A 124736-nucleotide genomic window follows, 5' to 3' on the forward strand; every position below is an offset into this window, starting at 1 on the left:
CAAAGAAAGCATGGGTTACTATGCCAAAGTATTTTCTAAATACATCAGCTTTATCATGGTTACTCTGAGTTTGCAGGCAAATATTTGTAATTTTTAACCACCGCAGCTCCTCACAGCTGGTCAGAATGAATTAAAAAGTACATGTGCGTCACAACCATCTCCGAGGTCACCACTATTTGAAAGTTTAGTAAAAACATCATTTTGATCATAAAGCCATGTTTCACCAAAACGTATATTTCTGAGACCACAAAGACAATTTTAATCTTCAGGGCCAGATATTTTAACTAAATTTACAGTAATGTTTACACTAATGTTGGATGTTTTACCTTTGGCAGGATGCTATGAATTGGTTGAAAAAAATCAAATCTCCGTCAGAGCCACTTAAAACTTCAGATGACACTGATACCAAATTGGCATCATTTAACCGTTTGCAAAGTCGTGCTTCTGCCAACAGAGCCCACATGTTAACAGTTACCGCCTCTTACTTAGAGTCAAAAATGAACAAAATTAATTTTTTATTGTGGTAAAATACACATAACATAAAAATGACAAATTTGACCCTTTGTAAGGGTCTAGCTCAATGTGAAAATTCACATTGTTTTGCAACTCTCCAGAACTTTTTCATCATCTCACACTAATTTTCATCTCTCTTTCCCTCTGGCTTTTGGTAACCACCACTCCACTTTCTTTCTCTATGAACGTAACTATTCCAGACACTGCATGTAAATACAATCATGCAATATTGTCCGTGTCTGGCTAATTTCACTCAGCATGATGCCCACAAGATTCATCCACATGTAGCATTGTATTACAGGTATTGCAAATAACACTGCCATGAACATGGATGTCCAAATATCTGTTCAAGTCCCTGATGTCAGTTCTTTGGGCTTGATCCCCAAAAGTGGAATTGTTGGATCCTATGGCAATTCTATGTTTGACTTTTTTGAGGAATTGCTGTACCATTTTCCAAAGGGGCTGTATGATTTTATATGCCCATCAATGATGCACAAGGGCTCCAATTTCTCTACAGCCTTGCCAACACTTATTTTCTGGGCATTTTGTTGTTGTTGTTGTTATTGTTGTTTACAACGTGGGGCTTGAACTCACGACCCTGAGATTAAGACCTGAGCTGAAACCAAGAGTCAGACACTTAACCAACTGAGCCACCCAGGCGCCTCTATTTTCTGGTTTTTGATAATAGCCATCCTAATGGGTATGAAGCAGTATCTCACTGTGGTTTTGATTTGCATTTCTCTAATGATCAGTGACATTAAGCATCTTTTACATGTACCTTTTGGCCATGTGTATATCTTTTTTGCCCCCAAAATGAGCAAGATTAATTTTAAAAGACAAGCATTTGATATGAATGGACAGTCGTGGTTCAGAGTGGTGTGTGAATGTAATTTTTTGTAGCTGCGTATGGTAAGACATCCTCCTGGGGCATCATCTCCTAAAAAGAATCACTCCCTTTTGCCGTGGACGTTGATGCTTCTTCTGCAGATTTGTGCCTTCTGGTTTTCACGTGGGCCGTGACTACTGCCCCCGTAGTGTCTGGGAAACAATATTTTGTGCTAGGTGTATGTTCATCATCAACTTTCTTGAGAAACAGGAATGTGGTGCTTCCATTTTCATTAAATATGCATGCAAATTTTTGAGCTCATGATGGCTAGACGAGGACATATGGAAAAAATATAAAAACATTACCAAACAATACAGTGAATAAATAGAGTTACACCATAGTTACACCAAGGGACAACCACTGGAGCAAAAGACTCTGACTTCTCTCTATAGGCTCCAGGGTAGGGCTGCTCAACTTTACTTCCCACACATATTTTCTGATACCTAATCTCCACTGACTGCCCCTGATCTGCGATCTCCCGTATGTCCAGCTGACACCATCAATTGGCAGACTGATGGCTGTGAGCCTTTGGCAGGATGCACAGGCTCCTGCTACAGACCATCAGCACAACTGGCTAGCAGATGAACAGCATCAGATCCTTTCTCCTACCACCAGACAAGCCTGGCAGCGGCTCGCTTTCCCTAGTCACTCATGAGGGAGCTCACTATATTTCTTCACCCGAGCGCTGCACACTGTCCTTGAAAGAAAGGTATTGGTTAAGTGATGCACCAGGAAAAGAGAGACGCCGCTAGGAAACCTCTGGGTCGAACCACATGTGTTGCCCGCTACACGATGAGACCGAGGTGGAAGCTAGAAGTTCCATGAATGGAACTATTAATATGATATACTTTGTTTAAAAATGCTGCACCAAGGCAGCTCTCTTGTCTTAAAGGCAGGAATAAAATGCCAGTTCGCTGTGCTCCCCAACCCCTTGACAACAACAAAAAGTGATAGGGAACTCATTATTTTGAGATACAGTGCGCCTCACTGTTGGGAGATAGGAAGCCAGTCAAGGCTCTACTAAGAGGGCAAGCAGTGGAGTTAGACTCCCTGGGTGCACAGCCCCGCCCTCCTCCTTAGCAGCTGTGTGACCCTGGATAAGTCACTTGACTGCTCTGGTTCCTCGCCTGTGAAATGATGCTAGGAGTACTTGCCTTATAGTATATAGGATTGGCAAAAGTATGTCCCAAACGTCACCAGACATCCTGAATTTTTAACTACTTAATCTGGCAACTCTGTTGGGGTTACTGTTAGCAAAGTGCCTGGCACATGGTGGGTCATATAGAGTTAACTTTGTTGCTGGTGCTGCTGGGGCTTTGGCTCTGAGGAACAGAAACCTTACTGCATAGGGAAAGGGGACTGTGGTGTGTGGGACAGAGCTGTTCCCTTTGCTTCACAGGTGGCCTGTGACTCCTATCCGCTGAGTCTCTCAGAGGCCACATGGACCCTCACCATCAGCTTCTCTCAGACCCATCTTTCTGTTGGCTTGGCTTCATGCTGCTCACGGACCCGACATGGCCTCCAGCCTCCAGCCTACATGACCTAGTAGATCCAATTCTGTCTTCATTCGGGCAGTTCCAGGAGCAGACCCTGACAAAAGGATTCTGGGAAAGTAGTTTATTTGGGAGGTGTCTCGCAAACATGGGGCGGCTGGGGGTGGTGGGGAGGAACTGAGACAGAGAAGAAAGAAGTCAAGAAAGAAAGAAGTCACTATCGAGCAAGTTACCACCCGAGGCAACTGAACCTCAATCTTTCCAGGAAAACGTGGAAAACAGAACTATCCTAACAGAGGGGTGGGAAGGCTGAGCGTTTATCCACTGGGTCTATTCATCATGTCAAGGGCTGCTTCTGGGAAGGATTAACTCTCTGGCATTTCTGGCTTGCCTTGTGCATGGGCTAAGCATGCTCCACCTGACAGACTAAAGTTCTCAGGTGCAGAGCACAGGTGCGCCCAAGAGACCACCTTGGGCTTGTAGAGATGAAGGTGGAGGGGACATGCAAGGGCACCGGCAGCATCTCCTGCAAGCACCCACCCCAGTGGAGGAATCTAGATCTCCTAGTTCAGATTCTCAAGGGAGAGCACCTGATTGGTCACTGTCCAGCCAATGGGCTGGATGGTGTGGGTCAGGTGGTGACGGGCATCCAGGCATCCAGCACCAGATGTTCAGAGCCTGAGAAAGCATCATGACCCGTTCCTTCAGCAGAGGCATGGGCTGGGTAGTCATCACAGAAATTGGCCGAAGGCGGGGAAAGCACTCCATATACAACCATCTCATCCTGATAGTCATGTTTGTGCTTACAGATGAAGGGAGAACCTGTCTTGTGAACCTGCCCCCTCTGGGTCAGGAGCCTCCCAGGCCAGGCCTAATCAGTCTATGAGGCTCCTTCCCCATGTCAGGGATGCACTCACCAGCTTCATGTTTTCACCTTTCTAGGCTGAATCTACATCCTCAGTTTCTTCAGTTCTTCTTGGTAGCATGCTTGTATTTTCATCTGGTCAGAAGAACCACCAGTCCAAGCAAGCAGATGTGAGTGAGGAATGCAGAGGCGGGAAGTTCGACTCCCTCGTGTTCTGACTTGAGCCGTGAAGATGCAGGATGGCTGGCAAGGCCAGCTGGAAGGCAACCGGGGGGCAGAAGGCCTGCCTTGGTCTGAACCGTCTGGTTCCAAACGTCTCAGAAGCCAGATGGTGCCACGCTCTGCTGTCTCCAGGAAGAGCCGCTGGGCAGAGAGGTGAGGAAACTGCTCTCGGCCACCCATGCCAAGCCAGCGGTCCAGAAAACTGAAGTAAACCATCCTCCTGGTGGCTGGGGGGCATGCTGCTGCCAACAGGAACCCAGGAAGGCAAAGGAACTGGCTTTGCAAAGGGAACATCTTCCTGAGATGGGCCCCTAACTAGGCCATGTCTCTCAACAGGAACCTCTTCATCAGTGGGAGAAAGTTTTCACCAGCGACACGAATTGGTATCGGGCAAATAACAAAATGGAAAAAAACAAATGGGAACCAGACCAAAAGGAATGCAAACACCCACCTTGGCTAATAACTTTCTCTGTCTTGAGTTCTCTCTCTGGGCTCAGTAGGTCCAGTTCACCCTGGAGCTTCTTAGGATTGAGTCCAGCCAATGACTCAATACGGCTCAGAGGCTGTCTTCACTCCTTAGTGGCTTCTGTCACCGTCAGAACTGGCTCTACCTTTGGTTAAGGCCACCAGCTCTGTTCATTTCCTGGGACGTCCGTAACAACTGACCAAAACAGAGTGGCCTGGCGCAACAGGAATTTATTCCCTCACGTTCTGGAGGCCAGAAGTCTGAAATCTAGGTGTCAGCAGGGTCGCACTCCCTCCAACAGCCCTAAAGAAGCCCGGTTCCCCATTCTTCCGGCTTCAGGTGGCTGTCGACGTTCCCTGCCTCGTTGGCACATGGTTGCATCCCTCCAATCTCTGCCTCTGTTTTCACGTGGTCTTCTCTTCTGTGTGTCTCTGTCTCCTCTCCTGTCTCATAAGGACACTTGCCATCAGATTTAGAGGTCACCCTGTTAGTCCAGGGCGATGGCATCTTGGGGCCCTTAACTACATCTACAAAGATCTTTTTCCCAAGTGAGGTCACATGCACAGGCTCCTCCCGGGATTTATACAGAGACATCATCGTTTTGGAGGCCACCATTCCACCCACGACACCAACTAATTTAAAAGTCCCGGAAATTTTGTTTGCGAAGTACTTTATTTTTGTTTTTAGGATGGGGAGAGGGCAGAGGGAGAGAGAAAATCTTAAGCAGGCTCCATGCCCAGTGCAGAGCCCCGACACGGGGCTCGATCTCTCAACACTGAGATCATGACCTGAGCCGAAATCAAGAGCTGGACGCTTCACTGACTGCACGCCCAGGCGCCCCGGTGAGGTACTTACCGAGTGCCCGCTGTCTGTGGGCTCGTGGGGGCTGGGCCTGCTCTGCAACAGCCCCCCTCCTGAGGCCTGGCGGCGGTTGAGGGGAGTACTCCACCTTCAACTCGGCCAGCACCTGGCCAGACAGCAATAGGCAGTGGTCGTGCCCAGCGAGCCGGGGAGGGCCAGGCTCCCCAGGGAAAGAAAGCCCCATCAGGAAGCCAGTCCAGTGCGGACCCTGAACACCTACTCGGGAACCTGAACTGGGAGGGTGAGGGCATGCGTTTGCTGGGGCTGCTGTAACAGCCGCACATGGATGACTTGAAACAACTTGAACTGTCTTCTCTCACAGTTCTGGGGAGCTAGAATCGGGAATCAGGGGGTCTGGAGGCCATGTTGTCTCTGAGGCTCTGGGTAGAATCCTTCCTGCTCCCTCCCAGCTTCTGGCGGCGGCTGTGGCCTCGTGGCGTTCCGTGGCTCGCAGCTGTGTCCTTCCAGCCTCTGCCTCTGTCGTCACGTGGCCCTCTCCCTGTGTGCCTGTCTTCACAGCTCCTCTTTACGTCTTCAAGGACACCAGTCAACCTGGATGAAGGGCCCACCCTGCCCCTCTCATCACCTTACATCTGCAGTGACCCTATTTCCAAATAAGGTCATGTGATGAGGTACTAGACGTTAGGACTGGGACGTATATCCAGAGGGGGACACAGACCAGCCCACTAGGCAGAAGTCAAGGCAGGCTGGCACCTGGGGCTTGACGGCGTCCCGGAAGCATGGCTCAGGACCACAGGCGTGCTGTCTGGGGCAGTCCTACGCAGCCCAGGCCATCCCCGCCAGACTCGGGGTGGAATCTTTGAGGGAGCCACTGACCTGGAACCTTCTCTCAGGGCAAGGAGGATGAAGGCAATGCCAACAGATCCTGGCTGCCCCGGTCTGGAGGTGCTGGGTGCTCTGTACCCTCCCCGGCAGCCCGGCCTGTTTCCCTCAGAATATACAGACCATTGTTACCGAGTTCCAGAATCTTCCTCTCCACTCACTCTTGGGGCTCAAGCTCTTCCTTCAGCTCGCAGTCTCTACCGTGGACATGGAGCTTCGCACCTGCTGTTTCTTTACAACACCCGCCCGCTGGTTCCTCATGGAAGTCGGAGCACGTCACTCCACTGCCCGTGGCCACAGTGGCCCCTGCCTCGTCCCTCATGCCCCTCAGGTCTTCGCTCAGCAGGGACGTGCTAAGGGAGCCGGGTCCTGGCCCCTCCTGCTAAAACTGCAGCACCGCCCACAGCGTCTGATCGCTTTGATTGTTCATGGGTGTCTCCCCGGGGCCTAGAACCGTTCCTGGCCAGTCTGAGGCAGGATGCGTTCACTCCTCAGATGCTTACCCCGGGCGTACGGTGTGTCGGACTCTGTCTAGGCATCAAGCACAGTCATCATCCCTCACTGCTGGTCTGGCTAGTCTCTCCTTACCTGCCTTGGGCTCACTGCTGCCCACACCCTCTGGCCTGCATTCACCCTGCGTTGCCGTCCCAGAGTGCCCGGCTTCCAGAACACCCCAGCAGGAGCTCTGCCTGCCATCCGCTGCTTCCCGGGGCTGGACTGACAGAGAGGACGAGCGAACCCCTTCTGTGTGGCATGATCACAGGGCGAGCCTCTCCTGACTGCTTCCCACTGCTGTTTGAGGCTGAGCTGTTGGAAGCCAGAGTTTCTGGGTTGGCTCATTTTTAAACAATGATACGGTTTACACATTCAGCACTTCTGCACAGAGCCCTTGGCAACCACTCAAGCTGGCTTCCCTCCAGCTCTCTGATAAAGCGGCTTCTGAGTCAACCTCTTTCAGTTCAGTACGAGCTTAGCAGAATCTCACCTTCAAAACTCACTTCATCAGAATGTGACAGGACCGTGTCTGCGGAGGTGGGAGGGAGTTTCTCGGCATTATCTCTCGGGCATAATGTTTATGGAGTTGACCAGAGATTCTCTTGGAACTTTTTCTCAGGGTTCCGGAAATGTAGCTAAACATACGCAAAAAAAAATCCGTGCGTGCAAAATAACCTCGTTTTAGCGGGCACATCACTTCTGCTGAGGGAGATCAGGGTCTGTATTTGCTGAAGCCCTGAAGCCAGCAAATTCTCCCAGAAGGGATTGAGATGCCAGGTTGAGGGATTTATCTGAAACCTCTCTGAAGTGAGTTGGAAATTCGGTAGGTCGGTACAGCTCAGGTGTCAATATGGCGGGTGGTGGGTGTTTCTGGTGCCTTCCACAGGTGGGACAGGACACTCAAAATATTACTTCCACACTCTTCTGTGGTTCCAAGAAACAGGGAAGAAGGCTCGCATGGGGTATTCTTTGGGTCTACTGCTGAAAGATATTGCTTCAGCTAGCACGTGGAGATTTCGTGTCTTGTTTGGTTGAGGTAAGAAGACAAAAGGAAAGAAGTGACTGGAGGGAACTAAAAGAAGGAGACATGAGGGCCCATGGAATGGAACTGGGGAGCTCTCCTGCCCCTAAAACCAGGGGGGATGTTGTGCTGCCCACTGCCCTCACAGTACAGAGAGCATGAGGTACCGTGGTGCTGGTGATGTACCCCACAGGACCTCAGCACAAAACAGAACGGGGGGGATTCTGGCATGCAGCCCCCAGTGTTGGATGCAATGCAACCCTTTTGATCCTTTAGACAGAAATCTCCCCCAATGCCTCCCCAACTCCAAAGACCAGAACAGTTTTGCAGAAGAACCCTTAAGAGATTGAGGTTTGCCTAGTGGGGGTGTCCTTTCCTTAGGAAAGTTGTAGACTCCAGGTTTGACATCATTGGTACCTGAGATTTTCTCAGACAATCAGAACAATCTCACGTGAGGTTCATGCCACACATTATACCATCACCCTGCGTGAGCCCCCTCTCCAGCAGCTCAGGGCACCCTAGAGGTGGCTCCTGCATACTCATGAGTGGTCCGTTAGGGGCCTGCTGCCTGTGAAGCCGTTCTTGCTTGCACACTCGGGGAGGGTGCAGATGGGTATGCCAGGGGTGACGCCCCATGGTGTTCCCCGACACCAGTCAGAGGAAGCGCAGGGTGCTGCCCCCTGGGGCATCTTCCCTGAGCAAAGCTCCTCTGGGACCTACCGGCGGGGAGCTGCGTGCTGCCCCTCACCTGGCCTCACACTGGGCATCAAAGTAGCACGGCCCATTCCCTTTTGCTCTGCCTGTTCCTCCAACAGTTCTCAGCCAGCCAGGGCCAGGCCAAGGGGCAGCTGAGAGAGGCTCCAACCCTGTGTCCTTATCTTCTCGGGGGCCCGTGCACAACTCCTGCAGCCCGCAAGCTTCGTATTACTCAGTCTCGGTTCTGCCCATTGGTTCCTCACCCTTGCTGAGAGGTAGCTAAATCACAGCCACGGGCACACCGATTTTCAGCTTCTGTTTGTCTCTTGGTATCTTAAAAGCCAGTGTTTTGACACTGGATTAGAAGTGCCTGCAAGGTGTGGGGAGCAGGGAGGCAAGTAAGGCGGCTGAGAGCTCTCAGGCTGTTTGTAGCCTTGGCCTGTGCCCTGTCCATCTGCCCTGCACCCCCGCTCTGTCCTAGTCTTGACCCCCCTGGCTAAGACCCTTTGGTTTGGGCCCTGGTTTCCTAACCTCTTTGCCTCTTGGACTTGGCACTGTCTTTTCTGGCCTTGACCTTGGCTTCCCCTTGACACTTTTCTGACTTACACCCAAGACACCCTGGATATGCTGTCTTTAGCAGACGCTCCTCCCGGCTCAACATGGTCCTGACAGCCTCTTATTCCAGAAATGTCCCTCACCCCCACCCTGCACCTGCTGTGGATGAGGCTCAGGCTGGGCACCACAAGTAAAAACAGAAAATGTTCTTAAACTTAGCAACTTGGGCTCTAGCAGAAGGGTGGAAACTGAAGTAGGTGTTCTATAAAGCTTAGCTATACCTCCCGAGGTTGAAGAGTATGGGGAGAAAATGGGTAGATGCATGGTGTATCTGGATGTAGCTTTGGTGTGATCTAAAATGCAAACCTCTCAAGAGAGATGGTATAATGTGTGGCATGAACCTCACGTGAGATTGTTCTGATTGAGAAAATCTCAGGTACCAATGGTCCAGTCAGTTGGATGAATGGACTAGGAGGGGGTGGGGACTGATTCTAGACCTGCCCGTGGTGGTTAAGCCAGGGGAAGGACTCAGTAGTGGGTGCCAAAGAAAGGCCCTTTGATACTCAGTAAAGACCATGGTACTAAAGGGAACAGTGATTGACAACCGATAGTCCAGGTAAAGAGAGGGCATAGGGATCATTGTGATGTTAATTCAGAAGCCAGGTGCAGGAGGGCAGGTGGTATACTGGGCAAGTTACGCAAGTCTAGCAATCATACCTAAGGACTGAGATTGAGTTTTTAAATGGGGAGTTTTCACAGAGTTAGGCACGGAATACTTCAAGGCGTCCTGCTCAATGGTCGGCAAACTTCAATGTCTTTGGAACAGGGCATACCTCCGGTGGCCATTGGCCGCAATTCCCCGTTAGTGTTGGCCCTGATTTCCAGGATCTCACGTCCCTACCTCCTCTGTAGTTAGGAAAATCATATGAGTTGCCCTGGCCAGTAAAACCCAAAGGGCATGTGTCCTTCTGGAAGGAAGCTTTAAGAACCAGTGAGCTGCTCACTTTCTTCACTGCTACAATGGACTTGCAAGCATATGTCCAGATGTGCCTCCACCAGCCCGAGTCCCTGGGTGGACACGTGAGCAGAACCCTCTGCGGACACATCCTTGGACATGTAGCGTAAACAAGGAATAAACTCTGATTGTGTTAAACCACAAAGTTTGGGGGTTGTCACTGCAGCATAACATAACCTGGCCTAGCTATTGGGCCCTCACTCTGTGCATGAGTCTCTGTGATGATCATCAAAGAGTTTCCCTTCATCAGGAACTCTCAAGAGTTTCTGAGTCTTTGTCAGCATTATGGGGTTAAGAGAAAACCACCAAAAGTCAACACCCCCATGCCTGAGTGTTCTCATTTTGTTGAGAAATCATACAATCCTCACAAGCCTCATCAAGAGGGCATTCAGTGGTGGCCACCTAGTGACTCATGGCCCTCAGAACAGAAACCAGCCTGGTGCAGGCAGAAGCAGGGATGCTGGGGAGCCTTGGCTGTGTGGCGGCCCCATAGGGTTAGTCACAGTCCAATTCACAATCCCTTAAAGGGGATAATGACACTGGGCTTGATTCCAACTGGTGTCACTCTCCCAGGAGAGAGTTCATCCCAAATGGATCTGTCAGGCTAGGAGGGAGCCCTGAGGTTTATAGGGTTGAAGCAGCACAACTGAGGGGTCACCTCACCGTGTCCCTGTTTCCACATCTGCAAAATGGCACAGTTCTGATCCACCAAATGCCCCTCTGGACTGGACACTGCACCAGGCGCTGGGGATACAGAGCTGAACACGTCACAGTGTCTGTCCTCAAGAATCGCACAGTCCAGCACGGTGCCTTTCAAAGTGCTGGGCTGCAGGAAGGAAAGGAGCTTGCGCCCGAATGTAAATCAATTCTCGTCACTAGGGACACTGTCTAGATCAACTGACTTTTTAAAATTTTTGTAAAGATTTTATTTTTCTATTTATTTGAGAGAGAGAGAGTGAGCACAAGTGGAGGGAGGGGCAGGGGGAGAGGAAGAAGCAGGTTTCCTGCTGAGCAGGGAGCCCAACAACGCAGGGCTCGATCCCAGGACCGCGAGATCATGACCTGAGCTGAAGGCAGACGCTTAACCAACTGAGCCACCCAGACGCCCCTCAACTGACTTTTTATAGCCAGACTTTCTCATTGAAGAAAGCAGGGAGCTGGTTTTCAAATGCTCTATTGTGAATGGCAACAGTTTGTGTCATTTATCTATTGCCCACTACTGAGTCATTGATTTCCCAAATATCGTCGAATAGTATTGCCCAGTAGTTTTTGAGACTTACTCTAAAAGGGTTAGAAGAAGAGAAACATTCCGCCCGAGGGCTTTCTCTGAGGGCCCCTGCGAGGGGAGAGCAGATGCGCTGATGAGAGCTGATGTGTCCTCGGGCCATGAAAAGAATGTGGAGGATAAAGAGCCCAGCTTTTTGCCCCTCCGGTGGGACAATCCTGAATGCATGTTCTCTGCTCTGTCTCAGAGGTCCCCAGCAAGACTACACCCTGGTCACCCACAGTGGTGACCTGCTTGCTAGGAAAGCCTCTCTGAGTTCCTTCCCCTCCTTGTCTTCACCTGCCTGTGCTTCCTGAGATCACCTCCCAATTAAACTATGGGCACTCACATTCTTGGCTCAGGACCTGCTGCTGGGGCAGCCCTTTCTAAGACACGGCTAATTAATGATCCCAGTAATCAAACAGTGGAACTTGGGCTTGATAAGCACTTTGGAGGTGATAAGAAAATGCTTTCTTAGAACTGTTGCTATACCCAGGAATCTTTCTGTGCTTCCCGTTACCACCTCATTGCTCAGATTTGCCCACACCAAGTGTAAGGTTCATATTTGATTAACTTTAAGGAAGCAATGGAGTAGGGTGGAAAAAGAACACGGGTTCTGGACTTCAAAACAGAACTCTTGATTTTTGCCCCAACCTCCTTCTCTCACATGAGACAGCCCCATCTGTCCAGTTGCCCAAGCCCTAACCTTGACGCTGAGTCAGCCCTGACTTCTCCCTGAACAAACAATCCATTGGTAAGGCCTATTACTTATGCCGGGAACCTGGTCAGAATCCATTCAGCCCTCTCCAGGCCACCCCTTAATTCCAAGCCACCATCACCACTCTCTAGGGCCACACCAATGGCCTCCCAACTGGTCCTTCTCCCTCCATCTTACTCCTACAATCCAATTTCCATAAAACATCCACAGAGACCTAAGAAAATCGTAAAGGGATTATGCCATCCCTTGCTTAAAGCCTTTCTGTGACTCCTTATCTCAACTGGAAAGATACCCAGACCCACTACCATGGCCTACAAGGCCCTTCAAGAGGTGGTTCCTGCCTGTCTCCAACCTCAGCTTCCTCACTGAGCTCCAGTCAATGGCCTCCATTCAGTTCCTCCCATGTCCCCCCAGCTCTTTGCTGCCCCCGGGACTTTGCACTTCCTGCTCTATATGCCTGGAAGGCCCTTCCCTGGTCTTCACACGGCAATGCCAGCTCTTTGCATCTGTCCAGGCTTAGTTCAAGTGTGACTCCTCTACCAGGCCTTCACCAGTCACCCTAACTAAAATGTTCCCTCCCCCTGTGACGTGCACCAGAAACCCCAATTACTTGCCATCATATCACCCTATTTATTACCTTTCTAGCAATTATTACTAATCTAAAATACTTTGCTTACCTGTTTACATCTTCCTGCCAGCCTCCTCTACTGGAATGGAACACCCAGGAAAGCCCCAATTTATGTTTTCTTTGCACCACATCCCCAGCCCTTGGAGAGTGCCTAACATCTAGTTAGTGCTCAATATGTTTTTTCTTTTTTTTCAAGATCTTATTTATTTATTTAGAGAGGGGGGAGGGGAGAAGGAGAGGGAGAGAGAGAATCTTCAAGCAGACTCCATGCTGAGTGCGGAGCCTGATGCAGGCCTCGATCTCACAACGCTGAGATCATGACCTGAGCCGAAATCAAGAGTCAGACGCTTAACCTACTAAGCCACCCAGGCATCCCTCAATACGGTTCTTCAAATCACAATAGCTTACAGTCCTGCCTCTGGCATTTAAAATGTGACCTTGTGCACATAAGCCTCAGTTTCCTCAAATGTAAAATGGGGATGATATAGTAATTGCCTTACAAAGCTTCTAACATGGTCTTACACACTGGGGAATCTGGCAAATGCTGTTTTATTTCCATGTCCGTCAGAATACCTTCAGCTGGTCAGAACCAAACACCTCACTACGAGAGGATTCAAAAATAAGGGGCCTCATTATCTCCCATACTTGGAACACCTGTGCTAGGGATGTCCTCAGTGGTGCCATCAGGGTCCCAGACTCCTCTTCGCCTTTCTGTGCAGCCTCCCGCAGCATAGTATCTCCGTCTGAGGCTTGTCCCTGTGGCCACCAGATGGCCGCCACAGTTCCCACATCACACGTGACAACACATGACAACACTGGGCTGGAGAAGAAGAGCATTTCCACCCATGCTCTCCTTCTACTGGGAAGGAAAAGCTTTCCTGGAAGACACCAGCAAACTCCTCTTCTCATTGGTCCCATTGGCCAGGACTGGAGCGAAGGAGAATGGGGAGTCTCCCGTCTGGCCATGCCGGCCTCTTTGGGGGGGGTGGGGCGGGATGGAGAACAGTTGCGGCGGTGTGCATCCAGGAGGTTCCCTGTGTCTTCCTTCTCTTTCCTCTCTGCTCCCCTTGCCTTGCCTTCTCCTGACGTGCCCTCTCAGGCTGGGTTGGTTTTGAATTAGGGAGTCCACATGTTTCGCTCAGCTGCGTTAGTCCCTGCTTGAAAAGAAGGGCCTGCAGGTGTTATCTGATGGGAGCGTGGGTGTTTTGAGGGTGAGACTGAGGATGTGCGAAGGGTCAGTAAGAAGTAGGTAGAAAGAGATCCAGATATTCCCGCGGTGGGGGAGGACCGGGCCGAGCAGCCTGGAGAAGATAACAAAGCTGAGCCCAGAGGCAGGTGAGCGCCTGGATGGCCTTGAGCAAACCTTTCCTGGGAACAAGGAAAGTGAGCAGAGGGAAAGAGAGGGCTTTTGTTGCCAAACCTCAAGTGGACCTCTACTTTTCTTCCTCAAGCCGCCCTGACTCCTCTCCTCTGTCCTATTCTGTCTGGACACGATGCTTCTCAAAGGTCCCGGCTCCTAGTGCTCCAGCCTTGGGGGGTTGCAGGGAGGGGGCGCCCCTCCTGTTCCTCCTCCTCTTCTCTGGGGCCCTGTCTGCTCCTAAGCCAGAAAAGGACATTCCTGACAGCAGACACATGGTGCCGCAGGGTTCAGACAGGACCTCAGGGTGCCGCAGGGTTCAGACCGGACGTCAGTGTGGGCAGGGCTGAGAGGAGCCGCTGAGCCCCGGGGAAGCCCAGAGCCCTCCACCCGCATGATGGGGGAATGTGTGAGTACAGCAGGCAGTCATGGGTCCGCAGTCCTAACTCATTCCAGCCTGAGCAGTTCTGGAATCTGGGAGCAGCGTTTAGTTACCACCTCCAGACCTGCCCTGTAATAATTAAGACATTGGCCTTGGCTGACAAGGATTAGAAATCCAACTTGCATATTTACCAGCTAAAGTGGACATTCGTCATTCCTTTTGGCCTCTAGAATCCAAACCCCTTTATTTTATGGTGACTCCTCCACCTGGAAATGTGGATCCTCTCTCCTACTATAGAAGTGGAAAATACCAGAAGCTCCCAGTCCCCACCCGCCTTGCTGCTAAGGCATAGGCACATGGCCTAGGCCCCACACAATCCGTCATTGAGTCCCCAGATTAAGTCCTTCTCTGCTTGAACACCTGGTGCTTTCTATTTTCCTGACTGGGCACTCATTGACGCTGGCTAAGTCCAGTGTCCAGCAGGACTCTGAGAATTTTTCATGGCTGCAGAGTTCTCTGGCCCTCCCAGTGATTTTTTTTTCTAGATTTATTGAGATATTTCTTTTTCAGCTTTATTGAGAATTGAGATGCAATTGACATATAACATGTAAGTTTAAGATGTACAATGAGATGACTTGATACACTTACGTATTGTGAACTGTTTTACCCCAGTGAGGTTAGTTAATGCCTCCCTCACGTGACATAATTACGGTTTGGTTGCTGCTGTTGGTATGGTGAGCCCACTAGGGCTACATAGTGTCTTAGCAACTTTCAAGCATAGGGCACAATATTGTTAACTGCTGTCTGCATGCTTGCATTAGATCCCTGGAAGTTACTCGTCTTAGAACTGAACGTTTGTACCCTTTGACCAACCTCTCCCCATTTCCTCCACCTCCTGGTTAACCACCATTCTCTGTTTCTGTGAGTTTGATGTTTTTAGATCCCACATATAGGTGAGATTATACAATATTGGCCTTTCTCTATCTTATTTCACTTAGCATGAAGCTTTGGAGGGCTAACCACAGTGTCACAAATGACAGGATTTACTTTTTATGTCTGTGTAATATACCGTGTGTGTGTGTGTATGTGTGTGTGATATCCCGTTTCTTTAACCATTCATCTGTTAATGGACACTTACGTTGTTTCTGTGTCTTGGCTACTGCGAATAGTGCTGCCACGAACGTGGGGGTGCAGATATCTCTTTGAGATAATTTCATCTTCTTCAGATATATACCTAGAAGTGGAATTGCTGCATCATTTGGTGGTTGCATTTTTAATTTTTTAACAACCTCCATACTTTTTGTTGTGGCTACACCCATTTACATTCCCACCAACAGGGCACCAGGCTTCCTTTTCCTCCACATCCCCCAAACCCACACTTTTATTTCTTGTCATTTGCATACTAGCCATCCTGATAGGTGTGAGCTGACAATGCACTGTGGTTTTGATTTGCATTTCCCTGATGATGAGGGATATGGAGCACATATTCACGCACCTCTTGGCAATTTGTATTGGGGTATATTTTTTTTTCTAAATTTGTTTTTAGATTTTATTTATTTATTTGACAGAGAGAGATCACAAGTAGGCAGACAGGCAGGCAGAGGGAGAGGGAAACGCAGACTCCTTGCTGAGCAGGGAGCCCGATGGGGGCTCCATCCCAGGACCCCACGATCATGACCTGAGCTGAAGGCAGACTTTTAACTGACTGAGCCACCCAAGCGCCCCGTATTGGGGTATATTTTATATGCAGTGATGTTCAACCTTTTTAAGTGTAAAGCTCTATAAATTTTGGCAAAACTATACAGTGGCATAACCATGCCCACAATCAAGGTATGGAACATTTCCTTCATACCAAATGTTCCCATGTGCCCCTTGTGGTCAAGCCCCTCCCCCTGCCTCCACACCCTGGCAATGATTTCCTTCTTGGTAGTTTGGCCTTTTCTAGAATGCCATATAAATGGAATCAACGCCATATGCTGCCTTTTGAGTCTGGTTTCTGTTACTTAGCACAATGCTTCTGAGAGTCCTCCACGTTGCTGCATCACAAGTAGTTTGTTCCTTTTTACCGCTGAGTCGGATCCTACTTATTGAATGCACCAGAATTTAACGTACCAGTTGATAGACATTTGGGTTGTTTTCTGTTTGGGGTGATTATGAATAAAAGCTGCTATAAACATTCACATGGGGGTTATTGTGTGGCCCTCTGTCCTCGTTTACTTTGGGTAACTACCAAGGAGTCGAATTACTGAGGCCTATGGTGAACCTATGTATAACTTTATCAGAGACCGTCAAGCTGTTCTCCAAAGCGGCTGCACCACTTGGCATTTCCAACAACGTATGAGAGTTCCACTTGCTCCACATCTTCATCAGCATTTGATATTGTCAGGTTTTTAAAATATGAGCCCTTCATTAACATCTGATATTGTCGGGTTTTTAAAATATGAGCCCTTTTAATATGAGCATAAGAGTATCTCATGGTTTTAATTCCCATGTGTTTAATTAGAAATACTGTTGAGTATCTTTTTGTGTGATTATTTACCATTCGTATACCTTGTTTGGTGAAGTAGCTATTCAAATCCTTTGCAGATTTTTTTTATTGGGTTATTATTGAGTTTCGAGAACTCTCTATATGTTTTGGTTATCGGTCCTTTATCAGTTTTGTGTTTTGCAGACATTTTCTCCCAGTCTGTTGCTTGTTTTTTTATTTTCATAAGAGTCTTTCAGAGAGCAGGAGTTTTTAATTTTGATGAAATTCATGTTATAGTTTTTTTCTTTTATGATTCAGGCTTTTTATGGCTGGACCCAAAGTATCAGATTTTCTCCTGTTTTCTTCCAGAAGTCTTATAATTCTAGCATTGACATTTAGGTCTATAACCCATTTCAAATTAACTTTTGTATATGGTCTGATTGAGGGGTTTGGGATGTGGGGTTTTTCTGTTTGTTTGGGCTGGTTTGGTTCGGTTTGGTTCTTTGTTTTTGCGAGGAGATATCCAATAGCACCATTTGTTGAAAAGACTATCCTTTCTCCATTGAATTGCTTGACATCCATGTAAAAAAGACAATTTCTGTATGGGTCTAGAGCTGGGTTCTGTTTTCTGTTCTGTTGCTCTTTGTGCCTGTCCTTTCACTGATACCACACCGTATTGATTGCTACAGCTACAAAGTAAGTCTTGAAATCCGATAGTATGAGTCCCACAATATTGTTTTCTTTATCAAAATTGTTTTGGCTAACTGAGGTCCTTTGCTTTTCTACATAAATATTAAAATCAGCTTTTCGGTGTCTCCAAAGCAGGCTGCTGGGATTTTGATTAGGATTACACTGAATCTGGAGATAAATTTAGGGAGAATTGGCATCTTGACAACATTGCATCTTTTGATCCATGAACACAGTACATGTCATTTATTTAAACCTTCTTTGATTTTTCTCATCAATATTTTATAGTTTTTAGCTCACATATCTTGCACGTTATTTATCTGAAAGTATTTTGTGTTTTTGGTGCTATGGTAAATGGTACCTTTTTAAAAATGTTCCGTTTCCATTTGTGTATTGCGGCATATAAAGATACAACCAAAAATATGAAATAATTTTTAGTACATTGACCTTGTACCCTCCATTCTTGCTAAAGTCACTTGCTAGATAATAGCATCTTTGTGAATTCTTTGGACTTTTCTATGTAGATAACACTATTGTCTACAGTTTTATTTCTTATCATTATGCCTTTTATTGCTTTCTCTGGCCTTATTGCACTGACTAGGATATTGAGAAGGAGTGATGAAAGCAGACATCCTTGTCTTTCCCCCAGTCTTTGGGGGAAAGTGTGGGGCGTCTTTCCATTAAATATGATGGTAGCTATAGGGTTTTGTGGCTGCTTTTCATCGTAGTGAGGAATTTCCCATTTATCCCTAGTTCACTGAGTGTCTTTTTATCATGCACAGATGCTCAACGACCCTTTAATACATTTCTTTTCTGCTTAAATCAGCTAGAGTTGGTTTCTGTTGCAAATAGGTGCCCTGGCTGATATACTACCTTGCAACATTGGGCAAGTCCCTTAACCTCACCTGAGCCAAGATCTAAAGAGAAGCCTCGTGATGAAAATTTAAGCCCTTTTCCTCACCCCCACCTTAAGAGAATAACCACAGTAAACTTTAAGGCTATCCACTGTGTTGTAGATGAACCTTGAGGTTTTTTCTCCCTCCCCATCCTCGGTAACCTTGGTTTATTATATGTAATTATATAAATAACATATATTCAGTGTAAAGAACTTGAACAATTCATTAAAATGTAAAGGAGAGAGTGAAGGTCCACCTGGACATCACTGACCTGAGATCATGGCCATTAACAATTTGATAATTACCTTTCAATCCCCTCTTTATGCAAGCTCACACATACATCCATGATTTCCCACAAGCGAGCATACAGAACATACATGCGGTTTTATCATGGGCATGGCACCATCTCTCACATCACAACACCCACCCCCACTGCCACATCTCTGATGGGCCATGGGGTTAACTGGGCTCAGCCAGGCGGTTCTCACATAGTGTCTCTCGCGTATTTACAGCCCTATGTTGGCTGGAGCTGTGGTCAACAGAATGCTCATGTGGGCTGGAAGTCCTACTTGGCTCCCTATCATGGCCGGTAGTTGATGAGCTATCAGCTAGGAGTTCAGCAGGGGTTGTTGGTTGGAACACCTTGGGCTGCTCAAAGCAAGAAATCCCGGTTCTGAGAAGGAGCAGTCTAGGAGTTCCAAAACACCCAGGTGGGACCTCTCATGCCTGAGCCTCAGAAATCCCAGAAGCCACTCTGCCATGTTCTGTTGGTCAAGCAAGTCCGTAAGGCAAGCTTGGATTTAGAGTTTGGGGAATTAGACTCACCTTTCCGTGGGAGAATTAGCAAAGAATTCACGGCCATCTTTAACTTACCACATTTATTAAACAATAAATATATGTTGAGAACTTACTATGCACCAGGCGCTGTTATAAATGCTGGGGATATGGAGGTGACAAGACAAAGTTCCTGCGCTTATGGAAATTACTTTATAGTGTGGGGACACAGACAATAAACAAGGGAGCAAATAAAGCTCAACAAAAATATTTTAATTCATTAAATCAATAAATTCAGTGCTATCTCTCTGAAGTCCTGGGAGCTTCACCTGCACTTTGCTTGTGGCCCTGTTGTCTTTGTGCCTTCTAGGTCAGTGTTGCTCTTCCTGTCTGTGTCTGAGGGGGATAGATCACCCCCATCTCCACCATCTCTAAGGGCCGCATGGGGAGCACCATTTAGCTGGGACCATACAGCCCAGTGATGAAGAACAGGAGGGTTTCGAAGCCACAACATAGGTTCAAATCCCCGTTCCGCCCACCTGCTCACTATGTGACCTTGGCAGGTAACTTAATTTCTCTGCTCCTCAGTTTTCCCATCTATAAACTGAGGAACTGGGGCCAATAACAGAACCCACTTCCTAGGTTTGCAGTGAGAACTAACATTTGTGAGCCGCCAGCAACGGTGCCTGGCACACAGTAGGTGCTTTATCCGTGTTTGTTGAATGAATGGACAGCTCCTCGAGCCTCTAACAAACTGAGTCAGCTCTTCTGCTGCAGGTGGTCCAGCCACCACGTGGAGACCCGGAGCAGCCACCCACCTGCCCACAGACTAGCCTCCACCCTTGTGTGCCGGAGCCAAGGTGAAGTGGGCTCCGCAGTGCCCCTTCCCCAAGTCAGCCTTTATGTTGATGAGCAGGCCTGTTCCACCTGTCATTTCAAGAACACTAAACAGAACTTCCCCTCTGGGGTTGCAACGATGCCAGCTCACTCATGAGGCGGACAGGCTCCAGGAGCACAGGACCAGACCTTGTAAATGATTAATGGCTTACAGCAGAGCCATTATCTTCCCACAGAGCTTCACCGTGCAGCATCCGAACCCTAACCCCAGGGATGTGCTGGCCTGCGGAGCAGGGGTACCGGCACTCACTCTTCCAGGTGCTTTGTGCTGCTGACAGGCTGCAGGCTCAGAGGCTGGCTACTCTGTTAAGCCAAGTGGCTTACCTCGTGTGCCGTCCAGCCTCCGGGAAGTAGGCTAAGCCCAGCCTGGGAAGATTATTTGCAGGGAATTAGAGCAGGAGGGAGCAGGCTTAGGGCAGCCTTCCAACCGGTGGTGGCTCATCTGTAACTGCCATCTGCAAAGGATGAGGCCGCCTTTAGCTGAGGGTGAGCACTGACTGGGGGAAGAAACCACCAGGGGAGGCACCCGCACAGCCCTGGGCAGATGCACCCCTGCTCCCCACCACCTCCTCCCCCAGGACCGCTAATGAGCAATACCAGTTCTGCAGAGGACTGGCAAGTTCTGGCTGGGAATGAGGAGACCCGAGTGCTCCCTACCCTGTCACTGCCTGTGGGGCCTGGGCGAGCCACCTTCCCTTTCTGGGCCTTCTTTTCCTCACCTGTGAGAAGAGAGTGCTGGGCCAACAGACCTGTCAGACCCACTGACCTCTCCTTCTTGAGATGCCACCATTCAAAGTGGGGGACGTGCAGGAGCAAAGACCCATTTGGGATGTCTGCTGGGTTTGAAGGCAACAGCATGAAAGGGACAGAATTGTCACCTGTGGGGTGATGATCAGAGTTCAATGAGGAAGGAAGGAAACAGTCGATGTGGATGACACACAGGACTGTCCCAGGGCAACACATTCCTCCCAGAGACCTGGAACCAACATAACCAAACTGACTTTTTTTTTTTTTTTTAAGATTTTATTTATTTATTTGACAGAGAAACACGCAGCAAGAGCGGGAACACGAGCAGGGGGAGTGGGAGAGGGAGAAGCAGGCTTCCTGCTGAGCAGGGAGCCCGATGCGGGGCTCGATCCCAGGACCCTGGGATCATGACCTGAGCCGAAGGCAGACGCGTAACAACTGAGCCACCCAGGCGCCCCTAACCAAACTGACTTCTAAGGATAAATTATATAGTCCCCATAAAATGGATAAAATCAGAATTATTCAGATGCTTTAAATAACATGAATAGTTAGTGTTTACTGAACACATATGCACCAGACATTGTTCTTGGTGTATAACCTCACTTAATCCTCACAAAAATATAAAGTGGATAATATCAGAAGCCCTGATTTACAGATGGAGAAACTGAGGGGCAGCAATGTCCCAGGCTAACTTTATAGTCTGGCTTCGGAGCCCATGAGCTAATATTCCCCAGTTCTGCCTCAGAGTAGCCAAGATGGCTCTTAGGCCAGAATGAGCCTTGACCACAGCCTCACTGAAGTGGGGACTGTTTACCTGAAGCCCACCTCGATCACCCCTTCGGGGGTAAGAGTCCTCCTTACCAAGTAGGACAGGAAGTCTGTGCTTCGGACTCCCTAGCTTGTCCAGTTGGAAACCCTCGGGTTCCCCAGTGTTCTGGGCCAACTCTGCTAGACCCACACCTCAGCTCCCTGCTGCCCAGAGCCTGGAACCCAGGCCACAGTGCTCCCCCACCCCCCATACCAGCAGAGTCAGGCTGTGGGGGCTCCCCAACCCCTCGCTCCCCGTGTCACACGCAGGCCTAGTCTGACTCCAGGTTCCTTACCCCACCCTCAAGATCCAGTAACTCGGGGGCCCGTACCAGACTTGCCGCAGGATGATGGCATGAGCAGAGAGACCCCACGTCCTGCACAATGTCAGGGCCTAGAGGTTTGGGGAAGAGATCGTGGTGGGCTCGGGTCCTCGGGCTGGTTCCACTACTTAAAACTGACTTCAGCAGGTCATGGCCTTTACCTGATCACCAGGACCTAGAGGGCTTGAAAAACAGATGAATTGATTGAAGGACAAGTGATTCCAGGGGCCTATTCTGAGGACAAGCCCCGTGCTGCTTCTAGGGCGCCGCATCCCCCGAGGTGTGTAAGGGGAGGACACAGAGGGCCAGCCTTGCAGACAGAGCTGCCTGGAGATCAGCGGCTGGTTATAGTGCCGCCAACGTTCTCGTGCAGGGGACCCTCTCATTGCAGTGAACTCGGAGGGCAGACAGGAGGGCTGGCCGCTGTGCAGCGGGCGTGGCGAGGAAGCAATGCTAGAAGGGCAAGGATGGAAGGCAGGAACAGCCCCAGTGAGGGACGAGAAGGAGGGTCAGGCCCCTCAAATCTTAACCCTCCTACTTATCAGCTGAGTGGTCCCTGCCCCGAGGAAGCCACCTCTGAGGAGGATCCGCCATGAGATGCTGAAAAGCAATGCACTCGGAGAATCGTGAGGCACTCTACGAACGTTTCCTAGTGTTACAAGTACAGACGCAGGCCCGGGCGGCTGTGTGGGGCTCATCTCAGCGCATGATCACGTGCAAAAGAAACCCCAAAACCATCTTTATTCTCTTGGGGCGGCTGGCTGGCTCAGGAGGCTATGTGACACTCCATCTTGGGGTCACGAGTTTGCACCGCACATGGGGCGTAGAGATTACTTAAATAAAAATGTTTTTTTAAAAAATTTAAATCTTAATCTCTTGAAAAATTTCAAAAAGGGATTCCATGTCTCTCTTGCTTGTCCTGTATGATGTAAGTTGTGTCTATCCCTCTTTTCCTTTCTCTTTCTATGAATTCCCAAAACTTTTAAAGAAAGAATGGAAAAGAAAAGCTACCCAGCCCAAGGGCCCTTCTCCTTTGTCTCAATCCCTCTCATTTCACGATCTGCCCTTTTCCTCTTGCATGCAGATCTCTGCCCTGGCAAATAACTCAATCTACATTTTTCTCTACCCTTTAATCCGACAGTTCTATCCCCATCGTAATTGGCACGCGGCTGCCAGACACAGAAGCTGCCCCCATAGCAAAGCATTCTTTCCCATGGGGGAGTGGGGCGCATGTGAAAACTTTTTGTTTCTGGCACATAAATAATCACTGGTGCTCTCTTGACCTGTCATACAGCAACCGTCAGATTCGTGATTGTCAAGTAAAGATAATGGAAGGTCTAAGTTCTGGTGACTTAGGTGTTATTATATACATACAAACATATGACAGGATTCCCCCCACACTTTCCCTCACAAAAGAAGGAGTCCCCTTGTGTCCAGGTCCGTACAAAATGTAGTGTGTTACAGGAAAATCTATTCTTGCTCTTGTTGTGAATGCTAAAACACTGTTGTGAGAAGATACATCAGCCTGAAAAAATAATCAGTTGATGCTAATTTGGGAGGCTTATGAAGATCGCCTGACAGAAACCAAAAAAAGAGCCAAAGACATTTAACACAGATTTAACACATGTAGTTGTTAAGGGGAAGGGTCTGAGATGTTGCTTTAAAAAAAGAGAAAACTTTTTAAAGACCACTAAGAAGCAATGCATCTCGTTTAGCAAGGCTGGGCACCTGCCGGGTCCCCGCCAAGCTCTGGTAGTCTGGAGGCTTCTCTCCACCCATGCTGGGCTTCCAGACCCAATTCAACATCATGCTGGGGAATGAGCTCAACCAGAGAGCCTCCTCTGAGGTCCTGCAGCCCCTCCACTCCCTCTCTGTGGGGGACAAAACAGTGGCCCTCCCAAGATGTCCATGTCCTAATCCCCGGAGCCTGTGAATATGGTACCTTCCATGGCAAATGGGATGTCACAGGTGAGATTAAGGACCCTGAGAAGCGGAGATTATCCTGGATTATCCAGGTGGGCCCAGGGCATCCCAAGGGTCCTCATAAGAGAGAGGCAGGAGGTCAGAGAATATGACAGCAGAGGCCGAGACTGCAGTGACACAGGGTCGCCCTGGACCACGGGCCCGGGAATGCAGCAGCCTCTAGAAGCTGAAAAAAGAGAAGGAAATGGACTTTCCCCCTGAGCCTCCGGAAGGAAAGCAGCCCTGCTGACACTTTGATTTTAGGCCGGTGAGAGCCTGTGGAACCTCTGACCTCCAGAACTCTAACAAATTGTTATTTTAAGCCAAAAAAAAGAGCACTGCAGCTAGTCCTTATGGTGTGGAGGTCATGAATATGTATCCACAAGAGGAGCTGTTCCCCAAGTCTCCAACAACAGTGTCAGGCACAGTTTCAAAAGCACCTGCATCTCTAGCAGGACGCTCGGAGGACTCAGAGGAGAGAGAACAGAGATGCAGATGTCAAGGGACCCCCAGCAGAACTCGAATACCGTGCTCCGTGAAACTTGAGAGTCAAGAAAAAGCAAATTTCTAAATCAGTATAACGTTTTACATAATCTGTGACTTTAGATATATGAGGGCATGTTTATAAATAAATCTTTTTAAAAATTTATTTATTTTTTAATTTTATTTTGTTAGTCACCATACAGTACATGATTAGTTTTTTTGGTTATGTTAATCACCATACATTACATCATTAGATTTTGATGTAGTGTTCCATGATTCATTGTTTGTGCATAACACCCAGTGCTCCGTGCAGTACGTGCCCTCTTTAATACCCATCACCGGGCTAACCCATCGCCCCACCCCCCTCCCCTCTAGAACCCTCAGTTTGTTTCCTGGAGTCCATAGTCTCTCATGGTTCATCTCCCCCTCTGATTCCCCCCCTTCATTTTTCCCTTCCTTCTCCTAATGTCCTCCACGCTATCCCTTATGTTCCACAAATAAGTGAAACCATATGATAATTGGCTTTCTCTGCTTGACTTATTTCACTTAGCATCATCTCCTCCAGTCCCATCCATGTTGATGTAAAAGTTGGGTATTCATCCTTTCTGATGGCTGAGTAATATTCCGTTGTATATATGGACCAGATGTTCTTTATCCATTCATCTGTTGAAGGGCATCTCGGCTCTTTCCACAGTTTGGCTATTGTGGACATTGCTGCTATGAACATTGGGGTGCATGTGGCCCTTCTTTTCACTACATCTGTGTCTTTGGGGTAAATACCCAGTAGTGCAATTGCTGGGTCATAGGGTAGCTCTATTTTTAATTTTTTGAGACAACTCCACATTGGGGCGCCTGGTTGGCTCAGTCAGTTGAGTGACTGACTCTTGATTTTGGCTCCGGTTATGATCTCAGGGCTGTGAGATTGGGCTCCATGCTCAGCGGGGAGTCTGCTTGAGATTCTCCCTCCCCCTCTGCTCCTCCCCCTTCAAGCACATGCTCTCTTTCTCTCTCTCTCTCAAATAAAACTTTTTTAAAAAAGAATATTATAAACCCTTAACTATTTCTCTACAAATTTATATATTCAAGTTGACTAAAAACATTGGCTTTTGACTGGTTAGTTGGTTAGTTTAGTTTGGGGGACGCTTTAACTCTTTTCACTGGGAAAAGGGGAAATTGCTTTATTTTTTGAGTTGCGCATATGAACTGGGCACATACAGGCATAGCAGGAACAGAAGCACAAGCCCAGAGTTTATGCTTTAGTCTGAAGGGAACTAAAACCTGCACTTGCCTGCAGTGGCAAACTTCTAGTGCGGGAGGCCTTCCCCTTACGGAGTCCTGAATATTTGTTCTCTGGGCTGTGACTTGAAGGGCAGTAGTTGGAACATTCAAGACAGACAAGGAGCAGGTGAGCCCCTTAACACTGTCATGGGAAGCATGAGGTCGCGAATTCCTTCTCAAGATCTTTAGAAGACTGTGTTGGAGCGGTGGGAGGAGAGAGTTCAGCTAGCATTGTCCTTTCCCTTCAGAGATCTACTCTAGAGAGAAATGTCCTAGCTTGACATAAAAGCCCGGGTTTCCCCCAGTGTCCTTCAGAGACAGAGTGAGAAGAGCAGAGTGGGGGGAGCAGGGAGGAGGCCAACCCCACCTCCCTGTGTCATGCTTGTCCCCTGCCTTCATGGGTGTGATCCACGATGTTCTCTCTCCTGGGATTCAGTATCTAAAGCATTTAACAGATCAAGCATCAGCAAATTCTAATCAAACCTAACCCTACCTCCATCCAATAATTCATTTTCCCTCTAACAGTCAGAAACCCCTATTTTTTTAAAGATTTTATTTATTTATTTGACACAGAGAGAGAGAGAGAGAGAGAGCGCACAAGGTTGGGGGTCAGCAGAGGGAGAGGGAGAAGCAGGCTCCCTGACAAGTAGGGATCCTGATGTGGGGCTCGATCCCAGGACCCTGAGATCATGACCTGAGCTGAAGGCAGACGCTTAACCGACTGAGCCACCCAGGCGCCCCAGTCAGAAACCTTTAGAAACCCAAACTCAACGTGTGTCCTCCCCACAGGGTCTCCTTCATGCTTCTCTTGTAAGAAAAGAAAAAAAAAAAAATTCGAAGGAATTTGGTGCTGTATTTTGGGGGAAAATAAAAAAAGGAAAATCTCTGACTTGACAACATTTCTGCTCTACTTAGAATTCCCCGAAGAATCATGATTTGCAAGCACAGTTTAGTTGGTACAGGTGCATGGTGTTTTGGTTTTCGAAGGGCTTGCCTGTCTGTCTGTCCTGTTCGATCCCACCCAACAGCACTGCCGGGTAAGCAGGGAAGGTACTGTCTGTGGTTTGCAGATCAGAGGAGCTGAGGTTAAGAGGGAAGTGAAAGCCAACACACATTTTGTGTGGCTCTCACAATTGTTTGGTCCCATGCGGCAGGCACACTTTAGTATGAACTCTTGTATTCCTAATTTTAGAAAAAAAACAAAACAAAACAACAGCTCAAACTAACTTAAACAAATAAACCAAAAAAGGAACTTCATTGGTTCGTATAAGAAGATCAAGGGGTCGGTTCAGAGGGCCTCAAACAATATCATCCGTGTGCATGCTTTACCCCCTCCCCTCCCTGCTCCATCTCTACCTCCCCAACCCCTCTTATGCCTCCGTCCTTAGTTTTTTTCTGTGTTGGCATCCTTCTCAGACAGGCTGTCCCCCCAAGAAGTGGCAAAGAGGCAAAGATGATCGGCACCCACAGGATTAGATCCTACCTGTTTAGCAGCCTCGTAGAAAGCTAGGTCCTTTCCCACCAGCCTTTCAACAGAAGTCTGGAGCTGGGCCTCTCTATCCTGGCCTGAGTCTCGGTCCCAACCCTGTGCCAATTACTGTGGCTGGGGGCATCGGTCATTCCCCTCCCAGGCAAATGACACAAGAGCTGAGAAAGGTTGGGTCTCCAAAGGCAATCCAGGCACTGTTCCTAGCAGAAGGGGGACTCGCTGGGTAGGCAGAAACTGGGCAAGCCTATCACATTCACCATGCTCATGATTCCGGTGGGACACTGGAAGTGGAGAGGCATGGTTCTGGGTCCCAGAGTCAGACCTGCCTCCAGATCCCGTGGCCCGTTTGCATGGGTGTGTGCATCCACTGGCATGACTCCAAGTGGCAGAGCTGACCCCAGGCCCCCTGCTGCTCAGCTCTAAGCCCCTGCGCCCCGTCAGAAATGTCAGCTTCTCCTTATCCCACAGAGCTTCACACTGTTGGCTCACCACCACCCCCCACCAGCCCCATAAAGCGGCACCTTTCATTTAGGAAGAATGTAGTCTGGGGGACACAGTAAGTCCATGGTCAGCCTCCTCCCGTCTTTCCTTTTGATTTTCTGGGAGGCAAAGGAAAGCCGTCTAGGCCCCAGCCTCCATTTCTCCTTCTGAGGTTGGCCCTGCCCTACCCCGGCTACCCTGCCAGGAGCTGGCGCTCCGTGGTGCTCGCATCCACCATCCCTCTTCCTGTCAACCACCCTGCTCTCAGGCATCTGTCTGTTCTGGTCTATTTAAGAGACTGCTGTGTCTATGTTCTTAAACATACATGATGTCCTTCAAGGAATAATGCCAGGGACCGAGCCTTATTTCTCCTCTCCCCCCGAGTGACCAGTTCCCCACTTTGCATATGGTCAGCCTTCAATAAAAAAGTGATTTGCAGGGTGCCTGGGGGGCTCAGTCTGTTAAGTGTCCGATTCTTGATCTCAGCTCAGGTCTTGATCTCAGGGTTGTGAGTTCAGGCCCTGGGGGGAGCCCACTTAAAAAAATAGTAATTTGCTACTGATTTGCACTAGAGCCATTTTTGGGGTGACTTGAGGTTTAGCTTTCAGTAGACTAAGAGAAGACACGGTGTGTGGTAGAGGCATTACTCATTCCCGTTTCTAAATTTTCTGATCACAGATTGTTCCAGAAGCCACAGATTGTTCCAGAGTGGATAGGAACAATTCCATAAGCATTACATAGGGTATGAATTGGTCCTAGGGTTATTTTTCTAATCAAAGCATCTTTCACTTGCTTTGCAGTGTATTTTTTAGAAAGTAATTTCTCCCAATGGCATCCTTTCTTAGTTCCTCACAATTAAAAAAAAAAAAAAAAAAAAAAACTCCTCTTTTACATTTCTCTTTTCGTTCTTTGGGATACTCATTTTTTCTATAGATAGATACAGATGAATTGATATATTTCATTTCCCTCAAATTTTAATGTGTCTTCTTTAGATTCTATCCCCTACTTCAGGCTGAGAATAGGGAGTTAGATTACCCAGAGCATTAAAGATTTATCACCTCCATCACTCTTTATAGGACTTTTCTTATTTCTAAGGAATAACTCGTTTGCTTAGGTTATTCTGCAGAAGAAAGGGAAATTACAGTTTTCTGAAGCCCTGCAAGAATTTTCAAAAATCTATAGGATGGCGAGTTTTTAATAACTTCAACTAATTACCTTTTTTAAGATTAGATGTTAGGTTGAAGCCTTTAGGTTACCACCATTGAAAATGACTAATAAAACCAACTTATTATGGACAAAATGCACTTTCGATATGAAGATACCTCCAGGGGACAGCCATTTGTACAAGAAAAGATTTTTCTCCCGTTCAGGCTTGAAGAGATCTATAGTCAATCCAGCCAACAAAGGAATGTTGGTTGCAAGTGCTACAATTATGTGAGCAGTTTTCCTCTTTGCTGAGAGCAGTGAGCTGAATTAATGTAATATTTGTTTTCGACCCACTGGGTTATAATGGTAATGAGGAAGGGGAGGGCCACGTGGAGGATGAGAGCTATTAGGACTCAGAAAGGCATTCGTTTGCCAGGTCTTGCTTTATATCCCTATTCCCCACAGTGTTTTGGATCTAAACAATAGAATGCCCTACCCTAAGCACTGCAATATATTTGACATGGATGATAGACTCATAATGCAAAAGAGGGTCTTATCACCCCACCCCAGGACCATTTTACAGGTAAATGAGGATCAGGGAGGACTAGAGATTTGGCCAAGGTCCCATAGAAAGTGACGGTCTCAAGCCTTCCAAATCTCTGATGTTCTTTCTACACTGAGACACTCCTCTGTTCTCACTCATCATTCTTGTCATCCATTTTGGGCAACCAAACTGGGGATGAGACCCAAACACAAGCGCGGAACCAAGTGTACGTGTTCTTAAACATCTCACTTGAAACCATATTTAACATCAGAACTTGTCCAGACTTTACGATTTTTAAAGGGCAGTGGGTCACATATTGGAAATGAGATGAACAGTGATTGTACTACTCTGGGAAGCCTTCAAAGTTAGGGGTCCTCTTGTGGCCAGGGTAGGCAAAGGGAGAGCAATGAAGGCCAAGGGCAGTGATGCTGGGTGGGGCGGGGGGGAATGCTTCCCTGCCTCCCTGCTCTGTCTCCCTCCCCACCACCTCCTCTCCTGCTCTCTGGAGCTCTGTTGCACCCTGCACCACCACGGGTTGCTGAGAAAGAGAAGCTGAGAATGTTCAGGTGACATCTGTTAACAGTCTCCTTTCAGACTAATTACTCATCGAGGCAAAATAAAAGCATTAGTAAAATTCATAAACTAAACACTGAGAGGGAAAAGTTCATCTTTAAGGTAGACCTGAGTTTAGAAGCTTCCCTCCGCCATTTGTTTAGGTAGTTTCACAAAAATGGCATCATACCTTCTATATTGCTCTGAAATGGATTGTCATTTTAATATAACACAAACATCTTTCCAGGTCAGTATGTAGTGTCAGCCTATCGATCAAAATTATTTTTTTTAAGATTTTATTTATTTATTTTAGAGGGAACGAGCATGGTGGGGCGGAGAGAAGCAGAGGGAGAGGGAGAGAGAATCTGAAGCGGACTTCACAGTGAGTGCGGAGCTGGATGGAGGGGGGTGCGGGGTGTGGGGGGGTGCTCCATCTCACAGTTGTGAGATCACGACCTGAGCTGAAGCCAAGAGTCACAACTGAGCCACACAACTGAGTGGCTAGAAATTGTTTTTTAAAACGGTGTTAGCTCTTCCACAGCATGGCTACACTGTAATCAACTATTCCCAATCCGTCAATGTTCAGTGTCAATCAGGTTGGCTCAGGATCACGAGATGGAGCCCTCGCCGTCTCCGCGCTCAACACGGAGTCTGCTTGAGATCCTCTCTCCCTCTCCCTCTCCCTCTCCCCCTTCCACTCATGTGCTTTCTCTCTTTCAATCTCTCTCTCTCGCAAACAAATCTTTAAGGGTGTCTGAGTGGCTCAGTCGGTTAAGTGTCAGTCTCTTGATTTGGCTCAGGTCATGGTCTCGGGTGAGATCGAGCCCTGTGTTAGGCTCCGTGTTCAGTAGGGAATCTACTTGAGATTCTCCCTCTCTCTCTGTCCCTCTCCCCCGTGTGCATGCGCGTGCTATCTCTACTATAAATAAATCTTTAAAAAATAAAAATAAAGTGCCTAGCCCAGTGCCTGTGGTACAGTGAATCCCTGTGTCTGGATCCCTATCTTCCTTACCTCTTGGTGCCTTCATGGTCAGAAAGAGAGTTAGAATGGAAGTTACGGTTAGCAACTCCAAAGACCTGCTGATCATTTTGTCCATCTGTTTGCTGAAGTCATGGGTTTTCCTTTGTTTTTGAATTTGCATTTGACCGTAGTCTTTTCCCTACTTTCTCTCGAAGGTGGAGATTTCAAAATGTGAAATCTGCCTAGAAAGCCTCTACCAGTAGCAGAAAAAAGTGCTCCCAAAGTGGAACGGGGAAGCAGCATGATGCTGTGAAAGCATTTACAACAGGGAAAACACCGCAGGATCCCCAATTACACACTAAGGTGACCACTGCTTCTATTTTGAAATGGTAGTGAGGAAAGCAAGTTGAAGCCCTGGGAATACCCAGATCCTGGAGTTTCAACAACGGACAGAGAGGCATGGAGGGTTCCTTCTCTGAAAGATAGGAATTACACTTGGTTTATGAACATCTTGACATCCATGAATGTTCTCTATTCAATCCATGTAGCTGACCCCTTCCTCTTTCCCAAACACCTATTTGTGGCCGCATTGGGATAGGTCTACAATGGTAGTCACTCTTTAATCTGTCCTAGTCAAAGAGTGTGGACTTTGGAAGAATTCTCAGATCTGGCTGCGTATCCTGGCTACAGCTCTTAATTTCTAGCAACTGACACCTGGAGAATGACGTGGTCGATCTGGCAGAGACTGCACTGTGAGGATTCAGTGCAAGTAATGCAAGGCGAGGAAGTGTGAGACACGTAGTAAGCATTCACTAGGAGTCCTCTTCTATCTGGATCAGCAACTAAACAGAAACACAGATCCTTTCCCTCCCTGGTGCCTTAAACAGTGCAGAGCATACTCTCTTACTGCAATTTATTTGTTGCCCTCGGTCAACTGCCATAGGATTGCCAGTAGAAGTTAATCCTTTCTGAGTACTCGAGAGCTAAACATGCTAATATTGGCCTCTGCTTTTAGGAAACTGGTCATGGAACGAAGAACTCACCTTGGGATGGCTGCTGGAGGCTGACATCTGTGGGTGAGTTTTGTGCAGTTGCCACAATAGCTGTTTTTCCCCCCTGTGAAACCCGTTTTAATGATTACTGGTGGTAATGTAATGAGAATGATGGTTCTCACAAATCTTTTTTTTTAAATGTGTTCTGGCTCCCTTGGGTTGGTCAGGGTCAAATGTGATCTCACAAAATTTGAGAGAGAGAAAACGTAAAAAAAAGAACGGTGGTTCAGTCGGTTAAGCATCTGACTTCGGCTCAGGTCGTGATCTCAGGGTCCTGGGTTCGAGCCCCTAGTCAGGCTCCCTGCTCAGCGGGGAGTCTGCTTGTCCCTCTCCCTCTGCCCCCCACCCCCGCTTGTGCTCACACCTGCATGCTGTCTCTCAAATAAATAAATAAAATCTTAAGAAAAAGAATGGGGGACGCCTGGGTGGCTCAGTTGGTTAAGCGACTGCCTTCGGCTCGGGTCATGATCCTGGAGTCCCGGGATCGAGTCCCATATCGGGGCTCCCTGCTCAGCGGGGAGTCTGCTTCTCCCTCTGACCCTCTTCCCTCTCGTGCTCTCTATCTCTCATTCTCTCTCTCTCAAATAAATAAAATAAAATCTTTAAAAAAGAAAAAGAAAAAGAATGGAACTAGAGACGATTATACTAAACTCTACACCTGAAACCAGTACTACCTTCCGTGTTAATGGGGCGGGGAGGGGAAGGCAGCAAGGAAAAATAAACATAATTCACATAGAAGATGATTCTCACATAAGATGCTGGAACAGAAGCAAATTCTTGGACCCATTATGTTTGTGGGTTGGTGATGGGCACTGATGCCACTCTCTTAACTCCTCTTTTTCAAGAGGCTTTATGGCACATTGAGTACCTAAAGCCGGGAGTCGACATTGGGAAGCTGAAGATCTGCAACTTACCTGATGGTCAGCTTCTTGGATGTTACAGTGATGCTCAGCTCGTTTCTTTGTAAGGTACCCTTTTCCCAAAAATAAGCCCTATTGCATATTCCAACCTATATCCTTAGTGCCTATTGGCTATGGTTACCAGGCTATTCAACAAACTGGTTACTCTACTAGGGACCTAACTCAGATATTACTGTCCTTAAAATGTGGTATTTTGTAATAGTGGCTCTTTACCATTATATGAGGGTATTAATGATCACCATGATGCATGACTTTATGAATAAATCTGTCTGCATTTCAGATTATAAACTGGAAACCATCCAACAATTGGGAAAAGCTAAACAAACAATGATACAGCCATATGATGGAGTATTTATAGCCATTAAAAAATATTTATAAACATGGGGAAATTTTCTTTAAAGGCACAAGGAAAACTTATATATCAATTACATAAACATTTCATTTAAAAGAAGATGGAAGGAGGCCAAAATGATAAAAGTACTACATTTAGTGCAAGATTTTTTTCCTGTTTCTCTCTTTTCTATACCCTCTAAATCTTCTATAATATGCATTTATTACTTATTACAGAGAAAAGTTAAAAGGGAAGGAATGTCTACTGAATGAAGGGCTCTAACCAGGGTCTTACCAATAGAATGAAGCAGAATCACCATCTTTATTTTGAACAGTCTATTAGCAATTAGTCCACTAGTCTATTAGTACTATGGCCCTAACTCATTACCCTTTTTGGCATCCATCTTTCTATTCAGTTTATAGTACCATAAAATGCTTTTTTTAAACCTAGAATTCTAGGGGTTTTTTTTCTCTCCATTACGTATTTATTTATGCCACTGGTTTAGAAAGACAGGTGAAATTCCACTCTCAGATTTTGCCCATAGTCCAAATTGTCAGGATCCCTGTAGGTACCAGTTTTCTGTCTTCTCATACAAGAGCTAGTTCTTCCAGTGGCAGGTCATTTGCAAATTGTCTGAACCTGCTACCCATATCCTCAACCAGAAAATTTGTAAAAATGTCCAGTTAAGATGAGGACAGTCTGCTAATTCAGGCTAGCACATATTCATCGATTAGCCTTTGCAAATAGCTTTGGAAGGGTTAGAAACCCACTTGACCAGGGGCACCTGGGTGGCTCAGTCGGTTACACATCTGCTTTCAGCTCAGGTCATGATCCCAGGGTCCTGGGACCGAGCCCTGTGTAGGGCTCCCTGCTCAGCGGGGAGTCTGCTTCTCCCTCCCTCTCCCTCTGCCCCTCCACCTGCTTGTGCTCTCTCTCTAACAAATAAATAAAAATCTTAAAAAAAAAAAAAGGCACCTGGGTGGCTCAGTCGTTAAGCATCTGCCTTCAGCTCAGGTCATGATCCCAGGGTCCTGGGATCGAGCCCCGCATCAGGCTCCCTGCTCCGCGGGAAGCCTGCTTTCCCTCTCCCACTCCCCCCTGCTTGTGTTCCCTCTCTCAAATAAATAAAATCTTTAAAAATAAATAAATAAATAAATAAAAAAGAAACCAACTTGACTAAATCCTAACCCAACCCCCATATCTCCCTCTTGTAAGTGTTAGAGTTTTGGAATTAATATATAAGCGTTCCTGGATAAATATGTTCCAAGATTTTCATGCTCATTTTTCACCAAGGGATGCCTGTTTTCTGTAATTCTATGGGAAATAGCATAAAATCAGCAATAAAGACAAGAAAAGATTCAGTATCTCTAGATTAATACATTATCACTTTGACCAAACCAGAAAGTTTGCTGAGTTTAAATTATCTTAGTGAATGTCCAAAGATAAAAATGTCTTAGATCGGGGCACCTGGGTGGCTTAGTCAGTTAAGTGTCTGCCTTTGGCTCAGGTCATGATTCCGGAGTCCTGGGATGGAGCCTCGTGTCCAGCTCCCTGCTCAGCGGGGAGTCTGCTTCTCCCTCTGCCCCTCTCCCCCAACCCCCTCTCATGCATGCATGCTCTCTAAGAAATATCTTTAAAGGATTCTTGTCTAGAAGCTAAAAGGTAAATATCAGAGGACCTTTTTGTAGATCAAGTGACATGGTAAAAGAACCCTATCCACTATGGATCAGGTGTGTGTCTTTGAATAAGCCATTTAGAAACTCCCTCCCCCAGAGCCAGCTTCTGATTTGTAAAAACAGAGGTGAAACGAGCATTTAGAGTTAGAATGGAGTAAATATGGCAATATATGTGAAAGAAGCACCAAATAATTGTTAGCATATACTGAGGTGCTTACTACGTGCCAGACACTCCAAGTGTTTGCATGGTTCATAGCATTTAATCCTCATGCAACCCTTAGAAAGAGTACCATTCCCATTCCCATACAGGCTCAGAGACATCGCAGGTTTGGCTCTGGACAACCACAATAAAGTGAATATTGCAGTAAAGCAAGTCAAATGACTGTTTTGGTTTCCCAGTGCCTATAAAAGTTACGTTTATACCACACTGGAGTCTCTGAAGTGTGCAATAGCATTATGGCTAAAAAACAATGTACATACCTTAATTTTAAAAATACTTTATTGCTAAAAAAAAATGCTAACCATCCCCTAAACTTTCAACAAGTTGTAACCTTTTTGCTGGTGGAGGGTCTTGCCTCAGTGTTGGTGGCCGCTGACTGACCAGGGTGGGGGTTGCTGAAGGTGGCTTTAGCCCCATTTCTTAAAAAAAGACGACAATGAAGTTTGACACATTGACTCTTCCTTCACTTGAGCACTTAAGAACCCACTGTAGGGGTATTAACCGGCCTAATTTCAATACTGTTGTGTCTCAGGGAATAGGGAAGTCCAAAGATAGGGAGAGAGATGGGGGAATGGCCAGCCGATGGAGCAGGCAAAACACACATATGCTATATTAAGTTCACCATCCTATATGGTGCCCCAAAAGAATTACAGCAGTAATATCGAAGATCACTGATCACACATTTAATAATAGAAAAGTTTGAAATACTGGGAGAATTCCTAAAATGTGACACAGACACGAAGTGAGCAAAATGCTGTTGGAAAAACAGCTCCAAGACTTGCTCGACGCAGGGTTGCCACAAACCTGCACCGTGTAAAAAACACAGTAACTGCAAAGTGCAACAAAGCGAAGCACAAGAAAATGAGGCGTGCCTGTGTATTTTAAGTGTTCAGATATAAGTTTACCGGCCCAATCCCCACAGAAAGTGGTGCCCTAGGCAGCTGAAGCCCTTGACTTCAGAGCCTATGCTCCTAACTAGAGTGGGTGTTGTTCTGCCTTCCAGTACCAACCCTTCCACCTTGTGGTAACAGCCCTAGATTCTCATGAAGTGTCCCTATCAGTGTCTAACCTCAGTGAGCCTGACAACCAAGGTGCCCATCTCTAGCCATAGAGTCTGCTCATGACAAAAGCCAGGCCAATGATGGATTTCCCTCATGACTTTGTATGGTGAGTGACTGACTCATTGCCTTAGTGGTGACTTCAAAGACTGTTGGGTCAGTTGCCTGGATCCCCAGAGCTACTTGGGGTTTTTGTCCCAATAAACTGTCTTTTTTTTTTTTTCTAAGTTAGCCAAGAGAGTTTCTTTTGCTCGGAACTAAAGAACTCTGTTAAGACATCAAAACCAGTACAAACTATTTAATGCCTGTTATATGTGAGAGCTGGAGGACTGTGGACAGACCAGAAGCTTCAGTTTCCTTGTCTGTAAAATGGGGTAGTAACAGGGCCCATTCCACTCACAGTCATTATGATTCAACAGGACAATGCATGTGAAGTACTTGGCACTGTATTTGGGACATAGAAAATACTCAGTGTCAGCGACTCTTGCTAGGCGCTCGGTTATTTTTTTGTCAAAAAAAAAAAAAAACCACTTGAGCAATTATTCCCATTAGGTGAACCAAATCTCTCTCAAATGGAAATAATTATGGCCATAGACTCCATTTCCCCACAGGTAGGAATAAGTTCTAATAATTATTATGCAGGCTCCCACATTTGTTACATTACTGGACTCCGTCCCGAGCTTACTGAGAGGAATCATTTGTCCAGGGGCACGACAGGATTCCTCCTACAACAAACTGAAGATTGAAGAACTGACGGTTTCATAAAAGAACCCCTCAGCACTCAGTATAGTGAACTTAGTCCCGACGCTCCCAAAGCGTAAGAGTTAAGGGGGTGGATGATCCAAATGATGGACCCACAAAGGTTCTTTTTTTTTGCAAGGACAATTATAAAATCATTACCACAGAACTGAAGATCTTTAACCGCTAATGTTTTCGCTTAGAGGGCACTCTGGATTGCGACCGCTCCTGGGCAGTGTCCTCCCGCCGTGTCCATTACCCCCCTTGAGGCTACGGTGCCACCCGCTTCCCTTTCACGCTCTCCTCCACTGCCCCCCCCCCGCCCCACAGCAATCATGACTTTGTCTGGCTTACCTAGGGTAGAGAGTAAAAAAGGAAACTATTGTAACAAAATAACCAAGACAACTGCCGGGACCGAACAGGCCCATTCAACTTAGAAACTTCAGCATCGGCGCTTGCTTGGCAGGTGCCGCCGTGGTTGGGAATGGGAGGACATTCGAGTCGCGGCAGCCGAGTGTAGGGGGCTGGGAGGAAAGCAGTCAAGCCCCGTGGTCACCTTGGTTAATCACAGGGGGAGTGAATAAGTGCATTATTGAGGATTATGGGATCCTCATTTTTTACTAGAGGGTAGAGGAATATGGAGAGGGGGGAAAACGAGAATAAACCTTGTGGAAGAGTGGAATTGGAGATCTGTGTGCACCTGTAGTTTTTTTTTTTTTTAAGATTTATTTATTTATTTCTTTGAGAGAGAGAATGAGATAGAGAGCTTGAGAGGGGGGAGGGTCAGAGGGAGAAGCAGACTCCCTGCTGAGCAGGGAGCCCGATGTGGGACTCGATCCCGGGACTCCAGGACCATGACCTGAGCCGAAGGCAGTCGTCACTTAACCAACTGAGCCACCCAGGCGCCCGCACCTGTAGTTTTTAATATATAGAGATGGATGGATGAGGAGCATACATAGATGTATATATTCCCTACTCTCTGCTCGGAACACCTGGTAGCAATGCCAGTGCAGTGGCAATAAGCACAACCTAGCACCCAGATCTTCTTTCTAAATACCATTATCCACAGGGGCATCTGGGTGACTCCGTTGCTTAAACGACCGACTCTTGATTTCGGCTCAGGTCATGATCTCAGGCTTGTGAGATCAAGCCCCCGCGTCAGGCTGCTTAAGATTCTCTCTCTCTCTCCCTCCCTCCCTCTGCACCCCCACCTCTCTCTCTCACTCTTAAAAAAAAAAAAGTAAATACCATTCTCCACTAAACCAAAACAGGACTCTTTGGAGAAACATCTGATCCCAGGACAGGGTAGGAATAACACAAGATGGAACCTGAAATACCTTGTGGTGCCTCAAAGTAAGAAAGTGCTCAAAGAACCATGGGGAAAGCAATTATGGAGCCACTATGGAAAACAACTGGAAGTTCCTCAAAGAATTAAAAATAGAATTACTATATGACCCAGCAACCCCACTGGATACATAGCCCAAAGAAGTGAAAGCAGCACCTCCAAGAGATAGTTGCACACCCACGTTCATCACAGCATAGTCATAATAAAGTGGTAGAAGCAACCCAAATGTCCACTGACAGATAAATGGATAAAGAAAATGTGGTATATCCATACAATGAAAAATGCAGCCTTAAAAAGGAAAAAAATTTAAATAAATGAAAAGGAAGGAAATCCTGTCACATGCTACAATACGGATGAGCCCTGAGGACATTATGCTGAGTGAAATTAGCTAGTCACGAAAAAAGACAGATACTCTATGATTCCACTCACAATCTAAAGCAGTCAAAAATCACAGAAACAAAGTAGAAAGGTGGTTACCAAGGGCTGGGAGGGGGGTCCTGGGGGTTAGTGCTTAGTGGGTATGGAGATTCAGCGTTGCAAGATGAAAAGGTTCTAGTGCTCTGTTGCATAACAACGTGAATACACGTAACACTACTTAACTGTACACTTAAAAATGGTTAAGGGCGCCTGGGTGGCTCAGTTGTTAAGCGTCTGCCTTCGGCTCAGGTCATGATCCCAGAGTCCTGGGATCGAGTCCCACATCGGGCTCCCTGCTCCACGGGAAGCCTGCTTCTCCCTCTCCCACTCCTTCTGCTAGTGTTCCCTCTCTCGCTGTGTCTCTATCAAATAAATAAATAAAATCTTTAAAAAAAATGGTTAAGATGATTTAATGTTATTTTTCACACAATTAAAAAAAAAAAAAAAAGAACCTGAGACCATGTTAAAGAACACAGAAGCCAGCTTGAGAGTGCTCCCACTAGTCAGATCTAGGGCAACTAGAGACTCACAATCAATCACGATAGTTTGTAGATTATAAAACAGAATCCATGTTCCATACTGCTATAAATAAACAAATAAATGGGGGAGAAGAGAAAGTATGACACTAGAATGCCAATTACATGTAGATGTAAGAGTATCATTAGAAAGCCACCATTTGGCAATGATTGATTCAGATAAGAATCATCAATGGATGCTAAAATCAGAGGATAAAAATTTATACAAAAACAGATATTGATATAGTCCCATAGTACCTCCCCATAAGACACTTATTCCTCATTAATTATTAAGTACAAGATACTTATTAACTTCACAGTGGAAAAACCTTGCAGACATAACCAATTATTAACAATTAACATCACTGGCAATGGCAAAAACAGACACCAAGCACCTCCTGATAGAACACAGAGAACACAGCATCCCTTCTCTCGTGTTCCTGCCAAAAATTCATAACCGGATTCTAATTGTGAGGCATCAGACAAACCCAATGTAAGGGTCATTCTACAAAGTAACTGGCCAGCACTCTTCAAAAATATCAAGGTCTTTAAAAAATTTTTTGTTCAAAAAGGAAAAACCAAAGAAGTGCTCCAGGTTGAGGAAAACAGGAGAGAAAACCTAACTGAACATATGCAGCACCGTGGACAGGACCCTGGAGCAAAAAGGCAAGGATTATTGTAAGGACATTTTTAGAGTAATTGGTAGCATTTGAATGGGGTCTGTGGATTAAATGGCAGAATTTTATCAATACTGGTTTCCTGATTTTGATGGAAGTACTGTAGTTATGGCTAATGGGACATCATAACTGCAACTTGGTATCAAACAATTCAAAAATTAATAAGGTAAATAGGTATAAGGTAAGAGAATAAGGTAAGTAGGGCAAAATGTTAACAGGCGAGGGATATATAAGATTTTTAAGACGATTCTTGTAAATTTTCCATCAGTTTAAAATTATTTCAAAATAAGTTAAAGAATTAAATATATACAAAGTGGTCTTTTGGCTATAAGAAATTTATTACACTGGTTTTTGTATTACTGGAGAAATCGCTGCTTGATGCTTTCATTATCTCAGGTAAAACTATTCAAAAGAATAGCTGAAACAAATGTGGAAGCAGCTTTTCTGAATGGACAATAATGTAGATATAAAATCCTACTTAACAATTAAAAATGTACAATATTCTGAATCTTCATTAAACATGCTTCTTTCTTCCTGCAATGGTTTATCTCCTTGGAAAAAAATAATCACACATATATGGAAAAACCTTGAGAATTTGAGTCCTGTACATTTAAGTAATTTTTTCTCATAACTGATAAAGGATTTACACGATCTCAATAGATTTATGTCCTTTGATATTTAAATATGAAATTTAACCTGAACCATGACTTAACGTTGGAAATTAGAATATCTTTATGATTTCTGGTATATTCTGCTTTAAATTATAGTTTGGGGTTAAATAACTCTTTAATATAAAAAATCTCCAATGGTAGCAAATGTCTTCTATAGAAGAGGTTTTTTTTTTTTTAATCTCCCCGCCCCCCCACCCGCCCTTCATTTAGAGTCAAGGGATAATGTCATGTTGGGTCAAGACTGCAAGTTGTTTCTAAAATAATTTACATTCCTCATAAGCTTGGTAAATGAATCTAAAGAGAAATGAGAGCTCCCAAAATATTAAAAACAGGGACAGCAGCAGCACCCTTGGAATAAAAACAGCTTCCCACAGAGATTGGTTAGAAGGACTTCACTAGTTGTGAATGCACAATTTAGCAGTGCCTTAAAAACAAAAATTTCAGAGGAAATGAAGGAAATATAATAAGCTGGATATTGAACATTACAATCAACAAAACCTCAGAAAATGATGTGGTAAGCTTTTACGAATCCTTCATACATTCTCCACTTGCGATCATCACTCAGTATCAAAAATTTGAGCAGGATCCATGGAATCCATTAACAACTTCACAAAGAAGGCACATATACTTCAACTACAGTGAAGAGAAATTTAAAACTCTCCACACTATTTTGCTCCTTGCAATTGTATTTTGATTTCAAGAACTAAAATGAAACAGGCCTGAGCAACGCCCCCCCCCCCCCAAAAAAGAGAGCTGTGTGCGCACACTGTGGGGAGGAGAGAGGAAGTGAGAGAGGACAGAACAAAGATACTCTCACTTCCAGCAAAGTCCTGGGTTTATTTATTTTGGTAATTTTTGGTATTCTCTCAAAGATGCATCTGAGGTGGTTAAAAGTAAGACACAGGCAAAAGGAGAAGAAAAACACCCCCCCTTGATCCCTGCTCAGGTAGGCAGATCTGAATGTTCCTTCTCTAGTTCCCACTACATCTTCACTTATATGTTCATTCTATAGTTACTGAATGGATGAATAAAAGAGGGGAAGGCGGTGGCAAGGAACAGCCAGCCCCAAAACAATCAGCATCTCAAGCACGGATTACTAACCACTAGTACACTTACACAACGTGGACATAACTAAGGAACTCAAGCACAACAGCACAGAAGACAAAAAGTAGTTGAAGTTTACAGCCTTACATCTCATAATGTTAGGGTAGGGACTGTGGAGTTGATCTAGTTCAACTCACTTAGTGTTCAGTAGGTTCTGTAAGGATTCTAGATCCATTCATTTAGTACCGAATGAAGGGACAATAAGGCTGGGTCCCACTCCCACTCTGACCAGCTACGAGGCTCTCAAGCCAATTCCTTCGCTTCCTGAGGCCCATTCATCCAATAGTAAAATAAGTGAGTTGAATTAGATGAATTCCAGTCTTCCTCAGCCATAACGTTGGAAGACTTTACGCTGTAAATTTCAACTACTTTTTTCCCCCCTATGGGTTGCCTGCAGACATTGATAAGCTGATTCTAAAATTCACACTGACATCCAAAGAGAACCAGAAAAACCAAAACAATCTTGAAAAAGAACAAAGTTGGAGGACTCACACTTGCCAACCTCAAACAACAGTAATCCAGACAACGTGATATTGGCATAAGGATATATTATATAAATCAATGAGATAGAACTGAGAGTCCAAGAACAAACTCATACATTTATGAGCAACTGATTTTCAGCAAAGGTGAAATGTGATGAGGAAATGGTCTTTTCAACAAACCCTGCTGGGACAACTGGATAGCCACATGCAGAAGAATGAAACTGGACCCCTACCTCATACCATATACAAAAACTAACTCAAAAGGACTCAAAGACCTCAAGAGTTTAAACTATAAAACTCACAGGAAAAAGGTATAAATCTTTGTGACCTTGGATGAGGCAATGGTTTCTAAGATATGACACCAATAGCACATGGAATCAAAAGAAAAAAACATAAATCCTAATTCATCAAAAAACCTTTTGTGCTTCAAAGGACACAGTTAAAAACAAACAGAATGGGAGAAAATGTTTGTAAATCACATATCTGATAAGGATTTAGGTATCCAAACTGTATTTAAAAACTACTATAATTCAACAACAAAAAAGGTAACTAAAAAATAGGCAGGAGAATCTGAACAGACCTTTCTCTAAAGACATACAAATGGCCAATAAGTACAGAAAAGATGCTCAACATCATTAGTCATTAAGGAAATGCAAATGAAAACCACAATGAGATACCTCTTCACACACACTAGGATGATTAGAATAAAAAAACAGGGTAACAAGTGTTGCCAAGGATGTGGAGAAACTGGAATCCTTGAATCCTGCTGGTGGGAATGTAAAATAGTATAGGCATTTTTTTGGGAAATAGTTTAGAAATAAAGTTTGGAAATCTGAGTTTCTCAAGAGTTATTGTATTATCCAGCAATTATTTTAGGTATATACCCCCCAAAACTAAAAACATATATCCACACGAAAAACTTATATAGGAATGTTCATGGCAGCATTATTTATAATAGCCCAAAGGCAGAAACAACCCAAATGTCCATCAACTGAAGAATGGATAAACAAAATGTGGTGTATCCACACAATGGAATATTATTCAACCACATTAAGAATGCTGATACATGATACAATATCAATCTCAAAAATATTATACAAGCAAAAGAAGTCAGACACAAAAGGCCACATATTGTATGATTCCATTTTTATGAACTATTCAGAATAGGCAAATCCATAGAGACAGAAAATAAACTGATGGTTGCCTGGGGCTGGGGCGAAGGGAAAACGGGAAGTGACTGCTAATGGACATAGAGTTTCTTTTGGGGGGGGATGAAAATGTGCTGGAATGAGAGAGTGGTAATGGTTGCACAACTCTAAATATACTAAAAGCCAATGAATTATATACTTTAAAAGAGTGAACTTTATGGTATGTAAATTTCAATTTTTTTTAAAAAAAGTCCCTTCTTAGAAAATTGATTTCCTCACTTCTATTTCAGACCACCTACTGGTTCATGAAAATAGAAAACTTTGCAACGATACTTGACATTTATAATCCATTGTAACAAATACTACAATAAAATTTCTCTTTAACCAAATTATTTCTGCATATCAGCTGATGGTCCACTTGTATTCAGTTTGCCTCTAAACAAAATCTGAAAATTCCTGTGAGTTCAGGATTTATTTATAGGGTCTTTATTTTTTTCTTAAGTAACTAACACTAAACAAATGTCTTCATTTTAGAAATTTTAGTTATTCTGTCATCAAGAAACAGGTCAAAGTATTGCTCTTCCAATGACATTAGCACAGCCATCTTCAAGAAGTACTTTAAAATTTAATTCCTTTTTCATAAGACAATAAAAAGGCTAAGCGAGAAATAATTTTTCAATATCAGTATTGCAATGTAATATGTATAACTAGATGCTCCAAGCCATGTAACAAATGCTGACTTTCTTTCTCCTGGAATATAAACAGGATTCCAGGCTATTCTCTTCAGTGATAAGAATTTAAGTGAAATTTTTTCAAAGCTCTACCAAAAAAAAAAAAAAAATACTCTTTATTGTCACCTTCTGTAATGTTGTTTTGCATTCTGGTTTTTGGTATCAGAAGACTGTAACTTTGTGTTAGCACTGTAATCCACAATAAATTCTCTGTAAGCTTTGAAAGAGAATATTAACTCTAGTCTGATATCACTGGGTAGTACCATACTGTACATAGATCCATATAAGTTAAACAGGAATGATCCTTCTAAAAATGCGAAGTATGAGGAAGAGGGCTTAAATACTTAAGAAGTAAAGATCAAGGACTGCCATGATCAAGCTACATGCTGAAAAAGCATCAACAGATTACAAGAGAGCAACATGATTTTCATTTTTAAGTTCAATGAAAATTGCATATGTTCAGTTTTTACTCTTAAACACAAGTGGCTTATAGAATACCAGGGCTGCCAGCCCCAACAAAGACAGGAACACAGAAAGGATGACCTTATCCAACCTCAGTATTATTTTTGTACTGAGGTGTATAAAATCCATCCACTGCTTCAGCAACCTTAGGAGGGAGCAAGCCTAAGAGATGAAAACATTTACACCTTTAAATTATACTATTACCTTATAAAAATATGAGGTTCAACATTTGTTTCCTTAAAAACAGAGCACTAAACAGTTTCCTGAAGTAACCTAGCTGATAGCTAAAATGTATACAGAATCCTTAAGACTGTAACACGGCAAGGAGTTCTTCTGCATTATGTGTATTCAAATGATGGTGTTGTAATTCAAACTGAACATCTTTATAAAACAAGAAATAGGAGAAATAAAAATTGATTTCTGAACCAAGTGTGCACCACCTTCCTAGACTGACTGACTGGGAAATACAGGTAAGGTAAGGAGATATGCCCCATGTGAAGACAACTGCCTATCAGAATTCAAAAGAAGAGTTAGAGCACAAAATCTTTTTTTTTGTTTTGTTTTTTAAACACACTAGGCCCCAAAAAACTGTTCCACCAGTTATTTTTTATATAGCATATCTTTTCTAAATAATTCTCACTTTTCATTCCAGAAAATGTTAAGAAACCGTTTGCAAGAACTCACAACACGCAAACATGTTTCTCTAAGGCCATGAGCTGGTTTGCTAAGTTGCATTGTTTTATTCAAGTGAAAAGCCCTTCTAGAATAAGGGGTCTGTAGAGGAAACCAATCACCTTCAATTCTTGGGCCTGCACACTTGTTAGGATCTCTATCACTCTGAAAGCCAAAAGGTAGAATGCTCATTTGAACATCAGCAAAATGGACTCTATTTACATTTTTTTAAAAATCTAACGCATGTTAAATTTTTCTGGCAATTCTTTTTGTATGTTACAAAACAAAAAAGCAAAAGCTTAGAATAAGAACGCTTTTTTCTTAGAAAGGTCAAACAGATACTTCTTGACATCATATCCTTTACACAATGGCATACTGTTCATATAAAAGGTCTCTTATCCTATAAAAATCTTGACAAAGGCAGCCTTCTAATCCAATGCGTCCAGTTTCCGTCTAGAAAGTAAAAGTAAAAAAAAAAATCTTTCGTACATTTCCTCTTCATTAATATGCAGACATAATAAACAAGATATATTAACTAGGTTGTTTGGTGACTGGTCTGAAAATGGGTTGCTCTGCAGAGAATATGAATATAACATTCAAATCATGAATTTTACAAAGACACATAAATATCAGGATTCAAATAATGAAATTTTATAATAAAATTATACATCATTTGTTTGAGAGTCACTTTTATAAGCCTTTAAGGTCATCATTACGAATATCAATTATGGTCTTCAGTTTGTGAAATTACCAATCAAGAATTACAGAATTCAAAATGGCATTGCATCAGAAGGAAGTATTTGTTCAATTCATCCCTTATTAAAAACATACTTACTCTACGGACTGCTACTTGGTTGTTGCAAACAAGTACACCTCCTACAAATTCAGCTTGAATCCCCTCCCGTAAGAGAACTTGTTTGAAGTCTGACAGTCTTGGTTCATTCATAAAAACTGACTGATGTCCAGGAACCTTAGAAAAGGTTAAAAGGGAAAGAATAACTTCAGATAAAACACCAGACACACAGTTGTACTGAATAAAGTGAAGTAACACATGATCTCTAAGATACTTTGTATCATTCCCTGAAGACCTCTGACAGATCTATCAAGGCTGTAAATCACATTCCAAGTTGTTATTCTGAATTTTACCTCCTTATTTAACATCACAAAGCCCTTCACATTTTCTGAATGTTTCCCAATTTTATTAGTCATGCCTCACAGTAACAGAGAGACATTTGGTGATGTTATGCTCTTCACTCACCCACTTGCCTGAGGGGGTCAAGGAGAGCGCCAGTAGGCAGAAATGAACCAAAAATTCATTTTCTAGTCCTTCACTTAGTTCCCAGGGGAGTTCGCCCCTGATCCCACGCTCACCTTCCCTTCTCCCTGAGAGTAAATGCAACAGACGCCAAAGGTTTTAGAATCAGAAAAACAAGCGGTTCAACTTATTGCTGCTACTTGGAAATTGCCTTGAAGAGCACTAGCTTTCGCACAGAGGGAAAAAAAGATTCTTACTCCTCCCCCAGTCTAAAGAGTATTACTAGAAGGGAATCCAGTGACAGAAGCTGTCTCTCTACTCTGGTTGCACAGAAAGGCTAGAGTCCCCGACATGCACGCAGGACTCTTATTACACAGTTTTAACACTGTTGTTGTAAGGTAACTACCTGAAGTCTTTGCTAACTAGAGCATCTCCTGAGAACATGTAAATACTATATTAAAATTATATCTATGCTTAATAAAAGATTTCTAACTATATCAGAACCAAAAGTGATTTCAGCTGAATTGACAACATACAAAAATGGAGTTCAAGAGTTTCAGTCTTAGAAAACTATAAATCTGACTGGAAGCAGGTATAGGATATAATCCTCACAGTCAAAATTTAAATACTGAAAAAATAAATTACAAAACAATAATGTATCTTATAATATTTGCTAAACGTTTCCTTTAAATTATCATTCCCTTGCCGTCAGGATATATACACATGCTGGTGGGTGCACAACACAACCGTATCTTAAGTAATCTTTTTCTAGAACTCCAAAATCAGCCTACACAGGACACATACTTTAAAAAGTTAAAAACATAGGGGCGCCTGGGTGGCTCAGTCAGTTAAGCGGCTGCCTTCGGCTCAGGTCATGATCCCAGGGTCCTGGGATCGAGCCCCATGTCCGGCTCCCTGCTCAGCAGAGAGCCTGCTTCTCCCTCTCCCTCTGCCTGCCACTCTGCCTACTTGTGCTCTCTATCTCTCTGTCAAATAAATAAATAAAATCTTTAAAAAAAAAAAAAAAGTTAAAAACATAAAAGAAAAATCCGGAGGCATGTGCTTTTTTACCTCGTGGGGGGGTAAGGGTTCCAAGGTCGGAATGATCTCGCTTTCTTCACCTGTCTCTTTCTCATCGTCCCCGAACAGACTCTTCATGGCCTTCTGTTGTGCTATAACACTGGAATCCGAAGGAGCGTCCACTTGCATTTCTGAGTCTTCTCCATCATCCTTCAGTTCTCCTTCTTCTAAAATAACTCCTGTGTCCACTTTGGAAACTCTCATGTCCAAGACACCATCTATCCAAGCTAATTCGGCATCTTTTGCCTTACAAAACTGAAGGGAGCTGACAAGTGAATCTTTCAATCTCACCTAGAGAGGGGGAGAGACGAAACCCAGAGTATAAATTAACAACAAAATATAACCAGTTATTATTATTTCCTAACTCTGGTAATGTGTATTAAGATTCGAAAATCCTTCACTCACCTGATCTTCACCATGACTGGTAATGACCTAGTGACCTGTGAGATCATTAGGACCACTGTCTACTTTCCAAAAGGTTCTTAACCCTTGGCTGCACACTGGGATCACATGGCAATTTCTTAAAATACATGTTAATGCCAGGGTCCCACCTTCAGTGACTCTAACATAACTGGTGAGACTAAATCCAGAGCACTGAGTGCCCCCATCACCCCCAAAGTTCCCCAGATGGTTCTCATGTGCGGCCAAGGTTGAGAACCACTGCTGATAGATAAGCCTCACCCTCCAGTCGTTGCTGCTCTTCAGGAGTACTGAATTACTTACTGTTTCCTTCATTACCATGAATTTCACACATCCATATTCTTGGAATGCTGCTTCCTCTTTTCTGCCCAGAATAACTTTGCTGCCTGGTGAATTCTAACCCATTTTTTCCAAACAAATCTAGACATCACTCCTGCTTTAACTGACACTATCTCCCCGCTAACCAGATAAAATCTATTCTCTCCTCTGTGCTATTTCTACTTTTTATACCTGCTTCCATTTTTTTCAGTTAGGAATAGACCCTTGACATCAGTGCATTTTTATAAAACTTCTGAATTCTTGAATACTCCCCATTCCTCTCACCTTTACACACTTGCAAATGTTGTTTCCTCTGCCCTGGAATACCCTTCCCCCCCACACACACTCTCTATACCACCCTGATGATCCATCTTAACATGTTAGGATTCAGATTAGTTATCACTTCCTCTGGGAAATCTTTTCTAAACCTCCACATCTGGGTTGGGGTCTCACAACATCCTGTACTTTCTCTATCAGAGGTAATAACAATGTGATAAATGCTCTTTCCTTGTTATAAGCCCCACAAACCGTAAGATCTACTAAGACAAGGGGACCATGTCTGTCTCACTCACCACTGTATTCCTAATCTACTGTCCTCATCTGCAACAAAAAGTATTTATTTCTGTATGGCTCAAATGCCAGCACACTCACCTGGTAGATGTGAGTTTCACTAGTGGCATCGACTGTTTCGTGTAGCTTTGGCATGTACACTTTAATATCTTTCCCACCAAACGCACGGCAGCACTCTGCAAGATCCTGACTGGCCTCTGGTGGTCCATGGACAATGATCAGCTGTCGTGGTTTCATCTGATTAATGATCTTTTTAATGGAATCTCCATCAGAGCGTCCTTCATAGTCTATGTAAGTAACCCTGGCTCTGTAATTAGACAGGATTATTCAAGCTTACTTTTCTGATAAGTTAACTCCAAAACTATGTTACTGATGGCTTTTATCATCAGGAAAGAAAGGTATACAATATATAAAATGAGGATTTGAGGAATACACGTGTTATATTCTTAATATGTATTTGAACGGGAAGGATTATGGATTATTCAATAGCTGAATAGGAGTTGAGGCCATAAAAGAGAAATGTGAAGATTTAAATTTAATAGAATCAAATGTACGAATTATGTTTGTGACCATGGACAAGAAGGGACTTCCTTATATATAATCCCAAAAACCATAATGGAAAATATTATTTCATTATATCAAAATTAAATATTTTTTTTAAACAAAGTAGACCATGGACAATTCTTATAAACAAATAACAGAACAGGAGAGGATATTTGCATTGTCTGACACCAACCGGGGCTAATATCCAAAATATACAATGAACCCCTGCAAATCAGTAACAAAAAGGCAGCAACCGCTAGAGAAAAATGCACGAAGGCCACGCACATGGAGTTCACAGAAAACAAAAAAAGTTAACAAGCATTTGAAGAAGATAATCAAACTAATAACCACAGTAAGACAAATTTAAACAGTAGTGATACGTTACTCTATACCTACTAGGCTGGAAGACGTTAAGAGTTAGATAATGCCAAATGTTGGTAGGGAAACAGGGATGAAAGGGAAACAGGATAATTCTGCTAGCAAAAATATAAACTGATACAGCCATTCTAGAGAGAATTTTGTGGTACTGTTAATATGCATTATTTAGATACCAGCTGTACCCCAAAATATATACTAAATGATAGCACTAGACAAATAAACCACTTTGCTCTCTAATGACTTAAAAAAAATTCCAGAATGATGATTTACTGGTGTTACTAACTGTACCAAAAGAAAAAAGGTTTATTTACTGCTTCAGGTTATAGTAACATTTTTAAGACATTAGGGCCCTGGAGATGTTTAAGTCAAGGAGTATGTTTATAAAACACTTAGAAAAATTAAACTTGTGAACTGCACAAGTTCACGTGCTACTGGACTTACGAAAAAGGTCAGAATGTTTCTTCGTATAAATGCGCAATTTAATGTTTAAACCCCACCTCACCACCAATTCAATCACACTGGCATTTAAATACCATTAATGAAAACAAAATGCCACCACACTTCACAGGTCTTTGCATGGAAAAAGAAATTAAATTTTAAAAGTACAAACTTACTAGAGAATATTCAGAAATTTCACTTTTGAAACAGTGTAAATTATATAATTCAAGTTCTTAAAATTTTATCTTATAATCTAGTTTCAAAAATGCAACAAAAAGCACTTACTTTATTTCAATAGACTCTGTCGTAGAAATACACTTGGTAGGAACATCAGATAAATCCTGATCCATGGGTTCATCTCCATTTGTCAAGCCAGATTCTAATTTGCTTTTCTCTTCTTCAGTTGCTTGAAGTTCTGGCACTAAGAAATCCTCTGGTCTAAATGATAAGTCTAATTAGAAGCAGTAACGAGCAAGCTAATATTATATAATATATGTAACTAGTAGATGGCACAAGTTTTAGACTCCTCACATATCCCAGATTTGAATACACAACTGATGCAAAGCTAGTGCAACTTTATAATATCAAATACCAAATGACTGCATATATTCTGTTCTTCCTGACCACTGAGGAATGCTCTTTAAAACACGCCATGTGGGCTAGTAAAGAGACCTACACCATTAGAAGATTTTCATGGCTATTATAAATACTGTTACAACCTGGCCTTGCATTTGTTTCAATCATCCTTTCTCTCAGTTTCTGTGGTTTCTCTTGCGAACTCCCAATTCTTATAAATCTCAGACCTCTTTCGATTTCCTTAAGAGCCCCAGTTATTCCAAAGAAATAGAAAGCATATGACTCTGCATTGGCACATCACGAAGACTGAGATACAAAGTCATAAGCTCCCTCAAAAGCCTTTGCTTTTATTTCAACAAATTATGAATGCATCTATCTCCCGATTTTTACTTCCAATATCAGAGAGAGTTCTATGTTAAAATTAAAAAACAGGGCGCCTGAGTGGCTCAGTCATTAAGTGTCTGCCTTTGGCTCAGGTCATGATCCCAGGGTCCTGGGATCGAGCCCTGCATCAGGCTCCCTGCTCCACGGGAAGCCTGCTTCTCCCTCTCCCACTCCCCCTGCTTGTGTTCCCTCTCTCGCTGTGTCTCTCTCTGTCAAATAAATAAATAAAATCTTTTAAAAAATAAAAAAATTAAATTAAGTTAAATTGAAAAAACAGGGGCGCCTGGGTGGCTCAGTTGGTTGAATAACTGACTACTGGTTTCGGCTCAGGTCATGATCTCAGGGTTGTGAGATCAAGCCCAGCGTTGGGCCTCCATGCTCAGCGCCAAGTCTGCTTAAGATCCTCTCTCTCCCTCTGCCCTCCCCACTCCCCACACTCTAAAATAAATAAATAAATCTTTAAAAAAAATTAAAAAACAACTTAAAAATGTTCTCTCTCACCTCCTATATTTGTGTACGCCCCACCCCAAATCCACTCGCACTCCTCTCTGGGAATGCAGGCCTCTGTTACCCAGCACCTAGATTGCCTTGGTGGCTTCTCAGACCCTGGAATCCAACTTCCCCATCTGTAATCCACATAATAGCAATAGCAGTAGCAACCACTTAAAGTGCATTTACTAGGAGTTGTGAGCCACAAGTCAGATTCTATGCTGAGGGCCTTAAAAACACAACCTCATTTAATGCTTATCCCCACTTCTCAGATAAGGAAATTGAAGCAAAAGAACACTTGTCCATATGCTCAACAGATTGGACACTAATTAAGGGGAATGGTAAATAAACTCACCAATGCTATTTAGATTGTTATTTTCCCTCTCTACTATTTTAGACAGTGCAATTTTCCTAATTAAATCCAAGAATGACCTAAAATCCACTATATGCTCAAGAGGGCATTACAGAGGACAGAGGAACAAACAAAGTACAGGCGAGGGACCCAGACTGTGTTGGGGTGGAAAGGAGGAAACAGGAAAGGCTCCCAGCAGTTTGTAAGGCCCAATCCAGCAGGCTGGAGACCTGGGAGGGGAAGACAGAACAAAGCTGAGGGATGAACATGGGCAAGGGTGTGACATGGAAAAGCCGAGTAGGACACTGAGAAGGCTGGTACCACTAGAGCACAGCACGCACACTGGCCTGACAGAAATGTACAGAATCGTAACAGCAAAGTAGGGAGAAACCAGATTGTGAGAGACACCATGCACTGTGCTAAGGCGTCTGACAAGTCACCTGGAAAGCAACGGGGACCTTGAAGAATCTTCACACAGGGTAGCAGGGTTTCCAAACTTAGATTAGAACGTGTGATTTCAGTTGTTTTTCCAATAGTGGTGTAAAGCTATTGATTTTCCATGGTTCCACCCATGCTATCTCATATTCCTCTTGTAACTTAAACATTTGCGTAACACTGCTTGAGATGTAACCCATTTCCCAAACTTCACACATCACCAACCATAAAAAATTCTCCCTATCCTGTATCTTTCTCCAGTGCATGTCCCTTACCCTCTTTATCTCTTTATTTTAGATTTATTTATTTGAGAGAGTGCGAGCAAGCGGGGGGGGGGGGGGGGCGGGGGTAGGAGAGGGAGAGGGAGGGAGAAGACTCTAGCAGACTCCCTGCTAAACAGGGAGCCCCGTGCAGGGCTCAATCCCAGGACCCTGAGATCATGACCCGAGCCAAAATCAAGAGACAGAGGCTAAACCAACTGAGCCACCCAGGTGCCCCCTTACCTCTCTTTAAGTGGGGAAAAAAAAAAGTCTTGCTCACCTTTTTAGACTTTTCACATACCTAGGTAATAAAACTGCTACTTTGCCTTTAATATTAATTTTTTTTTTAAGATTTTTATTTATTTATTTGACAGACACAGCGAGAGAGGGAACACAAGCGGGGGGGGTAGGTGGGGGAGGGAGAAGCAGGCTTCCAGCAGAGCAGGGAGCCAGATGCAGGGCTCGATCCTAGGACCCTGGGATCATGACATGAGCTGAAGGCAGACGCTTAACGACTGAGCCCCCAGGTGCCCCTTTAATATTAATTCTTTAATTCTTTAGATGTTCAATCTTTCTATTTTATACTGTACTTTCAAACTATACAAGTCCTCTATCTTTCCAAGTGGGGTCTTCAGAAACTATCAAAGTACACGGTATGACCAGAAATGCCAAATTTATTGAGTTCTTTTTTTTTTTTAAAAGATTTATTTGAGAGAGTGAGTGAGAGAGAGAGAGAGTACATGAGAGGGGGGAAGGTTAGAGGGAGAAGCAGGCTCCTTGCTGAGCAGGGAGCCCGATGCGGGACTCGATCCCAGGACTCCAGGATCATGACCTGAGCTAAAGGCAGTCGCTTACCCGACTGAGCCACCCAGGCGCCCCAAATTTATTGAGTTCTAATGACGCACTGAGTTATACACAAAATACACAATCTAATCTGGAAAAGAAAAGCTTGTTTTGTTCACATACTTGATAATTTCTCCATATTCATCCCATTTAATTCTTTCTTCTGGGGCAGGAAACATAGGGTAAGACTTTTTAGCCTGTTTGAAGAAACTTCCTTTACGACTACCTTCACCTTTCATCATCAGGTCATGCTTAGTCTTATGAGCTGACGGCTGGTCAATGTCTTCCTCAACATCACTCTCATCACTGGAATCTATGTCTGCCCTAAGAGGATTGTGGAACAGATAAAGGTCATAAAGTCCCCACAGATTTTGAATTAATATTTACAAAATTATTTTTGAATTAATTCAAGGATAATAATTTTATTGGACTGATAGGTTTGTAAAATAGCATTAACTGCCAGTTAATAAATACACATTAATACTACCACTGAAAGTGCCAACCATACTCAGAAAAAATTTTTAAATAACACACTAAGGTACATCATAATCAGTGGAGGAAAACACATACATACACACACACACTACAGAGGAACAAAGAAAGCAATGACAGCATTGTCTGAGACTGCCTGCCAGAAACAAAGCAGTGAAGTCTGTAAACTGCTAACCATATTCCCAGGAAAAATACCATTCAAATATAAATATAAAAAGAACTTTGCCAGACTAAAAAACAAAGAAAAAACACCAAAAATCTGATGGAGATATTGCCTGCAGATATGCAGTCCATGAAACAGAAATCAAAGGAATGTCTTCAGAGAGAAGGGAGGATGATACCATGCGGCAATACGTCCTCACAGGAGAGGCATAAGAACAGGAAATTAGAAACACGTGTGCAATATAGGTCATTTAAAAAATCTCTTTAAAAAATAAAATTGATCTTTTAAAAACAAAAAAAAATTAGCACTGAAAGAACCTGGCATTCTAGCACCATTTAAAAATGTTCACAAAAATAATGAAGTCAACAGAAAATTTAAATATATTTTTTTTCATTTAAATTCAAGTTAGTTAACATATGGTGTATTATTAGGTTCAGGGTATAGTTTAGTGACTCATCAGTCATATATAACACCCAGGGCTCATTCCATCACCTGCCCTCCTTAATGCCCATCGCCCAGTTATACCATCTCCCCCAGCCACCTCCCCTTCAGCAACCCTCAGTTTGCTCCCTATAGTCAAGAGTCTCTTATGGTTTGTCTCCCTCTCTGTCTTTATCTTATTTTATTTTTCCTTCCCTTCCCCTACGTTCATCTGTTTTGTTTCTCAAAGAAAATTTAAATATTTTCAAATAAACTTTTGTATCTTGGAAATAAGTTCTTAAATTATATGTAATTTACATATAAGCTTCTCTCTGAAAATAACTCACTCTTTTGACTGCTCAAGTTTTTTTGCCGCTTCTTTCTTTAGTTTCTCTTTTTCCAAGTATTCTTCTAGTTCTTTCCCTTCAAGCTTCACACGTTTCCTCAACTAGAGAAAAACAGCAGACAGAAGAAAGCATCAGTATCAGGGGTTAGGCGGTAGGGTGTGAGATGTAGCACATCTGTGAATTTATCATCTTAAATTTGAAATTATTCAAGTTTCCATTACATGCAATTACAGATCCTATTTAGATTAGCACCAAAATTGAGCTGCCACATTTCTAGGCTGGGTTTAATTTAAACTGGTTAAAAATCACCAATCGGGAAAAGAAAATACAGGTATTTTTATAATTTGGAGTAGGTGAGGCCTATGCAGGACATAAAACCCAAAAACCACAAAGGAAAAGATGAATAAATACGGCAACATGAAAAAAATACATCTCTTTGACATTTAAAAATCTCATAAAATTATAGAGAACAGAGAAAATTATTTATAGCACTACATGACTATCAGAAGCTCTTCCAAATCAGTTAAGAGAAAGATGATCAACACATCAAAAAAGGACAAGTCCATATATAAGCAATTTGCAAAATAAGACAAGTAACTAATAGCTATGAAAAGAGATCTCATTTCACTGGTTTTTGAAAAAATGCAAAATTTTTGAAATGTAATACCATTTAAGATTTTATTATTTATTTATTTATTTGGGGGGCTGGCTATGAGAAAGGGAGAAGCAGACTCCCCACTGAGCAGGGAACCCAACGTGGGGCTCAATCCCAGAACCCTGGGATCATGACCTGAGCTGAAAGCAGATGTGTAACCAACTGAGCCACCCAGGTGCCCCTGTAATACCATTTTAAAATCTATTAGATTGGCAATGCTAATTACTATATATCTATGGGAAAATTAGCGTAACTATGGTAGAAGGCAATTTGCCATAAAAATGTGCCTGTCATGTGACATAGCATTTCTGCTTCTAGGAATTTATGCTACGGAAACAATCACAAGTGTTAGGAAAAAAGTACAATTGCAACAATGTTTGTAACATTGGTTACAAAAAAAAAACTGGTTTTTTACAACCAGACTCAACTTTAAAATCCATCAACATGGGATGATTAAATCAGTAGATCTCTCCAACTTTTTGATCTCAGGATTGTCTTAGACTCTTAAAAATTACTGAGAACCCCAAACAGTTTTTGTTTTTTTGTAGATTACATGTATTAATAATGTCTACCATATCAGAAATCAAGAATGAGAAAGTTTTAAAATATTCATCTGTTCACTAAAAAATAAAATCATTGCATATCAACATCTTATTTTTACAAAAGGTAATTAAATTTTCTAAAGCAAAAACAAAAAATAGTGGAAAGCACGGCATTATTTTACATTTTTTCAAGTCTCTTTAATGTCTAGCTCAATAGAAGACAGCTGGATCCTCACATCTGCTGAATTCAATCTCCTGCAATATGTTGTTTTGGTTAAAGCATATGAAGAAAATGCAGCCTCACACAGATGTATAATTGGAAAAGGGAAAAATATTTAAATAGCATTTCCATGAATATTCCTTGGTATTACATTAAAACTCAAACTGGTGGTTTCTTAAAGATTAGTTGTAATGTGGAATCTGAAACCAACAACTTTTTATACTGTTATGTTAAAATGTATTGACTTATCTTGCACTTTGAATGGCTCTTCTATTTGAGCACTATTTTGTACCTACAGGCATCGGTTATTTGCAAAGTATTGGTTCACCAAGTTATACAGATCTTACAAATGTTGACAGTATTTTAAAAATCACATTTGCAAATATCGGCACCAATCTCATCAGCAAAGCCTTCTAAGTTGTCTATTTCATGGTGATGGGCATCGCTTTCGAAAATTCTAATTTTCACTGCAAAGTATGAATTTTATCAGATTTAGGCAACAAATGCTATCAACTGTTTTCCTTAGAGTGACAAGCTCAACTTATTCATCTTTGAGAGAATATCTGCCGAATACCCAAGTCTGAATAACCGTGTCATTATTTCAAGTAAAAATGGTGTTCCAAGAAAAAAGTGGCCAGTTAACTCAATTATACAAGCGGCTTTCTTTGAGACAAACATTGTGTATTAGTCTGCAACACAGGTGTTGTATGCATACTTCCCATCTTGCCATCCAGGTTATTTTTAAAAACCTTTCACTGAAAGGATTTAATAAAATTAGTAACTTTTACTGCTTCGTCAAGAACATCCTTAAGAGAAACGGGCACTTTTTTGGAACTTCGAGTATGTGCTCATGTACAATGCAGTGGCTGCTGCTGGCTGGGGCCATGCTGGATTGATGCTAAGGTACCAGCACCTCTCCCACCACTGCTTTGACTCTGCAACGTTAAATCCAGGCACAAGTGAAAAGGCAAATAATATCTTAATATTACTATCAGAAGTAGTTTTGACCTTGGGCACTCCCTGAAAGGGTCTCAGGGACCCCCACTCAGGGGCCCTCACACCATATCTTGAGAATCACTGGATTCAGTAATACACATGTGTTATTATAAAGCAACTTTATTATTATAAAGTTACTAAAATGAATTCATTTATTTGAAAACACTTGAATGTTTATAATATAGCCATCTGTGCATGAGAAGTCAGGATAGCGGCTTCCCTCGGAGGGGAAGGATCCAGAAGGGGACGTATGAGGTACTGCCAATACTTCTCGGTCTGGGTACAGGCTAGACAGATGTGTTCGGTTGTAGACATGTATCACACTGTGCACTTCCACATGCACAATTTCAGCGTACGTTACATGGCAATGGACACTGAAAAAAATCTGTACTTTTTTTGGCTGGAGTAAATCTGTGGAAAGTGTTGCTACTGTCTGAGATGAGGAAGACTCAGAGAAGAGTAAATCTGGGACTAGGGGGAGGAGAAAGAGTACAATATTTTGCATATGACCAAGTAGAGGGGAAAAACTGATAGGTCATGGAGAGAGAAGGCATAATTACAGAAGAAACATCCCTACAAGGGGAGAAGGGAAAGAATCCTAAGTGTTAGTACTACTTATTAAAAAGTCAAAAACCTAATGTTTCAAGTTACAGCTCCAAATGTCCTTTTCTACTTTTTTCAAACTGAAACCGCTTTTAGTATTCTTTTATTAATTCCTCAAATGACCTATGCCTATTAACCTCAATTGAATTTCTAGTAATTATTATTTTCAAATTCAGTATTTCATATCTGATGAAACTATTTCAAGTATTTCAAAGAGCTTTTAATTTTTTGCTTAAAGATTTATTTTTTTAGAGAGAGAGAGTGCACGTGGTGGGGGAGGCCAGAGGGAGAGGGAGAATCTCAAGCAGACTCCCTGCTGAGCACAGGAGCCTAACTCCGGACTGCATCTCACAACCTCACAACCCTGAGATTATGACCTGAGCCAAAATCAAAAGCTGGCCGCTTAACTAACTGAGCCACCCAGGTGCCCCTGAACTCTTTTAATTTTTAAAGAAAACTCCTTGTTTCTAAGCTATTAAATAACTCAAAGGACAGTTTTGACTTTGGTATGTTTGCTCTGAATCCTTCCTCAACAATTCTGTATTTATAGTGAATGTATATGAGATTTTAGTTACTATGTTTGTGCTTTTCTTAAGTAGAGTTAAAGACTAAGGTACACTTATCACTCAGCTTCCAACAAACAACATTCTTTAACATGGCTACTAGGAAGGAAAAATAAAAAGGTCATCTACAACTGTGCCCAACTTTGGCAACTGCCCATTCAGTATCAATTGCTACAGACTTTACAGTTAATGATACTAGCTTTGGAAAACTGATAGATGTGATGGGTTGGTTATTAAGCAAAATGATCTTTTGGCATATTGGTCACTTGGCTACTTGTTTTGCTCCCGTTAAACAAGAGATAAAGCAGCAAATGCGGATACAGAAACAAGTTAGGCTACTTAGTGGGGAGAAGATAAGGGGATTCTTGTCTGACTGCTTCTACTTCTTAGCTAAGTTTGAAACAAGTTCATGTGCTATGGGTGAGGGCTGAGATGAGTTGTAGGATATTTGAAGAGAAGGAAGGTATGAAGCTACCTAACTGGAGAGTAGGAAAAAGAGTATCTTAGAGAATGTTGGGCTGGTGCTGGTTACCCTTCGGAGATGTGAGGTCATGAATGTGAAGGGCAACCTGTCCACACAGTAGTATGTTTAAGCCAGTAACATAAGGTTGCTTGGGTATAGGAACAGTTAAGCAAATGGCTCTAAGTTTTGCCAGGTGAGTATAATGAACAGGAGAGTAACAGAGTTAAAGGTGTTTGTAAAATAATGATGGACCATGGACTAGAAGCTGGAGCAATGATGAATAGTAAAAGTGGCAAGATTCACAAATTGAAAGTCCCGATGGAACCAAAGAATTGCTGGCATGGGAGTATTAGAGCAAGTCAGCTCTAAGATCAGAGTGGGATAATTGAGATGGAGATCTTCAGGGGTAACCTGTAACAAGGTGAAGGGTATGACCATAAGAGTAGACAGTATGATTGTGGAAAGGGATGGCTAAGGTGGAATGGAGGAAAAGATCATTAAGAAATAAGGTGTCAAGGAACTAAGAGGGCCAAGGCCTTGGACAGATTACACATATGGACACTAGAGTCATCAAGAATGCAGTCCTGAGTGAGTGGACAGGAAGACTGTGGACCAGGGTTAAAGTCACCAATGAAGGACAGAGAATGACCAAAGGATCAGTAAATGTCAGAAGAGGTCAGTGTATTGTCAAGTCTGATGGCATGACCTAGAGAGGGAAGAGAAATGGCTTGAAAGCTGCAGAACAGAAAAAGGACACCTACCCCACCCAAAGTACATGAAGCATGAAAGAGAAAAAAAAGAGTGTCTACTCGAGAGGCCTACAGGAAAGACTCCTGTTACAAAACAGATTCAATTAGGGAAAGGATGTGAAAAGAACTTTTCAAAGAGCACTTGAGAATACAGGGTGTGTGACACCTTCTGGGCATGGTTCCAGAGGATACCATGGAAGGGTTAAAGAATGGGAATTTCCAATTAAGGAGCTCTGAAGTTTGTGCTATTAAAGGCTCTCTATTGTTACTCTGGTAAAAATCTGGAAACAATTTCATTTTTGGTCCCTGATTTCTATAAACATCATCATGCATGTGTCCCCCAAACAGTTTTGGGTTTTTTTTTTTAAGATTTTATTTATTTGACAGAGAGAGAGACAGACAGAGTGAGGGAACACAAGCAGGGGGAGTGGGAGAGGGAGAAGCAGGCTCCCCGCTGAGCAGGGAGCCCGATGTGAGGCGGTCCTGGGATCATTACCTGACTGGAAGGCAGACGCTTAAAGACTGAGCCACCCAGGCGCCCCTCCCCCAAACAGTTTTAAGATAAAGTTCACATATAAGCACTTACCTCTATTTCCGTAATTTTTTCAGACGGATTATCAATTAGGAAACGTGCTAAAGTCCCAGGAGTAGTTCTGTAAGTTAGAATGATTGAGTTTTTAGGGTCCTGACACCACTGAATGAAGAGATCCCTTGAAAATCCACATTCCAGGTCAGGCTGGCTGGCGAGTACCACTTTGGGGCTAGGTACCCGAGCCAAGTCGGAAAGACCGTGACATAAAGAGAGATGGCGAAACTGAAATGGATTATTTCTTTTGTCTTCAAAACATCTCATCAATTTGTCACTCATCCATTCTACCTAATATAGGGGGAAAGGATGACCATAATTAGAAAACACTAGATTATAACTGCAATGTCTCCACAAAGTCTAGAAGTTCCTGGTCTGTCTTCTTTTAAGTCTTTACCACCAATGGCTCTTTGAACGTGTACCATTCTGATGTGCAGCTTATTTTCTGTTCCATTCCCCATTATATCCTCCCACCCCCATAGTTCATCCCTAAAAACCCAATTTTGCATTATATTTCAGTTACAAGTCACCCTAAATCTTACTGAGAAAGAGTGTAAGTTTTAAATAAATATCTTACCCCAGATTGCTATTTCAAGGGAAAGAGCTTATTAAGAAGAGAAAAATGGATTCTACCATTTATATCCTATGAGGTAGGTTCTACTTTTGTCCCCATTTTACAGATTGTGATACCAAGCGTTAGAGGAGAAGTAACTTGCCCAATCTGTAAGATGGGGACAAAAACAGAACCTACTTCATAGGATCTAGAAGGACTAAACAAAATATTCCATGTTAACACACAGAACAAGTGGTTCATTACCATTATCATCATCATCATCAACCTCTTCAACAGAAGAATAAAATCCAAAGGGCAACTAAAACATTGTTCTCCAGAAGTCCAATTTCTGTAGCAAACTTCTGTATTACAAATGACACCATGAAAACAAACCTGGGACTTGGAAAACTCCACCACATTATAGCTGACATTATTCAGGAGTGCCAGCGAGTAGACACCCAGTCCTGCATCTTTAGTTCTCCAGATTTGATCAAGGAGTTGAGCAAGTTCCAAAACTCTGCCTGCAGTGTCCACTGCTATTAATACATTTCCATCACCTCGAAGTGTTTCCAGGACATTTGCTAGAAAACAAGAACGTAAAATCCACAGAGAACATAACAATACCTTGCTGCAAAATTAAAGATGATTTAATCTCCAGTATAAAGACTGTAACTTATAAATAAGCAATTATTATGCCAGGTACACAATTTTAAAAATTCCACTCAGGTTATTACAACTACTTTTTATTCTGTGACTGTATCTTCATAGAAATGAAAGACAATGCCCTTAATTCTCAATTTTTTTTCACTGAAAAAGTGTAAATCAGTGGTCCCCAGCCCTCTTCACCCACAGTCCACATAAAAAATGACATTCATACAGTACACTGGGGCCAATTACTTACAACTTTGTTATAAATGATTCCCAAATTTATACACACAAGTACACACATTCATACTTTATTTTGTATGTACACATTTTGTGTGTATGTATGCCTACACAATAAAATATAGATGAAATTCCCTCTTCCAACAAAAGTATCTTTATGAGTAGATTTCCTCGCTCTACATTAAAGTCGGCTTGGAAATACTTAGTAAAACCAAACTCTAGCAAAAACAAACAAAAAAACACAAGAACTAAATACCTTCTTAAAGCGAATACAACACAATACACAGACTCTGCCTTTTTTTTTTTTTTTTAAAGATTTTATTTATTTGTCAAAGAGAGAGAGAGCGCGCACACAAGCAGGGGGAGTGGCAAGCAGAACAGGGAGCCCAATGCAGGACTCATTCCCAGACCACTGGGATCATGACCTGGGTGGAAGGCAGATGCTCAACCAACAGAGACACCCAGGCATCCCACAAGCTCTGCTTTTTAAGTAGGTAGATGAAAGTAGTGGTTTCAAACATATTTAAAAGTAGAATCTAATTTTCCTGTTGAAATCCCATGTAGCTTATAAAAAAAGAAGGTAAAGCAGCTGGAGACAAAGCAGAAGCAACCAGGGATGGCCCAGAGGCTCCTCTTTAGAACTGAGACTACTAGATTAGAGTGTAAGACACCCAAGACCAAAAATCAGTGGACAATTTGCACACTCATGTATCTCCTTTGCTCATTTTTCTTTTAGAGTATAAATGTTTTTCTAATAGATTTTTTTAAATACTTTATTTATTTAAGAGAGAGAGAGAGAGAATGAGCATACAAGCAGGGGGAGCAACAGGGGGAGAGGAAGAAACAGACTCCATGCTGAGCAGGGAGCCTGATGCGGAACTCGATCCCAGGACCCCAGGATCATGACCTATGCCAAAGGCAGACGCTTAACTAACTGAGCCACCCAGGAGCCCTTTTTTAATAGATTTCTATGAGCTCTTTATATATTCTGGCATTCCCTAGACCTGTATCAGTGAATGCCACGTAGAGCTAGCTATGTGCTGAATGACAGGAAGAAGTCAATCTCTACACCTATCCCATAAAAGCTGAATTCAGATGAACTAAAGCATCTTTTTTGTACAAAATAATGATATGGTCACATAATATTTTTTCAAAAATATTAGAGTTAGAGGCACCTGGGTGGCTCAGTCAGTTAAGCATCCGACTCTGGATTTTGGCTCAAGTCATGATCTCAGGGTCAGGAGATTGAGCCCCACATCGGGCTCCACACTGGGTGTGGAGGCTGCTTAAGATTCTCTCTCTCTCCCTCTGCCCCTCACCCACCTCTCCCTCTCTTAAAAAAAAAAAATTAGTTAACCAATCTCTCATGACAAGAAAAGTGTTAAACAAAATAGAAGAAGCAGTAATTCATACTACCATGCACCTCCACAGAGGACATTACTATGTAATACGTACTCAGAAGTTGCTCATCTCTCTGTTTTCTCCTAGGTTGCACATACGTAGCATTAAAGGAATCTGTGATAAGCAGGGAGGGTCTGCTTAGCATTTCCAGGGAACATCCATTTAAATGGCTATAACAAAGTTGAAGAGGAATATTACATCACTTCAAATAAACAGCTGCTTATCTCACCTGAAAAATAAGCAACTTTCTTTTATAAGATTTTTCCTTCCCTACCTATAAAAGGACAGGTGCTCATTAATAAGAAATCTAGTACATTTAAAAAAAAAAAAAAGGAAAATTAAGATTTTCCAAGTTCCATCACTCAGAGAAATCGATATAATATTTTGGTATACATCCTTTTAAGCATATAAATACATTTTTTAAAGATTTTATTTATTTATTAACAGAGAGAGAGAGACAGCAAGAGAGGGAACACAAGCAGGGGGAGTGGGAGAGGGAGAAACAGGCTTCCCGCGGAGCAGGGACCCCGATGCAGGGCTCGATACCAGGACCTTGGGATCATGACCTGAGCTGAAGGTAGAGGCTTAACTAACTGAGCCACCCAGGCGCCCCCAAATACACCTTTCTAAGCATATATATGTGAATATATTTTTAAAAAACTGATATCTCATGTATATGCCTCTATACTCAGTTCTACACCCTGGTTTTCTCCCATGACACTAAAACTGGTTTCTAGATCTATTTTTTAACAATTGTAAAAAACCCCTTACTGTGTATTTTATCTGATCACTTCCCTTTGTGTAGGTTACTTTTCTCATCATTATGAATAATCTCAAAGAACATTTTTGCAAAAAGCTTCGATTGCATTTCTGATTGTTTCTTTAGGACACATTCCTAGAAATTATTTACTACAATACATAATTTTGCTAAATGGCTTTCCAGAAAGATTTAACCTTTTTCAGAAAGCTCTCCCTTTTCCAGAAAGAATGAGCAACTCACTATTTCCTAGAAGAATACTACCAACTAAACCTCATTTTAAGTATATTTAATTTTAAAAAGAATTACCATTTAAAGTTTTTTACTTTATAACTTTTGTCCATTTTGTAACTGGCATCTTTTTGATTGGTTAATACCTGGTCTTATACATGTAAGCCTTTAGCCAACATGCTGCAAATATTTTCCCTGTTTTATTGTTCTTTAGTTTACTGTTTCAGATGTTCTGAATCTGTATATAGTCAAATCTATCAAAGTTCTCCTTTGTAACTTGATCCACTGCCTTGACACTCACAAACTCTTATCAGAGATTAGACTCACCCATACGGTTTCATTTTCTATTTAATTCTAATCCATCTGAAATTTATTGGTTATGTGGTAAAAAACAAAAAAAACCACAAACTAACTTTTTCCCCAAAATGTTTGAATACCATTTACTCAAATATCCATACTTTCCTCATTAATCTGTGATTACAAGAGCCTAAAACTTATTAGTCTTACATACTTTTAAATAGAAGATACAGAAGATCAGGCGCCTGGGTGGCTCAGTTGGTTAAGCGCCTGCCTTTGGCTCAGGTCATGATCCTGGAGTGCCAGGATCGAGTCCCGCATCAGGCTCCCTGCTCAGCAGTGAGTCTGCTTCTCCCTCGGACCCTCCCCCCTCTCATGCTCTATCTCATTTTCTCTCTCAAATAAATAAATAAAATCTTTAAAAAAAAAAGATACAAAAGATCTTGAGGCTACTGTAATCTCATACAAAATAACTATGAACTTAATGTGCAGAAATTACAAAAGAAGCCTCTATGAAACTAAACGCCAAAACAATTTTATAGTAATGCTGTGAGTAGAAAATGAAGTATTTAAAATTACAACTACTGTGTCCCTTTTAAAAGGAGTTTGACTTTAAATATAGTTATATCATAATTACTAACTTTACAAAAAAAAAACCCCACAAATTTCCTTCAAATAACAGGTCAAGTAGCATATAAAATATAATTTTACGTACAAAAATTAATCTCCTTTGCAACATCTCCAGAGAGCTGTTTTACAGAGTGGATACTTACATGTCAGTTTGTAAAATACATTATCTCTTATAGCAAAGTTTCCCCTTACAATGTAAAAAATTCACTATTTGAGGCCCTTAAGTCGTGCTAGATTTCTAGTTAAAAAAAAAACAAAAAACACTTTTTAGTTAAATTTTCCCTCCAAAGAATGAAACAATACCAACTGCATTTCCATTAGCTTTTGTCTTGATATACCTACATCTCCCTCTTGTGGTTAAAATCAACTGCGTACACAATTTCTTCTTCTCCATCTTTGACTATTTTCCATATTGTTCCACCTATCATATGACCAGCTGGCAGAGGCGTGATAGACAAGCCATGTCCTTTACCTATGTCAATAAGATAGTGACAATACTCAGATTTCTTTTACAAGCCTAAAGAAAGCTTATTTATTTGTAAACTATTTTTAATAGCTAATATATGCAATGATACAAAATCCCAAAGTAAAAAGGCAAACACTGAAAATGCAAGTCTCACTCTTCTGCCCCCCAACTACTCCATTCCCTCACTGGAGACAAACCCTCTTGTCGTTTTGTTATGAATTCTTGCAGACGTGTCTGTGTTCATAAACTGAAATATTATAAAGAGATTAGATTTAAAAGCCAGTACCCTATCAAATTACTTAATACGAACGAATAAATTTGAATATTTATACGGTACACACACAATCAAATGTTTCCATTTTTGCCAACTTGAAACTGACAGAGTAACAATACAAATCTCATGGTAAAAAATGCATCCTATAGAAAAAGTAAGTATAAGCCAAACTGTTGAGACATTGTTATTTCTTAGTTAAATCATCACAGTCCACCATGGCACCATTTTCTCAATTTCAACGCAAGGCTTCATATTTAATACATCTCCCTCCACAAATGAGAAATCTATACTTAACAGAGGGCTTCCTGACCTAATTAAGTAATAAACTTCTTAATATCCAATTCTAGAATTCAGTTATCTTCTATGCTGCCAAGGCACTGCATTTCCTTCAAGACTTCAATCACTACATTTAGTCATCTGAGCCCCTCAACCTAACCGTGAACTCCCAGGAGGAGGATCTGGCACGTTACCTTTGTGCATCATACATAGTAAACACTAAGTAAGTCATTCCCGAGTTAAGTGTGAAAAGGCGTGAGCTAGTTAACATTGTGTTAGTATTTAGTCTGGAATGTTTTAAAATCCAAATGACTTAGGAGAAGTTCAGAGTTCCATATGAGAACATGCTAATCTTTTCTTTTTCAGACCACAGTGCCTATGATTTTTACTACAAATTCCCCTTGTACTTTTCAAAGTCAGTTAAGCCTCCTTAGTCCAATTACTTACTATTGGAATCATTTTTTACCTTTCAAATTCACAATCTGAGAGAATTTTAACTGCTGTATTTTATCAAAGGCTGCATCCACATCATCTAACGTGAAGAGCGTAAAGTCTTCTGTATTGTGTCGAGACTGAAAGAAGCACATAAATCCGAGGTTAAACATGATCACTACAGGAGTGTAAAAAGCAGTTCTGAATTGCTTGAGTTACCTGGTAAAGATCATACATGAACATCTGTCCCATTTTATAAACAGGAATGGTCGCGTAGATAGCACAGTTCAGACCCAGCTTCCCGACGGCGTACGGGAGAGCACCGAGATGAAGGGGATCGGGGTGGGACAACAGTACTGCATCAATTTGGTGAACATGCCTAGGAGAACATGATCAAAATGGCTTCTCAATTTCTCCAATCTTGTTTTTAAGAGTAAAGACTAGGCTGGGGTAAAAAGGCAAAAGAGCTGAAATTATGATACCTAGCAATACCAGTTATTACTACCCTGTCCTGCATAGATATCAAAAGTATGGTATGTGTTGCGCAAAATAGAGGATGTCTCTACACATAAAAAAAGAAAAAAGAGAACCAGTAGATACCACACATAAGCTGATTGTGAATGGCTGTTTCATATACTATTAATCAAAGGTCAAGAACTCAACTTGAAATTTCAGAAACTGTTAGGGAGAGGATATTTAAATGGTCACATATTTATTATGGATTTTTGCCTCTGCTTTTTAGCATGGTGACTGACAGCATATTCACTAGAGTGAAACTTCAATTAATAAAGCATATGGTCTCACTGACAAGAAATTAGAAAAAAAATCTTTTGCTAAATGTTCTAAGTTTTTAAATATTTAAGTTCTCTTTCCTTCCATAATTAGTACAATACTACAAGCATAACTGAATTTTTCTTTGATGGATTAGTATCCTTTTGTATCTCATGGTCATTATTCTGGGCACCAAAGCTCAATATGGAGGACCAAAAGACACAGAAAGTAAGCTAATGTGATCTGATGGCAGACTTTTCACATGGAAGGTTTTTCCTCTCTTCAAATTCTTGTGCACTTATTCTTCTCTAAAATTACGGTGCAAAAAGTCTCTACTGAGATCCATTAGCCAAGTAACACTTAACATTTTACTGAATTTCAATAAACACAGTTTATAATGCAATCAAAACTTTATAAATGGAAACAGTCACTATTTGGCTCTTTGGAGTAAGTAAAACTAAGTCTTTTACTATAAATCAAAATAGAGGAAAGAAAGCAAACACTGTATATCATCAAAATGGTATTACAATGTAGAAAAGAGAAGTTCATTTAATAAAAGTCTAGAAATATGAAAAGTAACTTACTTCCTCAGGGAATCTATAATATCCATAGAAAAGTGCTCGTCCCAGCCACAGTCCAACAGAAATCTAAACTCATCAACTTGCAAAAGATAGCAAAGAGCAGACTCTTCTTGAACCCCAGAGAGGGTAGTTAATTTGATAATAGATGTCATTTTTGGTCCAAAAACAATCCAAAAAGTCTTCTCAAAAGAAATAAAAACATAATTAAACATACATCATAGTCTAACAAACAATGTACAAATTAACATTGCATCAGGTTTCTAAATGGGCAGAAATTCCATAAACATATCTGAGAGAGCGCGCAAGAGAGAGAGCATGAGCAGGGGGAGGGGCAGAGGGAGAAGCAGACTCCATGCTGAGCAAGGAGCCCGATGGAGGGCTCGATCCCAGGTCCCCGGGATCACGACCTGAATTGAAAGGCAGACAGTCAACTGACTGAGCCACCCAGGCGCCCCAGAAAGCAAACACTTTAAAGACCTATTTCTATCATTGCTAAGTTTCAAAGTACAAACATGATCTTACATACTCTTTTTTACAACGAGTCCTTCAGTGGCTCCCAGTGTGGCTTAATGAAAAGCAGTAGACAGGGGCGCCTGGGTGGCTCAGTCATTAAGCGTCTGCCTTTGGCTCAGGATCGAGCCCTGCATCTGGCATCAGGCTCCCTGCTCAGCGGGAAGCCTGCTTCTCCCTCTCCCACTCCCCCTGCTTGTGTCCCCCTCTCGCTGTGTCTCTGTCAAATAAATAAATAAAATCTTTAAAAAAAAAAAAAAAGAAAAGAAAAGCAGTAGACTTTAGAATCAGTTTCAGATTTGAAATTACTACTAGGTGGTTCTAAGCAATTAATTAACTTTTCCTCACTTATGTATTCCAGCCTATAAACATGAGTATTAATAACACACATAAGACGGAGCGCCTTGGCATAGTTGGTTAAGCGTCCGATTCTTGGTTTCGACTCAGGTAGGGATCTCAGGGTCATGAGATAGAGTCCCGCATCTGGCTCTGTGCTCAGTGCAAAGTCTACTTAAGACTTTCCCTCTGCTCCTCTCCACTCCACCCTCCCCACCCCCAAGTGCACTCTCCCTCCTTCTCTAAAATAAATCAATCAATCTCATGGGGCACCTGGGTGGCTCAGTCAGTTAAGCGTCTGCCTTCGGCTCAGGTCATGATCCCAGGGTCCTGGGTCTGGCCCTGTGTGGGGCTCCCTGCTCAGCAGAGAGCCTGCTTCTCCCTCTCCTCCCTGCTCGCACTTTCTCTATCTCTGTTGCTATCTCTGTCTCTCTCTCTCTCTCTCAAATAAATAAAGTCTTTAAAAATAAATAAATCTTTAATAATAATACACATAAAAAGGATGCTGGAAGATTTCAAATAATGTGTAATTTGCCTAGAATAGAGACTACCAAGTTCCTCAATAAATAAATAGATAACGAATTAATGAACTCATTCTTCAAGGTGAACTTGTGCCTCCTTTATTTTTCTCTGTGATGGCAATGATTTCACTGCATTACAATGATTAGCTTTCATGTCTCTCTCTCCTATTAGACCTATTAGTCCTTAAATAAATAGACCCCCTTGAGAATCTGATAAAAAGCTGTGGACTGTTCCTTCTCCCCTCAGTTGTCAAAAAACAAACAAGGTGCACATACTCATAGAAATCCACATACTTTTCAGGCGTTGAATGTTAAAAATGTTTGCAGTGGAAAGTAAGCAACTAAAAAATAGAGGTAAAATCTCATGTTTGCAATTCCTAAAAGAGAACCTGACACACGGTAGGTGCTCAACATATATCTGATGGAATTTATGTGGGACGCCTACTGTATATATTTCAAGGAGATATAACATGAGCACAACTATTGGGATTTAAGACCTAGAATTGCATGCTATTAAACAGATGTTACAAAAACATTCAGCAGCGCAGTACAGCTCCACAGCAGTATTTCAGATCTTAGCTCCTTGAAGTAAATTAGCCTTCCCTGGCCAACGATGCAATTGGGAGAGGTCACGCATACCTGATGGTCTCTTACCAGCTACCCAAGGGCCTATCAACAAAGTCAGGTAAACTGTCACCTTTCATGACAGGGTGTCAGGAGACCAACCCCACCACATTTCCCATCCTTTTTCTCCCTAGTCACAGGCAAAGACCCAAGACTCCTGGGTTGTTCATTGTCACTGATGTGCACATCTGCCAGTCGGATCCACTCCTCTACTTTCTATCCCTCCCCAATCCTTCCAGTATGCCCCCTGGAACGACGCTGCTTACCCTCACCCGAAACTGCACCTCTTCCCTGAAGGTTCTCTTTCTTCGCCTGGTAATCTTCGCAAGAACTGTTTCTCCTGCAGCCTTCTCAAGGTTTCTCCCTTGTACCCCCTGGGCCTCCGAAGCAGGAAGTCTGTGCTCCTTGCTCCTCACTGCAGCTTCCAAAGCAGATCCTCTCCCTCCTCCTCCAACTACTCCGGGCCCTCCCAGATAGCTCACTAGGAGCCTTCCCTCTTCCCTCCCCACTGCTGGCATAGTTTAATCGGACCTCGTTCACTGAGGACTTTAGTACCTGACTCGGTCTTCCTCAGTAACTCCGCTACGGACTCTAGTCCCCTGACTTTCTCACTTCCAATGACCTCATCTCACTTCAGCCTCCCACCACCGCGGTTATGCCCGGGACCTCATCACCCCTGAGCTGCACCATTTCCAAATGTTCACCTTCTGGCGTCTCATGCTCTCACTCCTGCCTTGCTTATTCAGTAATCCCACCGCGAACATCCTTCGGCCTCACCCAATCTCTAACCCACCGACTGCTCTTTCACCCTATCCTGTCTCCATTCATGTCCTTTCTGTTCATCCACAATCCACCACGAGTATCTTGCAAACATGATCAAGTATCTGACTGCTCTAGTCCTTCCTTGTACCAGCCTGGCAAAACCCCAACCCTGACTGACTCCAGTCCTTCACTTTGCCTATTCCAGAAACTGAATGTTGCCAGAGAAAAAACAAACAAACAATCCCACCACTGTGCTTACTCTTTAAATTCATGGTCAAAAATCTCAAATGGAAAAAATATATATACATATATCAAACAGGCACTAAGCACTACCTATCAGTCTGCGTTTTTGTAGTAGGTTGACTATCTCTGAGATTATGATTTCACATCACCTCTTCTCTGCTCAAGCATCATGCACCACTCCCTCCACCCTACTCTCAGCTGATCATCTCACCTCATTCTTCAGTTAGAAAACAAAGTCATTAGACAGTAACCCATTCTCCAATACCAATTCTATTAATTTATCTGCATGAACACAGTTGTGTCTCTGATTACAAGGAATCAATGGCACTGCTCTCATCCAAGGCCAATCCGCATGAGTACTCTGGATCCCATTCTCATTTTTTTTTACCTTCTAGAGGACTGAACCTCTTCCGTCATTCCCTCTTTTCCCTGCAATATCCATGTGTCATTGATGTACCATTCCTATTAACATACACAGATCCTCTAAAATTCCCCAATTTAAAAGAACCCTCTCTTAATCCTACAATCAATCCCCTGCAAGTACTTCATCATTTCTATGCTCCCCTTTCACAGCAAGTTCTCAGAATATTTGTCCACAAATGTGTCTCCACTTTCTCACCTCCCATTCAGACTCCCAAAGCTAGCATCTTCCTCCACCAGCCCACCAGAAGTGCTTTCATCGGGGCACCTGGGTGGCTCAGTCGTGAAGCGTCTGCCTTCAGCTCAGGTCATGGTCCCAGGGTCCTGGGATTGAGCCCTGCATCGGGCTCCCTGCTCGGCGGGAAGCCTGCTTCTCCCTCTCCCACTCCCCCTGCTTGTGTTCCCTCTATTGCTGTATCTCTGTCAAATAAATACATAAAATCTTAAAAAAAAAAAAAAGTGCTTTCATCAAGGTCACTGACCAACCTCGATGCAATTTAAGCCAATGGGCATTTATTTCTCTGGCCTCAACTGGCAGAAATCATAGCAACATTCAGTAAAAGTAAGTGTTCGGCCTCTTGAAATGCTCTCCTCCCTCTACTTCCGTGTCAACCCTCTCCTGGTTTTCCTTGTATCTAACTGGTCACTCCTCCATCTCCCTTGCTAGTTACTTTCTTTCTTTAACCTCTAAATGTGGCAGTGCTCTTCAGTAGGACTTCCTTCTTTCTTTCCAGGTAATCTCACCAGTTCCACAGCCATAAATATCATCTGATCTCTGATGGCATCATCCTGGAGTCCTTCCTTTACTCTGTATCCCACATCCAATCTATTGGTAAGTGCTGCATTTTTACCTCCATCCTATTTCTCAAATTTCCTTCTAACTCCACTGTCACTAAGATCTCTAGCTAGTTTGTATCTTTTCCCTGCCTCAAATTTATTCTCTCTGAGATGGTTTTCTAACAACCCTAAAGTCCTTCCCTACCTGTTACATCCTGTAACATCACTCCATTTCCCTCAAAATACTTACTGCTCTCTATACCCGCTACTTATTTACTTGCTTTGCCCACCCCCATCTCTCCTCCTCACCCCAGCACTAGATCATGGATTCCATGTAAAAATAGACCTTATCTATTTTGGTCACAGTTATCCTCCAATGCCTCCATAGTGCCTAACACATAGTAGAGGGTCAATAAAAGCTTCTTAAATGAATGAAGTATGGCTCGTGTCAAATGAGCTTAGTGCCCTTACCGCACCGTTAACAGTTACCTATTTATATGCACTTCCCCTTGCTTGGGAGAGCTCTCGAGTGCAAGACCAGGCTTGATCCATTTTTGTATCCTTACTATATTAGCACATTTAAACACATAGCAGTTGTTCAGTAAAGAACTGATGAAACAAGTTAAAATTAAAAATATATTGGCTTAGCATGTTCCTATTTGTGAGGTATGAGAAATACAAAGATATTAATTCTCCAATTTGATGAAAAACATTTATAAATACAATTTTGGAAAGGATCTAAAAAAAAAAAATTCTCCCTGCCAAAAAGCTTCCTGTACAATTATATTAATGGCCTAAGAGAAACTCTTGTTTACCCAAATCCACCTTAACTTCCACTTTCTTTAGATTATGAAGTGAAAATACAAAAGATCTTGCAGACTAGAAGTAAATGAGTTCATGTTAAAGCTTTTTGCACACAGACCCAGATTTCAACAAACTATTTTTAATACAATTGCTCATAACATAATAAAGTTGTATCTTTATTAGACACATTCATGACTTACTGATATCTCAGTTGTATATAGGATGAAACACCATGAATTCAAGGGAAGAGTTCTTTATAAATCTAAAAAATAAAGAAATGAGAGTCTGATGAATGTGGTATAACAGATTCACTTCTGTTTTTAATTACGGTGTTTAACTTCTATGTCGTGCCCGAAGACGAACATCACAAACAGCAGCAAGTAGTATAATAAATGGTCCTTTTTTAAGCAAGAAACTTGTCATAATTTTAGGAAGCTAAAGCTTACATAAAACAGAGATAAGATAATAAAAGGATAATAAAAGACAAAAATAATAATGTACCAAATTGGTCATAATCATGAGCTAAAATATGCAGTTTAGGAAGATTTTAAAAACCGACATTAGCTGATGTTATTGAGAAGCATAAAAGAGGTGGGATCTTAAATTACTTGTTAAGGATTTGTAGGACCTGAGTAGAGACAGACAAAAAGAAAAGGTATTCAAAACAGGGGAATAACATGATCAAAGGCACATAAAAACTGACAGAGTTCTAGTGGAAAAACCAGCCGAGCACACTTTCATATAAGCAAAAAAAATGAAAGAAAAGAACTACTCAATAGAAAAGGACCAGATAATGGAAGGTCTTGGACCCTGGACCTCGCTTTTCGGGCAACAGAGAAACATTTTAAGATCCATTTTGAAGTAAGATGACATAATACAGGAAATTCCGTATTTTAGGAAAATAAGCTGGTGGGTCTGATTGATTAGATAAGATACAGAAAGGAAGGAGATAAAAAGGAAGAGTATTTAGCAGACCACTTCCTCCCTCCAACTTTGCTCCTATTTTGAGACTAAATTCCTTTAGCTCAAATGTACTTTGTAATCGTATGACATGAATTCATTACTCCTTATCTAAGTAACCAAGGCTTGAAACTCTACATTTGATTCCTTCCTTTACTTCTTGAATAGTCTGTTACCAACACCTGATTATTTTTCCCTCAAAATGCCTCACCTGTGTATCATCCCCTTTCCCTTCCTACCACCAGTACCTTAAAGCAGGGCCTCATTACCTTATATTTGGGTTTCTCTGTTTCTCTCCCTCCAGCCTTTCCTCCCTTTATCTCAACCTAAACATGACTGTCAGATTAATCTTCAGAAACACCCCTCCACATATTAACCCTTGCTGAGAAATCTCTGAAGGCTTCTCACTGCTTGAAAAAAACAAAAACCTGAATGCCTTAACTGGCAATGGAGGGCACCAGCAAGCTGTTGACATCACTGCTCACCACGGTCTCAAGGCCCAGCTCAAATTGCACCTCCATACGAATTCCTTTATCATTAGTCTAGACTACATCGGCTCTGCCCAACAAAAATATAATGCAAGCCACAAATGTAATTAAATTTATTTTTCATAGCCACATTGAAAAGTTTTACAAGGTGAAATTAATTTTAATATACTTTATTGAGCCCAACATATTCAAAATATTATCATTTCAGTATGTAGCATTATTGAGATATTTTACATTGTTTTTCATACCAAGTCTTTGTCCAGTGTGTATTTTATATTTACAGCACATCTCAATTCAATCTAACCACAATTTCAAGGGCTCAACAGCTACATGCAGTTTGTGGCTACTGTAATAGCACAAATCTAGACTCTAAAATCAATGCTTCGTACTGTACAGCATTGAGCTCTGCCACTCCTTAAGGTGCAGGTTGGCACCATTCTATTTTTTATGTACATATCTTAGGCTTGATTTTAATGGTATCACCAACCATTTAGTTTCCTGGACCAAAAACTCTGGAGTCACCCTCCCTCCACCAAACTGCTGCCCCCCATTGAATCCTATTTGACATTTCAGAAAGGTCTTTCTTAAACCCTTCACTATCCTATTTCAATTGAGGCAATCATTACCTTACCTCAATGACAACAGCTTCCTCTTATCTAGTTTTCCTGTTCCAAGTTGATCCTCCATACTGCTGTCAGAGACCACCTTAAAAAAACAAACATACTCATGCCCTTTCCTTGTGCAAAGTATGCACCTTCTAACAAATAAAATCTAAACTCCTTAGCTGGAAATCAAGGTCCTTCACAAGTTGCTCTCAATCTCCCTCTTCCTTCACCAACCACCCTTGCACTGCACGCTCAAGCACATGTATCTTCCCACTCTCCCTCAGTTTATGCCAAAACTGCTCAAGTTTCTGCATCCAGGAATGACCTCCTCCTGAGCCTCATAAATTCCTTTTGACCCTTCAAGGCCCAGCTGAAATATTTATTCCTTTATGGAGCTTTTTTGGTGGCCTCAGGAGGTTATTTTTTTTTCACCTAACACAAACTGGGCACCAAGAATATTTATTGAATATATGCTGAATGTATAGGCTAAGAGCAAAATCGATCATCTTTGTATCACCAAATTCAAGCACAGCACTCAGAGCAACATACATGTGTGCTTAAAGAATGAACCCGAACCAGACCATCAATTCCTTCCGGACGGATACTTCTTCATCTCGATTATCTCTCACAGTTAACTTGCTCTCTCAATAATGACCTCGCATGTTGCTGACAGCGAAAGGGAACTAGGCAAAATCCAAGGGAAAACGAAGGAATCTGGGTTGGCCCTCGAGCTCACGAAGTCCAAAAAGTCTTTTCCTGGTCAGTTCGGGAAGAGAATTGGTTTCCTAAAAAAAAAAAAATCACAGGGGTTATAAGATAAAAAATTAGGGGATGGGCAATTGATAACTCATGTTCGTCTGGTGACAGGAGGCCAGACTTGCTGGGGTTCAGGCTAGTCTGACCTCCTGTTTACTTAAAAACTTGTAATACAGAGCGATGGAAGCGCTTGAGAGCAAAGGGAGCCTGGAGGGCTGGGGGGCTGGGGAGCAGGGGGGAGCGGGAGGCCGAGACCAAGTTAATAAAACACGGTAACAACTTAAAAGGTCCCGGAAATCGACTAACGCCTACTTTGTGCCCAGTGTTTAGCAGCCTCGCGGTCTCTGAACCATAGACCACGGAAGACCCCCAGCGAGGCCGCTAAAAACACAGCAACCACGAGGGCCAAAGGCGCCAAAGCCGGCGTCGGAGTTAACTCCTCCAGCGCCGAAACTGAAAGGTCACCGGGAAACAGCAAAAAGAGGGAAAGAGAACACAGGAGTGAATCGTACGGACTGCCACAAACACCGGGAGCTTTAGACCCACGGAGAAATCACTTCTTTTCCCTCGATGAGCACTTCTGCCAGGCCCGGCCAGGACAGTCGCCACCGAAACCCCAAGAGCACTTCCCCAGCGCCGACCCGGACGAGGTGGAGCCAGGGTCTCCCTGAGGGCCGAGGACGCCCCCTCCCCCATCCAAAGTCTCGCTCCTTTCCTCCGCCCTCACTTGCCTCGTCAGTCCTCCCCCAACGCCGTCCACTGCCCTTCCCAACCCCTAGTCGAATCCAGGTTCAAGAGCGAGAAAAGCTGATACTCGCTCAGCAGCACCCGGGACGACCTGCCAGCAGAAGCCCCCCAGTGGCGGCCGCCATTTTGAAACTGGAGGCGAGCCTCTGAGGCGGGGAAGGCCCAGGGCGATACCATCTTCCGGGGGTGGGGTGGGGACGAAGCTGGGGAAAAGAGATGGCACTTACAACAAAAGTCTCGTCACCTTGCGCCGAAGTCTTATTTTTAAATGATTTATAATGCGTGAGAGCTAAAATAAGTACAAGAAGAGTCCAACATCAAAAAGAAGAAGAGGTATGGTTTCCCAGCGCCACCCCTCTCTTCGAGCGAGCGTGGCGAATGGCAGGTCCCAATCCGCAGCTTCCGCCGGCGCCGGTGGTTGGGTCGTCGCTGCCCTTGGTCGGGGGGTCGTTTTTGGCATCAAGGCCGCAGGTGGGTCCGGGGTCGAAGATGAGCCGAGGCGCCGCGGGTCCCCGTTGTGCAGGCGGGGAGGGTCCACCTCTAGGGAAGCCCTCGGCGGCGGCGGTGTCTCTAGGCGAGGGGTGGTCCGGACCCCTCCCGGGCTTGCGAGCGGTGGAGACGGGAGAGTGAAATGGGGGTTTCTTCCCGTGGACAGCTGGGCTCACGTTTCGCACCTGACGGCTTTTGGAAAGGGTAGCGGGAGGCTGTAGTTACTGGAAGACGTCTTTGGGGATCACCCGGTGGCCGCCCCTGGCCGGACCGGAGAGAACACCGGCCGGGATCTACGCTCCTAGGCTGGAGGGAAGGCGCGAGCATCCTAGATTTCGTCCAAGTTTCAGCGTTCTGTCTCGGTGCTCAGGATTGGAAACTAACCTCGTTCTCTTCCAAATCGCAAACCCTTTTGAGCCGACCATTCCACACACACAAAAATCACTTTTTAAAAACGTAATACTTAATTTATACTAGGTTATTAAGACACGGTTGGTTCCAGACCTCAAGGAGTTCAGTTTCTCCGTGCATCCAGCACTGCTTTTCATAGATTATATGTATTCAAAAAAAAACAAAAACAAAAAAGCCGATCTAAAATGCTGTGGGGGCCAATTAGAGATTAGGATTTAATTTTTGAAATATCCATCTACGTTTTACAACATGAATTGACTTATAAAAATACACACCTGATACAGTTTTCTTTTTAGAAGTTAGGCGTGAAAAATTGGTTGAAGAAAAAGTTAGGAAAAATAAGATAAGCCTGAGTGAGGTCAGTCTAAATGTTTATTTCTTTAGTTACCCTAACAGACAATAAAACACAAGTAGCTTGGACCAAGAAGTCAGACTGCCTGAGTGTTAATCCCAGCTTTGCCACTTACTGCATCTGTGACCTTAGGCAAGTCGATTGCCCCTGGATTTCCTTATCTGAAAAAAAATATGCCTACTACATTGGGGACATTAGTGAATACACAGTATTGTGAAGATTACATGAGTTAGTGATTATGAAAAGGAATAAGAACTGTACCTGACAGTGCTATTAAGAGCTTTTTCTAGAGCTAGGCAAAAAATTTGAAACCTATTGGTAACAAAGGATAGGTGATCAGTTACGTGATTCCTTGAGTCCATAAGATAAAAACTAGTTTTTCTTAGGAATACCATAGCAAGTCCCAGTTCTGAAGTAAAAGAAGGATTTTTCATGAGTCTTATAAAGAAGACACTAATGGGGTGCCTGGGTAGCTCAGTCGGTTAAGCATCCGACTCTTGATTGCGGCTCAGGTGATGATCTCAGGGTCGTGAGGTGGTGTTCCACGTCTGTGCTGAGCATGGAGCCTGCTTAAGATTCTCTCTCTCCCTCTCCCTTTCCTCTCTGCCCCCTCAAAAAAAAAAAAAGAAAGAAAACACTAAGAATGTACAGTACTTTCTTGGGCACCCATGTGGATGTCACTCTTTATCCAAACCTCAGCTTGTGTCATTGGAGCCTGTCCCAGGACCTCACTGCCCTTTACCCATCAGATAAAGCCTCCTGTGGTCTTGGGCTCATGACCAGAGCCTGTCTATATCCCTCTCCTATACATTCTCCAAGAAATCGTTGTAGCTCACTTCTTAGGTCCATAATCCTTGTCCTCCCCGGTCATTCACTCACAGTGAAATACAGAGGACAAATTATGTTCAATGGCACTGCTACCGAAGTCCGTTAAATAGATTATACACATGTAATATGAAATGTCTCTTGGACTAAGATTTGTCATTTACCTGTTAGCGATGGAATCATGGTGGCTGAACCCAACTCTGGATTTTGATTACACAGAATCCTTTTATCTATCAGTCTTCGCTTATAGAGTGTATGTAAGAGCCTATGTGCAGCCAGAGTCTCAGGGGTTTGTCTCACCTCTTCTCAGATTCTCAGACTAGAGCCAGACAAAAGTAGCTACTTGCCCTGTTGGAAGAATGCCAACAACAGTATGGCTTATAGCCCATAGGTGTCCATGGGTTTATTTAGAACAGTCTTGGGCTAAGTCAATAAGCACTTTTGTTGTTGGTTAAAATACAGGTAGTATCTGACTCACCTGTGCTGAGGGTTAGGCTTGACCCCCCCCATTAAGAAATTTGAGGAACCTGTGAGGACAGGTGACCGAATATATGACCACTTGAGTTCTACAGAGACCTACATTGTCTAGTATTTTGCAGTTTTGTGCTTTCAAAGTTGCATTAGTTGATTAAGGCATGTATTGTTATTCTTATACTTGACTGGTTCAAGTTTATAAAACAAGTAAGTGGCTAATTTGGTGGGCACTTGGTCAGATTCACAGAGTGCTTCAGTATCTAAATTCAAATAATGTTACTTAAGGAAGGCATAGTGCTAAGAGAGCCACCATCTTCTAGGAAATAAGGTTGCCCAAGAACTGTTTTCATCAAATCATCTAAAAAGTTCTTTCAACTATAGGTTTTTCCAGTCCCACAAGTAAGGAGGACCGAAAATACCTATTTTGTTTGTTTTAAAGATTTATTTATTTGAGCGCACGATCTCATGAACGGGGGGAGGGGCAGAGGGAGAGAATCTTGAAACAGACTCCCCGCCAAGTAGGGAGCCTGACCTGGGGCCCGATCTCACAACCCATGAGATCACAACCTGGGTTGAAACCAAGAGCCTGATGCTCAGCTAACTGAGCCACCAGGCTACACACCCCCCCGCCAAGAAGTCCCTATTTTGATAAAGGCTCCACAGATGTTTTTGATATGCAGTCAGGTTTGAGAATTCCAGCTGTAGACGGTAGACTAAACCTTTAGTTAATGACTAAACTAAGATATATTTTAAATAACTTGTTAACTTTACATAATTTTCCAGATTGGAACCTGCTATATGTAATATTAACACTTTATCATATAGAGTATAGAGTAGTTGTGCATCTGTTAACTTCATGGCCATTTTCTTGCCCGGTACCTTTAGATAGTGATGAAGTTTGAGAAATAAAGAATTGAAATGTGTAAGTGTGAGAATCAGTGTCTTAGGAGAGGCAGGAATCCAGTTTACCTAACCCTAGCACAGTTTAGTGCCAAGCACTTTTGTCAGCAGTATTCTCTTACCAGGGTGTTGTCATATGCCTTCTCAGCCATTGTATATGATTTATTCATCTTAGATTCATGCGTAGGCAGATATATTTTGATTTCATCTTTAGGTACAAGTTTTTGCAGAAACTGACAATTCAACTTTTTTTTTTATTAAGGCTAATTTATTTTCCATATGGTGACTTCTAGTTCTAGTCCTCTACCTTTTAGAAACCCTTACAACTTAAAAGCCTTTAAGTACCATAAATATCAATTCGAGAAGAGGTCTTTTAGAGAGAGATTGAGATCTAATAGAAAAAGATTTTTGGAGGAAACCTGAGCTTGGATTCCAGCTCTGTACTTCATACCTGTTAGGTTAAGCTGTTTTCTAGTCTATAAAATGAGGATAATAATAGTTATTTCATGTTATATATAAGATTATATGATGGCCCTGGTACCTCGTAGTTATTCTATAAAAGTAAATTCCCTTCTGTCCCTATCTTTTGTAAAATCTTTGAGTTGATACTGAGATCTACCATGACATTGTTGAATGCAGTGGTTTTTAAAATTTCTCTCATTTTATTTCCTTTCAAAAATTAGTTTTCAGCTTTGTGCATTAGCAGTATTGTAGCTAATGGGGTTTATCTGAGTCACAACTACTGCTAATTGAAAAATTAGTTTTCAATAATAGCTTAACTAAAGAATTCTGCTTTTGGCATAATAGTGTAATTATATTTGTTTTAGCATTGTAAGAGGCTCTAAAACATATTTTACATGTGTAAAAGTTTTAAATTAATAGTTGGAGGGTGTAAATATTCAGCTTTTGCAGGTAGAATTTTCCGGGGTCCAAGATGAGCCAAGGCGCCGCGGGTCCCCGTTGTGCAGGCGGGGAGGGTCCACCTCTAGGGAAGCCCTCGGCGGCGGCGGTGTCTCTAGGCGGGGGGTGGTCCGGACCTCCCCCAGGTTTGTGAGCGGTGGAGGCGGGAAAGTGAAATGGGGGTTTCTTCTCGTGGACAGCTGGGCTCACGTTTCACGTTTTAGTCTAGTATTTTTTGTACTCTCCATTTCTCTGTGCTATATCATATCAGACCACTAGTGGAGCTAAAAAAAAAGTTAATAAATTGATTTTAGTGCAGTGCAATTTTCATACTAATCATTGTCACCTGTATAATTGTCATCAAGTAGATTTTAAATTGTACACTACGTTCTGATGCCAAAGCAAATTTGAAGAGGCTTACTATGCTTTTAACATCTATCTCCTATATTCAGGGCTATCCTGCTTCAGATGCAATTTTTCAAGATATTTCAAAAACAGTTATATTTCTGATAATCTTTTTTTTTCCTAGCACTCAGGATGAATGTAATTCAGATTGTTCGTGACCACTGGGTACATATACTTGTGCCCATGGGGTTTGTCCTTGGATGTTATCTAGACAGAAAGAATGATGAAAAGCTGACTGCCTTCCGGAACAAAAGTTTGTTGTTTAAAAGGTTAGTTTGTACGCTTTTTTTTAAATGAAAAATTAACCAGTTCTTGGAAATAAGCCTTTTTAATATAATAGTGCCAAAAATAAACAGAAGGGGTAAATTTTCCTCTGAGGACTTTTATTTAAGTTATGTTATTTTGCAGCATTAGTTGTTTAACCCTTCTACAAAAGTGTATGATTATTTTGGAATGCCAGCAACTCTTCAGTTTATGAACAGGCTATTTCAAATGTTTGAAAATTTTTTTGGCATTCAGGATGCACTGTAATATAGAAACAAAGTTTTAAACCAGCTCATCAAAGCCTTTAATATATGTTTCACATATTATCATATATTATCTTAAGCCAGAACAGCTGAAATCTGTGGTACTAATAGTGGCTTGGTGCTGTATTTGCAGCAACACTGCTTGAGAGCTTTAGACGTGGTGGGTGAGTGATCAGAAGGCAGCTGGCCGCTGCCTGGTCCCACTGTGTCTCTGGAGATGGCTCTTTTGGCAGCAGAGAGTTAGTTAGCAAGACAGGGTGTCTGGGTGTCTGCCACTGGGTATGCAGCGAGGTGGGAAGAAGCTGAAGGGACCAGAGGCTTGAGCAGCACTCACAGTCGGTATGGAGAGGAAGTTTACAGTTAAGGATTTTAAGAAAGATAAAATGAATTAGAAAGGGTTTAGAAAACCTCAGATGAACTCATTGAGACGATAATAGCTTTCATACAGACTAAGAAATTGCAGTTCCTTAATCAGGAAGAATGAAATCAAAGGGATGCATGAGAGACTAGAATGAGTATGTTGAGTCTGTATCAAAATTTTAATGGGTCAAATTAAATAGAATATAAAATATTGAATACTCTTCTGACTCTCTGCCCCCCATAAAAGTTAAATTTGTACTTTTTCCTTTCTTTCCTTTTTAATTTCTACAGGGAATTGAGACCCAATGAGGAAGTCACCTGGAAGTAAAGGCCCCCATGACTGAATTACAGAATGTTCATATTTTAAAAATTAGGAGAGAAATAACACATTCATTATTTAGTTTGAAGTGTGATTCTTTTTATGCCGAAGCCGTCTTCCACATTTCAAGTAATAGGCACACTTAGCTTAAAAATAAATTATTGAGTACTTGATTGTGTATTGATGTTAAATTTACAATTAGTGTTTCATTTTCTTTTCCTCATTTTAGACCATAGTACTATTAAATTGTGTAACCAATTTTTTCCTCAGATATTTTGCAGAATTTTTTTTTTCAAACTGTGTGCTTTAGAAGGATGGTACTGACCGAAAATTTTAGTGACCTTGAGTTTGGCAAAGATCCCTTAAATGCAACACAAAGTATGAACTAGTTTTAAAATTTTTTGCTCTTCATAATACACTTATGAAAATGAAAATGCAGCCATAAACTGGAAGTACTTGCAAAATGTAATATACAACAAAGAACTTTTATCTAGAATATGTAAAGAACCCTTATAACTTAGTAATACAACCCAATTTTAAAAATTACTCATTTATTTAAGTAATCTCTACATCCAATGTGGGACTCAAACTCTCAACCTTGAGATCAAGTCGAGTGTTCTTCCAACTGAACCAATTAGATGCCCGAACCCAATTTTTTTTTTAAGATTTTATTTATTGATTGATTTGACAGCAAGAGAAAGGGATCACAAGCAGGGGGAGTGGGAGAGGGAGAAGCAGGCTTCCTGCTGAGCAGGGAGCCTGATGCGGGACCCAATCCCAGGACCCCGGGATCATGACCCAAGCCGAAGGCATATGCATAATGACTGAGCCACCCAGGTGCCCCCCGAACCCAATTTTTTAAATGAGCAGAAGAATTTTTTTTTAAGATTTTATTTATTCATTTGACAGAGAACACAAGCAGGGGCAGTGGGAGACAGAGAAGCAGGCTCCCTGTTGAGCAGGGAGCCCAGTGGGAGACATGATCCCAAGACCTGGGGATCATGACCTGAACTGAAGGTTAACCGACTGAGCCACCCAGACACCTCTAAGCAAAAGATTTTAATTGACACTTCACAAAAAAAGGAGGATGGTAAATAAAGCACATGGAAAGACTCCCAACATCAGTAGTCATTAGGGAAATGCAAATTTAAGCCGCAATGAGATACCACTACACACCTATTAGAATGTTTAAAATCAAAAGACTGATCCTATTCCTGGTGTTGGCAAGGGTACAGAGCAACTGGACCTCACACACTGCTGGCAGGAATGTAAAATGTAGCTGCCAGGAGTTGTACCACTTTGGAAATCAGTTTAGTGGTTCCACATGAAAATAACACCTCCCATATGACCCAGCCATTCCACCCTGAGGTATTCATCCAAGATAAAGGAAAGCATATGTTCACACAAAGACTTACATGAATGTTCATAGCAGCTTTATTTATAATAGCCAAAACTTAGAGCTAACCCAAATGTATATCAACAAATAGATAAATTGTGTTAAATTCATACAATGGAATACTACATTAAAAAAAGGAATGATCTATTGCTCTGACATTGATGAATTTCAAATTAATTATCCCGGGTGAAAGAGGCCAGATAGCACACACTTGATGGTTCCACTTATATAAAATGTTAGACACTAAACTATAGTAACAAAGCCGACTAGTGGTTGCCTGGAGGAGCAAGGGGCAGAAAGGGGTTAGAGGTAATAATTACAAGGGGACACAAGGAAACTTTGGGGTATAGGTTGTTCATTTTCTTGCTTGTTGGTTCCATATATGCACATGTCATCTGTTGTATTCAGCTACCTCTTCTCAGAAAACGTTTTGTTTCAGGTCATACTCAATTTAGGAGAAGTAAAATTACAATAAAATGATACTCCCTAATTATCACTGATAGGGTCTTCGTCAATATAATTAAAAATCTCAGTATGAAATCACCCTGGATTAGGGTAGGACCTAAATCCAGTCATTGGTACTTATAAGGCACAGAAGGAGAAAGGCCACGTGAAAACCAAAGCCAAGGTTGGAGTTCTGCAACCACAAGCCAACTAATGCCAGGAGCCTCTAGAAGCTGGAAGAAGTGAGGAAAGGATTCTCCCTGTGACCATCGAGCATGGCCCTGCTGACACCTTGGCTTCAGACTTCTGGTCTCAAGAACAGAATAAATTTCTGTTTTTAGCCACCAAGTTTGTGATGATTTGCTGCAGCAGCCATAGGAAATGAATACAAGCACTTTTTTTTCTGAATAACTAATCCATTAGTTTAAAAATCAAGAATAAAACTGTATACTGTGAAAAGTCTCCTTCCCATCCCTGTCTCCTATTTGCCTAGTTCCCTTCCCATCTCAAACACATACATAACCTCTGGGTTTCCTGTATATTCCTCCAGAGATTTGTAGTGTATACGAAAAACAACAAAAAATAGATACGTGTTTCTGTACACACACACTTTCTTTAAAAATAAATCAGGAAAAAATGGTTTGCATATTTTTTCACTTCATGAGACCGTGATTTGTTTCCCATTTAGGCCACAGTTCCTTAAGAACATGCATGGACTGTTTCCCCAATGCAGGAGTGTGGACTGTGCACACAGGGGCATTCAGAAAAGGGTAACTAAATCCTACCCTTGAGCACCTGGTCGGCACTGGTACTCTCCATTTCCTTACCACCTGCTGCCCCTTCTGTTCCTCTGAGCCTGCACTCACCAATGTCCCCAATGGTCTCCATAGCAACACAATTTAGTGGACTCTTGTAAGTCCTTATGTTGCTGGACTTCTTGGCAGCAACCAACACTGATTCTTGAAACATTCCCTTCTCAGGGCTTTGATGATTTCACTCTCCTGCTTTTCCTCTCTTCTCCTTGGCTATTCCTTCTCTACCCTCAGGGTTCTACTCTAGATCCTCTTTTCAATCTCTTCCTTTTCCCCTAGATGATTTTACTCACTCCTGTGAATAACTCCCCATTCTACAGCAAAACCAAGCCTCTGAACTCCAGACCATTTAGATAGATAGATAGATAGATAGATAGATAGATAGATAGATAGATAGATAGATGATAGATAACCTCCACTCATTACTTGTCTTACATATCATAGGTATTCCCCAAACCTTGCCCCTTCCTCCACTATTCCCTATCTTAGTGAATACTATTCCTGCCACAGTGGCTGCCTAGGGCAGAAACCCAGACATCATCCCTAACATTTCTGTGTTCCTCACTCCCCACTCTCACCAAGTTCTGTTGAGTCTCCCCATTTATTAATCATCTCTCAAAACAGTCTCCTCTCCACTGCAGGTCATTATTCTTGCCCAAACACCATCATCTCTCCCAAGATTCCACAGCATCAGCTTTTTTCTGCAACTAGAGTGATCTTTATAAAATGCAAATCTGAGCGTCTCTTCTTTAAAAATTTTTATATAACTCCCCATCTGTCTTTAAAAAGCGTACCTTCCTTAACCTAATTTCAAGGTGCAAAATCTGCTTCTTTCCTACTCCTCCAGCTTCATCAAATCCCTTCCCCCACTTTACTGGACTTTTCAGTTCCCCCAAGTCATGTTTCCTCTTCAGGGTGAGAATGCAGACTCTTAGTAACAAGGTGTCTGGATTTAGACCCCAGCAAGGGCAACTCACTAGTTGACCTTGGAGACGGTTCTTTTCTTAACCTCCCTGTGCATCAGTGTCCTCATGTGTAAAATAGGGATCATAACAACACCTACATCAAAGGTTGTTGTATTAAATTCTTTAATATATGCAAAGTAGTTCAAAAAGAAAGCCTACCCTACAGTAAGCTCTTTATAAATATTAATTACATTTTTACACAAGTGCTAGGTGTTGGGGGATACAGTGATATCTTTTTCTTAATCAGGCTTTCAGTGGGGAAAGAGGAGAAAGATATTAAATAATTATATGCAGATATGATAAGCAGAAAGTACAAAATGGAAAACATAAAAAAACATAGAACCCAGGCGTTCTTTATCCAGACCCGTTAATAGCCTAAAAATCCATAGCAATGGGTGGGAAGCAGAGAAGTTCCTCCAGACCGTAGGTGGCGCTGCAACACCCCCAGCCGGCCAAATAAAGGGATACGGGAGGACGCGCTACAAAGGTCACGTGTGCTCGCATTTACCGCCCCGGCGTTCACTCGCTCTTCGTTCCACGTGATTCATATCCTCGGGGATGATTGGTCTGTACGAGGCACGTGGGCAGGGGCGGCTCGAGGCGGGGCGGGGCAGGGTGGGAGGAGGGGTGGGGCGGAGGGGCGGGTCTGGAGGGGGGGTGGTTCGGCGTGGGGGCCGTTGGCTCCAGACAAATAAACATGGAGTCCATCTTCCACGAGAAAGTGAGTGTCCGCCTTCGGTGGGGAGCTGTCTGCGGTGCGGTGGCTGCGGTGGGGCGCGGTACCTCCTCTTCCGGAAGCGCTGGCGGGGGCCCGAGTCGCCCCCATCCCAGTCTCGCCGGGCGGAGGAGCTTCATAGGGCGGGGAGCTTCACCAACGCCCCCACAGCACCCTGTGCCCCGGAGGCGGGTGCCGGAGGAGTCCCTGGCCGGGGGCCCCGCGGAGCTGGGAGGGAGCGAAGCAGGGCCGGGGGCGCCATGGGGCACGGGAGAAGAGTGGCACCGAATGGGCTAGCTTCTGCGCTTGCCCTCCACTTTCCGTGGGATTCGTTCTCCAGTCCCTTCTCCGCTCTCCCTCGGTGTCTAGCTAGTCATCTCTTGGACAAGTCCCTCGACCCTTCCCAACTCCACCCCACTCCCCCAGTCCTACTCCCGACAGAATTAACTTTTCCTTCTCTGGGCTCCTCAATTCTATATTGGAACCTCCCATGCACTTGGATCTCTGGGGTTGTGTTCTTGTCCTCCTGCCCTAGGTCCAGGAGCCTCCCGAGGGCGGGGTCCCTGGCTCGTCCCATGTAGGGCCTGACACTTAGGGAAGTGAGGTAGGAAATCCTCCGCGTCCCTAAATAGGGAAGTCGTCACAAGAGTTTTTGTTACGGGATGTTTAGGTTTCGTTTCTTTTGGTAGTTGCATCTTTCCGGATAGGGAGGCCGGCTCGTTTATTAGGGGTGGACTGGAATAATTGTGTTGTTGTCCGCCTAGTGTTTGTCTTTTATTCTTGGATGACCACGCACTTGAAGATGCTGTTTGTGGCATGTGGAGAAACTCCCTCGTCTTTTCTCACATACATCAGCAAGTTGTTTGGGTGTGAGTGATACCTTCCTCAGGACAACTTTGGCACATGATATGTTGTTTCCCAATAGTTTCATGTTTGGAAAGGGTTGCTGGTGAGGCTATTATTTAGTAGGAGCAAAGGGATTTTGTTTTGTTAAATACTTGTAAACGATCACTTATCCATTTAAAAATTAACACAAGTCAAAACCATCAAAGACAAAAGAGGCACAGTATAAATCTAAACAAATTGTTAAATGGAATGCTTTTCTTTATAGAAAACATTTTAACACGTTGTGGCCCTGCAGTAGACCAGTTTTTATGTGTGGGGAAGGACTCAGTGGTATTAATCATGTCAATCAAATCAAAAGATTAGTGGTAACTACCACTAATCTTTTGATTTGATTGACATGATTAATGAATCTTGGACAAGAGAAATTCAGTTGCTTGGCTAAGGAGACTGGATGAAGAGACCCCTACATATACGTATTTTTATTACTAATTTTCAAAAGCTTTAGTGTAGGGCCAGATGTTTCAGATGGAAGACTTTAAACATTTCCACACCACCTCTTGAGATTCATATAATATATTTTTATAAATACTGATTGGCGGATATGGGGCTCTATTTGGATAGATTTCAGTGAAGGTAACGACTGAACCACTGGATCAAAAGAAGCTGGGTGTTAGCCTCATAAAGGTGTACTTTCTGAAAGAAGTCACTATCAGGGATGCCTGGGTGGCCGGGTCGGTTGCGCGTCTGCCTTCAGCTTGGGTCATGATCCCGGGGTCCTGGGAGCGAGTCCCGCATGGGGCTCCCGCTCTCCCTTTGACAAATAAATAAATTCTTAAAAAAAAAAAAAAGTCACCTTCAGCATCAGTCACTAGGCTTAAAGATACCTAAGTACAATTTACCGGGGCGCCTGGGTGGCTCAGTCGTTAAGCATCTGCCTTCGGCTCAGGTCAGGATCCCAGGGTCCTGGGTTCGAGCCCCGCATCGGGCTCCCTGCTCAGCGGGAAGCCTGCTTCTTTCTCTCCCACTCCCCCTGCTTCTGTTCCCTCTCTTGCTGTGTCTCTCTCTGTCAAATAAATAAGAACAATTTACCTTTTTTTTTTTAAGATTTTATTTACTTATTTGAGAGAGAGAGAGAGAGAGCGCGCACGTGAGGGGGGAGGGTCAGAGGGAGAAGCAGACTCCCTGCTGAGCAGGGAGCCGGATGCGGGACTCGATCCTGGGACTCCAGGATCATGACCTGAGCCAAAGGCAGTCGCTTAACCAACTGAGCCACCCAGGCACCCACAATTTACCTTTGTCATCAGCTTAAATGTACTTTATAGATGAGGCTGGTAAGATTTTTTGGGCATATTTCAAGAATGGAAAGCACCTGTAACCATAGGGCCCATTGTTGATCTCATATATAGCCCATTCTGGGAATGTTTTAGTGTAATAAGCTATTTTCTAGCACACTCCCTTCCCCTCTGCCACACACATTTAACCTTTGCTAGAGCCAGAGAACCAGCTTTGGTTCTAAGGAAGCTGTGTATGGAGAGATACCTACCTACAACAGGCCTTGCAACTACTTCCTCTTGGGATGTTGGGTTTCCCCGTTCTTAGAGTTATCACTTTGAGTGCCCTTTTTTAAGTTAGAATGTAAACTTAACAGTTGTTTGGTGATCTGTCCCCAGTGCCTAAGATAGTGCCTGGCACATAGTAATTGCTCAATAAATATTTTATTGAATTGAGAGTTTCTTGAGCTTCTAAGATGTGTATGGTGCTATTTATTAAAGTAAATAATTTTTCTGTAAATATTTTAGGCTTTGCAGGTAATATATGGTCTCTCATGTATTCTTGTTTGTATGTGTGTATGGGTGTGTTACCCAACCATCTAAAATCATAAAAACCAGGGCGCCTGGGTAGCTCAGTCAGTTGAGCATCTCGCTCTTGGTTTCAGCTCAGGTCAGGATCTCAGGGGTTGTGGGGTCCAGCTGCGCATGGGGCTTCATACTGAGCATGGAGTCTGCTTCAGGTTCTTTCTGCCTCTCCTCCCACCCCTCCTCCCCTCTTACATGCGTGCTTGCTCTCTCTAAAATAAATAAAAACATCTTTAAAAAATAAAATCATAAAAACCATTCTTAGCTACTGGAGCAGGTTGTATTTGGCGTATAGGCTAGAGTTTGCCAACCCCTAACTTAAATCCTAATACTAAATGGCCACTAACTGCTGGGTGTTTTGTTTTTTGTTTTGGTTCTGGTATCTGCTTTTTGTCATTTTTGTTACCATTTCTGTTGCTGCCTGCTCTTGGTACAGTCACTGTGCTATCTCAATTGGTATTTTTTTTTTTAAGATTTTATTTATTTATTTGACAGAGACACAGCAAGAGAGGGAACACAAGCAGGGGGAGTGGGAGAGGGAGAAGCCGGCTTCCCGCTGAGCAGGGAGCCCGATGTGGGGCTCCATCCCAGGCCCTGGGGATCATGACCTGAGCCGAAGGCAGACGCTTAACGACTGAGCCACCCAGGCGCCCCATCAATTGGTATTTTTAATGTAATATGCACTGAGAATGATAATCAGACTTGTTGGGATTGTGTTTAAAATTAATGGAAAAAGATGCTGAGCTTTGACTGTGATATTCACTTTGTCCTTTGGTGACTGTTGGTTTCTAATTGTCTTTAGGATATTTGAGGTTTAGGAATAACCAAATTCCAAATGAGTGCCCTGAGGAAGTAGTAATGTCACAGACATGAAACTTCTGCCTGGCTTTGAATCCCAGCTCTGCCATTTACTACCCATATGATCTTGGGCAAGTTACTTATTCTGTCTCTCTGCTCCAGTTTCCTGCTCTGTGGTGTGAGGATAATAAAGTGTCTACCTCGGTTTTAAGCACTTGGAATGCTTCCTGGCCAGCAATATAGACATGCTGGTTATTGTTATTCAGATGTGTTTGCTGAACCTCATAATAGGGGGTGAGACCTTATCATCACTGAGATGAGATGAGGATCTGCTAGGTTGATTGTGTGGTCCTTTAGGTTAGACCATTTCTGAGCACACACTCTTAGGTTTATGCCTGGTTTCCGTTGTAACCTGTTGTAATCAGTAGTATTTCTGGGAATTTGAACTAGTTGCAGGTTGGTCCTAAAGACTTTGGGGACAGTGAGGGAATGATGTGGTTACAGTTACCATTTGTGGTTTTATAAAATATCTTGGTAGGGGCACCTGGGTGGCCCAGTTGGTTAAGCGTCTGCCTTCGGCTCAGGTCATCATCTCAGGGTCCTGGGATCGAGCCCTGCGTGGGGCTCCCTGCTTGGCAGGGAGTCTGCTTCTCCCTCTGCCTCTGCCCTGTGCTTTCTCTCTCTCTCTCAAATAAATAAAGAAAAGCTTTATAAAAGTAAAATAAAATATCTTGGTAAAGCTGAACCTACAGTTTGTTCATCCTCTGATCCCAACACAATAAGTCTGGGCCTGAAATCATGGAATTTCAATACTGCTGAAATTTGACTATGGCATAGATAAACGTCTATCCAACTTTGGTTAAAGCTCCGTGAGAAAGAGGAGGGTGGGGATAAGTTGGGTGCAGGGAATGCATAATCTTAGGTGGGGCCCTTGTACAAATTTTTTTGGTTCATATAGAATTTGATTCATCTTGTGACTTTAAAAAATGATTTTAAATTTGGACTGAACAATTTGTTCTTTTCTTCCATTAAGTCATATTAGAAGTACAGAACTTGATATTTCCTATAGCAGTACAGTTTTACTTAGACAAGGTTTGATTTTAAGTGCTCATTTTTTTTGTATTTCAAAGCTTTTTTATAGAGACTTTCTTCAGAGTTTTTTATAGAGAGAATTTTTAAACAAATAGTTGGATTCACAATTTCAATCTATGTATTAAATGTGAGTAGTTTGAGAGTACCAAGTTGAGGCATGTAGCCTGACAGCCAGACAGAAAATTTGCATTAGAATTGTTACCAGAAAATCCAGTGTCTGGTCACCATAGTTGGTAGCTCTTGATAATGTGAAATAGCTAAGAGGTCTTTTTGTTGTTATTTGAATTTTTTTACGTGTAACAGTCACATGTTAGGGGCACACAGATCATCAGAGTACAGCTCAGTGGGGTCTCACAAAGTGAACACACATGTGTAAATAATTCTTAGATCAGGTAACAAAACATTTACCTGCATTCTATAAGCTCCCCTTAGGCCCTCTTCCAGACACTCTCTTCCGTACCTTCACCCCTGCAAGGGTAATCACTATCCTGAATTCTAACATCGGAGTTTAGTTTTGCCTGTTTTTGAGCTTTTGTAAATAGAATCATATAATGTGTACTCTCTTGAGTCTGTCTCTCTCTTTTTTTTTTAAGATTTTATTTATTTACAGAGAGCGAGCGGGGGGGGGGCAGAGGGAGAGGGAGAGAGAATCTCAAGCAGACTCTGCTGAGCGTGGAGGCCAGTGTAGGGCTCGATCCCATGACCCTGAGATCATGACCTGAGCTGAAATCAAGAGTCGGACACTTAACCAACTGAGCCACCCAGGTGCCCCCTGAGTTTGTCTTCTTTAATGTTGATTCATCCATATTGTTGCAGATAGTTGTAGTTAATTCATTCTCATTGTCATATAGCATTCCCTTGTGAATATAACACAGTTTACCTAGTCTACTGTGATGGGCATCTGGGTGATTTAGGTTGGGAACATTATGAACAGTGCTTCTGTGAACATTTTTATAGATGTCTTTTGATGAATGTATGATGACTTTTCTGTTGTTGGCATTATGCGCCTAGTAGTGGAATTGCTAGATCATAGGGTTGGTATATGTTAAGCTTTAGTAGATACTCCAAAGAATTTTCCAGAGTGGTTGTACTAATTTACATGACTACAAGTAGTATACGGTAGTTTTAATGTCTCTAAACTCTAACACTTTAGCCATTTTGCAGAGTGTGTAGGAATAACATATTGTGGTTTTAATATATCATTCCCTGATGGTTAATGAAGTGGAGCATCTTTTTGTGTTTTTTAGCCATTTGACTATCTTCTTGTGAATACTTGTTTGTCTTGCCCATTTTTCAGGAGGATATTAGTAGGATGTCTGTGTGTCCCTTCAGTTCACATTGTATTGTTCAGAGGGAGTTGCTTTCTGGCAGTGGGAATACAGTAGAAGGAAAAAAGATAGAGACAAGTTCTCTCTCACTATGTGGCTGTGACTTGAGGGAGAGATTGTGTCTTCAGCTTCAGGCTACTTATTCTGTACCAAAATGTGAAGATGAGCTTATCTCAGTCCCCTGTCTCACACTCAGACTCAGTGCTCCCTTCCTATTTGTTGTGTACATATACCCTGTATCATTTTCAGAAGCTGAATTTTGTTGCTAGAAAATTAATTCATCAGGAAAAATATGTGTCTTGCCAGGTATTGCTCTTTGGGGTCACCGTCAGTTGAGTAACATAGCTCAGAACAAATTGCACAAGGTAAGACAGGCTGGATTGAGGCATGGAAACTGGGGGAAAGGAGAACTTAGAGGGCCAGGGTTAGCAGAAGAAAAGTGTTCTCATCTTCTGCCATCATCCTGCAGAGGGGTCTGTGTTCACAGGAAGGGAGCTCATCTGCCAGTGAATCTCCCTTTTTATAAGGCAGGCGTGGGAAAGGGGCATTGTTGTGGGGAGCAGGGTGATAGGCAGACTGCTCAGTGCCAGGCAGCTTGGATTTAGATTTGGGGTACCAGTTGTGTGAGAGCCAGCTGCCCAGCACTTGAAAACCCTGGGGCCCATGGGAAATTGTACTCCCTCCACCCCCCACATAGGAAGCTAGTGATTCAGTGATCCCATGGTTGCTCGGATGCAGCTCTCCTTGCTGGCTTGTCTGGAAATGAGCTCCAGGGGTGGTTTTTGGAAGTTTTCTCATTGTACTGTACTACATACACATTTTGTGCTGAGTTTCCGGAAGAGAACCTTGGCTTTCTTAGCTCCAAGTCTTCATTAACGTCAAATGGGATCTTTCTTACCTGTATCTGTTCTTGAGATTCTTTTGTTCATTGATTTCAAATTCCTTGAGTAAGCATTTAGATTGAGTAGATTGTCTTGTTAAAAGAATACAAATGCTCTAGGGGTTAAAATTTCCATTTCAGCATTTTTAATTTGCCATGGAACCTCCAAAGATGTATGTATTTTAGGTACTGAAAATGAGAAGTGCTAATGTTTTTTATAGAGTAGTTTCTAGTAAAGTGTGAAATTTGGCTTATCTGATAGAAAATGATATTTGTTTAATATAAATCATTCTTAAGCTTTTGATCATAGAACTAAATAATTGTAGTTCCATTAGTGGTAAAATTATAAAATAAGTGTTAACAAATAAAAACTCACGCACTTACGTTAATCATGCTTATCTAAAACCAAAAAGGTTCCGTTTGGCTGCATTAAGTTAATGATTAAATTCCTCTTTAGAGGAAGCTACTGTACAAATCCATTTAACGAGTCACATTTGAATTTTTTCTTTTGGAAATATTAGCAAGAAGGCTCACTTTGTGCTCAACATTGCTTGAATAATCTATTGCAAGGAGAATATTTTAGCCCTGTGGAATTATCTTCAATTGCACATCAGCTAGATGAAGAGGAAAGGATGAGAATGGCAGAAGGAGGAGTTACTAGTGAAGACTATCGCACATTTTTACAGGTACTGATTTTAAACTCACTAAATCATGGTTTGTTTTTTTTTTAAGATTTTATTTATTTATTTGAGAGAGCGAGAATGAGAGAGAGAGAGAGCACATGAGAGGCGGGAGGGTCCGAGGGCTCAGCAGGGAGCCCGATGCGGGACTCGATCCCGGGACTCCAGGATCATGACCTGAGCCGAAGGCAGTCGCTTAACCAGCTGAGCCACCCAGGCGCCCTAAATGTTTTTTTTTAAATGTGGGTACTGTTTAAAAAATGAATAAATGAATAAATGAATGAATGAATGAATGAATGTGGGTACTGTTTAGATAAAGGATGCACCATTCTTCCTATGGGGCTCTGACTTGCTAATTATAACTGTGCTCTTGACTGTATAAATGGGAACGCACAAGATGTTATTTTAAATATGCACACTAATGACAGTTTTTATCCTTTTCTCCCCACCCTCAACTCCCGCCTCAACTACCTATCTAAATTAAACAGCAGCCTTCTGGAAATATGGATGACAGTGGTTTTTTCTCTATTCAAGTAAGTAGTCACAAGCGTGTACTAAGGATTATGTCCCAGGCACTGTTCAAGCTGAGGGTATGATTGGTGTGAATATCTTTTCACAGCCTTTCATGGTCCTGTAATGGTACGACTTTCAGAAATTCCTCCAATAGATAGTGTCAAGGAGGATAAGATTATTAAAAAAATAAAAATGAGCTATAGAGCACAAGGAAAAAAACTGAAAAAAAGGATAAGATTATACTCTAGAGTACTAGATTTTTGTAGAGATAAACATGAAAATTAGGATAGTAGAACCTTCATTTTATTTTATTTTATTTTATTTTATTATGATTTTTTTTTAAGTAGGCTCCACGCCCAGCCTGGATCCCAACATGAGGCTTGAACTCACAACCCTGAGATCAAGACCTGAGTTGAGATCAAGAGTCAGACACTTAACCGACTGAGCCACCCAAGCGCCCCAGAACCTTCATTTTTTTTTTTTTTTTTTAAAGATTTTATTTATTCATCTGAGACGCAGAGATACAGAGAGAGAGAGAGAGAGAGAGAGAGCATGAGCCGGGAGAGAGGCAGAGGGAGAGGGAGAAGCAGGCTCCCCGCCGAGCCAGGAGCCCGATGTGGGGCTCGATCCCAGGACCCCGGGATCATGACCTGAGCCGAAGGCAGACGCTTTAACCATCTGAGCCACCCAGGCGCCCCCAGAACCTTCATTTTTAAAGTAGGGCTTTTTGAAAGGAGACTGATTTACATCTGGATGCTGATAACCATAATTCCAATAAGTCACAGTATTTCAAACTTACTACTTGTGTAAATTTGAGAAAATGCAACACCTCACTACCTACCATTTAAATCCACCTATCAGGATTGGATTCCTTTATTATGGTCTAAGGCTTTGGCTTGTTTTCTTTTTTTGAAACTTACATCTCCCCTTGAATTCTGTGGGTAATTGTACATGTACTTGTGAGATCCTTTTATCTGTGGGTCTTTCATTCTGTTTCTGACCCCTGGGAGATGTGTCCAGAGTTCCTTCAGAACCTCTCATGAGGAGCCTGTTTCTACACATGCCTCTGTTGCACTCCCCTGTGCTGTCCTGCTGGACTCCTCACCCAGCGGCATTTCCGCCCAGCACTCCATGGTGGACTGCAGCCCACTGCGGCTGCCGCAGAGCTGGAAGAGGCCGGGCACCCGCCGGTGCCTGTGCATGCAGTGGTGCCCTCGGCACCCACTCACGTGTGCCTACTGCATTGCGTTCCCTCTCCGTGCTGGTACCTGGTTCACTTCCTGCTTTGTTGGCTACCTGGGAGGGCAGAGAGTGAGTGCTCAGAAATCCTTTTGTTTTCTCAGTGTGAAATAATCAGATTTGTTTTCTGTGGGATTTTTTTTTCCCCTACAGATTACAAACCCATGATAATAGAAGCTTAAATTCTGAAAGCTTCCATTTAAATTCCCAGGAAAAACTCCTTTTAATAGACAAAATTTTTGTCACTACTGACATCCCAGATAGTGAGTTGAATATAACTTTTCTAAAACAGGACCTGTAGCAGCCAAGTTATCGTACGTATATATTGGACTAGTTTCCTGTTGTTTTTTAAAAATTATTTATTTATTTATTTATTTGACAGAGAGAGACAGCGAGAGAGGGAACACAAGCAGGGGCAGAGGGAGAGGGAGAAGCAGGCTTCCCGCGGAGCAGGGAGCCCGACGCAGGGCTCGATCCCAGGACCTTGGGATCATGACCTGAGCCGAAAGCAGACGCTTAACAACTGAGCCACCCAGGCGCCCCTATATTGGACTAGCTTTAAGAATAGTACCCATTGAATGGGGCGCCTGGGTGGCTCAGTCGTTAAGTCGTCTGCCTTCAGCTCAGGTCATGGTCCCGGGGTCCTGGGATCGAGCCCCACGTCGGGCTCCCTGCTCTGCGGGAAGCCTGCTTCTCTCTCTCCCTCTCCCACTCCCCCTGCTTGTGTTCCCTCTCTCACTATGTCTCTCTCTGTCAAAAGAAAGAAATAAAATCTAAAAAAAAAAAAAGAATAGTACCCACTGAATAGAATGTACATCTGGATTTTTCAGGCAGTTTTATCTAGGAATTGTGTACTTCTCTGGAACATTCCAGAAATCTAGTGTAAATAGCGCTCTTTTCATGCTTTTTTTTTTATGGATTTAGTGGTGTATCTATATACACAGACTTTTTTAAAAACCATAACCTTCTGGGGAAAATTATATATAAAGTACAATTGCTTATACACCAGACACCAGACATGACTGTACTACTTAAATTTGGAATTGATGGTTTAGCTCATGGAAAGTTGCTATTTTTTTTTTTTAACAGGTTATAAGCAATGCCTTGAAAGTTTGGGGTTTAGAACTAATTCTCTTCAACAGTCCGGAGTATCAGAGGCTCAGGATCGATCCCATGTAAGACTTTTTTTTTTTTTGCTTTTCCTAAATTTAATTTTTAAAATTATAATTTCTTAAAGAAGAAAAGTATATTTTGAATGTTTTTGTTGTGATACTTCCTGTTTCATTCCCTCAGAGTTTCCTATTACATCTTTTGGGGATGTCCGTGAACATCTGCCCACTGAGCCTCCCCCACACCTCAGTGTCCGACAGCACAGCACAGAGCTGATCCTTAAATAACGTGTGATGCCAGCACTTTTGCCTGGCACCACTAATCTGCAGGGAGATTTATACTGTTTTGTAATATCTTAAAAACCAGTGATCCTTAACTATAAGCATAATCCTAATGTTTTTTATAATACTTGCCAGTAGATAAAGTAAATGAATATGAACTCTACTATTTCAACTTGTGTGTGTATTTTTTTTCTTTTTCTAGAAATGAAAGATCATTTATATGCAATTACAAAGAACACTGGTTTACAGTTAGAAAATTAGGGAAACAGGTAATATTTCTCACCTTCCCTGTCTTTTTTCTCATTTTGCACTCCATTTGCCACTAAAATGTAAAGGATCGGTACCTTAAAGATGAAGAAACTTACCAGTAATGTGTGTGTGTGGTACGGTTTTAATCTTGATAGAGATTTGCTGTTTTAAAAGACAGTATCAGTTTCCCTTATAGATTTATTTATAACAACCATACAGAGTTGACTCTTGAACAACATGGGTTTGAACTACATGGGTCCACTTATATGTGGATTTTTTTTTTACAGTACTGTAAATGTATTTTCTGTATGGTTTTCTTAGTAACATTTTCTTTTCTCTGGCTTTATTGTAAAAATAAATATATAAGGGGCACCTGGCTGGTCATAGAGCATACAACTCTTAGTGTCAGAGTTGCGAGTTCAAGCCCCATGTTGGGTGTGGAGCCCACTTAAAAAAAAAAAAAAACAGTATATGATACATTATACAAAATATGTGTTAATCGTTCATGTTAGCAGTAAGGCATCTGGTCACCAGTAGGCTATTAGTAGTTGAGTTTTTTGAGGAGGCAAAAGTTACATGTGGATTTTCAACTGTGGAAAGGGTCAGCACCCCTGATCCCCACATTGTTCAAGGGTCAACTGCATAATTTAACTATATCATAAGAAAAACTTCCTATTTAATACAATACAGATGTGGTTACTTTTAGTGGGTTTTTATGTGATAAAGATGTTTTTCCAGTTAACTGTGACTTTATAGATTTGTGTTTAACGTATAGTAGTGTCATGAAGCCTGAAACAACGTCCAGCATGAGTAAAAGTTTTCAGTCATGTTAGCTTTAGCATATCAAGATTATTCACATGCCAAAATGCCATGTAATACATACATCTATGTAAAGTCATTTCTGGTTTTGGGTTTTTTCCTTTGTTTTTGTTTTTGTTTTTGTTTTGTTTTCAAAAAAGAACACGGAATGTGTCTTGAACAAGCCTTTCTTAAGATCAAGAAATGTACCTAAGATGTCATTTTTGTAAACAATTACCAAAGATCTTTGTATACATGGTGCCACTTTTGAAACAATTATTTAAAGTCCTTTTTATTAGAATTTTGAATTTTCGAAAAAGGGTTATTATAAATGATCTAATAAAAAGAAATGAACTCTTGATTTTTCAATAACATGGATGGATCTAAAAATAATTAAGCTGAGTGAAAGAAGCCAGACACAAAATACTGCATACTGGATGGTTCCATTTACATAAAGGTCTAGAAAATGCAAATTATTGAGACAGAAAGCAGATCAACCAGTGGTTTCCTGGGGATGAGGAAAGCAAGGAGCAGTGAGAGAGGAGGATCATAACGGGTGCCAGAAACTCTCTTGGTTGTGGTGATGGTTTCATGGGTGTATAGATATGTTAAACTTCAAATTGGACATTTTAGATGTGTGCAATTTCTCGCATGTCAGTTACATCCCTGTAAAACTTTTTAAAACTAAAGAGAGCAAAAAAGAAAATGAAATCAAGCGTGAGTGCATTGGATTAAATCAATAAGAGATCATTTGAAAGCAGAAACCCTACTATTATAAGTCAGCCACCTAGAAGCAGCTTCATGTGACATGGTTATTTCTAAAGGTCCCTCCTGAGTTACAAAGAGCAAGGAAGGCAGTGTGGCGTAGTAGAGGCTGACCTGAGTGGGGATCAACTATAAGGAAGGACCAGGGAGGACACTGCCAAGATTATTTAACCTTTGGCTTTTATTTATATTTTTAAAAAAAAATAAGATCAAGTATTCCTTCGTCTGTATAAGGTAATCACTGGATGTTTTTAAGATCTGAAGACTTTGGTCCCAGAAGTTCCTTTATATTGATTTGCATGTAAACTTAACATCATTATTTTGAGAGGTTTTAAAAATTTCAGTTCTTTATTTTTTTAAGATTTTATTTACTTACTTGTCAGAGAAAGAGAGCGAGAGAGCACACAAGCAGGGGGAGCGGCAAGCAGAGGGAGAAGCAGGCTCCCCGCTGAGCAAGGAACCCAGTGTGGAACTCGATCCCAAGACCCTGGGATCATGATCTGAACCAAAGGCAGAGGCTTAACTGACTGAGCCACCCAGACATCCCCAAAATTTTAGTTCTTTAAAATTGAATTTTCAGGGCGCCTGGGTGGCTCAGTTGATCAAATGTCCAAGTCTTGGTTTTGGCTCAAGTCTGATCTCATGGTTTGTGAAATCCAGCCTGCTGAGCAAGGAGCACACTTGAGCATTCTCTCTCCCTCTGCCCCTCCCCCCACTCACACTCTTTCTCTCTCTCTTTCAAATAAATAGACCTTTTTAAAAATATATATAGGGCGCCTGGGTGGCTCAGTTGGTTAAGCGACTGCCGTCGGCTCAGGTCATGATCCTGGAGTCCCAGGATCGAGTCCCGCAGCGGGCTCCCTGCTCAGCGGGGAGTCTGCTTCTCCCTCGGACCCTCCCCCCTCTCATGCGCTCTCTCTCTTTCTCTCTCTCAAATAAATAAATAAATAAAATCTTTAAAAAAATAAAATAAAAATATATATAAATAAATAAAACTGAATTTTTGCATTTTAAATTAGTTTATCTTTGACAAATACAAGAAATGCTATGTTTTGACTTATCTTTGGCTCTAATTTATATTTTTGTTTATAGCTATATTTTTCATTACACACTCTTTTGTATGAGTTCCTTGTATTATGAAAAAGATGACTGGAAAAGTTTTTTTTTCTGTGTATTGTTTTTAATTCCAGTATAGTTAGCATACAGTGTTATATTAGTTTCAGGTGTACAATATAATGATTTAACAAGTCTAAGATTTATTTATTTAGAGAGAGAGCATGAGTTGTGGGGGAGGGTCAGAGGGGGAGGGAGAGAGAATCTTAAGCAGACTCTGAGCTAAGCTCAGAGCCCGACTCAGGGCTTGATCTCTTGACCCTCAGATCATGACCTGTGCCAAAATCAGGAGTCGGAGGCTTAAACGACAGCTCCTCCAAGTGCCCCAAGATTTCATTCTTTTTTATGGCTGAGTGATATTCCTGTGTGTGTGTGTGTGTGTGTGTGTGTGTGTGTGTGTGTGTGTGTGTGTGTGTGTCTTCTATCTTTAGTTATTCATCTGTAGGTAGACACTTGGGCTGCTTCCATAATTTGGCTATTGTAAATAATGCTGCAGTGAACATAGAAGTGCATATATCTTTTCAAAGTAGTGTTTTGGCATTCTTTGGGTAAATACCCAGTAGTGGAATTACTGGATTGTAGGGTAGTTTTATTTTTAATTTTTTGAGGAACCTCCATACTGTTCTCCGCAGTGGCTGCACCAGTTTGCATTCCCACCAGCAGAGCCTGAGGGTTTCTCTTTCGCCACATCCTTGCCAACACTTGTTTCTTGTGTTTTTTATTTTAGCCATTCTGACAGCTGCTGGTAGTTTTGATATGCATTTCTGTGATGATGAGTGATGTTGAGCATCTTTTCATGTGTCTTTTGGCCATCTGCATATTGTCTTTGGAGAAATGAATGACTGGAAAAGCATTATCCCTGTCAAAATCAGGGAAAAGTAATCGGTCATGATGCTGACACTAATTTTTGAAACTTCTGTATCTTGTGGGTTAAATTAGGAGTCCTATGAAGTAGTGACTAAATGACTTTAATTACATGTGATAGTGGCTTAGTGATGTTTGTAAAATCAGTTGGCAATTATAAATTCTCTTCCTGGAATGTCTAGTTTTCTCACAATTGAAATATTTTTATATTTTATTTAAGAGAGTGAGAGGGAGGGAGAGCGTGCACAGGAGCGGGGGCGGGGGGAGGTGCAGAGGGAGAGAGAATCCTTGAGTAGACTCTGCACTGAGCCTGGATCCCAACATGGGGCTCAGTCTCATGACCCTGAGATCATAACCTGAGCTGAAACCAAGAGTTGGACACTTAACCGACTGAGCCACCCAGGCACCACTGAAATCTTTTGACCAAAATTAATCAGCAGTGGGAAAATTTTGTGTAGTTTCATTTTTCTTCAGTATAATGCGATTAGGATTTTGCTGGGCTGATACTTTGAAAAAAGATTTAATTACACCTATCAATAAGGATACTTTAAAGTACTATCAATTTCTATACTCTTTTTGGGAGTGGGAGATTTAAAATTTATGACTTAGGGGCACCTAGGTGGCTCAGTCGTTAAGTGTCTGCCTTCAGCTCAGGTCATGATCCCAGGGCCCTGGGATTGAGCCCCGCGGGCATCGGGCTCCCTGCTCTGTGGGAAGCCTGCTTCTCATTCTCCCACTCCCTCTGCTTGTGTTCCCTCTCTCGCTGTGTCTCTCTCTGTCAAATAAAAATCTTTAAAAAAAAAAATTTATGACTTAATGCAAAATTTTCTTTTTAAAACATTTTTAAAGGCATTTAATACCGATAAATCTGCAACACTTATTTCAGTTCTTAAAAATCACTTAATTACTTTTAAAAGATCTTGGTTTTACGGTGTTTTCGGTATTTAGATAGTCTTAATAAGTTTAGATGGGTTATATTTATTCTTAACATATGGAACTTCCTTATTAGTTATAATGTGCATTAACTTAAATATTTACAATTTTTTTTCCAGTGGTTCAACTTGAATTCTCTCTTGACGGGTCCAGAATTAATATCAGACACATACCTTGCACTTTTCTTGGCTCAATTACAACAGGAAGGTAAGACTGACATTTTTATAGTGTTATCTTTCAAAGTAGCTAAAGAAAACTAGCTCTATTAGGTGTAAGTATAAAAATAGCTGTTTTTATGGCAGTGAAATCATCTTGGTGAACTTTAATCTGTGATTTGGATGACACCGTCCGGGCAGAATTTTCACTGACACTTCGCCCTCGCCTGAGGATGCTGCTTCCTTAGCAGCCCCACTAAGCGATGGCTCTTTTTCCTTCCAGACCCCACAGACCCCATGGCTAAGAGTGGGGGGTGGGTATTCTTCTTGCTTCTCCTTGCCCCTCCTAGGCCACTGTCTTTCGCTGAAAACTCCAACTCTTTTAAAATACCTCACTCACACACACACACACACACACACACACACACACACACAAAATTAAAAAACTAAAATAAAACACCTGACACTAGAGTAAACTCTCCCTCTTGCTCTTTTGCATTCATCTGTGATCCTCCTTTTCCACAGATTTTTAGTCTGATTCGCTGTTCTCTCAACTTGAACTCCTTTCATCATTCTTAAGTGATTTCTACATCAAAAATTCACCCAATTCAGTACCTTGCTTTTTATTTTCAAAGGTCATTTTCTTCCCTCTTGCCTTGCCATTACCAATAACTGTACCACCGTCAAATCCCAATCACAGACATTTTACTCTTTGACAGTCGCCTTCTATTTTTATACCATATTTTCTCTGTTGTCTGTATCCAGCAATTCTTTAAACCCTACCCAGGGGCGCCTGGGTGGCTAAATTGGTTGGGCGACTGCCTTCAGCTCAGGTCATGATCCTGGAGTCCCGGGATTGAGTCCCACATCGGGCTCCCTGCTCAGCAGGGAGTCTGCTTCTCCCTCTGACCCTCCCCTCTCTCATGCTCTCTCTCTCTCATTCTTTCTCTCAAATAAATAAATAAATAAAATCTTTTAAAAAGATAAATAAAAATAAACCCTACCCCGACATTCCCCTTACATCCTTACTTCCTGTCTGCCCCTGCTTATTTCTGTAACCCATCATTATAATCAATCTGATGCATGCCTCAACTCCTCTTTCTTTCCTTCTATCATACTTTCATGACAAAACGCAAGCCCTGGTTAAAATAAGATCTTGGGCTTGTCCATTCCGTCATCAGAGCAGCTGAACATGGCTACAGATAACATAAAAAAACCAGATGACTGGTTTTGCTTTAAATATATGATCACAAATTTCAGAGGATCCTTTAGGGCTACTTGACATTCCTACTGTGTTTTTGTAGTAAGTTCACTTGTCACTCTCCAAGATGCTTATTTCCCAGTTCTCTCTTCAAACCTCTGACCACTCCCCTCTCTCTCACTCCTAGCTTGTGACCTTCCTTTGTATTCTATTGACAAAACAGAAGCAATTAAAAGAGAACTTCCTGGGACACCTGGGTGGCTCAGTCGGTTGAGCGCCTGCTTTCTGCTCAGGTCATGATCCCGGGGTCCCGCGATCAAGTCCTGCATCGGGCTCCCCGCTCAGCTTCTCCCTCTGCCTGCCACTCCCCCTGCTTGTGCGTGCTCGCTCTCTCTCTCTCTCTCTCTCTCTCTCTCTCTCTCTCTCTGACAAATAAATAAAATCTTGAAAAAGAAAAGAGAACTTCCCCATCTTTCTACCAGCAAATCTGTCAGCTTGTCTGTATGTCAGCCTGTGTGTTGAGCCTAGCAAAGTAGCTCAATTGTCCCCTGCTCCCGACCAAGACCAACCTGTTCACTCTGGGACGGGATCCTGGCTCCTCTCACCTACTCGAGATCTTTGCTCTTGCTTTTGCCTTTCTGCTTTCCTGCATGATCACTTCACCCCCTTTCTGTATTAGTCCTATCAGCAGAGAAATAAACCTTTTATTTCTATTGACCAAAAAAGAAAAAGCCTCTCTTGATTCCAGGAAAGTCCAGCTGCCTGCCATTTTTATTTTCCCCTTAGACTCACCTCTGGCTTGTTGTCTCCTGTTCTTGAACTCTTTCCAGTCACACTGTCATAACCAGCATTTCACCAAAAAAGCCTTCTTCCCAAGGTTACCAGTGACCTCCACATTTGTATTCAGTTCTCAGCCTGCCTTTTATTTGACCTCACCACTTGAGGGTATAGTTGATTATACCCTCACATAGAACAGAACAAAACTTTTTCATTGAAAATTTCAAACAAATAGAGAAAATAATGTGATAGATTATCATGTACCCTTTACCCAGCTTCAGCAGTTATCTCATGGCCAATCTTGTTACACCCTTTTCTTTCCCCTGCTTATTTTGAGCATCTTATTTTCTCTGTAAAATGTTTAATAACATCAGATACACAGTCAGTGTTCACCTCTCCAATCTCTTTGGTTGTGTCTTGGGATTTTCACAGGTTAGCCGGGTTGAAATGAGGTTCATTAATTGCATTGATTGATATGTCTTCCAAGTCTAACTATAGGTTTCCTCTTCTCTTTTTTTTCCCCTTGTTTTTTGTTTTTGTTTTTTTAAGAAAATGGGTCATTTGTTCTTTCCCACGCTCTGAATTTTGCCGATTACATCTTTATTTTCCTCTGAGTCCTGGATACCCAACAGACTGGTCTTTAGAGTTTGAGACCTGATTAGATTCAGGTTAATTTGGGGGCAGCGTGGGGAGACAGTGGAACACTTCACAGATGGTGTGGCACTTGATGTCTGGTTGTCTCTCTTTGTGATATGAGCAACTATTGATGATCAATTCTTAGATCGATCATTTCATTAAGGGTTGCAAAAGGGTGGTGTTAGATTTCCATTGTGCCTTCCTGTATTAGCTGGATACTTGTACACAGATAAGCTTTGATCAGTGATTTGGTTATCCTGAAGTAGAGTTCATATGGGAAAAGCAGGATACGTTTTCTTCCCTTTTATCACTTTTTAGGATGAGTTGGGTTTCATAGTGTCCTTCCTCCAAAGGTAACCAGTCAGTTTGGGGTTTTCTTGTATGTCATGGTAAACTAATCCATCAAAACATAGTTCATGTGTTTCAGTGCATTGTAATTATTATTCATATTGATGCTCAAATTGTCCCATGCGGACAAGGGGGAGCCTTTTGAAGTTGAGTCCTAGGTTTCTGAAATGACCATTGTAGCTTTTTGAAGGCTTTCTTTCTCATTAGACAAGACGTGTCAGGCTTACCTTATGTGTTTCTTGCCCTTTATGTTCCTGTGAAAGATCAGTCTGGGTACGAGCATGCTTATTGCTACTGGGTTTGTTGTCATGTTGTTCTTTCCCATTTACATTTAGGATTATAGTATCTTTATTTCTTTGATTTCATATACTAGTATGTTTTTTTCTTTTATGCCTAAACCTTGGTACCTAAGTATGTCCTTCCTTCTTGAAATACTGTCTACACTTGGCTTCCGGGCCACTGTGCTCTGGTTTTCCTCACATCTCATTGGCCTCTTTCAGATTGCTTCTGTGGGTCTTACCCTTACTGATCTCTTGTGGCTGAAGTGACCCAGAAGTCAGTCCTTGGACAATTTCTTGATTATGTGCTGTCCTATTGTTGTTGTCGCTATCCCATTATTTTAGATACCATCTCTAAAAAAATCTATATGCCCATAATTCCTAAACTTTTGTCTTCTGCCTACACATCTACCCTGAACACCAAACTCCTCACATTGACGTCTCCACTTGGGAAGTCCAGGAAGCATTTCAAACTGAACGTGTCTGCAAAAGACTGATTTTTCTTCTCCCAATATATGCTGTCCCTCAGGTTTTCCATTGTAGTCAGGCTCTCTCTTCTTGTACTGTAGTTCCTGTACGTTATATTGATGAAGTAGCCCAGAGTGCTTTTTAAACAGTGTAATGCATGTTACGGCACTTGCTCTCTTCATCCTTCAGTTTCTTCCCAGCATACTTAGTATGAAAGCTAACATCTTGAATAAAACCTGAGGTATTTACTGTGCCACCTAAACAAGACAGTTTCTGTTCTTCATGATGCTCTTCCTGGAATGCCATGGTGGTGACACAATTACTTTAACATCTGGGAACAATTTTACTGTCATAAGACACGCTAGACCATCTGAACTCTGAGCACATTTGTCCTTATTTTTAAAAAGTATATTAATCATATTATGTCCTTGTTCAAAAAATAAATATTGTACTGTTTTGAATTTTTCCATTAACAGTTCTTTTGATCTCTGTTCATTTGTTTCATTATCTTTTAACGCTCACAAAGGATATCCAGTAATAAGTACCAAAGTTTAAGAAAAATTTATGGTAGAAAAGCTTATATTGTTTAGAATGACTTAGGTATAGCCCACCCATGTTCAGTTTTTATGTGGAATATTTAGCTGGGAAAACTCTGGCTGTAAATCATATTTATAAAAAATTACACTGAATCAGTGTAATTCTTTCAAAATATGAACCATATCAGCAACACCTTGACTAGATTTTGAGCGTTGGTTTCCCGACTCCTGTTTTCAGTGAGGAGGGGGTTGTGTGTGTGTGTGTGTGTGCATGTGTGTCAGGGTGGGGAGGGCAGCTGTTTCTACAGATGATTCATTTTACCTGTATTTCACATTATTACACACATTATCTGATCGTATCCTCACAACAGCCCTCTGAGGAAGGTACCAGTATCATTAGTCTAACAATTGCATAAACCAAGACATAGCTGGGTAAAGTGATTTACCGAAGACCATGCTCAGTCTTGGAATTGGAAGAGCTAGGACCAAAACCCTGGCCATCTGATTCCAAATTCCTTGCTCTTCCCCACTCCTTTACCTGCCTCTCTGTTACCATCTAGCGAGTAGTCTCCTTGGTTCACGTACTTTTTTGGTAAGGCCCTTTGTAGACATGATTTCATTTATTCCTCACAGTCACTCTATGAGATGGCTATTCCTGTCTTACAGATGAAGAAAGTGGGGCTTAGAGACTTTCAGTAGTTTGTCCTAGATCACCCTGCCAGTAAGTGTAAGAGACATTATTTGAACCCCGGTCTTTCTCACTCTTCAGCTTGTATTCTTTCCACTCTACTGTGCTGCCTTTCCATCTGCTATCATTTTAACCTATTTTTAATCTCTTACTAGCTGTTTTAGTTTATTTTTGCCTTTTTTTTAGGTTATTCTATATTTGTTGTTAAGGGTGATCTGCCAGATTGTGAAGCTGACCAACTTTTACAGATGATCAGGGTCCAACAGATGCATAGACCAAAACTCATTGGAGAAGAATTAGCACAACTAAAAGAACAGAGGTAAAATTAAGCCTGCAGTATGGAGTATATGATAGTATTTCATTACAAGAATTGCACTTTCTTTTTCTTTTTCTTTTTCAAGATTTTGTTTTTTTTAAGTAATCTCTGCATCCAGTGTGGGGCTTGAACTCACAACCCTGAGATCAAGAGTTGCATGCTCTACTAAGTCAGCCAGGTGCCCCAAGAATTACATTTTCATGCTTACGTTGGATGTGTGGTCCTTTTATTGTTGGTGATTTTTTTTTTAGCTTTCTTTTATTTTTAGTGAAGCTTTTTTGTTCAAACTCGAATCAACTCTTTGAATTACTTAATTAGCTTAGATGCACATCACAGCACAATCTTCATATTATTAGATTATCTGCCAGAAAATGTAATTTTTGACTTACATAAACTCTTTGGGGGCAACTGGTTGGCTCGGTCAGTAGAGCACGCAACTCTTGATCGCAGGGTTGTGAGTTTAAGCCCCACATTGGATGTAGAGATTACTTAAAAAAACAAAATCTAAAAAACAACAAAAAAAACACAGAATCTAAGTTCGAGCCCCATGTTGGGTGTAGAGATTACTTAAAAATAAAATCTTAAAAAAATTATTTAAAAAAATCTTTCGTTTATAAGTGTCTCTATGTTTTATTTAAAATAGAAGACTGATCTGCAGTTGCTATCTGTTTTTGTTCTTTAGAGTCCAGAAAACAGATCTGGAACGAGTCTTAGAAGCAAATGATGGGTCAACCGTGTTAGACGAAGATGAGGAAGATTTGCAGAGGGCTCTGGCACTAAGTCGCCAAGAAATTGACATGGAAGATGAAGAAGCAGATCTCCGCAGGGCTATTCAGCTCAGTATGCAAGGTATCGACATTTGGATGTGTACTTCATTTGTTGTTGAAGGATTGATTCAGATTATTCTTATTTCCCCTGGAAGTTAATGTACCGTTGGTAGAAGTTCTTTGACAATTACTGTAGAAGCAGTAATTATGTACATACAGTCAGCTATTCTTTCAGCTTTCTTATAATACAAATAACTTTTTACAGCGTAAGTTATATTAGGACTAGTTATATTTTTATTCTGGTTTTTCCATTTGGTTATAATACTATACTAACATAACAATAAATGGAGCTTAATCTTTGTGGGCAGAAAGTGGGGAGGCCCTTACCCAGATCAGCTGTTTTACAAATGTATGCCGTTATATACAAAGGAAGGCCTGGGCAGAAAATATTTAAAAAGTCTAACACTTAGTGGCTTTGCAACTTAACAACTTAAGCCCACGTTGATGGGCCCACATGATAGTGACATAAGCCAGCTAGCAGAGGAGAATGAAGATGTATCCCTTAGGCAATCCAGGCAGAGGGAATTGTCAGGGATGTAGCTCAAAGAGGCTTACTGGAAGGTATGCGTGGTTTTCTTTGGCAGTTTTGTTTTCATCTAATTAATGTGAATTTGCCTTTTACTTAATGAGATTACTCAATGGAATTTCTTAAATATCTAAATAAAATTGAACTTACGTTAATATGAAAATTATGCTTTTTATCCCGAATTCTCATTCTCTCCTGGCACACCTTGGAGTGCTTCATATGTGCAATCCCATTTTTGATTAGTAGAGCCCTGCTGGATTAGCCCAGTAATTAACAGGCAACAGCTTTTATAATTTTAGATATTTTCATGTCCTTCACTTTTCTTCCCGCTTTATTTCACCATCTGGGCAGGATCTCTGGTTGGTGCAGTTATTAAGTGAGAACAGGGACACACACTTAAGTTGGTATAGCATGCAAGTATTTTAGGATAGAGGAATACAGATAATGGATTTACGGTCACCCACTTTAAGTTGTTTCTAGTTGAAAGTGCCCATTCATTTCTCATAAGTTAAAGAGGGCCCACAGGTGTGTATTAATGGCTCTTCCTTCCAGGTTGGTTGTTGGACTTACATCCTCACATCCGCTATATCAGAGATGGGTGTGGACACAGGTTATATTTGAACTGCCTTATTCAGATTTGTCCTTGAGCGTTTCAGAGCCTTTCTTATATTTACAGAATAGTAGCGCAATATTTTTAAGAAGAAAACTTTCAAAAACTTGCTCAAATAAGTACAAACATAGCATTGCTTAAATTGGTAAATAAAATGATTGGTTTTTTGTTCTGTTTTCTTTTGTTTTCAGGTAGTTCCAGAAGTATATCTCAAGATATTCCACAGACATCAGGTACACATCTTACTTCAGAAGAGCTCCGGAAGAGAAGAGAAGCCTACTTTGAAAAGTAAAGTAGTTGGTACAATATTAAAATTGCATATTTAATGTGTACTTTGTTTTGTCTACAGTTTCTACACATAGAGCTTTGGTTTAAACTATTTTATTTAGGATTCTCTCCTTTTAAAAGATTGGTTACCACTTGAATCCTGTGAACATCTGAGTGTATTCTTTTTTTAAATTTACGGCAAATGAAGTGAAATGATACGGAGTTTTAGGGAATACCTTTGCCTCGATACCAGTTAAGTTTATATGAAATAAGGTGAAGGAAACCCAGTAAAATTTATGTCATCAAAAGAAAATGGAATTGCACCAAAGCAAGAACAATGCCTAATGATCCTCTGGATGTGCTTCTTGGTTACCTGACCAACCCAGCAAAGTTCTTCTGTCACTTAAAAGGAAAAACAGCATTGTGGTCAGGGAACAGTCTCCCATCCCAGATAGAGGTGGTGGTTAATTGTTCTTATTGCCTCTTATTGCCACTTCAGGGGTTACTGCAGGCCTGTTGGCACAGGGACGTGGGGACAAACCATAAATCTGAATCATCAGCTCCCAAAACCCAACTACACTATGTAAGTGCTCTCAAATTAGAAAATAAAAATGTCATCCTTTTCAGTAACTACCATTCACAAGTTGTCTTCCCTTTTTCTTTTTTTAAGGAGAAAACTATTTTAAAGGTTACACAGTAATCTTTAGGTAGATATTCAGACCCTCTGATCCCAGATCGGAAACCAGAAGGCCCGAGACTGAATCTGGCCTCTTCCCTGTGTTTCTTCAATTCTGAGATGTACATATTTTCACATTTCAACATCTCTGCAATTGAGAAGCATCTTAAAATCATAATTGGCAGTATTAGTGGGATCTACAGTATTGGAGCATTTTACATTTCATGGTGTAATGAAGATAATATTTACCTTGTTTTCTGTTTTTTTTTTTTAAGTCACAACTCAGAAGTATATGGAGGAAAGTTCTGATCAGCTGACATCCTCTTAATGTGAGATATTTCTAGTCTTTATTCAGTGATAGATTAATGGATTTAATTATATAAAATTTCAAAATAGTGCTTACTTATTAGTGCTTCCCTTCCTTTCAGATTTTTAATTTTTTTAGTTTTTTTAATTATGGTAAACTTCAAATATCTATAAAAATAGAGAAACCAGCATAATGAACCCCTGTTTACCTAACATTGCCCAGCTTTAACAAATATCAGCACATAGCCAGTCATGGTTTTCTGTGCCCCGCATCCCTCCTGCTTTCCCCTCTCCCACCCCCAAGCTGGGATTATTTTGTGACAAATCTAAATTATTGTATCCTTTCATTCATTTTTTTGGAATATAGAAAAGTGTTATTGTCACACTGTAATGTTAATAATTATCACACAATAATTACTGGTAATTCTACAATATCATCAAACATCTAGGTAATGTTAAAAAGTAACTTAAGGGGTACCTGGCTGACTTAGTGGAGCATGCAACTCTTGATCTTGTTTAAGTTAGAGCCCCACATTGGGTGTACATATTATTTAAAAATAAAATCTGTTAAAAAAAATTAAAACTGTTTAATTAGATAAAAACCGATATTCTAGAAAATTTATTTTAAGCCATATCAAAATTAAAAGAAAACAATCCTGTCCTTTAATAATGAACGTTAGTATTTTGACACATTCTCTTCTAGTCACACAGACACATATAATGTATATTAGTTACATCCATTTTCCCATCATAGTAAATAGTCTTTGTAATAGGCTGTGTGATATTTCATAAAATGAAGGTATATATCATAATTTATATGTGAACCTTTGATCTTTACTATTACAATTAATAGTGCAATGAACAATCTTTGTACTAACCCTGTGCCTCAAACCTCTCATCATTTCTTCCAATTATTCTGAAATTTTGGGGTTAAAGGACAGAAACATTTTTTAAGGTCTTGGTACAGATTTCTAAACTGCTTTCCAGAACGTTCCCAAATGATACTTCTATCATGCTTATTTCACATTCCATTTTTTGCCAGATCAAATTGGTCCAAACAGACATACTTTATAGCAAAACTACAAAATTCACAAGTAGATCTAAGAAAAAGAAAATTTTTTGTACTTTAAAAAACAAATCCCTTTTTTATTTAAAAATATTTTTTAGTTTTTTTTGGGGGGGAGGCAGATTGAAAATATAGAACTTTAATACATTTAATCTTTATAGTAGAAAGGATTTAAAATGTTTGAGCATCAGTGCAGCTCCTTCCCGGTTGAAGGATAGTTGACTGGGGAGGAAAGTGTGTGGTGATGGTTTCCAGCTTCAGCTTCATCCTCTGCCTCCTGGTCTGTCCTTGAAAATACTGCTGGGAACTTAAGGAGAACTAGAGAATATTTTACAGAGTCACATGTTGCTGAGAAGCGTTAAGAGCTAACTTCTTGGTGTTTCTTTTCAGCATTGTCTAGCATTCAGAATCTTGTAGGACTCATTAGTAAAGGAGCTGAGAAACAGTATTAGTCTCCAATATGAGGCCTTCCACTAGAATTCCTGATTATTAAAACTACAAGGTCCTTGTCTCTCTAGCTTCAGTCTTTGGGAACTTGGCTTTAAGGTTATTGAGCTAATTCTTTGTTTCTGACCTTCTCCAAACTGACCCTGGTGCTAACTTGTTATTCAAACAAATTTTGAATTCAGAATAAGGGTTTTTTCCCATTCAAATGGTTTATTTGTTACTCATTCAAATAGTTTTTTTTCCCTATACAGTATTTGAAGCTTCATGCCTAATGTAGTAATCGCAGTATTCATGCATCAAGCATAAAAATACTGTTTAAACACCTACCTGTTACAAAGTCACAGTTAATGGGGGCGCCTGGGTGGCTCAGTTGGTTGAGTGTCCCAACTCTTGACTTCGGCTCATGATTGACTTCGGCTCAGGTCATGATCTCAGGGTTGTGAGATCCAGCCCTGCATTGGGCTCCCCGCTCAGCAGGGAGTCCGCTTCTCTCATTCTCTCTCTCCCCCCTCTCTCTCCCTTTGCCCCTGCCCCCACTCGCGCATGCATGCACTCTCTCCCTCTCTCTAAAGTAAATCCTAAAAAAAGACAACAAAGTCATAGTTAATGAATGAGTGTTAAGTAACATGTTCACAGCCGAGATATATTTTTCCAGTAGTAATCTCTAAATCCATTTTAAAACCTATTTAAAAAACCTATTAAAACCTATTATAAAACCCCAAGCAAAACTCTTACTATATCAGCAATGTCACTATAAAACCTACCTTAAAAACTCACAAACTGAGCATCAAATTAGGCAATGTGTGTAAAACTATTGTGTAAAACTATTGTGTAAACCATAAAGTATTCCACAGATATCTTAGTATTTTAATGTCTTCTCCAGGTGTAGCTCTGAAACGATGCAGATTCTTTTCTTCTGTTACTAAAAACGTGTTTGCTAACAAAGAGGGAATTACTGGGCATTATCTTTATGGTCATGGATTGCTGTGATTTTTTGATTGTCTAACACTTGAGCCACCACCTCAGTGGCATGGCATAACAGGATTCAGTTTAAGAAACAAGCTTGTAGGGACACCTGGGTGGCTCAGTCAGTTAAGTATCTGCCTTTGGCTCAGATCATGATCCCAGGGTCCTGGGGTCGAGTCCCGCATCGGGCTCCTCGCTCAGTGGGGAGCCTGCTTCTCCCTCTGCCTGTCGCTCCCCCTGCTGTGCTCTCTTTCTCTTTCTCTCTCTCTCTCTCGTGTGCGCACACTCTCTAGCAAATAAATCTTTTTTTTTTTTTTAAAGAAACAAGCTAGTAGAGGTATTTTAAACAGGAAAGCAGTACAGAAACTCAGGGCTTACACAGTCTCAGGAAGAGCTGGAGGTGCAGGCTGTAGGCCAGGCTTCCAGAATTCCACAGACCGACTTGTTCGAAGAGCTGCGTCCACTGCCCCAGTTGGCATGATGGGGAGTCGGGATATGGAGTTGAAGAACACACTGCTCTAGCTGTGATCCAAGGATCAGGAAGCTGCCACCACAGTTGCCTAGACATGGGAACACGAAGTCTAGCGCCGACTGCAGCTGCCATGAAGCAGAATCCTGGGACTGGCAGCTCCTTGACTTTACTTGCCAGCAGAGAACAGCCAAAGCAGCAGGGGGATGGCTGTGTCTCATTTCTGTGAGGGCTTAATTGATAACCAGAATCCTAGCTGTTGAGAGACCTAAGATGTTGTTTTTAGCTTTCTGGCTTCTGTGATTCCGAGGGCACATTCAAAGCCACAGTGGGAATGGTGCTGACTTGCTGTTTGAACATGTTGCATATTACTGTGTCATCAAATATGAAAGGTGTCAAAATTGTTTCAAGTTTGGCAATTCATTTACTTCTCACTTTTCATAAATTTAAAGTAGAATAAAGGTTATCCCTCTAAGGTCACTGCCTCACCTACCATGCTCTTGTGTTCTGACATTTTGTCTTGATTGGAGGGGGAAAGGGCATGGAGAGAGATCTGATGGGCCAGGATTCCTCCTGCCTCACAGCCTATCTCTCTCATGCACATCTCAGATTCAGGGTGTGCTGATGGGAGCATCCTGCCCTCTTGTGCATCATTAGCCACGCATGCCTGAGAATAAACCGAGACAAATGTCAGCATACTTGGGTTTTCTTTGGTACTCATATTTAAAACAGAAGATTGAGACTCTAAGGGGAAAAAAGTATGCTGTTCTATTAATAGTGTTACTGGTAAATTTAAAATACTGGTTCCTTTAAAAAATCCTTCCAAGCATTTTTTTTCAAGCTATGGCTTCTCAGAGTATCAGCTGTTTGTGAGTTTTAATTTTCAACATATATGTGTGTATGATGTGAAATAATTTGAAATTTATGTACAAGCAGAAATAGTTCACAGAACTCCTTTATACCTTTTGTCCAAATTCCCCAATTGTTGACATTTCTGAGGGATTTGAGAATAACTTGCAGATCTGATATCCCATTCATCTCAATACTTCAGTGTGTATTTTTTTACTACAAGGACACTGTCCTACATATTTACATCATAACCATCATGTTTAAAAGTTTTTAAAATGTGGATTTTTCTGACATTGTTTTTCCATCTGGAAAAAAATACAGGGAAAATTTATTTTAATGCAATAAATGGTACTGAAGCTTGATCATACATCTTAAAAAGGTAATTCTTTCATTCATCAAGTATTTGGTGAATGTCTACCATGTGACAGGCACTGTTTTAGGCACTTGGGAAACAAGATAAGGTTTGTGCTCTTGTTAGCTGATTCTGGAAAGAGGGAGACACAATATCAGATGGTGATAAGTTGATGCTGGAAATTGAAAGGGAGCAGCGATGAGATAGTGAGGATGCCTGGAGGCTGCTGCAGGTGGCTGGTCAGCAAAGGTCTCTCCGAGGACATGCTGAAGCTCAGAGCTGAATGACAAGGAGGAGCCGGCCATGGAAAGAGCATGTTAACTTGCATGGTAATGGGGATGCTTTATATTCTCAAAGGTGCTTATTTTTAGTGACTTCCAACGATATTAAGGATCTGTAAAGCAACACATTTACATAAGAATAGCTCCCAGCAAATGCTTGTGTTTATGTGTTATCTTGTGGTGAAAATCTTTACCTATTGTCTGATAATTCAGATTTTATATCTAGGTTTCCTAGGATTGGCGCTGTGATACCTTTAAGTAACATAAATCAGACTGATGGCTCTGGCATTCTTTTATAGAGCTCGTGGCAATGACTCTTGTTTGTGGAACCTTATATTTTCCATGTGAATACTTTCTCTCATGGCATATTTATTCTTAGGGTTTGTTTTTTTAATGCACATCACTTTGGACTGTTTCAGGCAGCAGCAGCAACAGGATCCACCGGGGCAGCTTTCACAACCAAGTGAGAGGCCGACCACAAGTTCAGGAGCACCAGGCAGTGATCCAGGTATGCGTCTCCGACCATGCCCAGACATAGGCTCCCTGTGATTTTGGCTTTACAGGCTTTTTTCTCCCCTCTTTAATTATACTGAAACTCTTGTATGAATTCGTAATCTACTAAATATCCTTCGATTAAGAAGCAGCAGACTAGAGCACTCAGTGAATATGTTGCTTTAAAATTATAAACAACACTTGCAACTTTACAATAATTAATACATTCTCCAAAAATTCCTCAGAGATAATGGGTATTAGTAGGTGGAAGATGAATAGATTTTACCACCTGGAAAACTAAAACACCCAAGTGTAGTCTAAATAATAGGCAATCTAGAATTATTTATCAGGCCTCAGTTTAATAGGTTTTAAACTTTGGCCAATTATTGGTAGTACAAATTGAGTAAGAAAACAACTGTATGTGACAAAGGCCTTATAAGCAGACCATGTAAAGAACTCGCAAAACTGAAAGAAGAAAATTCAGATGGGTGAAGGACTAGAATAGATACTTCACCAAACATATGGTTGACAAATAAGCACATGAAAATATGGTCAATAATTGATAATCATTAGGGAAATGCAAATTAAAAAATACAAAGAGATACACACCTTATTATAAGAATGGCTTAATAAAAAAAATTGACAGTACCAGATGCTGTCTAGGATCAGAGCAGCTAGACACCCATACATATAAAATGGCACAGCAACTTTGGAAAACGGTTTAGTATTTTCTTATAAACTTAAATGTACACTTAACCATATGATTCAGTAGCCCCACTCCTAGGTATGTAACCAAGAAAAAAGAAAAAGTAAGTTCACAGAAAAACTTGTAGGTGAATGCTTACAGCAGCTTCATTCGTAATTGTCAAAAACTAGAAGTTACCTAACTATTGTCCTTCAGGGGTGAATGGATGCACAAACCGTGGTACTTGCAAACAATGGACTCCTGTTTAACAATAAAAAAAATGAACTGGTGCTTTTTCCTATTCCTCCTACTGTTTACAGCTAACAACCATGGACATTTATAGCAAACAAATGTAAGAAAAATCTGAAAGGTAGAAAGAAGACAGGTTGTATAGGAGGCTGGATGACCAGAGGAATGACGTAGTGGTGTGTAGCCTGGATTTTTTGTGTGTGTGTGTGTGTGTGTGTCTCACATACTCTGAACTTGGTGCTGAAGAAGGCACAGCAGAGACGAAGTCTGTTCTATGTAGTCAAAAGGTACTACCTAGCAAGTAAAATTAGATAATAAATACTCTATTGTAGCCAAACAGAATTAGGTAAATAAACTGGCCTTAACTGTCACCCCACCGCATCGGCACAGGCCAAGTAGGAGCGTCGACTGGTACCCCACCTGGCAGGAGCAAGGTGTACCAACTGCTTCCCCTGGCCAGGGTGATGTCAGAGAAAGCCAAGTGGGGAGCTGGGACTTCGGTTCCCTCTAGGAGACAAGGAAGGGCCCTTTCCCTTGGTGTCCGTGGTCATAGGGAGCCTAGACTTCCACCCACCAATACAATATGGAGGCATCCCTCTGGCTTCCTGCCTGGGTGGTTTCAAAAGAGGCCCAATGGAGAATCAGGAGTTACTGATTCGAGGCAGTAACAAGGCCACACCCAGAAGGTCAGTGAGAAGCAGTAAGGAGGCATTCCTACCCCTTCTGGTCAGGGAGATAGCAGTGGAGGACAGTGGGGAGCCAGAACTCCCACGTGTGCACAGCAGTAATGATCACACACACGCTCCCCCTCTCTGGCCACAGCAGGGCAGCATCCGTCTCCCCCCATGGTGCTGTGTCAGAAGAAGCCTGCTAATAGAGAAGATTTAAGTAAGACTCACAGTCTTGTAACATGCAACACCGCAGATGTTCAGGATTTGGTCAGAAGTGTTACCATACCAAGAGCAAGGGAAAATTGAGAAAAGGCAGTTCATAGACACCATCACCAAAATGACACTGATACCAGAATTAATCTCACAAGGATTTTTAAAGCAGCCATCATAAAAATGCTAAACTGAGCAATTATGAACTCCTTAAAAGAAATGAAGAAATAGCTTCGAGAAAGAAATAGAAGATATAAAAGTGAACTAAATGGAAATTTTAGAACTGAAAAATAACAATACCTGAAATTTGGAAATGCAGTGGTTGGATCCAATAGGTGAATGGAAGGACAGAGGAGAGACTCTGTGAACTTGAAGACAATAGAAATTACCCATTCTGAACAACACAGAGAATTAGACTGGAAAAAATTAACAAAGCCTCGATACCTGTGGGACTGTAGTAGAAGATCTAATGTGCCATGGGAATCCCAGGAGATGAGAAGGAGGGTGCAGCTGAAAAAATATTTGAAGACATAATGGCTGAAAATCCCCAGCTTTGGCAAAAGATCTAAAACTACAGAATTGTGGCACCTGGGTTGCTCGGTAGTTTAAGCGTCCGACTCTTGATTTTGGCTCAGGTCATGATCTCAGGGTTGTAAGATCGAGCCCCATGTCGGGTTCCACACTGCGCATGAAGCCTGCTTAAGATTCTGTCTCTCTCCCTCTCTGTCTGCCCCTCCCTGCCTAAAAAATAAATAAACTACAGAATTAAGAAGCTGAGTGAACCTCTAATGGGTTAAGCCCAAAGAAATTTATGCCAAGACATCATAGTCTAGTTTCTGAAAACTGAACAAAAGAGGAAAATCTTAAAACCAGCTAAAAAACATCTTGCCTATAGCAATTTGTATGACAGCACATTTCTCATCTGAAATTATGGAGATCAGTAGGAAGTGGCACAACATTTTTTTTGAAGATTTATTTATTTTAGAGCATGCGCGTGCATGCATGAGCAGGCGGAGGGGCAGAGGGGGAAAGAGAGAGAATCTTCAAGCAGATTCCCCACTGAACACAGAGCCCAATGCAGGGCTCAGTCTCGTGGCCCTGAGATCATGACCTGAGCCAAAATCAAGAGTTGGTTGCTTAACCACTCAGGCGCCCTTCATTTTTCAAGTGCTGGAAAGAAAAAACAACCCAGGGGCACTTGGGTGGCTCAGTCGGTTAAGTATCTGCCTTCAGCTCAGGTCATGATCCCAGAGTCGTGGGATTGAGTCCCGAGTCGGGATCCCTACTTAGTGGGGAGTCTGCTTCTCTCTCTTCCTCTGCCCCTCCCCCTTGATGGTGCTCTCTCTCTCTCTCTCTCTTTCTCTCAAATAAAATCTTAAAAAAAAGGGGTGGGGGGAGAAAAAAAAGAAAAACACCCCAGAATTCCCAGTGAAAATTTCAGGAATGAAGAGAAAAATTAGAATTTCTCACTGGTAGACCCATCCTAAAATAATGGCTAAAGGAATTAATCTGGGAACATCAGAAGGAAAAAAAAGAATAGTAGGGTAAAAATATGGGTAAACAATAGATATTCCTCTCCTTTTCAGTTTTCTAAATTATATTTGATGATTGAGGGAAGAATTAGAATATTGATTTTGTTTTTAGTGTATATGTAGAAAATATTTAAGGCAATTACATTATAAATGGTAGAGTAAAAGGAGGTGAGGTTTCTGTGTTTCATTTCAACTGTTAGAGTCATTCTGGAAAATAGTTTGTCAATTTCTTTAAAAACTGAACTTGTACTAACCATACAACCCAGCAGTTAGACTCCTGGACATTTTTTTTTAAGATTTTATTTATTTATTTGAGAGAGAATGAGAGAGAGAGCACATGAGGGGGGGAGGGTCAGAGGGAGAAGAAGACTCCCCGCCGAGCCAGGAGCCCAATGCGGGACTTGATCCAGGGACTCCAGGATCATGACCTGAACTGAAGGCAGTCACTCAACCAACTCAGCCACCCAGGCGCCCCAAGACTCCTGGACATTATCCCAGAGAAATGAAAACTTACCTGTCCATGCAAAAACTGTACACAAATGTTCATAGCAGCTTTATTTGTCATAATCAAAATCTGGAAACCACCAAAATGTCCTATAGGAAGGTGAACAGTTAAACAAATGGTAGTACATCTGTGGAATACTACTCAGGACTAAAAAGAAACCAGCTCTTGATACATGCAACAGTTTGGATGAGTCTCAAGGGCATTATGCTGAGTGCAGGAAAGATCTCTTACAGTGTGATTATATTTATGTAACATTCTAAAAATGACAAATTTGGGGGCACCTGGGTCGCTCAGCTGGTTAAGCGTCTGCCTTCAGTTCAGGTCATGATCCCGGGGTCCTGGGATCAAGTCCTGCATCGGACTCCTTGCTCAGCAGGGAACCTGCTTCTCCCTCTGCCTCTCCCCCTGCTTGTGCTCTCTCTCTCTCAAATAAATAAAATCTTTTTTTAAAAATTAAAATAAAAAATAAAAATGACAGATTTGTAGAGATGGAGAACAAATTAGTGGCTGCCTGCAGGTAGGAAGGGTGGGGGCAGAGAAGGGGGTGTGAGTCAAAAGGGACAGCAGGAAAGAGATCTTTGTGATACTTGAACAGTTCTCCGTCCTGATTGTGGTGCTGGTGGTTACAGGGATCTAAATGTGTGATGAAATAGCACAGAAGTCACACAACTTTGTACCAATGTCAATATCCAAGTTTTGGGTTAAGCTGTAGTTACCTAGGATTTAACTAGTCTGTGAAATTGAGCTGAAATGTACACAAGGTCCCTCTGAACTATCTTTGCAACTTCCTCTAAATACATTATTTCAAAACAAAATTTAACAAATTATATATATATGTGTGTGTGTGTGTGTATATATATATATATATATATATACACATACACACACACACACACGCACACACATATATATATGCACAACTAAGTAAAATCTTTTCCTTGGCGTAATGCACTTGTTTTGAAATACAGAATAAATGTATTTTGGGGATTGACCACAAAGGGGCGGTGGAGCATTTCCGTATCTGGGTGGTGATGGTAGTTATACAGCTCTATGTATTTGTCAAAACTTAAAAACTGTAAAAGAGGGCATGTTGCTTTACGTAAGTTTTAAAAATCAAAAAAGGAAGCTATAGTAGTTAAACATACATTTTCTAAGAGCTTACCTTTTGATGACTTAAGAATTTTCCAGAAATGTCTGAGATACTTGTTTTCTTTCCCAACAGGAGATGCTATGAGTGAAGAAGACATGCTTCAGGCAGCTGTGACCATGTCTTTAGAAACTGTTAGAAATAATTTCAAAACAGATGGGAAAAAATAATACCTTTTACAAATCATTTATTCATACTTTCCAACATTATTATTCTGTGTGGTTACACCATAGAGGGTCCATTTTAGTAATGTGTCAAACAATGTTCAACAGAGGAGATAAGACTTTTAGGTGGTTTGCAACAAAAAGATGAGAAAGTGGAAAAATGAGTCAATTGTAGGACTAAATAGTGATCCTCCACAAAGACTAGCCAAAGAGGCATTTAGCAATTAAAGAAATTTAAAATAGTTTTCTAAATGTTCCTTTTTCTTTTTGAGTGTGCAATATCTAACATGTCTAAAATTAGGGCATTTTTCTTGGATCTTTTTGCAGACCAACTAATTAGCTCTTGCCACAGAACTTTTTCCATACATGTTCTTCTCATCCTTTCTGTTCGGGTTGCTTGACTCACTTTCCGTCGTCTCATAGTTGCTTTTCTTTCTCATTAAGCAAGTTAACCATTTAGGACAGTGTCTCTTTTCTGTGTTGATAGTAGTAACGGTTCCAGGAGGATTCGCTGCTTTCCCTCCAGTTATGTAGCTTGCCCTTGGATGTTTTCTCATGTTATTTCTCTGATCACAATTTCTTTGCTACTTGGTTTTCCTTACTTTTCTACAGCTCTTTTGAAAGATGGTAATCTTTCTTGAGGTTTTGCTTTTTGAAGCCCTCTAAGATGGGATCATTAGTTCATGATACTGGTGCATTCCGAAACTCTGAAATCAACTCTGCACAAGTATTTGAGAATAAATGAGAATTTTTTTTAATGTGTGAGCACATCCTTTTCCAGATGTTTTATGAATGTCTCCTCAGTTATGTTAGACCGTCACAGCTCTGCTGAGACCTTTTCTCCTGCACCTTGATATTTCCTTTTCTCCAGTTGAGAAAAACAGGAGAAGCACAGTATGCAAGCAAGTTTCCTTCTGTGTCAGACTTAACAAATAATACCCACCATGAATGTATAAGAGACAAAATTTGGCTTTCGGTTTAGCGGCAGCTTCATTTTATTCTCTCTTGTCTGGTTACGGTGGAGTCACGGAACGTAGATGTCTGCTTCTGCTGCATATCTTGTAGTAGGTATCACTCACCAGAGATGATGCTCTGGAACATGAAAATAATCTACTAACAAAAGTACATTTACATTTAAACTGTGTTTTGACACTCACATCATGTTTAAGTAGCTTAAGAATTACAGAAGTCACACAGTACTTAATGGGTCTGTAAATAAAGCCTTTAGTTTTGATAAACATTCTTTAATTGGGATACACAGAGAGTTTCTTGCTGGGTCGATACAGTGGTATGATTTTGGTGAAAATTAACTATGTCTCTCTGAAATGGACATTTCGGATTCTGTCACTGATTTCCCATCCCTCATTCTCCACGCCCTTTGAAGCCGTTTGGAATGTTGAATTGTTCATAAGCTAAAAGTTAGGAAATTTCAGCCAACAACATAGAAAATTAAAGTATGATGTGTTGCCATGACTAGTGTATGGCTGTACACATTTTATCAGGGAAGTTTTTTTGACCTAGGATTTATTGCCGAGGTGAAAAGAGATGAAAAAATGCCTTTTATGATTATGATATAGCTTTTTTTTTTTTGGATAGAGACAGATTTTTTTTTAGTCATTATTTTGTGCCAAATAACATTTTCTGAAGTTTCCCTTGCAAAAGTAGACCACTTTAAAATCTAAAGTTTTCTTTTGAGAATCGAAAATGTTTCAGAAGAGTTCTAAAACTTTAGAATTGCAAGGGATGTTGGAGTTTAGTACCGCTCCCTCAAGATTTATAAACCAAAATATTTTAAGATTGAACTTTCCTGTAGTTATCCCCAATATGCTTGTCCTATTTTCCATGGATATTAGTTTTTACCTTGTCCCATTGAAAAATTACATTAAATTTTTCATACACTTGAATGGATGAGTTACCTAATATAAAAATGAGAAAAGAAATGTGCATTTGAAAGTTTTAACCTTAGAGTTTATAAAGTTCTTATATTACATGCCTTTATTAAAGCACTTAAGGAAATATGGCATGTTGACCTTCACTTAGGGATTTTTTTTTTTTTTTTACAGCAGAGCTGAGCACACACTGGATACATTTGAATGTGTTTATTTAATTTCTTATGAATGTTGCATTTGGCAGGCAGATCCAGAATGACTAGAGAACTGCCAACTTGTTTGGATTGGTTTAAACTTAATTTAGATTCCATTCCTTAATTGATTGGCCAGTATGAAGAGATGCCAATGCTCATAACTACAGTATCAGAAAACTTAGTTATACAAAGGTATAGTTCACACATCAGGAACTGTTATTTACTGTAAACCTGCAAGAAAGTTAGAAACAATGAAATTCACAATAACTGCTAAGAACTCTATATAAAGAATTCCATTCTGTTTTACCAATTGGGAACACCTTAATGTTTAATATTTAAACTGTTGGTGTCATTTTTCTAATGTATAAATTGTGTTACCAGGATAAAATACGTACAGTGGTGATGCTGGCGTTTAAACAAGTTTTGGAAACACCACTTTCATATTTTGAGATGCCATGGATATAATAAGTAGTTATTTATGTTTTAAAAATTCACAGTAGTTAAAAGAAATTAACAGTAGTTAACCTCTGCTCTAAAACCATCAAACATTTTTTACAGTAATTCACATACAAATATTTCAGTAATGTAAATTGAAAAGATTGCTGCAGGTAAACTATTTAAACTTTTAAGATCTTGGTCAAATAATTTACAGTCCAGAATATTTAAGGAGGTGCTTTTTTCTTTCTTTAAAACTTTATTTTCCTTAATTAAGACTTTATTCATGCCAAAGTTAATAAGGAAAAAAGTTCAAAACTACCAATAGTCTGTTTTTTTCATTTAATATTAAGTTGAATAAAGTAAATTTTATTCCTGTCAGAGCCTAAATCACATTTTGAATGTCTGCATGTCTGATACTCTTTTTAAATAGTATCATGCTAGTGCCAAGATTTATTAAATGTCTTAAAATTGGCCTATTGGTCCCATGCAAATTTAAAGAAGATTGAGTCAGGGCATAAGCAAAATATAGTGACAGAAATTAAAATATCTCCAGTTGAAATAAATCTCAATGTTTTTAAATTCTCAAGAGAACTCAATAATTAATATTGATGACTTCCTATTTAAAACTTTATGTGCAACTGGAGAGCCCAATGACCACTGCCCTGAAAGTAAATAGTTTGTTGTATCTGGGCCCTAACAACTATGGAGATATTATATATGTGATCTTAATTAGAAAAACAGATTGGATCACCTAATCATTTCAGCAGTGTCAATAATTTTTCATATTTTCAAAAGAAAAACTTTCCTTTATTCCTGGTCCCTTTATGAATCAGCTTCTTTTGCTAAAAAGATGAACTGGCTTGTATTAAGTCTTATATTAGGGAAAACGTTTTGTTCCATTTTACTTTTATGAATGAAAAGATTATTGACATGGTTAATTCTTGAATTTTGACTTTTTTTTAATTTGAAGAAAATCTTTGCTATTTTTTTTCCAAAATGTTCTGACATTTTAAAAATTGATGCTAGTAACATAATTTCTAAATTTACAGTAATTGGCATGTTGAATTAACAATAGTGTATCAGTAAATATTTTAATTAAAACTATGGATTCACAGACAAGGAATGGGAAGCAATAGTGAAATATATGTGAATATTCCTAGTTTGTTTAGGAAGCACTTCACCTGTTTCTTGCATAGATCAAAGGCGAATGTCTCCAGGAGCTTTTTAAAATTTTTTTTAAAGAGAAAAATATAATTTGAATGTGAAAAATTAATTTCTATAACACTGGACTACTAGAAAGAACTTTGTAAAAATTACTATTCTGTATGAACTATTTGAAATTCAAGTATGAAAAACACCTGAAAGAGCATTGTCTTTTGGCCATGACACCAGTGCTCTGTGGCAGTGCCATTTGCTCAGGACCCAACTCTGCAGCCCTCTCCGTGTGTGCCCCCCTCCAAGTTCTGTTGCGGTTACTACACACACAGGCCTTCCTCTCTGGTCCGTAGAAAAGCCGGGCTTCCAAAGCACTGTTGAACACTGAGGATTCTATTGTTAATGTGGATGTTCCATGAGTTGTATTTTAAATATCAAAGATTATTAAATAAAGATAATGTTTGCTTTTTTATTTCTGTTTT

General features: G+C 41.7%; 3 protein-coding genes and 1 pseudogene across 26 annotated transcripts; 3 read left to right on the forward strand and 1 right to left on the reverse strand.

Annotated features, from left to right (window-relative positions):
- Positions 1–43590: 43590 nt before the first annotated feature.
- CPSF2 (cleavage and polyadenylation specific factor 2) lies at positions 43591–76568 on the reverse strand. Of its 13 annotated transcripts, none has more exons than XM_027569707.2 (18): positions 76009–76204; positions 75286–75521; positions 74763–74836; positions 72884–72945; positions 67690–67868; positions 66554–66713; positions 66369–66474; positions 65229–65358; positions 63026–63141; positions 61079–61266; positions 60133–60423; positions 54756–54856; positions 53457–53657; positions 50280–50432; positions 48717–48942; positions 47319–47618; positions 45828–45962; positions 43591–45445 (listed from the first exon to the last, which is right to left on the reverse strand). In XM_027569707.2, the coding sequence occupies exons 5-18, from the start codon at positions 67836–67838 to the stop codon at positions 45353–45355; spliced, it is 2349 nt and encodes a 782-aa protein (XP_027425508.1). In that variant the 5' UTR covers positions 67839–67868; positions 72884–72945; positions 74763–74836; positions 75286–75521; positions 76009–76204; the 3' UTR covers positions 43591–45352. The 13 variants fall into 13 exon arrangements, with proteins under 13 accessions (XP_027425508.1, XP_027425513.1, XP_027425507.1 ...); XM_027569712.2 differs by having other exon boundaries at positions 67690–67865; positions 75392–75521; positions 76039–76203; XM_027569706.2 differs by having other exon boundaries at positions 67690–67865; positions 76009–76203.
- NDUFB1 (NADH:ubiquinone oxidoreductase subunit B1) lies at positions 76557–82470 on the forward strand. The gene is made up of 3 exons (XM_027569715.1): positions 76557–76710; positions 81120–81264; positions 82174–82470. The coding sequence occupies exons 1-3, from the start codon at positions 76575–76577 to the stop codon at positions 82208–82210; spliced, it is 318 nt and encodes a 105-aa protein (XP_027425516.1). The 5' UTR covers positions 76557–76574; the 3' UTR covers positions 82211–82470.
- Positions 80379–80504, forward strand: LOC113910840 (annotated as a pseudogene).
- Positions 82471–86041: 3571 nt separating the features above from the next.
- ATXN3 (ataxin 3) lies at positions 86042–120819 on the forward strand. Of its 12 annotated transcripts, XR_003515720.1 has the most exons (13): positions 87256–87400; positions 93855–94019; positions 94502–94546; positions 96855–96940; positions 97359–97425; positions 101998–102085; positions 107152–107284; positions 107964–108130; positions 109436–109532; positions 110011–110094; positions 110463–110516; positions 115343–115431; positions 120490–120535. XR_003515720.1 is itself a non-coding variant. In XM_027570478.2 (11 exons), the coding sequence occupies exons 1-11, from the start codon at positions 86516–86518 to the stop codon at positions 120582–120584; spliced, it is 1056 nt and encodes a 351-aa protein (XP_027426279.1). In that variant the 5' UTR covers positions 86046–86515; the 3' UTR covers positions 120585–120819. The 12 variants fall into 12 exon arrangements, 9 of the variants coding, with proteins under 9 accessions (XP_027426281.1, XP_027426279.1, XP_027426277.1 ...); XR_003515722.2 differs by lacking the exons at positions 87256–87400; positions 110011–110094 and adding an exon at positions 86045–86539; XR_003515721.1 differs by lacking the exon at positions 110011–110094.
- The last annotated feature ends 3917 nt before the right edge of the window (positions 120820–124736 follow it).

The sequence above is a fragment of the Zalophus californianus genome, chromosome 6, assembly GCF_009762305.2.
Source record: "Zalophus californianus isolate mZalCal1 chromosome 6, mZalCal1.pri.v2, whole genome shotgun sequence".
NCBI lineage: Eukaryota > Metazoa > Chordata > Mammalia > Carnivora > Otariidae > Zalophus > Zalophus californianus.

Coding starts and splice junctions, on each gene's coding strand:
- CPSF2 (XM_027569704.2), bottom strand. CDS start 67,838: ATGACATCTATTATCAAATTAACTACCCTCTCTGGGGTTCAAGAAGAG. Junction 48,943..50,279: donor ACAGAGTCTATTGAAATAAA/GTAAGTGCTTTT, acceptor GTCTAATTACAG/AGCCAGGGTTACTTACATAG. Junction 45,446..45,827: donor ACCAAGTAGCAGTCCGTAGA/GTAAGTATGTTT, acceptor TTTACTTTCTAG/ACGGAAACTGGACGCATTGG.
- ATXN3 (XM_027570476.1), top strand. CDS start 87,350: ATGTGGAGAAACTCCCTCGTCTTTTCTCACATACATCAGCAAGTTGTT. Junction 102,086..107,151: donor GGCTCAATTACAACAGGAAG/GTAAGACTGACA, acceptor CCTTTTTTTTAG/GTTATTCTATATTTGTTGTT. Junction 115,432..120,489: donor AGCACCAGGCAGTGATCCAG/GTATGCGTCTCC, acceptor CTTTCCCAACAG/GAGATGCTATGAGTGAAGAA.
- NDUFB1 (XM_027569715.1), top strand. CDS start 76,575: ATGGTTTCCCAGCGCCACCCCTCTCTTCGAGCGAGCGTGGCGAATGGC. Junction 76,711..81,119: donor TTTTGGCATCAAGGCCGCAG/GTGGGTCCGGGG, acceptor TTTTTTTCCTAG/CACTCAGGATGAATGTAATT. Junction 81,265..82,173: donor AAAAGTTTGTTGTTTAAAAG/GTTAGTTTGTAC, acceptor TAATTTCTACAG/GGAATTGAGACCCAATGAGG.